At 36.2% G+C, this 144,179-nt stretch overlaps 3 protein-coding genes and 1 non-coding gene across 6 annotated transcripts; 2 read left to right on the top strand and 2 right to left on the bottom strand.

Moving 5' to 3' along the window:
- Positions 1-25,496: 25,496 nt before the first annotated feature.
- LOC138699844 (uncharacterized) lies at positions 25,497-40,842 on the bottom strand. 2 transcript variants are annotated; one of them, XM_069826033.1, is made up of 7 exons: positions 40,635-40,842; positions 39,482-39,610; positions 36,690-36,912; positions 31,761-31,950; positions 31,551-31,660; positions 28,166-28,479; positions 25,497-25,701 (listed from the first exon to the last, which is right to left on the bottom strand). In XM_069826033.1, exons 2-7 carry the CDS (start codon positions 39,515-39,517, stop codon positions 25,585-25,587), a joined length of 990 nt encoding a protein of 329 aa, XP_069682134.1. In that variant the 5' UTR covers positions 39,518-39,610; positions 40,635-40,842; the 3' UTR covers positions 25,497-25,584. The 2 variants fall into 2 exon arrangements, with proteins under 2 accessions (XP_069682134.1, XP_069682133.1); XM_069826032.1 differs by having other exon boundaries at positions 40,573-40,841.
- A 170-nt stretch (positions 40,843-41,012) lies between these two features.
- On the top strand, positions 41,013-58,707 carry uri (unconventional prefoldin RPB5 interactor). Its single transcript, XM_069826031.1, has 6 exons — positions 41,013-41,563; positions 41,920-42,169; positions 43,023-43,172; positions 48,088-48,235; positions 52,812-53,478; positions 58,453-58,707. Exons 1-6 carry the CDS (start codon positions 41,483-41,485, stop codon positions 58,561-58,563), a joined length of 1,407 nt encoding a protein of 468 aa, XP_069682132.1. The 5' UTR covers positions 41,013-41,482; the 3' UTR covers positions 58,564-58,707.
- On the top strand, positions 44,070-44,141 carry TRNAY-GUA (transfer RNA tyrosine (anticodon GUA)). The gene has a single exon. It is a non-coding gene; the product is annotated as a tRNA-Tyr (tRNA).
- A 7,982-nt stretch (positions 58,708-66,689) lies between the features above and the next one.
- On the bottom strand, positions 66,690-108,270 carry CycE (cyclin E). Of its 2 annotated transcripts, XM_069826029.1 has the most exons (11): positions 108,030-108,270; positions 92,678-92,757; positions 90,660-90,720; positions 89,525-89,584; positions 89,263-89,414; positions 88,745-88,952; positions 81,764-81,875; positions 78,523-78,653; positions 78,155-78,437; positions 70,179-70,396; positions 66,690-67,163 (listed from the first exon to the last, which is right to left on the bottom strand). In XM_069826029.1, exons 2-11 carry the CDS (start codon positions 92,689-92,691, stop codon positions 67,002-67,004), a joined length of 1,401 nt encoding a protein of 466 aa, XP_069682130.1. In that variant the 5' UTR covers positions 92,692-92,757; positions 108,030-108,270; the 3' UTR covers positions 66,690-67,001. The 2 variants fall into 2 exon arrangements, with proteins under 2 accessions (XP_069682130.1, XP_069682131.1); XM_069826030.1 differs by lacking the exons at positions 90,660-90,720; positions 108,030-108,270 and having other exon boundaries at positions 66,856-67,163.
- Between the last annotated feature and the right edge of the window lie 35,909 nt (positions 108,271-144,179).

The raw sequence follows: 144,179 nt of genomic DNA, 5'->3' as shown, positions 1-144,179 counted from the left end.
GTGTGTGAACGACTTTATAACTCCTGGCTATGTATATTAATCGATACACGAGTTTCAATTTTTACACAGGCAAGTCATATGCTCGCTCGAGGGCGAACTTAACACATGCATAGTCGTTACTTGTTACTATACGTCGAGCCTGTCAACATGGATTTAAAAGTATACCATGTACATATTAATTAAAACAAAAAAACAAATGCTTGTGCAGTTACTGAAAACTACAGAGTCAGAAGAACAGACAGTTCAAAAAAGATTACATATGTTTTTATTGCACAACTAAGTGCTACCAAGCTTCTGTGGTTTTAAGTCAATTCGTGATTGCAGTGAGTGACGACAAACTTATTTCAGAAAAAGTTAGAGTTGCAGTAAGAAGGAAAGCTGACAACGAACTACATGTTAGGCGTAATAAAGTGATTGTGCGAAGTGTGCAAGGATAAAGATCAAATATTACACATTCCGACCTTAAGCTTCTAATGAAGTCCATATTACACAGTTCGATGAAACCACTTCACAACCCTGCCTAAAAACTTAGCAGAAGCATGTAAACAACTACTCTATTAATAAGGAAGAATCGCTTTTCAAAATGAGAAATGTTGTTTTGGCAATTCAGAAACACAGATTGTTTTATTTACATATAAAGACAGCTGAAACATTTTGTACAAACAGACTATTGCATTTGACGGCAGATCGGTTTGTTATTTACCAAATGTCTTTGTCCAGTTAGGGCCTATACACAATTCACGTTTATGTAAACAACTTTTGTTATCAGTTGTCTACTTTTCTTTACTTTCGAAATCTTTTTTTCAATATTTTATATTTTATATGTAGGAAACGGATTCAAACAGTGCAGCAAAAAGCACCACGTAAACTGAAGTTGTCCGCAGTGTAGTTTTTTAGGAAACAAAAAAAAATTCATTAGCACGAATTGTAATTAAAAATTGCTATTTTGCGCAGTTAATTTGCATGCACTAATTAGTGAGTTACAGTACCATTATACTTCGTTAAAAATTCAGCACAGGCTCACTGTATATCCGACACCTTGAATTATGAAAACCACATTCAAGGTGTAACCGCTGGTGGTTATGTCCTGTACAACGAGTATTTGATATTACGTCATCATTTTTATAATGTCAATAGATATAGTAAAACGCTAAATTCTGGAATACAGGTAAGTAAATTGTTCCAGGATTAGTAACCGTGCCGTGTCGAGCCTCAAACCGAAGGAGAGGAGAAGCACGTGAAAATCAGTCAAGATGGCTATGCAATGTATTCCGAATAATATTATCCCTTGACCAAAGACTTTGGCTAGCTTAGTAGCCTATATGTTCTTGGGTAACATAAAGTTAAAATGAATAATGCATTTAATTAACGAATAAAGATGAGTAATTCCTCTGAACCGAAAAATTGTGTTTTCCTTGCACGAAAAAAATACTAGCGAATAAAAGAGAAGTATTTTTTCTGCAATGATTAATTTACAAACTTTTCTGTACAGTTGGCCTTGATTGCTTCAACATGGCGGCACTGTTTTTTGGCTACTTACCTCTATTCCAGAGTCGTTTCGAGATAATATCTACTTGAAGCTATTTAATTACCTATACTTTTCACTTATGGATAAACAATTCATCTACAATTGTATTTAAAAACTGTAATTTCAAAAGAGAAACAACTTTCATATCTATGCTCATATTTATTTTGTCATTTTACAAATTTATAATTTCTCCTTAAAATAATATTCGATTTCGATATATCAAGAAATTGAAAAATATATGTACAGATTATTTAAAAATCACTCTTGTTTTCACTGAATTTCATTTTATATAACCATGTCTTAGCATTTCTTACGTGTATGTTATCACATGATCAGTGAACTACGAAAAATGTCATTATATTAAAACATTTTCGATACATGCTCTTTGCCGTCTAAGATCTGTAACCGATTTCGGAAGTTCTCCAAAACTTTAATGAAGGGTTTCTCTTGAGATACGGATTAATATTGTCGAAACTACGATCCTAAATCCTTCAGTATTATGTGAACTAACTTTGAACAAGGCATCCTTCAGGAAACACAGTACGTAATCATAGAGATTGAGATTGGATGAGTATGGCTGTCAGGACCATCCAATAACCGAATCGTCCCGGAAAGCGATTAGGCACTCTGTCCTCAAAATGTTCACAGAGAATATACGGAATACATTTTCGGTATGGAATCAAGCCTCGTTCTGTTAAAACAAATCTCCAAAATTAACTCATATTCCTTGGAGAAAATGAAGAAAGTCTTGTCCAAGTAAACAGCTATAACGAAAGTTAATCACTTTACCGTCCAAAAATATTTGCCCAAAAATACCATATCAATGGCTAAGAAGTGCTATCTCGTTTCTGGAAATTTTCGGGTGAATAGAAGTGTTTTAAAAATTGATTTTTCTGAAAAAAAAAAAAAAAAAAAAAAAAAAAACTTTTTATTTATGGTCCTGCTTTGCAAGATCTTCTACTAGAGGACAAAATGTTAGTTAACTGTCCAATTTTGTGAATATAATAATAATGTAGTTAATTTAAATAATAATGTAGTTAAAATAAATTACCATTTCTGTAGATACGAGGTATCACTTCTTAGCCATCGATATGTTAATACAGCGCACAATATTATTCATTTTACGGAGTGTAATAACGTCTCCATTATGGATGAGAGTGTTCACTGTCCTAACACGCATATTCAGCTTTGTTGAAAATGAAAATTAGCCTCACCATTGGACCACATATTCTGCAACATCTCAGGATTAGTTCTCACAAAATATATCTTATGCCTACAGCAAAAATCAACTATTCTAGCTCAATCGGTTGCATGAAGGACTTGGTACTTTTTAATTTCGTGCGGAAAGAGTTCTATATCCCTTCGAATCATTCTATATGTTGTCGATTCTGACAAATTGAATTGCTGACCTACACATTTTATCAACATTCTGGTTCCCAGTGTCAAAACTTGAGAAACACGCTGAATGTTTTCCGGCGTTCTGACCTCTTCTTTCCGACGATACACTTCGTGTATTTCCGAACTTCTTCACTAATTTGTTTGTTGCAACCTGCTCAGTGATTCTCTACATTCCAATTTCGCTGTAAATTCAAGCTGCACCATGATAACACACTCTGTTTGATCAAAGCGTTCTAAAAATTATATGCACGCTTTTGTAATGTATACAGCATATTTATTTCTCACTGTTGCTTTTTTACATTGCTGCATCATGCTTACCACATTCCTAAGACAAAATATGTGTGATTTATTATGTGCTTTTAAATTAAACTAAACTAAAGCGTTTTTAAACCTATAAATTTATCATTTATTTGACAAAGGCTTTCTCATAAATTAAGTTCAAGAAAACATTTGTAGATACATTTCTATCTTTTTAGTACCGGTAATCAATTATAATCAAAATTCCATATTTCATTGCGACCACACTAGCTAGGAATTCCTTATTCTCTGTCAACGAATAAATCTTTGCTTTTCAGAACATCACTCTGTTTTACTGTGTATAAGTAATAAAATAACAACGAAATTAATTTGGCAGTGACAATCTCCATTAATTACATATTCATTAAACGCCAATGTGACATACAAAAGAAGCTCCTCAAGATGACAATCGTTGCTGGTATGGTTTTTCTGCAGACCATGACAAATGACTTCCAATTTAATTAAGACAAAGAAATTCGACAAAAAATTAGCGTAATTAGGGAACTCCTCGCAAAGGCTAATGAATAAAGATCGATACTATCCAATGAGTCACTTCAATACTTTAATGTCTGGCCAACGTCTGACGTTAATTTCAGCGACCAATACCAAAGACGTTCCAGAGATCGAATTTTTAAGTCACTTTGCTTAATGCTAGAGACCATTTTCCTACACGAGTTCCATAAACAGCAATAAATAAATGTATATATATAAATGTAATATATACTGGCATTTTTCAACAAGCCTTACAGTTTACTGTAATATACTAATGGGGTTAGTATGTCTAAATCTATACTAATAATAAATCTGTAGCCGAAATGTTTCTGGTAATTTTCGATTTTCCAAAAATAATTGGTGTTAACATGTATAATTATTCATCCTGAGACCGAAAATCGCTTTTTTGACATTTTTGTTTGTATGTCTGTCTGTCTGGATGTTTGTTACCTTTTCACGCGATAATGGCTGAGCGGATTTCGATGAAAATTGAAATATAAATTAAGTTCCTTGTAATTTAGATTTTAGGCTATATGGCAATCAAAATACTTCATTTAACGGGACCTGAATTAAATCGAAATATCTCGTTTATTATTGCTTTTTTGTGAAAAAATGTTACATAAAACAAAAGTTACTTTAAAAATGATTTCCGATAAGTTTTATTCTATGCAAAATTTGGTAGGTCTGATAGACTTTTAAAATAACAATACAATACGTTTTCACCGCCGCCTCAGATTGTAGCGTTGTTGTTCCTGCAGTAATTTCCATGTGCAAAATATAAAATTTTTGAGTAGGAAGAAAAAACACATTTATTCATTCCATGGCAATGGTACATAGGAGATCGTGAATTCTTACATTCTCGAAGGAAAGAAATATAATTACATATCACTGTTTATGCTGTAACACTATTTAAGTTATTTGAAGGTTTCAGAATCATAGTGGGCCAAGCGCCATTTACTGAAGACGTAGAAAACAAGAGTTAAAATTAAGTTATTACCATAATTCAATGGAACCATATAGCAAGTAATATGAAGTTCACACATTAGAACTAAATGATATGTCAATCTTCATTAAACTATTGCGTGTAATAACAAATATGAAACATGTTAAAGGAATTGCCATTGCACCAAATGAGTGCTCTCTGGACCAAAATGATCGCAATTTAATTATTTAAATACAATTTCAATTAAGTAACATATTAAACGATCTATCCTTCTAACAAACACGAATGTTCCCTGGATCAAACGTCCAATTTTAATTATGTAATTACTTTATATTTATTTCTAACAGGTGCAGCGGAGCGCACGGGTACGGCTAGTCATAAATATGACCCTATTGAAGGAACTTTTATTGTATTTACTTCACAAGTATGCCTGCAGTTCGGACGGACCTCACTCCTAAGGTATCAGTTCTCTCTTTTGTCGTAGGAAAGCACAAAACAAGGAGTCCACACCTGTGGAGTAACGGTTAGCGCGTCTGGCCGCGAAACGAGGTGGTCCGGGATCGATTCCCGATTGAGGAAAGTTACCTGGTTCGGGTTTTTCCGGGGTTTTCCCTCAACCCAAATATGAGCAAATGCTGGGTGACTTTAGATGCTGGACCCGGGACTTATTTCACCGGCATTATCACCTTCATCTCAGTCAGACGCTAAATAACCTCATGTTTATAAAGCGTCGTAAAATAACCTACTAAAATAAAAAATAAAAGCAAACCAAGGAGAATACGAGGAGAATAATGTAAAGAAAAGAAGAACAAGGGAAATACAAAGAGAACATAGGGAACAGGAGAATAAGGGGAATGAAAGGATAACAATTAGAAAAGGGGAATACAATGAAAACGAGGGCAATACAAGTATAACAAAGGGAATTCAAAGATAACAAGGAAGAGGTTGTTGCATTTTCTAACGAGGACTGTGTGGTTGTGGAAGTTCTTGTGCTGCAAGTACACAGGGTCGAAGGGGACCGATGAGCCAGAATTTAAGAGGTGATTCTAATGTTATATATTTATTTTTTTTTTGGGTTGTTTTACGACGCTGTATCAACATCTAGGTTATTTAGCGTCTGAATGAAATGAAGGTGATAATGCCGGTGAAATGAGTCCGGGGTCCAGCACGAAAGTTACCCAGCATTCAGCATTTGCTCGTATTGGGTTGAGGGAAACCTCCGGAGAAAACCTCAACCAGGTAACCTACCCCAACCGGGATTTGATCCCGGGCCACCTGGTTTCGCGGCCAGACGCGCTGTCCGTTACTCCACAGATGTGGACGATTCTAATGTTAAATATAACAAAACTTCTACATTTTTCTTTCGATAAAGCACAGTTATGCAGGAAAAAATAGTCTTTGTCCAATGTTTGCAGCGCTCTATTGCGGTATTGGCCTGGGAGAAATGGCTGATTGCTATACAAACACATAGGTAAAAAATAATCTGAATAGTTCATGTCTTTAATTTTTTTTTTTTTTTTGCAAATTAAACCGTTTAGCTATAAATTTAAATTGAATAATTTCGAAAATCGTTAAAATAAATCTTGCAACGTAGTGCACTGTCGCGCGTCACCGACTGAGTCCAACAGTGGGAGAGGGGAAGGTAAGAGATGGGTGGCCGCGCTTGCGATAGTTATTGCATTAGCCGTGCTGTTGTCAAATGCTTCGTAGAAACATAACGATTTCCTTTAAAACGGTGACTGTTAGAGAAAAAATTATTTAGATTTTTCAAATCTCTCCTCAAGATCTATTACCGGTTTCATTTTGGTGCATAGGTTAACATCCACTCTATTTATTTTGACACCAACGAAGACAAAGACAGGGACATTTAGGTCCTCCAACCTTCTCTCTCGGGTAGGCTATGTTTATAATGCAGAAGTTTTTAAAACTTTTTATCATCGAATCTCTTTCGCTCCATTAGTTTTTCATGTTGTCGCGCTTACAATATTGCATGTACTCGCGGCTATTGTATTCTAAGCAGTTGCGCCTATTTTATTCCATGTAGTTGCTCTTCTTGCATTTCATGTACTCCAGTCTATAGTAAAGTATATGCTGTGCAGCATCAGCATATGGTATTCTTTGGCAAATATTTTCGGCAGAAAGTCTACTATATCCTCCAGTCCTACAACCACAAGTTACGTTGTATACAGAATGATCCATAAGTTATATCATTAATTTCAGGGGGTTATTCTTCGAGATATTTCAAACAAAAAAGTTTAATACATTTTGCTAGTTTTTCCTTCATTTTCGAGATAAAAATTGTTTTATATGAAACATTTCAGAGCGTGTTTCGAGAAAGCCATTGATCTCATTTCCAACATGCTCAGTCAATTTAAGAGAGCGGATGTTGTGTGTGATGTTTATTGACATTACTGGCTTTGAGCCAGAGGCCGTTTTAGGGTCTTATACGCGCAGGATGCCCTCTCCAGCCATTGTACATAAATAACAATAAATATATATTTACATACTTATACACTATTTCTGGCATAAGTGCCAGTAGGTGTGTGAGTGCGGTGATTGGCTTTTTATTTATTTTATTTTTTACTTTATTTTTTTTTCGTTTTAATTATTTTGGTGTAGGCCTAATTTGTTAATTTGGGATGCTTAAGGAATGGTGAACGGGACAAGAGTTTGGGGTAAAAGATATCAGTTGATAGACAGCATTAAAGTATTATATGGGGAGATTAAAAGGAAAGCAAGAAAGGGAAATGCTGGGTTTGCAGTTAAAGACCTGCTCTTGGGCAGAACACTGTGCATACATACATACATACATTTTTTTTTTTAAGTTTCCCCTTCAGGTGGCAGAAGCGTCTGAATCGTTATGGAGACTTTCATGGTGTGGTGTTATTTTATTAATCTGCCTCTCTGTTGCTGTCGTGTGTCCTCTCAGACAGTATTCAAATTTCCAACAGTGATTGCGGTTTTGTTTGTGTGTTTTAGTTTGGTGGTGGGGGCTGGTGGTAGTTGTAGAGGAGTTTCTCCAGTGTTGTTCTGTTGTTTGTGTTCGGGGGATTTGCGAAGATGTGTTGTGTATATACGCGATTTACTGCCGAATGTGTGTATTTCCTGTTTATGTTGTTTAGGTGTGTGAAGAGTGGCTTTGTTTTTGTCGTAGTGTAAACTGTGTTATTTCTGGTGCGTCTGTGCAGGTGGAAGATTTGGCGGAGAATTCTTCTTTCGCGTGCTTCAAATTTCAATTGGGTCGTTGGAGGGGCTTGTGCGAGGAAAATGGAGGGATGTATGCATAGGGATCTAACCAATGCTTTGTATAGGTGGAGGAGTGTTTCGGTTATACAACCGGGTCGATTGATGCCACTTAGGTAGCTTATTGCTCTGGTGGCTGCGTTATATTTCCTCCAGGTTTCTTTAGCTACTTCGGTCCAGGAGAGTTTGGAGGTGGGGGGGTATTCCTAGATATGTGAGATTTCGCTGGAGTGGAAGTTGAGTGTTGGCTATTGTGATTGGGTTGTTCTGGAGGACCCGAGTCCGGAGTTTTGGGCGGAAGACGCATAACTGTGTTTTGTCTGTGTTGACTGTGTGTATTATGACAATAGATTATTGGAAGAATTTTACTTTTATCTTTCAAATGAGCAGGAATTTGATCCCAATAAATGCAACTTTTTGTTCTGAAATGGAAATGCACGAGAAGGAAAGTAAATGTGTGGAGTTTAAAATGCAATGTGCGTTGCAATTAAAAATCAAACGGATAAGAGTTACAGAACATCTCCATCTCTATGAAAAATCACAGCACTTGAAGTAAACATCTCAGTGTAGGAATATTATGGGTTCTTTCCAAAGATCTACGTGCAACGAGCCTCTCTTAACCCTTAAATTCGCAAAGTATCCTATAGGATACAACAGGTTAATAGACTATATGCTATAATTTTAATAGAACAAGACAAAAAAATTGGTAGGAAAATTAAAATTTCACAATACTATAATACTGTACAACATATAAAATATGGACATTGCGATAGTTCTTTTCTTTACAGTCCGACACGGTTTAATGAACTAGTGTGAGAAAGCTTTGCCAATTTAAGAGTTAAAGGAGTTTCTCAACCATTCATTCATTCATTCATTCATTCATTCATTCATTCATTCAAAAGGGCTCGAAGCTGTAAACTGAAACAAATGAAATAAAAAGATTACTTGTGTAACAACGTAATTAGTCCACCGCTGTGAAGTAATGGTCAGCACGTCTGGCTAGGAAACGAGAGGTCCCGGGTTCAAATCCTGGTTGGGACAAATTGCCTGGTTGGGGTTTTTCCGCGGTTTTCTCTGAACCAATTGAAGCAGTATTGCTGGGTGATTTTCGGCGTTGAATCTAGGACTCATTTCGCCATCATTAATTCACATATCCTCACCATCCATGCAATAGCCCGTGCTTTACTTGTACAAGAGCGCGGCCGTTCGGCTACCCAATTATTCACAGAATAGGAGTGGTAAGCACAATAAGCGTCAGGTTGCAGTGTAAGTCTTCGGGTCCCTCCTCCTCCGTACAAGAGAAAAAAACGCAACAACCTAATTATGGAGCTATTTTCTGACTCATTTTAAACATTTACAATAAAAATTTTAGTAATTTTATCAATACTGATATTTAACTTTACAGTTACAGAAAAATACCAACCGGAAGCAAAAGTGTCAACACCGGCATTCCTTTGAATGTAACGAATTATACAGTAATGCAAGATAAAAGGATTACACAGACCTAAACTGTACAAAAAATATTTCCAGAAAGTTGCTTAAATGTTTGCCATGACCCGTATGTGGCTTCGTTGGAGCCCGGATTATATAGAATTTAAGTGGCTGGTTAGGTACATGTATAAAAGATAATTCTAACGGAATCTCCTCCCTCTATGGTAATGTAGCCACGTTGACTCGTTTGAACGGATTAATTTTAGGAGTAGGGCGAATAACTAACAGTTTTCGTTTACACATACACTTTGTCCCACAACCTTTGGGACACTCCATTAACTAGCGTATTTTAGTGTATCTAAATATACTTATGTATTTATGTTGCAGGGTTGTCCAAAGTCTACCGTTTGGAGAAGGCAATTGTACAGTGTGTTACAGAAATTAGTAGTAGTAAGTAGTAACACGAAGATTAGTGAAGACTACCCAAATATCGACCAAATAGAAGAATAGAGTACAACAATAATATGAAATATTACAGGAACATCATTTCTACCTACTTCGCTGATATTTTCGAACACTTTGAACAAACGTGTCATGGAAGCATGCAAAACCGTTCGACACCGTGTGGTAGTATTTGAATGGGTGCGACAGTCCATGATCCGACGAGTGCATGTGTGTGTGGAAGGAAGAGGAGAACATTTTGAACATTTGTTATGTGTTTTTGAATTGAAGTTGCAACACTTGCTACCAACCTGACAATATCTAACAGGTGTTTCATTACGTTCTTTCATTAATAATTAAAAAAACTAAAGATTTTTGGACATATGTTTATATGAACTTTTTTTCTTGTTTTGTTGTGAGGAACATGACCCCAAGGTATGTCAAAGTATTTCTGAAACACCCTATATATAGACTACAGGATGTTTACGGGCTAGTGTTACAAACTTTCAGGGATGATGGGGAAGGGCACATGTATCAATTTGAGATAAGGAACCCTGGTCCGGAAAAGACCGAGTCGAAAGTTACAAGCAAAAATAGTTGTGTCGAAATGAAATAATTTTATTCCTCTGTACACCTTATTTATGTGTATTTATCTGTACATCTTACACATACTGTATTCATCTGACGTTGTTTACGTTGTCTACTTGCAGTATTCCATTCAGTGCGCTGTCTGAAGGATGGGAACAGGAAACTACACTAAAGCAATGCAGATGGCGTAATGTGTAACGGACATGGTCGGTCCTGATATGCACGTCTATAGACAGAAGTGTATGTGTACCAGTTGCAGTGTCCAGTTGATCAGTCCTAGTGAATTGGAGGAGTACACGAGAGTGGAATATGCAGACCTGATTTTCGAATACGGATGAGCCAATGGGAACAGTAGACAAGCTCACAAATTGTATCGGGGCAAGTACCCACGTAGGAGACATCCGGCCCATACCATCTTTCCACGACTGTTTCAAAGGTTAAGGGAAGGAGGGCACGTGGTGCGAAATCACAATTTTATTCCATTTGCACATAAATATTTTTGCTTATAACTTTCGACTCAGTCATTTCCAGACCATGGATCCTTATCTCAAATTGATACATGTGCCCTTCCCCATCATTCCTGAAAGTTTGTAACACCAGCCCATAAACACACCCTGTATATATACAGTGTGTTAATTAAATACAGAATATTGATAATAACCCATTATTTTATGAAAAAATACCAAAAACAGAAGTTGTTGGAGATATCTAACTAAAACTTATGGCTCTGGTCTAACAAAAGTATTGATTCATATACAGGGTGTGGCAAAAACATAACTTTTTTTTAAATGGTACCTTATATTAAATTCTACATATTAGAAATCTCCATTTAATTTTACATACAGATAGAAGTTTGACTCAATATAAATTATGAATACTCTCTTATAAATTTTGCGTTTCTTTCAAATGCTTTAATAATGTAACACAAAATAAATGTGTGCATTCATATGGAGTAGGCCACGAAACAAACAAAACAATAACATAACTGTTTCAGAGAGTGTTTAACATTATAACAAATGTTCAAAATGAGACCCATTCACGGCCAAACAATGCCCCAGTCTATCACGAAAGCAGTCCGTTGACTTTCTCACAGTTTCAATAGTGATCAGTTTCATCTCATTACTAATCCTTAATTTCAGATCTTCAATACTGTTCGGTCTATCACGATACACCCTGGACTTTAAGTAACCCCACAGGAAGAAATCCAATCGGTTGAGGTCAGGTGATCTAACTGTCCATTCATTGTGTCCTCTTCCAATCCATCTACCAGGGAACATTTGGTTGAGGAAATCCATTACTTTCTACAATAATGTGAAAGTGCACCATCTTGTTGAAACCAGATGTTCTCTTGACACACACCAGGAAACAACTTTCTGAAAGCTGAGATAACGTCATCATGCAGAAGCTGTTGATACTTATCAAAGTTCAAATTTCCGTCTATGAAAAGTGGACCAATTTAATTGAAATAAGTATTAAAACTGAGAAGTTTTGAAATGAAAGCCCTGTATGCAAATAATTATGTATTAATTTACACAAAACAGCTACACCTAGGCCTATATTATAACCATTTCTAATATTATTTGACTATTATTACGATAACCGATATTTAAAATTGATACTCGCCAACAATAACAACAATATGGTGCCAACAGACCATCCATTCTTTTATCTGCTCAGTAATATATTGGACTTTAAATATACAACAAAAATAGAAATAGATATATGTAAACATTATTTATCTCAGAAAACATTTCTCAGGATATACTTTAATTCGCCCGTCACAGTTGTCATTTTATTATACACGATAAAAAAATCACAAAGAAAATAAAGTTCTCATTTGAGTATTTTTGATTTCAAATAAAGGCCCATTAAAACTACGTTATTTCAAGTGCATCATTTTCGGGATAAATCGACTCACAGATAATGAATATGGACAACATCAGACTCACAAGGAAAGGGTCTCAAGTGTTATCGCTAGATTCCGATTTCTACATAGTGTGTTGGATAGACAGTATCAAAATATACATACTACAAGATTTATAGCTGCTATAGACAATAAGCAGAGGAGCTGTGACCTCAAGATATGGAAACGATGTATAATGACTAGAAAGTAATCTGCCTACATTTTGATGAGACCATTGATTTAATGATTTATAAAATACAGAAACGACTACAGTATAATGTTTACGAAATTAAAATATAGCACATATGTGGAAGTAGCGTACCATCTATTACTAGAATTGACATTATCATGTATGAAGGCGTTGTTGCTGCAAGAAGCATTTTAAATGTAGATATGGAGAAGAATGGAGCGTGTGAAACGGACAGACAGAATAAGAAATCAAGCTGTGTTGGAAAGAGTGGATGAAGAAAGAATGATGATGAAACTGATCAGAAAGAGGAAAAGAAATTGGCTGGGTCACTGGTTGAGAAGAAATTGACTACTAAAAGATGCACTGGAAGGAATTGTAAACGGAAGAAGAGTTCGATGCAGAAGAAGATATCAGAGATAGACGACATTAAGATATATGGATCATATGCTGAGACAAAGAGGAAGGCAGACAATAGGAAAGACTGGAGAATGTTGGGTTTTCAGTGAAAGACCTGCTCTTGGGCAGTAAACAATGAATGAATGAGAAAATAAAATAATACAATTAAGGTGCAAATGGAAGAGGAGGAAAAGGACACGGAAAATGAAACAGGAAAATATGTAAAAAGGAAGAAACGATAAAAAGAAAGAAACGTGAAAAAAGGAGAGCAGCAAGACAAGAAAAAAGGAATGGAAAAAATACTACGTACAGAAGACGAAGAAAACAAGAAAGAAAAATAATAATAAACGAGAAAGATTCAGAAATAGAAGGATGAAAATGGAGACTGAAAAGAAAAGGAAAATGGAAAAGTCAAAAGGAAATAAAGGCGAGAAGAATATGAATGCAAAGAGAAAACGAAAAGGAGGAAAGAGGGGTAAAAGGATGGGGAAAATGAGAAAGAAAATAGGAAACAAGAGGTAAAAAAGAAAAGGAGCAAATGGAAAAATTATGGGGAAAAGGATTACGAAGAAAAATATGAACTGAAAATAAAGAAAGGTTAAGTTAATGCAAAAGTGAAAGAAATTGAAGGGGGGAGAAAAAGAGAATGAGAAGGAAAACTAAGAACAAAATAATTTCGTGTATTTTCATAACGCTAAACATCGGTGCTAAATTGTTAAACTGAAACATTGCCATAGAAAATAAATAAACTCATTTAAATCTATAGTTAGGTAAAACCTCGCACATCCATAACAGCCTCGTGCGCAACTGACAGAGCAATTCTAAAACTAAGCGCTGCAGGAACGTCGGTAACACTGTTATCAGAGAAATTACAGAGAGATATCAACACATACGGGCAGGACGAGCAATTCCAGAGGAAGAGAAAATAGAATTACCAACGAAAATTAATTGCGCAAAACGTATGCAAAATGAGAAATCATCTCACCATGAGGCAAATTATATTTGCGAGGAACATATCGCAGCAGAACTGCAAACGTCATGGAAATGCGCGCTACGCAGAGAGAAAAATACTCATTTGCTTCATGCTAATGTTTCACTAAAAGGGAACAACGCTGCAGATTGTCCATATGGGAAAATGTTTCGTCACGAACTGCATATTAAAAGAAAGGTAAAGGCGATTCAGAATAAATTGTCATGGCATACTGGCGAGTTAACATTGAAGGTTTTTGTGGATAAAGATTATTTTTGGACAGATTTTCTCTATCTTAAAAATCATTATGTTTTGTTCCGATAAGTCAGTGTACAATATCAATATCCAATTTTGTTTTGTCCAATTTTGTTTTTAATATATATTAATGATTTATTGGCAATTAATTTAAAGAAATTCAATGCTGAGACATTTTCGTACGCGGATGACACGGTCGTTACTTTTTTGCAAGTAAAACTTGGGATGATACCTACTTTAATGCAAACAATGGCATTAAGTTCATTAAAAATTGGTTTGATTTCAACGCACTTGTCTTAAATCAATCTAAAACTGCGGTTATGCCATTTTCGTTAACATCTGTTGGTATGAAATCTCCTGATTCGCTCTTGTGTTTAAAAATTCATACATCCAATTGTCCTTCTAATACTCGTATTTATTTTTTGAGGATATACTGAGTCCGTAAGGAATACCCTTAATGGGGGGCAGTTTGTAATTAATTAATTATTTATTGTGTATGTAGAAATTTGGTTAATTCTGTTCTCATAATAATAATAATAATAATAATAATAATAATAATAATAACAGATAATAGATAATGATAGGGCACCGAAGAAGTCTGAATAACGGAGGATACTCTTGGTCCGAGATAGCACTCCGATGGACGTAGATCGGAATCCCGCTCTTGGCCTATTTATTACTTCACGATTTATTACTGTTTTTTCCTTCTAAGTTTTCGTTAAGTATCGAGCGAATATTAGGTCATCCTACTGCGAATCCCGAGATTTATTTCGCCAAATTCTGTTACCAACAATCCTACAGACGCTAGTAACCTTGAAACCATGTTCCATGCGTGCTGAATGTTGTATGCTTGGAGGGACACTGTTTCAAGTGTTTTTTTTTTTTTTTTTTTTTTTTTTTTTTTTTTTTTTTTTTTTTTTTTTTTTTTGCGAACCACTTCTACATTAATGTTTTGGACAATATGTTCCTTAAGTTTTGTAACAAGTTTCTGAAATAATTCCCTCTTGTTTAATTTTAATTTATATTATTATTGAAATATTTCTAGTGCCGTACATTCCACGGAAGTTCGTACATCTCATGCACTTCTAAAGGTGTTACAATGGGTCTAGTATATATTTTTATGACTTACGGGAAAGTACACAGGCTAGATTCCCATCAAAGCACCTTTTGCATATCTTATATATGAACAATTTAACTTATAATTTATTATTATCACATGAGCAGCAGTTATAAAATAGGTATATGCAACTCATTAGCAATAGAAATAAAAGAAATGAAAACATGAAAGATATAGTTTATGATTCAGTATCGACAAAAAATAAAAAATTTAATTAATCAATAATAAATTGCAGGGCCGTAACAAGGGAGAAGTTTTGAAAATTTTCTCAATCTGGAGATATTAAATACCAAATATCTTCTATATATTTTTGGAGGGATATAAAATGGGATTAGTTTGAATATTTCACGATAATCAGCATTATTTGTGTGCATAATTTTCTGAGCAATATCATTAAGTCATTCTTCTGTCATTGAGCGTATAAAAACTAAAAATTCATATCAATCATCTGGTTGGGAACGGGAATGGACAAGGTAGTTTGAATATCTTATAACAGCAGTTATCAGAACACTGCACTCTCGGACCAGCGTTTCTTACCCGCAGGTATCTTACAGCATCAGCGTGCATTCGTGGCTGCCAGCTATGCTTCCTCCTGCACGAGAGTGCAAGTCGCCATGCACTGCTTACCCGTAACCCATTTCAGCGAGTGCTGACGACCACCGAGTTATAATATAGGAACCTAAGGAATTTATCCTGTATCTACTGTATCAATTGAAGGAACGTTGTTTTTGCAGCTTAACCTAATAACTGGTGGTTGCTTGAATAATTTCGAATTACCAATCCAATGCACAACTTGACTGTCTCGACTATATCACACGAGGAAAGTCAACTTGGTTTAAACACTTGACTCACGTAAACTATCCCCGTGTGAATTGGCCTATAGGCTCTAAACTGATAATGCGCCATTGTTCCAGCTTCACCTCACTCTACTATGTGAAGGTGGTTATTTATCGTCAAATAACACATACATCCTCTATTTTAATAACCATCTGGTCACACAAATAATAGACCTATGTATCAATAGATATGAAATAAATATACAAATAGATGAGACTATATTCTGCATAATATGTATACAGTATATTAGGTTACTACATAGAATTATAGGTTAATCACGTCCCCCGACATTCAGTCACGACTTACCTTCTGCTGATTGATGTTTGAAGACGACAGCTACAATTCCATTTCTCTTCCGTCAGTTAAAGTCACAATACAACACAATAAGTAATATAGATTCACTGGGAAAGAAGTGAGAGATTTTTCCCAAGATTTATCAACACACTGCACATTAAACACTCCACTTTCCACAGATCATTACATACTCTTGTGCAGTGTGCACAGTCTAGTATATAGTCACGAAGCTCAATAAGTAGTGAATATGCATCCAATGATAGTTGCTAACCACTAGGATCGCTACTATCGCCTCATTACAGACAATGCAAAATGGTACCGGGACAATCTATTGTTCCTAGTACCCTCAACACTTCAAGCTTCATGACTGTATATACTGTGCTCTTATGTTCGAAAAATAAATTATAAAACAGTTGAAAATCGATAGTCTATCTTGCAAAAAAAAAAATGTATAACAGCACGATCTATCCATAAAAGGGCAAGTTACGTGAATAGAAAACTTACGCGATTACACACACATGATTAAATTAATTACATTCGGACAAAATAATGTACAGTATTAAAAAGTTTTTCCAAAAATGGTTACTCTTTATTTTCTTATTTCCAGTCTAACATCGGAGAACTGACCACCCTACCCCATTATCTCGCGGTCTAGTTGCCTCATAAGTGATGCCTTGTTGGTATCACTTGTGAGGTTTAGATCTGTCTTCAGACAGTTGTCTGAACAGCAAACAACATCGGAGAAATTAATGCTAAGAAGGAAGTGCCTACTGAAGAATACAAGGAAGAAATTGTGAATGGGGAAAAAGATACAGTAGAAAATATCAGACGAAAGTTAAAAAAGGTATGTTTTATTTAACGACGCTCGCAACTGCAGAGGTTATATCAGCGTCGCCGGATGTGCCGGAATTTTGTCCCGCAGGAGTTCTTTTACATGCCAGTAAATCTACTGACATGAGCCTGTCGCATTTAAGCACACTTAAATGCCATCGACCTGGCCCGGGATTGAACCCAAAACCTTGGGCATAGAAGGCCAGCACTATACCAACTCGCCAACCAGGTCGACACCTAATCTTTGGCAGAAAACTTAATGAAATAATTAATATTAAGTCTCAACTAATTTTATTGTTGTCATATACCGTACTTATCATTTCCATCATCCAGTGGCTTAAAGTTCCGGCTCTTGTGGGTGGGTGCATTTCTTCTGAGGGCTCAAGAAATGTTTGCTAAAATGATATCCAAGTTTCCGAGAAGGAATCCTGAGTTTGAATAATTCAAGCTATTGCGCTAGCAGGCATTTTGTTATGCGTTACGCCACTGCCAGATCATTACTACTACTAGGCCTACCACTACCATTACCACTACTACTATACTACCACCAGTCTACTGTTACTATATATATATATATATATATATATATATATATATATATTATATAGTATATCTTTCTTTTTACTATATATATATATATATATATATATATATATATATAGTAAAAAGAAAGATACATTAGTTGTATTCGTCGATTTGAGATCAGCATATGATAATGTGTGGAGATACAATCTGATTACAAAGCTCCAGAAATTAGGCATAAAATCCAATATGTTAAGATGGATATCTGAGTTCATCACCCAAAGATTTTGTTCTACAACTTATGGCTCAGCAAGTTCTAAATATAAACAAACTCACTTGGGCTTACCTCAAGGTGCAGTATTAAGCACAACACTATTCAACATATATATTAACGACCTACCACAAGAGCTGGAAAAACATGACACTAAAACAGCACTCTTTGCTGATGATTTGGGTATTTGGACGTCACATAAAACCAACGCAGTAGAGAAACTTCAAAATTCCATCCAGTCATCGTTAGTGGCACTTGAAATTTGGTGTTCAAATAATATGTCAGTGAACACAGAAAAAACAAACTTTCAACTCTTCTCATTAAGAAAGAAACCAGTGAAAATAAATCTAAACTATAGAGATGGTAAGTTATAAAGAACTGAAAATGCAAAATACCTGGGTATACATTTCGACAATAAGCTCACATGGAGAAATCACATTGAACAGATCAGCACAAAGGCAACAAATCGTTTACTAACAAGACTGGCAGGAACGAAATGGGGTAGCTCAAGGAGTACACTCAACACAACCTACAACACATACATAAAGCCTATCTTAACATACTGCGGTGAAGCACTAATAACCTCATCAACCACAAATAAACAGATATTAGAAAGCACTCAAAACCAAGCTTTACGTCTCATCACTGGTGCAATCAAAACTACTCCAATTGAAGCAATGCAAATAATCACATCTAATAAACCAGTTGTAACGGACCTTGAAACACAAGCCCTCTTGACCTATGAAAAATTAAGAAGGCTTCCAAATTGGGATAAATGGAGTAAATACAAAGATTCTAAATTTACATTGAGAACCCAAAATGGATACATACAAGAGGTAGAAAAGCTTAAGCAAATTCTAGAAATACCAAGTGAAAAGGAAAACTTGATGTCTTGATATAATCCACTTACTTACTTACTTACAAATGGCTTTTAAGGAACCCGAAGGTTCATTGCCGCCCTCACATAAGCCCGCCAGCGGTCCCTATCCTGTGCAAGATTAATCCAGTCTCTATCGTCATACCCCACCTCCCTCAAATCCATTTTAATATTATCCTCCCATCTACGTCTCGGCCTCCCTAAAGGTCTTTTTCCCTCCGGTCTCCCAACTAACACTCTATATGCATTTCTGGATTCGCCCATACGTGCTACATGCCCTGCCCATCTCAAACGTCTGGATTTAATGTTCCTAATTATGTCAGGTGAAGAATACAATGCGTGCAGTTCTGTGTTGTGTAACTTTCTCCATTCTCCTGTAACTTCATCCCGCTTAGCCCCAAATATTTTCCTTAGCACCTTATTCTCAAAAACCCTGAACCTATGTTCCTCTCTCAGAGTGAGAGTCCAAGTTTCACAACCATACAGAAGAACCGGTAATATAACTGTTTTATAAATTCTAACTTTCAGATTTTTGGACAGCAGACTGGATGATAAGAGCTTCTCAACCGAATAATAACACGCATTTCCCATATTTATTCTGCGTTTAATTTCCTCCCAAGTGTCATTTATATTTGTTACTGTTGCTCCAAGATATTTGAATTTTTCCACCTCTTCGAAGGATAAATCTCCAATTTTTATATTTCCATTTCGTACAATATTCTGGTCACGAGACATAATCATATACTTTGTCTTTTCGGGATTTACTTCCAAACCGATCGCTTTACTTGCTTCAAGTAAAATTTCCGTGTTTTCCCTAATCGTTTGTGTATTTTCTCCTAACATATTCACATCATCCGCATAGACAAGAAGCTGATGTAACCCGTTCAATTCCAAACCCTGCCTGTTATCCTGAACTTTCCTAATGGCATATTCTAGAGCGAAGTTAAAAAGTAAAGGTGATAGTGCATCTCCCTGCTTTAGCCCGCAGTGAATTGGAAAAGCATCAGATAGAAACTGACCTATACGGACTCTGCTGTATGTTTCACTGAGACACATTTTAATTAATCGAACTAGTTTCTTGGGAATACCAAATTCAATAAGAATATCATATAATACTTCCCTCTTAACCGAGTCATAAGCCTTTTTGAAATCTATGAATAACTGATGTACTTTACCCTTATACTCCCATTTTTTCTCCATTATCTGTCGAATACAAAAAATCTGATCAATAGTCGATATATTATGCCGAAAACCGCACTGATGATCCCCAATAATTTCATCTACGTACGGAGTTAATCTTCTCAAAAGAATATTGGACAAAATTTTGTACGACGTCAACAAAAGTGATATTCCTCGAAAGTTACCACAGTTCGTTTTGTCCCCCTTTTTAAAAATAGGTACAATTATGGACTCCTTCCATTGTTCTGGTACAATTTCCTTTTCCCAAATAGCAAGTACAAGTTTATAAATTTCGCTATATAATGCACTCCCACCCTCTTGTATTAATTCTGCTGGAATTTGATCGATACCTGGAGACTTGTACTTTTTCAGATTTTCTATCGCAATTTCGACTTCTGAAAGCGTGGGTTCGGGTATAAATGGCTCAGCAGTTTGTATTTCAATTTCGTCCCGATCATTTCTATTTGGCCTATGTACATTTAGTAGTTGCGCAAAATAGTTTTTCCATCTGTTTAGGATTGATGGAGAGTCTGCAAGCAAGTCACCATTCTCATCCTTGATCACGTTTACCCTTGGCTGATATCTGTTCTTAAATTCCTTTATACCCTTATATAAATCTCGAATGTTTTATTCTTATTATTTGTTTCTACCTCATTCAGTTTTTCCTTCAAGTAACCTCTCTTTTTATTCCTAAGTGTACGACTTGCTTCCCGTCTTTCATTGAAATAATTATCTCTCTTCTCCTCAACTGGACCCTGTAAGAATTTCAATTTTGCCTGTTTCCTTCTTTCTATTACCATGCAACAATCTTCATCAAACCACGGTTTCTTTTTCTTAGTTTCATAATAACCTATGCTCTGCTCAGCTGCAATTTTGATACTATCCCTGATATTTTCCCACACGCTATTAACATCTAATTCTTTCTTAACTTCGTCGGAACTTTCTAAAGTGGCAAACTTATTCGAAATTTCGACCTGATAATTTTGCTTAGCTTCCTCGTCCTTTAATTTCAAAATATTGAATTTAGTAATATTAACTTGTTGCTCTACTCGCTTGGCTACTGATAATCTTTCTCTTAATTCTCCAATCACCAAATAATGGTCAGAATTACAGTCTGCACCCCTGAAAGTTCGAATATCTACTATACTAGTATGTCTCCGTTTATCTATCAAGATGTGATCTATTTGGTTGTGTGTCAATCCATCTGGAGAAGTCCAAGTATATTTATGTATATCCTTATGGGGGAATGTTGTACTTTTGACAATTAAATTTTTCGATGTGGCAAAGTTGACTAATCTAACTCCATTGTCACTACTAATTGCGTGTAGGCTCTCTTTTCCAATAGTTGGTCTAAAAATATCCTCCCGTCCTACTTTAGCATTGAAATCCCCCAATAAAATTTTCATGTGATATCTAGGGAACTGATCAAAAGTATGTTCCAATTTCTCATAGAAGCTATTCTTTATATGGTCGTCTTTCTCTTCTGTAGGGGCGTGAGCATTTATAACTATGATGTCGCACCATCTACCCTTAAGTACTAAATATGATAACCTGTCACTGATAAATTCGACCTTTTTTACTGCTGATTTTATTCTTTTATGAACAAAGAATCCTGTTCCTAATTGGTGATTATTGTTTCCTTCCCCATAATACAACAAGTAATCTCCTATTTGTGATATGCCATTCCCATCTAACCTAACCTCTTGTACTCCTACGAAGTCTATTCTATATCTAGCTAGTTCTTTTGCTACTAATGTTACCCCTCCTGTTCTATAAAGACTAGTTACGTTCCAAGTGCCAAATCTCAAATCCTTATTCCTTTGCTGTGGTCGTGCCAGAGAATCAGTCCTATTCCGAGGCTTATTATAGGGATACGTAACAAGCTGTTTTTTACGGTGATGGGTTGTTAGCCCTTCGCCCAACCCCCAAGCTGGAGGACCACCCCTTATCGGCTGTCCACGACTGCTTATTCAATATATTCGCAGCTACCCTCCATATCTGGAGGCCGTCTCCTCTATCCGCAACCTGAGGACGCGCCATGCCGTGGTGATAGGGACCCACAATACATGGTTGATATAATCCACTTAATAACTTCAAAGTAGATTGCTGCCTTGATCTTGATGAAGTCTTCAACAAAAAAGATATAAATCCAGAAATAGCAAAAGCCATTGCCCTACAAACAATTAATAGAAAATATCCACAAAAGGACTTGTTGTACATTTACACTGACGGATCTCTCATGGATCAAAATGAAGGAGCTGGAGCAGGAGCTACTTGCCAGTACTTTTCTCTTTATAAAAATGTTGGCAAGTACACAACAAATTTTGATGGCGAAGTTGAAGCCATTTATACACCACTTCAAAATGTATTTGTTTGGCTAAACCAGTGCAAAAACATAGTCATCCTGTCTGACTCCAAAGCTGCAATCCAGTCCATCAGCTCAACTACATCCCCTAAAATGGAAAAAGTAAAAGAAATTCATTGCATGGTAAAACAAATTCAAATGCTAAATAAAAAAGTGGTCTTCCAATGGATCCCGGCCCACTGCGGACTGAACGGTAACGAAAAAGCAGATATGTTAGCAAAGAAAGGAACTTATATCAACTTAAAAACAAATTTCAAGTTCCCATATGAATCAATAAAGCGAGTCATAAAAAGAATAAGTTACAGTGAAAAGGCAAAACATCAAAATTCAAAATGGAAAGAATCATTCAAAGATCCAAAACTAATTCCTGATCTACCTCGAAAATCTGCCGAGGCCATGTTTAGATTGATTACTGTTCATGATTGCCTCAGTAAACACCTCCATCGTATTGGAGTACTGAATTCACCTAAATGCTTACTGTGCACCAGAGAAGACATGGAGATGGAGCACCTGGCTAACTGTGAAACTCTTAGGACATTTGTGGACCTTCCATCAAAATATTGGGAAGCAAGAAGGATGATGACTTCAAAGAAGGATGATCTCTCTCTCTCTCTCTCTCTCTCTCTCTCACGCACGCACGCACACAAAAAAAAAAAACCCGGTGATAGCAAAATGAATTATGACAGAGGATTCGCCATGGAATTACCTCATGTCTTACAATTTGGGAAAATGTAGGCGAAAGCCCATTCATGGATTCATTATGGGATCACCTGACATTTACCTTACAATTTGGAAAAACAAAGGGGAAAAAAAAAACCATTCAATTAATCAGCCCAAGCAGGATTCGAACCCACGTTTAAGGGCAACTCTGGAGTTTTCGTAGTTAAAATCACTACTGCTTGATTACTAACCTTTAATTAATATAAAACATAAGCAAATTTTCCAAGTTCTTACTAATAATTAGATTATAAATTTACGAATCTTATAAATTTGAGGAAATATTCTGAAGTAGTACTGGTGTATTATAGTTACTTACCATATCACAGAATTTTAAACGAAAAAGATCATCATTAACTCGGGTAATGAATCTAGAACCTGAAGCTTCCACAAGATCAACGTGGTTTCATAAAAAAAAAGGTGGAATGGAAAGCTTTTTTTAAATATGTATATGCAGTTCAAACACAAATAAGCAGCATAAAGAAGAGAGGAAGTAAACAAACATGTGCACAGAGTGTGATAAAGACTAGCAATATGAAAATGATCAGAGTATACATTTATAAAACAGAGAAATTGGAATAGAGATATAGGCCTATATTGTATACAGAGAGAGAGAGAGAGAGAGGGGGGGAATCAGTGTTAAAAACATATTTGCAAAAGTAGACAGAAGTAAATATCTATAATGGAAATGGTTAGTAAGAAAACAATCAATGAATTGATTATGTTTCCTACATATTAGTACTCGTATTTAATCGACTAAATTCTGCTTCATACAATTTGTGATCATATACTGTTCAAATGTTTCTAAAGAAGCGTATTCAGTAGAGAGCAGAGACAGCATATGCTCCCAACCAGAAGAATAATAAATTACCTATATATACTGACGTTTTAGTATCCATAGAAAAAGTACAGACAACTGGAACATTTTCTGAAATCATTAAGTAGAGTAGTGACAACCCAACAAGTCCACAGGGAAGCAGAAGGTTTGGGCTATCAACTTTCAGACAGTCGACATTAGTAACAGTTCTTTACATGTTTGCTGTTGAAAACTTCCCAGTACTCAATTCTACTGGACCCTAAGACGACGACAAAGATTTAGCCAATTGGAAAAAATACAATATTTCTATTTGGAATTGAACCCAAGATATCTAACTTCATAAGAGTGAGAGAATCCGGGAAGAGATAGCTGCCCTACAACAAGGAGTATCGTTTGGTTACAGCCACGTAATTAATTTCGTTGCATATATCGCACATCGGATACAAGACTGGCACAACTCAAACTTGAATAATTTGATACAACTTGAGTTTTGTCTGTTTTGTAGCTAATATAAATAATTTTTACTTTAGTGAAACACTGAATTTTGTCCCATCTGTCATGAAACAGTTCACTTAGAGATGTGTCAGTCTTATAGTTGGTAGAATATTGTTATAGCTATCCAGTTATGGTAGTAACTCATTTTTCAATTTTTTTGAGTTGTGCCAGTCTTGTATCTGATGTGCGATATATAATTTGTCTCAAAAGTATTTGCCCGGCCACTACTTGCAATGAAAAGGAAAGTGAATAGCATGAAAATTAATAGACAGTGTATATTTTGAAATAAAAATCTGCATTCATTACTATATTAAGACGTGATAGCATAATAAATATATTTTAAAACAGTGGCTTAGAAAAAACAAATGAAACAAATAGTATTTCTTTGGAAAAAGTATTGTCACAAAAGTAATTGTCCACTATAATAATAAAATAAATTCATCAGCTTTTAACTGCATATCAGTACTCTGTGGACTGTCCTTTGAAAGCAATGATTGCTTGAAGTCTTCTTGGTATGGATTGCACACGCTTTTGTGTCACTTTTGGCCTATTTTGTTCCATTCTTCAGCAAAGCATTGTCTCCAACTGTCTTTACTTGCAGTCTGCCTTTCTCTCGTTTTTGCCTTAAGTTCTTCCCATAAATGCTCTATCGGATTCTCATCCAGAGACTGGGGAGGTGTATGTAGTACATGTGGGGTACTGTATAGCAGCTATTCCTTAACCCCCAATCAGTGTGCTTCGGGTCATTATCTTACTGAAAGAAGAAATCACCATTGATCCCTAATTTTTGCACACTTGACGTCACATGCGGTTTTAAGATGTTCAAATAATCCAATGTCAAGAGGACACCAGCATTGTGTTCCTATGGCAACCAAAAGCTGATAATATCGAGCAGTTGGTTAGTTCCAGGAACACCCATAAGCATAGCTATATCAAATAAGTACTAGTGTTGAATAACTGTATACAACACTTTGAAATTAAAATGTTATATTGGTTTTGTATCAATACAGAATACCTACAATTATAAATAACAGAGTTTTCAACTGAAGGATATATGGACATGGACTGCATTAGTGTGGTAAAAATACAATTACACATGTGACGAACACATAAAGTATATTTGTATTTTAGAAGACTTAATAATTACAAAATCTCATTACATAATTACAAAATTAGTCTCGGTGACTTCAGAGAGGACTGATAGCATCATGCATCGCATATCGCCAAGTCCACGACCGAGCCACATCCTCAAATGCTGAGCGATCCTTCATGTATAGATTTCCAACTTCTGGTTCCATACATACCTATAATCATAAAGAAGTGGTTGTAACCGGAAATAGTGTCACTAACTTGGCACACATTGTATCATTACATGTCAATTTAGTTCTTTTATGATATATCAAATGATAGTACTATTAATAAATAACTTTCTTGAAATATTATTCAAAAGTGTGTCTTAAATGAGGGAGAAAGTAATAGTGAAGAATTGAAACTTAAGCTATGGTTTGTCTACAACGATCTTCACCGAACGATCAATGCTACGATTTAAATCACCAGTGTTCATCATCAGAGAGTGGTTTCTTTACCAGCGAACTTCATAGGTGAATAGTAAATTGTTTTATATAGTTGGCCATATCTGATCAGCTGATAAGTGGATGATAATATGATAACATTATAATATAAGCTTTGCCTTGAAAAACAAATATGGATCTTAAAAGCAGCTAATATCATGTTTAGAAATAGATATACAGAGGGCTCTTTTAATTCTTTGATATTAAGACATCTTGAAAATGATCCCACCAATTTTAAGGAATATTTCAGACTTTCTTCCGAACAATTTCATTTTGTTTTAAGTTCAATTGAAAATGATACTGTAAAATTGACCATAAAATTTATTCACAAACCAATAAGCCCAGCTGAAAGATAAGCAGTAACTTTAAGGTAAAAACCAATGATATAAACACTTTATTTTTACAATGTTATTTTTTTTTTCATTTAGAAGCATTTCTTTAGGAAATAATGTTACAAATAAAAAAATTAACGTGGGAAGCAGGTTGTTCACTTCTCTCCTTTGCTCGGCATTCCACTTCACTTAATATTTCACACTAAAACTATTGCTTCAGTAGCTAAATATGCCGCATCGTGTGTGTCCTTCAATTATGAATCATTTTACTCAATTGTATTAACAGTTCTGGTTGTTGAAAAATATAGATTTGTTGTTTGGCTCATGTCGAACAGCGATTTGTGTTTAGAGACATAATCAATTAATATCTCGTCTTCATTAGTGGAGAAATTGCAGAAAGATTTCTGTTTTACCACCATTATGGTACGTGTAATGTGTAAATCACATGTTATTAAATGATTTAGTTCATGATCTACTGTAATTTTACAATTGGTTTCTTGGCGATGATCGCCAGGTTTTTGCCTCGAAGGCAAACTCCGACAATATTCGTCAAGCCCAGCACTGTTCATTGACGTTCATCGCCGTAAAGAAACCATGCACATTCAAATCAAAGGGCCAGAATCCCAGCGAAGATTGCTAGCGATGATCGTCTGCAAAGATCGCAGTAGACAAACCATAGCTTAAGACTCCTTCCATTGCAAATGATGAATATAGGAATTCACAACTAGATGGAGGCTCTTCATCTTCATTTCAATGAAATGGAGTTGTGAAGAAGCAAGAAGGGTATCCTATTCATTGGGGAAGTTACGAATGGCTAAAAGCATAAGAAAAGAAGGCATATTGATAGTGATTTTTCTGTCGGATGGGGATGTTAAGCCTAACGGCCCCCTTGATGCTATTTGACAGGAGTAGACTACATGCCAGCACTGGGTTTCCCCTTCTCTCTTTCTCATCTTATGGAGTTAATGAAAGTGGCGCACAGAGGTTTACAGTTGTGAACTGCGCACTCACCCGAAGGGACTTACAAAATTTTAACTGCTCAAGAAGCCGGCCAGTTTCATTTTGACCAAGTGTACATGATGTGTATTTGTAGAGAGTTATGTCGTGTACTAGGATGAGTGTATGAGTAAGTGTTCATGTAAAGTGTAGTGTATAGAATGAGTGATGATGATGATGATTATGATGATGATGATGATGAAGGGAGAAGATGAAACCCGGTGCCGGCACATAGCCTACTCCTGTCGAATAGCACCAAAGGGGCCACCAGGCTTAACGTTCCTGTCTGACGGACGAATAACTATCAACAATGAGCTATGTCTTCTCTTCATATGCATTGCAAAGAGATTTGGGATTTAACCCAAGCATATTGGTGCACAATCTAGTGATTAGAAGTTGTGCACCGCCATCTCTCCTAGTCCCGAGGTAGAAATGTAACCAGGAATCGAATCTGGGCTGGCTGGTCTAAAGGCAGACATACTACCACAGAGCTAACTCAGTGGACGAAAAAAAAAAAACTCCATTTCTTTACCATTCAAAATCTGATATGATACTAGTAAATAAAGCTGGATTCATAGGCAGAGATATACTAAACAATAGCCTCCACCTACCTTTCTCTTATCAGACTTCGTTAGAAATTCTGGAAAATATGTAAGACAGGTTTTATTGTATCTGCGAGATAAACATACACATCAAAGGAGAGAAAGGAAAGAAAAATAATGGAAGAAACAAATGCAAAAATTTAAGGACATAACAGAATACATTAAACCTTGGTTGAAAAGTCAAGGATGTTAAAGGACACTCGTTATTTTCTAATTCCTCTAACAGAACCTGATATAATTCATAAAACAAACTTCCAAAAGACAAACCTGACAATATGGATCCGTCAACAAGCTCTGCACAGAAATCAGAACTTTGGAAATAGTGAGAGCCAAACTCCAGTTGTGCTGAATTGAATCAATTCCGACATCTCCATGCCGTGACACGTTTGGATGGAAGATGCGTGTGAGGAAACGTACTACTGGAGGGCACATAGGGTAGCTGTATGGTACTTGTAAGTACAGGTAAAACAAGCCTCCTTCGTAAGGACTTCCAACAGGACCTGTAATGGTTGCTTGCCAGTGACAACATTTCTGATCTAGTGGGGCTGCTTCTATTCCTTCAGGAGGATCAGTTCGTAAGCCTGCAACATAATCGTTGCCATCACTTCACTATATTCAGAATGTGTAACACGTTTATACAAGCACAAGGCATATTACATCTTCATGAAATTAGAATCTTGTAAAATGTTTTAAGACAGTCTTAAAACATTTTACAAGCTTAGTGTGAAGTATATTTTAAGCATTTATACTACTTCAGACGATATTAAGATATATAGATCATATGCGGAGACTAAGAGAAATGAAGAAAATAGGAAAGATTAGAGAATGCTGGGTTTGCAGTGAAAGACTTGCCCTTGGGCTGAACACTATCTATGTATGTATACTACTTTATCCAAGGAGTTCTTTCTATTATGGGATGTGATTTTTACTAAGTTTTTCAGAGCTGGAGAACAGTTCTTCTAAATACCAAATAATTTACGAGGCGCATCTAGAAAGTAAGTTTCCCTATTTTTTTTTTAAAAAAAGAACACACACACTTTCAGGAAAACATTTATTGGCAACAGGTACAGCAATATTTCAGCTATTTTTCAACACAGCCACCATCAGAATTGAGACACTTATCGTATCATGGGATCAACGTTTGTATCCCTCTGTCGTAGAACTCTGCCGCCTGTGAATGGAACCAGCATGTGACAGACGTCTTCAGCTCTTCGTCGTTGCCAAAACACTCACAGGAGGACAGGAATTTCTTGAGGTGCAAGAAAACGTGAAAATCGCTGGGAGCAAGATCAGGACTGTAGGGTGGGTGATCAAACAACTCCCAGCCAAATTCCGTCAAAACAGCTGATGTGCGCCGAGCCGTATGTGGACGAGCATTGTCATGGAGGAGCACAACACCTGCAGCAAGCATTCCACGCCTCTTGTTTTGAATGGCACGTCGCAATTTTCGCAGTGTTTCACAGTAATGGTCAGCGTTCACTGTTTCACCTCTTGGAAGGAAGTCAATGAGCAGAATGTCCTCCCTGTCCCAGAACACCGTGCACATCACTTTCTGTACCGACAGCGTGTTTGAATTTCGTCCTGACCGGAGATCCACTATGCCGCCAATGCATTGACTGCTGCGTGGTTTCAGGGGTGAAATGCGAAATCCAAGTCTCATCGCCCGTGACAATCCTGTCGAGGAACTCGTTGCCGTCATTGTGATACCATTGCAGAAATGTCAGTGCTGCTCCTAAACGTTGCATTTTGTGTTCGGGTGTCAGGTTTTTCGGCACCCACCTGGCACACACTTTTTTGAACAGCAGGTGCTTTATTGACAATCTCATGCAACAAGGATCGCGATATCTGCGGAAAATGGCTGCTCAGCTCCATAATCGTGAAGCGACGGTTCTCCATGATGCACTGCTACACCAGCTCAACACGATCATCATTGATGAGGGACGGTCGCCCAATGCGCTCTTCATCATGGACACTTTGACGACCTTCGGAAAACTGCCTACACCAGCGAGACACCATCTGCTTACTCATGATGTTTGGCCCATAGACCTGACAGAGCTGCCAATGAATTTCAATTGGCGCAATGCTTTGTGCATTAAAGAACTTTATCACCGACCGAACCTCGCAGGAGGCGGGACCTGTCCGGCTGGCATATGATTGATACGTCATAGATCTGTTACACATGCGCAATTGACATGGCTAATTACGTTTACTTTCAAAGGGAAAAAATCGGGAAACTTACTTTCTGGATGCGCCTCGTATATGCATTACAGTAGGTGAATCCACTACTTTATGCGGAGGGACAGTAATGATAACTGTGAAGATGATACCAATATGTCTTTGTGACAGTGTGATGGTGTGACTATATGTAGAATGTGTGACAGTGCTCGCAGTGGCAACGAAAGCAGTGGCAGTGGCAGTGGTGGAAGTGGGGTGAGGGTGGCAGTGGCAGTGGCAATGATGGTGGTGGTGACTTATTATTAATGGTGAAATTATAGCAGGGTGAATGAAAGTAGTAAGAAAACCTGTACCAACACTGTTGCTGTCCATCACTAATTTCACTTACACTCAACAAGATTTGAACCTGGTTCTAAATCATGGAAAGCTAACATCATAGCAGCTTGGCTAACAGTGCATCTTGTATCTTTAAGACAATAAAACACTGATTTTATATTGAATAATAATTTAAAATCTCATGGATTTTCAGACACTTGAAAAAACTTCATTTTTCTTTTTATTTTGGCAGTGTGTCAATTAAATGGACACTTAATGCTGCTGTGATCCAGTGACCAATCACGAACTCTCCATTTCCTTTGTCGTCCTATAAATCACACCTCCAGTAAAATACTGTCATATGTCGAAAATTACATATTACTTTTGTAAATTATTTCCAACGCTGTTTTGTTAGTTGGAGGTATGAAATTGTAATAATAAAATAGTAAATTATCAAAGTTTTGGTACCTATTTATTAAAATATTTTTAAAGCAGTAATTTAGTAGGAAATATAATATCTTTACAAATAACAATTTTCGAGTTACGACACTATTTTACTGGGAGTGCGAAATGTCCTTATTCTACCCATGATTTCTCACTGCAAGGAATGGCTATCCTGACTTCGGATTTTTTTTTGTTTCCCAAGTTTCTCTAGGCAAATTGTTGGATAGTATAAATTACAAAAGGATCACGACATGTGTCCTACCCAGCCTATAAACTTTGAATGCCACATTTCGAAATACCATCAGCTATCTTCTGCAATGGACTAGCTGCCTGTCCAGAAAAAAGTACAGTATACTATCGAGGTTGACAACACTGCCTTCTGTTGGAAGATAATGTGAAAAATATCCAGGGGAAAAAATATTTTAGTAAGTGCTTGTGCATAACTTTACATACATATTTTAATATTCTGTTTCTGCATATATATTCAGAATCCGGTAATGAATGTTCTATGAAAAGTTAATAATAATTAATGTTCTCCATTTTTAACATGATTTAGCTCACTTTCTGAGTAAGTCACCTACTTCGTTCATTAGTTCAGTACATTTCTCTCATTTATTGAGACTTCTTGTCAGTATCTCAATATCGAAGCTACAAATGCAGAATAATGACGAATGTAAAATAACCAAAGGTTAAATAATGAAGTATTTATCATACTCACTCTTAAGTTCATTCCTTAAACGATTCCTCCTCCAAGAATTCTCTTCACCAGGAGGCTGTGTCTGCAATGCCATTTGTTGTAAACAAGTCTTGCAGGGGCAGCTGTCAATCCTGTAAAAACCATAGGTGAAAATTACTTTTAAAGATACAAATCACTTCCCATATAATCGTTTATTACTATGCTTTCCAACTACATGGATACAAAACTCACAATGCTGTGTAAACTTTAAACCAATCTTGGACACCACAAAGAGGTTTAAAAAGTGGCCAGCGTCGCATTGTATACACACGCCACTGCTCTCCAGCCACGTGAGTACGAAGCAAATGTCGCCAACGTTTGCACACATTACCCACACACCACAGTGACATGTCGTCGAGATAAGAAAACACAGCAAGAAGCACTGCAACAAAACATATTCAATTATGCAGTAACAATTAACATTTTAAACAAACTTTAAAAACCAATTTTATAAAGTTAATTTTAATTTGCTCAACTCTTTTGGGAAGATTTTTTTCGAAACTTAGTACTCCAGACCTTTTACAGAAATAAAATCAATCAAAGTCTGGATGTACCTTAGTATGAAAAGTGCCATGAAAATAATAATAACTATGATTAAACAAAATAAACCACTAAATAACTACTAAACCTATGTATGTATATATGTCAGAGTCGTGCAAATTGATCCAAGTCCACGGGCTTGCCCACTGCTGACTGCAACGGGCTAAGCAGCGTCGCACGGAACTAGCCCGTGCTGTCACCCTGCACAACCGCACGGGTCGCGGTGGACTGCTTGTGGAGCAGTTTAGTGCAGTGAACTTGTTTGTATCAAAGCATGAGCCCAAGCTTCTGCTTCTATCAGTTACTTATGAATTGAGTTGGCGCAGGTTTGTGCTTGTATGTACAGTTTGATCAACGATCAGCTACTGTTTCAAACATTTGATTTCTGTTTTTCAAGATGAGTCCAAATAATGGTGCATCGCAAAGAAAATACAGTCTCTGTGAGGCTGCTATTACACTATCAAAGTTCTTTGACAAAGAATATTATGATAAAATATTACATCAAAGATCTTTGATAAAAGATAGGATTTGGGGTATATTACACTACATGAAATCTTTTCAGAAGATTTTATCAAACATGACCTAAAATTAGGAACAAATCTCTCCTACCACTTGTTCCACAACAATGAACACGCATTCCGTGGATTTGCTGATACTAATATTTACGTGTTAAGTTTACGATTTGTTTATACTGTTATTTACGAGTTAAGTTTATAACACCATGAATAAATATCTGGTAAGTGGTTAAACCATGGATTGAAAGACGTGATAAGAGAGGTATACATCTAAACTTATTGAAAGAGCTACAATGAGAGGACTTGAAAAGTTATACAAATTATTATAAAATATTATTTACTTACAAATAGCTTTTAACGAACCCGAAGGTTCATTGCCGCCCTACATAACCCCGCCATCGGTCCCTATCCTGTGCAAGATTAATCCAGTCTCTATCATCATATCCCATTTTCCTCAAATCCATTTTAATATTATCCTCCCATCTACATCTCGGCCTTCCCAAAGATCTTTTTCCCTCCGGCCTCCCAACTAACATTCTATATGCATTTCTGGATTTGCCCATATAATATTAATATTATATTATAAAAATTATTTATTTACATTTAATTTGCTTCATACTCTGATGTCAGAATTTTTGTGGCAGCAACAGTCCAGTTATATTTGCGTGCCGCCATATTTGTTTCACGGTATCTAAATATTTTATCAAAGATAACAAGCTGCACTCACATTTAATAAAAGATCTTTTATCAAAGGAACTTTTATAAAAGAAAACCCATTACACTGTCATATATTGTATAATATATATTTTATAAAAAGACCTTTGCCAAAAAATTTTGATAGTGTAATAGCAGCCCGGAAAAACTTTATCACAGACACCGGCCGTTAAAACATACATTCTAAAATACAATCTCTCTAGAGAAAAAGTAGTGAAGGAGAAAATCGTAGTAAGAAAGTTAAAAAATACAGAGTCAGATGAAAATTTTAAAAAGTACCATAGGAACAGTTTTTAAATCTGTGTTCGACAGCAGTGGAAAATATTTTAATTCTGTACTGTGTCCGTTGTGCTCATGCCACACATCAAGCGAAAGCACAACTAGCGTGCAAGCAGGAAAACAGTAGAATGCAATCAACTGGTGGGATGATGTCACTGCAGTGCTGAGACGAGTGCTGAGAAGTGCGGTGGGCTAAGCTGGGCTGCGGAGCCCACCGCAACGGGCTAGGAAGCGGCCGCGCCAAGCAGTGTTGGTCTTGGGTGGTCTGGGCTGCTTATGCATTAGGACTGACAGTGCTGCACTGAGGGCCAATCTGCACGACTCTGATGTATGTATGTATGTATGTATGTATGTATGTATGTATGTATGTATGTATGTATGTATGCATGTGTGTTTATATGTATGTATGTATGTATGTATTCAATGCCTACCCACTTCACTTTATATGATTCGGGTTTCGCATATAGCAGATAGATGGCAGAACTGTGAGCCATTTTCTAGTTGCACACCACTTGGGCGGGCCACACTGTACATATGTAGTATCTGTTGAGAGTTATGTCGTTTGCTAGGGTGAGTGTATGTGTAAGTGTTCGTGTATGTGTAAGTGTTCGTGTAAGTGTAGTGTATGGAATGAGAGATGATAGTGATGAGGAAGGGAGAAGGGGAAACCCAGTGCCGGGACATAGCCTACTCCTGTGGAATAGCACCAAGGGGACCCCTCTCAGAAGAAAAACATACGACACAAAATGTAATAATGACAACTATGGAAATAAACGTTGCTACAAAATATAATTTAAGCATAGGAACAATATGGAAAGCACAGAATTTTACTTGAGAACTGGCACTAATTTCAAATGTCACTTAACCTGTAATTAAATGTACTGCAGGCCTGTTATTACAGGTTTGACTCCAAAATGATTCATCGGAAGATTAATATCACTGATTTTATTAAGAATAAAAAAATTATACATTAATAGAATAGAAATACAGTAGAGTCCCGCTCAAGTGACCTTCCAACAGGACCTTCTAAAAAATTGGCTCAAACTGTCCCATACCATTCATATCTAGCCCAGATTGTACTCTAGCGGGCTAAACAACAACCGTCATCCTATGAGTCATGCGCAGTCAACAGAACTTTACTCCTGCAACCCAGTGGATGTGCCAGTGGAGTGTCTGACTGCGTACGCATAGTATCAGTGCCTTACACCATGCGTCTCTGCTTACTGTTGTGTAGCGCAGAAAACATGAACAATATGCTGCCTTTGCTGAAACAAATGCCTGGATATGTAGAGGCGACTGATGAAGACCTTAATGAGTGGCTTGCCCTTGGTGACCAGTATGAAGTGACTGAGGAAGACATTGTTGGCATTGTTAACAACAGGGAAAAAGAAAAAGAAACAGAAGAGGAAGAAAACGTAGCTAAAGATGGTGTCAAAATAACACACAATAAAGGATTCAAACCCCTTGAAAAAGCATTGAACTACATGGAGCAACAAGCAGTAACCTCTAGCATTGATGTGTTACTTTTACAGAGAATGCGAGACATAACAGTGAAAAAAAAGACTCTCAGCTGGCAAGCAAAGTCTATTACAAACTTTTTTAAACAAATTTAGTTTTGGAACTGTTATGAATCTGCATAAACCTGTTTTAGGCTCAATTTTTTAGTTGTATTGTAAACTGTATCAAGACACCTGTAAGTTTCAATGATATTTCCTTTCCCTTTCCCTATTAACTGACTTTCTCACTTATCTGACATCCCTCCAGCCTGTTTGCGTCAGATAAGCAGGACTCTACTGTATCATTATCTATACTAATAATAAATCTGTAGCTAAAATTTTTCTGGTAATTTTCGATTTTCCAAAAATAATTGATAATTGGTGTTAACATGTATAATTAACCATCCTGAAACCGAAAATCGCTTTTTTGAAATTTTTGTTTGTTTGTATGTCTGTCTGTCTGTCTGTCTGTCTGTCTGTCTGGATGTTTGTTACCTTTTCACGTGATAATGCCTCAACCGATTTATATGAAAATTGGAATATAAATTAAGTTCGTTATAACTTAGATTTTAGGCTATATGGCATTCAAAATATATTATTTAAAAGGGAGGTTATAAGGGGGCCTGAATTAAATAAATCGAAATATCTCCCTTATTATTAATTTTCATGAAGAATGTTATATAACAAAACTTTCTTTAAAAATAATTTCCGATAAGTTTTATTCTATACAAAATTTTGATAGGACTGATATTTAATGAGATAAATGAGTTTTAAAATTACAATAACATCGCCATCTAAGGCACTGTACTGAAATAAAAACAAATGATTTTGTCTATAAAGGGCCTTGGACAACAACAATCGAAAGCTATTAAACATAGCCTACAGAGAATGTTTCTGTGTTTTTATGAAGTAATATCGGAAGCTAATTAATTGTTTAATTATTATTTCCCATTGGAAATTGTAGTTTCTCTAGATGGACATAATTCTACAATGTTATTACAGTAACTTCTGAAACATATAGCAAGTAATATAAAACATACACATTAAAACTGAATGATATTATGTCAATCTTCATTAAAATATGGTTGCATGTAATAACAATTAAGAAACATGTTAAAGGAATTGTCATTGCACCAAATGATTGCTCTCTGGACCAAAATGATCGCATTTTAATTATTTAAATACAATTTAAATTAAGTAACATATTAAACGATTTATCCTTCTATCAAACACGAATGTTCCCTGGATCAAACGTCCTATTTTAATTATGTAATTACTTTATATGTATTTCTAACAGGTGCAGCGGAATGCACGGATACGGCTAGTTATACAATAAATCCAATTCAAAAATCATCAACAAAAATAGGTAAATATCTATATATCATGATATTAACGATATCTGACAAAAACTGTAATTCACACTTTTTAACAGCACCTGAGAGCTTTGGAACTTCAGACAAGCAAAAGTTTAGGATTTTTAAGAACTCATGAAAGCCTCATATCCAATGCTCCAATTGAGAAATGTAAATATACGAGACGTCCAAGAATACAGTCTACACATCTACCGTGTCACCAACCTTCAGGTGGCAAGCACTCCACAACACCTGGTGTAAGGTCATCTATCTCACGTGGATTGCTCAACATTTCTAGCCGTTCAGCCAGACCAGATGGTCGTGGAGGTTCCACAGGGCGCCGAGGGGGAGGGGGCTGTGGTGGTGGTTGTTGCTGTTGCTGACTTTGTCGTCGCTCATAAAATAAGTCAGTTGGTTCATCATTCCCTGAATCTCCATCATCTGTTTTCTATAAAAAAAAAACACGATTAATCAGTAACAAGACTGTATTTCAATTATCTTAAAGTAAGTTCTACCTCACAAATGACTTCTAAGGAACCTGGAGGTTCACTGCCACCCTCACATAAGCTCACCATCAATCTCTATTCTGAGCAAGATTAATCATGTCTCTATCATCATATCCCACCTCCCTCAAATCCACTTTCATATTACCCTCCCATCTACATCTCGGTCTCCCCAAAGATTTTTTCCCTCCGGCCTCCCAACTAACACTTTATATGCATTTCTGGATTCGCCTGTACGTGCTACATGCCCTGCCCATCTCAGACATCTGGATTTAATATTCTAATGTCAGGTGAAGAATACAATGAGTGCAATTCTGTGTTGTGTAACTTTCTCCATTCTCCTGTTACTTCATCCCTCTTGGCCCCAAATATTTTCCTAAGCACACAGATCTAAGATCTACCTACATACACAATATTTTGCTTTCTTATTCTATGAGCTATAGAGGGAAAGTATTGTCATGGTACAGAAAGTTAATTTCAAGATTTTTACAAACATACACGTTTGCAACATCCCCCATGCCAAAGATTTAGTTCTGGCATGCTGTATGTCTGTGTACATCGACTACTACCAAAATACTAGACATATTTTGTTCATATTCAGTGCATACAAGTTTCATGTCAAATTGACCAATTGCCTCAAAATGTGCTACATTCCATTTTCGGCACTAAATGAAATTAAAATACGAGTTTCTCTCAAAGAAGAGTGTCTTACTTCATCATTATTACTTTTTCGCAAAGGTAAATCAGAAACTTGAGGATTCCAAACCTCGTTACATGATTAATATTAATAGTTGCGAAGATGTGCAAGAATGATAAATTGTTTTGCTGGCTTTTTTACTGTTAAGCTCGAGAAGAACAGCTGGATCTTCGGTAGACTTTGATGATCTGAAGAACTTACTGAAGAGGTTGGCTAAACATGCTTCTTCTTAAGATCATTTGAGTTGCTACATTTCATTTAAAGAACTTTCGAAGCAGGCTTCCCATATTTCTAAATTATTAAATAGACACAATGAATTGTTCAGAATTAAACACAATAATGAAGTTAAAAATAATATGGAGATTATGAAAATGTTAACTGGAAAGGTAGGCTTTTAGTGTAAGCAGCTTACTTTCAGAGGTAACAACGAAAGTGAAGATTCATTAAATTTCAAGGTTATATTCAGACTTGTACTGTGGATTGTGGCATTGTATGGGGCAGAAACATGGACATCACGACAAAGTGAAGAGAAACAATTGGAAGCATTTGAAATGTGAACATGAAGAAGGATGTAGCATGTGAAATGGACAGACAGAATAAGAAATGAAGCTATGCTGGAAAGAGTGGGTGAAGAAAGAATGATGCTGAAAATGATCAGGAAGAGAAAAAGGAATTGACTGGGTTAATTGCCGAGAACAAACCGTCTACTGAAGGACGCACTGGAAGGAATGGCGAACAGGAGAAAAGTTTGTGGCAGAACAAGATGTCAGATGATACGTGACATTAAGGTACATAGGTACATAGATCATATGTGGAGACTAAGGAAGGCAGAATGTAGAAAAGATTGGAGGATGCTAACCCAAAAGTCATGTTCCGATTAAAGAAACGAGAAATGTTTTCGGTGAATGTAGAGTATCCAATGCCCACTGAACGAATATTTCACTTTTATCATTGCCAATGTTGCGCTATAATCGTATATGCAAGGTAGGCTATAACAAAAACTTAAACTAACCAAAGCTAACCTGTCAAAGAAGCAACAAGTTATATTAAATATGTGTAAAATTGGCCTATGTCTCTATAGTGGGCGGGACATAAGTAACATTGACCATGTTTTCTGATGCACTAAATTCAAAATAATATTAAAAGCGATTTCAAGTGAATTTCTACTAAATTAATTATGGTACATACATTCACTTAAATTGTAGAATTTATAAATTACTCAGATATTTTATTTTTATAAGCTATAGAGACTAGCCTATTTTTAAGGGCTATTTCTGTGAACAATGCAAAAAAAAATAGTAATTTGAGTGCAGAGTAAATTATTTGTTTTATGTATGAATTTCGCCTTCAAAGTCTGAAATAAATGACTTTTCACATTCACACCTTCAGAAAAGGCTACATGATATTTTCGGTAAAATTTGTTATATAATGTTACGCAAACAAAAGCTTCAATAAAAAGTACATGCAAAGCGAGTTTTCATAAGGTCTACAATCAGTGAAAGGTTAGGTTAGGTTTGCTTTGTTTAGGCTCTTATTAAACAATATCTTCAACAAACCAAACCTAACCTATCACTGATTCTAGACCTCACGAAAACTCGCTTTCTATCTACATTTTTTAAAACTAGTTTTTACTAGTTGAAATTGGTTTTGATGGTTCGGGTTTTAACGGTAACCTATACAATGTGCATTGTTTTCTGATGAATAATGCCTCGCAATAATGAATAAGAACAGTATTTGTCGAAGAACTCAGGAGTTTACACTGTACACTGAAAGACAGTGCAAATGAAAGTACACAGTCTTACAATAACACCTCTTACCTCACTGAATAACTGTATAGCTGCGGAGTGACTCATATCTTCAGGATATAGGAATGCATGGCATGTTGCACAAACAGGTTCCTCGAAACACGGGCCATAATATCCATTGCAGATGAAGCATGATGAATGCTAAAATATAATAATTTAACATATAGCTATTTTCTTGGCGTTAGTACAGTAATATGTTCTAATGTTTTAATCGGTTATTTAAGAACATGAATCAACTGCGCAATTATTATATAGGCCTAGCTAACCAGAATCGGTGGAATTTGTGACATCTGCTTATACAGTAATTTTGACGAGAAGAGTTCATCTAGGAATTACAAGACACTTGTCTGGCCGTTGTATAAAAAACACAAATAAATTAAAAACAACCATGTAATCAGCCTCAACAGGATCTCGAAGCATAAGTATATTTTCACATAACAACCTTACAATTAGGCCTAAATAAATCTATAAACTAATTTGTTAACATCCAACCTTATTATATCGACGCTAAATAACCTAGTAGTTGATATAGCGTCGTTAAATAATAATCCATGGCGCTACAGCCCATCAAGGGCCTAGATCGACCAGCCTGCCGCTGGATTCACGCCCACATGCCGAAGCAGAGGTGGACGATCATCCAACCAGAATGGAGGTATCGTGTGGTTAGCACGATGATCCTCCCAGCCGTTTTAGCTGGCTTTCGCAACCAGATTTCGCTACCTATCCTAGCTCCCCAAATGCATCACGATGCTGGGTGGGCACCGGTCCCATACACTGGCCGAAATTTCATGAGAAAATTTCTTCCCCCATGAGGACTCGAACCAACGCGCATTCCGTAACGCGAGTCCTAGGGAGGATGCCTTAGACCACCACGCCGTTAAATAACCAACTTAAAAAAAAATACGTAATAAAAAAAATCCAACCTTATTACAATGAACGAATAATGCATAGAGTGCGAATGACAATTCCTTTCATTCTACCCACACGCAGTTACGCTTGACCCCCGCATTGTGAACTAATGTGAACTTTGTTTGATACAATCTACGACTGGACTACATTTTAATGGAGACGTTAATTGATAATTTTTAAACAAGCACACTTACCGCATATTCAAAATCTTCACCAAACCCTTGTTCATTAGAAGTGTTGGTGTTTGAAATCTGACCTTTGGACTGTGAACGTTGCTCCGGTGGTACGCCCATTTCTAGTTGACAGTGTCGACTTGAACACGGAAAATTATTGTCCACTTTCGGCAAATTAAACGCCATTGTTGAACACCATTACAGACAACTTGATGTAGCCATAAAACACTAGTTGCCATCTAAATGCATAATATACATTGGAATGCTTATTTCAAACTATATTTCTTCCTAAGATTGTCTTAATTTTTTGTCGTTCACTTTACTTAACATAAGATATAAACATTTATATAAGTCATAAGAAAAATTATTCTCTCAAGAAAGTTAATAATAATGTTGGCAAACAGAGTTAATAATGTTGGCAACCGTTCTAGTCCAGAAAACAAGAGCGAGTTGTGATTGCGTTGCGGCAATATTTACAATACAATCATAATTTACGAAAATGAAAAGAATCCCTTGGATAATCACGTATAGAAGAAGTACGATTCTGTAACACTCTTCGTAAATATGTGAATCAAAATTTAACAAGAAGTAATCTGTAAAGACAATAGAAAGCGTACGATGTGCCTAAGTTTAGTCAGCTTATTGCTAGTGCCGAATTTTGTGGCTTCATAATATCGTAAAACAAAACTTAGTACATTATATGCATCAATATCAATTCCAATCAGGCTTAAAATTTATCATCACTTTCTTTCATTTATGTATATATTTTTAAGAGCATTCAAATGTATGTTGGGCAGCCTGTACGAAGGCTAAGGTTATAATGGCGCGTATCGCGAAGGCACATGGGGATTTAAAGAGTGATTGATTTCCCAGTTACATTTGGTATTTTCATTTGTATTACGAATTTCGAGTTATATTCACACATTTAAAAATGGCAACTAACGTAAAACTCAAAACCAAATTAGACGATCCTTCTGGTTTACAATTATTGCTGGATCAAACCCACAAAGACGTAAGTAAGCTACATAATTAATCTGTATTTGTCAATTGCATTAACATTAAAGCCTCATATAATGATGTTTATGAGAAACATAATCATTGATGTTTTGTTTGTTAAGAATTCACTGAATTGATTTATTAATATAGCATAGTCGCTTAAAGTATTAAATATTTATGTTTCATGAGTTTTACTGTGTTGTGATGATTGTATTGTGTGTGGAAAATTTACTCCCGTTGTGATTGATTCAACTAGAATTCCTTTTATAAAGTACCTTTTATTTGAAAGGAATTTCGACACTGCAAAAAATTTCCATCGTCCTGTGTAGGCCTATACGCTCCACAATAAACAGAATGACATTTACATTGCAGGCATTGCAAAGAAATGAATTTGCTACAAGACATTGGATGAAGATACGGGATGAACATATATCTCTTCATTCTCATCTCTCAGTACTTCCTGAAAAGCTGTCTCAGGATGTGATGGTCCCTATTGGATCAAGAGCTCTAATGAGAGGAAAAATGGTTCATACAAATGAAATATTAGTTTGTTTAGGTGATGGTTGGTTTGTTAAACGCAGTGCCAAAGAAGCAGCGGAAATATGTGATAGACGAATAAAATGTAAGTTTTTTTATCTAGGAAATATGAAACTTTTGTATAATAAAGTTTAAAATAAATATCAAGTTATTTATGTGAAACAACTTACAATATTTCGTAATATTTCTGTTGTCCCAATTCAATATTATGGAAATTAATGGAGAACGATTAGGTTAAGAATATTTTTTTTCAAAACTAAAACTAAATAATTACAAACATAGTTGTGTTATATATCATTTGAAAGGTTTTTTCATTAGCTTTTGATTGATACCTCTCTCAATGCAATAAACAAAAATGTTATGCTAATTACGGTAATTGAAAAGGATTTGTATGGAAAAAATTTTTTTTTTGATGCCCTGTATCTTTAAACCAGAGAGCTAAAATTTTATATAAACATGTGTTAGTGTTACTATGGTACATACATGTGTATTACATTTCATGGAAATCAAAGGGGTCAGGTTGAATATTGCACTTCTCTGTGTTGATTTGGCATGCATGGAATAACTCTATTCAATTCCTCTAAGATCAGTCAGAATCTGTATTCTGGTTCTGTATATTCGAGCATTGCCTTCAAATTTTGGGAAGAATCTCTAAAACGTAATCTTTTCAACGTTATATTTTCTTTCTTTCGTCATCAGACTAGTTGAGGGTCATTAGAGAACAAGTTATTGAAATTTTCCTTTCCAATACCACAGTCCGTTGGAGTTCATTTAAGTACCCGCTAATGAATATTTGATACTATAAAAGATTCTTTGACAATCGCCCATCAGTAGTTAGTAAAAGAGGTAATTGGAATGTGATTTTAACATTAATGAAAATTTAAGACTGAAGTTTTGAATGTTAATAATCATTGCAATCCCATTTTTCTGTTCTGTAGTGTGCGAAAATATGCTGAAAGACTTGGAGAGGGAGCAAAAGTTGCTTTCAAGCAGAAAGGAGCTTCCTCTTCAAGAAGATGCTTTCGGGAATGAGGGTAGGGAAGAAATTTTGGAACCATGTGATGAACAAAAAGAAGCTGAATGGAGAGGTAATAATATCGAAACTTTACAAAATATAATTGCATGGCTTAAGACTAATGATCTATAGCTATAAGATACTTTTGATTTATACATGTTGTTGTTGTTTTATAATGCCAGGCGTTTGACAATAAAGTCATTTGACCTCTTGCAATCCAATATTTTTCAAAGATATTATCATGACCAGCCAATGAAGCACAGATTTTGAGGTGTTCCAAATCCATTTCTTGGTTTGAGTTGCACAATGGGCAGTTAGGGGACTGATATATTCCAATTCTATGCAGGTGTTTAGCCAAACAATCATGTATTATTTCAATGTACCGAAGTACATATGATATTTCCATGCAGATATTCTGCGTCATCATGCGATGAAAGAGTAATGAAACTGAGAAAAATTCTCTCCGGCGCCGGGATTTGAACCCGGGTTTTCAGCTCTACGTGCTGATGCTTTATCCACTAAGCCACACCAGATACAACCCCGTCGTCGGACAGAATTGTCTCTGATTGAGTTCCAACTCTTGGGTTCCCTCTAGTGGCCGCCCTCTGCACTACGTCATAGATGTCTATGAACATAGGACCGAAGTCCACACATGTGCTGAGGTGCACTCATTATGAGTGACTAGTTGGCCGGGATCCGACGGAATAAGCGCCGTCTTAAATCACTTCGTGATTTACGCATATCATATATTATTTCAATGTACCGAAGTACATATGATATTTCCATGCACATATTCTGCGTCAACTAGTCCCGGCCAACTAGTCACTCATAACAAGTGCACTTCAGCACATGTGTGGACTTCGGTCCTATGTTCATAGACATCTATGACGAAGTGCAGAGGGCGGCCACTAGAGGGAACCCAAGAGTTGGAACTCAATCAGAGACAATTCTGTGCGACGTTGGGGTTGTATCCGGTGTGGCTTAGTGGATAAAGCATCAGCATGTAGAGCTGAAAACCCGGGTTCAAATCCCGGCGCCGGAGAGAATTTTTCTCCGTTCCATTACTCTTTCATCGCATGATGAAGCAGAATATCTGCATGGAAATATCATATGTACTTCGGTACATTGAAATAATATATGATATGCGTAAATCACGAAGTGATTTAAGACGGTGCTTATTCCGTCGGATCCCGGCCAACTAGTCACTCATAACGAGTGCACCTCAGCACATGTGTGGACTTCGGTCCTATGTTCATAGACATCTATGACGTAGTGCAGAGGGTGGCCACTAGAGGGAACCCAAGAGTTGGAACTCAATCAGAGACAATTCTGTCCGACGTCAGGGTTGTATCCGGTGTGGCTTAGTGGATAAAGCATCAGCACGTAGAGCTGAAAACCCGGGTTCAAATCCCGGCGCCGGAGAGAATTTTTCTCCGTTCCATTACTCTTTCATCGCAAACAATCATGGCCTGTTGCCAATCTAAATGCAGCTACAGACGATTTTCGTGGTAAATCGGGAATTAACTGTGGTTTTTGATGCAGAGAGTTCCATTTTTTCCCTTGGGATTGTGTTATCAAATTTTGTTTGTTGAAGTCTAAGTATGTAGATTTAATAAATATCTTCACAGAGTAATACGTATATTTAGTAACAAGTCTGTAAGTAGCAGTGCTGCCCTTCTTTGCTAAAGCATCCACATTCTCGTTTCCCAGGATTCCACAATGGGATGGTATCCATTGGAATACAATTCTTTTATTGAGTGCTATTAATTGAGAGAGCATTTTAGTTATTTCTGCTGTTTGAGATGAAGGTTTGTGTTTATAGACGATTGATAGAATAGCTGCTTTGGAATTAAATGGGAAGTTGTATCCGATTTAAGTGAACACCATATTTTAACGTTTTGTTGGCTACTTCATTCACACACAACCCCCAGAATGTCTGGAGGACCACACCTGCTGTTGGTCGACGGGTCCATTGGACCTAGCTGGGAGATCTTGTTGATCACCAGCTTTCCCTCCTTAAGCCACTGGAGGACGATTTTAGTGCCATAGCAGGTCAGTACTAGGAACAGAAAAGTAGAAAGAGGAGGAAGGAAAGGGAAATGAACCCCTAGGCCTCGAAAACATAGAAAACGGAATGAAGAAATTTCTAACTTCAACCCTACTTTAAGCAGACAATCATGGTTTATAAGAAACAGAAGCTAATTCTTCAGTTGATGTATTTCCCATCAAAAAATGTAAGAAGATCACATTCAAAGAACAAGGCCTACATAAGATATAGTGGCAAATTCCAACGAAGAGAGCAACCTTCACTTGGGAATTGCCAAAATAAAACACTTATTCAAGATTAACCCGTTGAAGTGTCAGATTTTAACTGCCTAGTTTATCCTTTTTTATTATCTGATAGACAAAATGTTTAATAAAATAAAATTACAAATTAAGTTCTGTCAAATAATGTCTTCTATCGCCACTTTGACAGATAAATCTTGGTTTTAAAAAAACAAACAGCATCTACATCGCCAGAAGTACAAATTTCATTACACTTGTAGATAACTGCAACAGGAAATAGGAACAAAATCAGATTTCAATTATAACTAGTGGCTTGTGCAGCAAATGCTGCTGCAAACTAAGTTCGTTAGACGTTCAAATAAAAATTTTTTAGATTTATTTTCAATGAAGAATACTTGTCTTTTTGATAGTTATTTGCTTCCATAATAATGAAACATACTCCCTCTGAATGGATTTTTTAGGCCAAATACTTTTTCTTGAACCTATCCAACTTCAGTTTTTGAGTTTCAACGCGAAAAAGCAAGTATCAATGTCAGGACGATAGCAGTAGTATTTCAGGTCATTGTGGATTGTAGGCAAAAGTTAAAAAAATGTCGGGTTTGCTAAGCTTTCGAACAATAGCATTTTCGTATAGCTGCTGCATGTAGAACTTGAAATGTAGAGCTTAAAATCATTTTATTCTACTAAGAGATCTTGCTGAAATGATCTGGAGACTACAAAATTTTCTAGGCCTCTTATTTTATCAGTAAGTAATACCTTTTTATCTTTCCTTAGGAACTGTAATTTTTGCACTCTCTCAAGCCAGTACTGAAGACAATGACACATATCAATATCTACACTACACCGCCATTAAGTATATGAAAAAGACCCAACCCCACTGGTTAATACAAGTATAAAAATATTTGATTTTTAATAACAATATTATTATCTTACTTAAGTTTTGTAGTTATATATAGCAGCCACTCAGTAAATTATAGAAATGAAGATTTAAATTAAGATATTCTCTACATTTACTTACATAACCTCAAAATGTTTCACTTTCATGTCATCAATATAGCATCAATATTATGTACAATTAATGAAAAATAGATCCATCATGATATTAACTATAATAATATTTAATTTGTAATGGTAATATTGTCATCAAACCACCTCAAGTTTCGTAGATTTGAATATCCAATACACAGCTGTACTTAGAAAATTATATACTGCAGAATCAGTTTTTAATAACAAATTGAATTGAGCTCTAAATATGTCGGTAATCCTGCAGGTCATGGCCTTCGTGTAATAGCCTATTGTTTATTGTAGTGTGTGTTTTGTTCTGAAATTCAATCAAGTCGGCCGTGATTCAGTAAAATTAGTTCTCAAAACTGACAACATATGGATTTTGGAAAATTGGAAAATTATGTTTAAAAATTGACATTTCACTGAAAACTACTACTTTTCCGAAAAACTTTGAGTTCCAAGCTTCAAATTGAGGGATCATTTATTGAAATCCGTCCAGCCGTTTTCCCGTAATTTCCATTACCAGTTCAAATTATATATATAGATATGGTAGGCAAGAAAAAACTAAGAATGGCTGGAAAACAAATGAAGATGTAGTAGGGTTTAGAGTCTATGCTACATATTATTATTATTATTATTATTATTATTATTATTATTATTATTATTATTATTATTATTGCTACTACTACTATTGTTGCTGTTGTTTACCGAAGAGATAAAGATTCTTTTGATGAAGTTAATTTGGCTTAGTGCACAATACTGGAGCAGGTGTATGGTAATTGCGTAAAGATGCCAGTTGTTCACATATGCCATTTTTGAACTTCTTACATCTCATAAACATTGTTAATCCTGATATTCGTACCTATGTTTTGCATTATGTTGGTTTAGGTATAATATAGAAGGGTTATGGCGAAGGTATATTGGTGGGTAAAGTCCCCAGCTGCAACTCCCAACTGTATTGTAAATGCACTGGATATACTTAGTCTTTGCAGGTAGAGGAAGCATTAACACACACCTAGATAATGTCATTTTACTACTTACCTTATTATCTAATTCGCTGTCTTCATTCGTACTATTGAATTGTCAATTTGATGTCTTGAACTAATGAAACACTAATAACCTAGGGCATATACGAATATCGTTCATAAAATTTAAATTTAAATTATTTCCGAATTACATGAATCGGTACATTTTTTTATTGACAGTTAAAATTGGAAGGTATGTCTTGTAAAGAATTTTATGATCGAATTTTTCAACGATCTTTTGGTCTAATGGTTACGATGAGAGACTACTAAGCAGATGGTTTCTGGATCGGTTCCCGGTGATTCCAATATGGTAAATATAATTTTTTGTGTGTGCGTGTGTTATATATAAGTGCAGTGAAGGTAGTAGAAAGTAGAAGAAAGTGACAAGAAATGGAAAAAGAATAGAAAAGAAAGGGGTAGGTTATATAGGAAAAAAGAAGAGTTTTTTTTTATTCTCCACCTCTTTACTTCCACAATCCTGTACGACATCGAGTTAATGCATAACTGGCATATGAGAAAATCTGACAGCTCCAGGTATTGTGTACTTGTTCTGTTAATTTAATTAATGATTCAATTTCAATTTTGCGCTTGACTTACGTCATTTTGTAACTTAACGATTTCTATGAGGATTAAGTACTGTGTTCGAAATTTTATCATGCATACTTTTTGCAGAACAACACCGTCATAGAGAAAAAGAATATCGACAGAAACTTGGTGAACTTCGTAAGAAAGAAAAAACAACAATTGAAGACGAAGAAAGTTTATGGCAAAGATTAGATGAATTGGAATTACAAGAGGAATTAGAAGAGGAACTTGATAGGTAAGACTCTGTTAGTACAATGATGAATTCAAAAGGTGTAATGGGGAGAAATTTCATACATTTGATATAGGAAAAAATATTACAGCAATCACTGTATCCTTCGTATCCCTAGTAAATTATTTCCAATATAATATTTAAATCCAACTATTTATAATAAGGTACAATTTGCTTGCATTTAGAACTGTTCCAAGTCACCATCTTCAATAGATAGGTCATCTCGAAAATACAACTTCTAATATAAATTATAAATAGTGTTATGTTCTGCACTCTTTATCTCAGCACTTCAATATTTCTGTAGTTTAATTTTTTTATTTATATCTTTGTTAATAAATTTACCACTTAAGCAATAATATTGGCTGAATTTGTATTCATTTCTTTGTTTGTTTATTTATTCAATATTTATGTTGGTTTACAGTGCCAAATACTTAAATCATTTGTTCTTTATCAACTGCCCTGTTCTATTGATACCACAATATTGAATATTAATCTAGATTTTAGAATAATTCACATAGAGTTATAGCACAGTCTAGTACTGTATATACAGTCACGAAGCTTGAGATGATGAGAGTACTAGGAACAATAGACTGTACGAGTCTATTTTGCATTGAGCGTATTCCGAACCTCACGGGTGAGCAATCCGATGGCATCACGGTGTTCCGAATTTCACTGATGACGTCATTGATGCTCCACCGGTGTCGCACCGGTGCCATCAACTTGCAGAGGTGGTGGCAGTCTCCATCAGCCGCCGTCAGTGAATCTGATTGATTCTTGTATAGGGCGGGAATTAGCAGACGAATAACATCGTGCACTGTTGTGTCATGGCGGTATATTCTGCTTTAGTTCTGCTGTATTGTTTGTAATGAGCACAACGTAAAAACAATATGTTAATGGCTTATGAGCGAACATGTCAACGGACCAGTTATTACTACTGGTTCAAGAAATAAATTGTTTATGCTATCTTTTCTTTGAACGAGATGGGAGTACGAAAATTTCGCAAAATTTTGCTAGCGTAGCACAGAAAACAACTTGTACAGTCGCCATGACAGCATCGATCCTTCCAGCAGTTTTGTTCCTTATTTCGCTGCAACGTGACGTCATTGATGCCACCAGACCGGTGAGATTCGGAATACGCTGATTGTCAATATCAATCGTTTATTAATGTCATGAGCAACAGTTTGTTGCAATAGACATAAAATATACCAAAATACAAGAGATATAAAATAATATTTGACATAAAATATAAAAACGAAATGAATAGAGGAGGAGGAGGGGGGAGGGGGAGGAGGAGGAGGAGGAGGAGGAGGAGGAGGAGGAGAAGGAGGAGGAGGTTAGCTTCCCTTATGAAAAGGTTGCCAGATTTGACAAAGCATATTACATATAATTTGGAAACAGACCTAAAAGGTAAAATGATATGCATTTGAAACGATGAGGGAATCGAATATATATAATGTCAGAAAAATTTACACCTAAGTAGCGTTTGTGCTCATTTACAGTTAAGAAAGCGGAAAAAAATATATCATCAGATAGGTTAGAATGATATGAATGCCATATACCGCGAGAAAAATAATAGTACGGATTTACATATTGGCATTGATATCTAAACCAATCAACAGCCATCGGTTAAGATAACTTGAAATTTCCATTATCACTCCCATACAAATGATTTCTCAATATCTGAACCGATCCTTTGAGGGCACTAATTGCTATTTCCTTCACAATGCTGTGTGTTAGCCCCAGGTTTTTACATTTGTTGGCAAAGAAGGAGGGTATGGTACCTTGTGCTCCCACCATCAGACCTATTACATCAATGTGGGACAGGCTATATTTATCTTTATAGAACGGGATTGTTGGTTCATAGATCCGTTTCTTTTCACTGTCCACCTCATGCGGTTGATCTGCATGTGTCTCAAATCTGATGGTGGGATCGAGAATGTATGCCGAATTGTTCTTAATGGCAATGATATCAATTCGCCGAACACTTATGTGGCTAGTCCCTGCACCTCTTGATGGACTGTAAACCCTACTTCCTTCAGTGCCTCGGCCAGCATAGAACGGACAGCATGGTGACGGATGTTACGAAGGGCCTCACTGTAGGGCAGAAGCCAAGGATATGGGGAAGAGTTTCAATCTCGCTGAGACAGCGCCTACAGCGGGTACCATCCTGACTTCTACCCGGTACAGCTCAGACCGGAGCAAATTAGCCTACCATTTTAAGGGCGTCTATCCATTCCGAGAGGGTTAGACCTTTGTGATTTCTTATCCAGCTGTTTGCTGGGGGGAACTCTTTGTTAAGAATCACTCCTTTACCCTTTTGTTGCAATGTACACCAATTTTCAAATTCTTTTTCTCTTAAAGCGTCTCTAACTTTTCGAGAGTCCACAAAATTTTCACGAATACTTAAAAAAGAATTAGCAGGAGCTAATTTAAGGGTATTTAAACATGCTTTACTCTCCTTAATAAGGTCCCTAGTGGAAGTAATGTAAGGATCATTAGTTTTGTGTAATACCCGTAAGCCGTTAATATGTTATAGCGTGGATTCCCAGTGTACCCTAAAAAGACCAAGACCTTTATATTTATGATGTGTATATACCATAGAATCAGGTGTGTCAGCTGGTAGGTGCAAAATTTCTTTAAGAGTGCTTTTAATAATTTTATCGGCGTTATCTAAAAAGGTATTGGGTATTGTTTTAAAGGGCATTGTCTGAAATGTGTAGATTAATGATGGACAAATTGAGGAATTTAATATACAAAACTTTTGATCAGGATGTAATAAAGGCGACGAAATGAGCAAATCTAATCTAGTTTTCAGGTCGTTTAAAACTGTTTGGGAATCGAATATACAGACATCAGAAAATGAAATAATATTACTTACTTACAAATGGCTTTTAAGAAACCCTGCAGGTTCCTTTGCTGTCCTCACATAAGCCCGCCATCGGTCCCTGTTCTGTGCAAGATTAATCCAGTCTCTATCATCATATCCCACCTCCCTCAAATCCATTTTAATATTATCCTCCCATCTATGTTTCGGCCTCCCCAAAAGTCTTTTTCCCTCCAGTCTCCCAACTAACACTCTATATGCATTTCTGGATTTGCCCATACGTACTTCATGTCCTGCCCATCTCAAACATCTCGATTTAATGTTCCTAATTATGTCAGGTGAAGAATACAATTTGTGCAGTTCTGTGTTGTGTAACTTTCTCCATTCTCCTGTAACTTCATCCCTCTTAGCTCCAAATATTTTCCTAAGCACCTTATTCTCAAACACTCTTAATCTCTATTCTTCTCTCAAAGTGAGAGTCCAAGTTTCACAACCATACAGAACAACTGCTAATATAACTGTTTTATAAATTCTAATTTTCAAATTTTTTGACAGCAGACTAGATGACAAAAGCTTCTCAACTGAATAATAACAGGCATTTCCCATATTTATTCTGCGTTTAATTTCCTCCCGTGTGACATTTATATTTGAATTTTTCCACCTCTTCAAAGGATAGATCTCCAATTTTTATGTTTCCATTTCGTACGATATTCTGGTCACGAGACATAATCATATATTTTGTCTTTCCGGGATTTACTTCCAAACCTATTGCTTTACTTGCTCCAAAGTAAGATTTCCGTGTTTTCCCTTATCGTGTGTGGATTTTCTCCTAACATATTCACGTCATCCACATAGACAAGAAGCTGATGTAACCCGTTCAATTCCAAACCCTGTCTGTTATCCTGAACTTTTCTAATGGCATATCCTAGAGCAAAGTTAAAAAGTAAAGGTGACAGTGCATCTTCTTGCTTTAGCCCGCAGTGAATTGGAAAAGCATCAGATAGAAACTGGCCTATACAGACTCTGCTGTAAGTTTCACTGAGACACATTTTAATTAATCCAACTAGTTTCTTGTGAATACCAAATTCAATAAGAATGTTAAATAAAACTTCTCTTTTAACCTAGTCATATGCCTTTTTGAAATCTATGAATAACTGATGTACTGTACCCTTATACTCACATTTTTTCTCCAATATCTGTCGAATTCAAAAAAATCTGATCAATAGTCGATCTATTACGCCTAAAACCACACTGATGATCGCCAATAATTTCATCTACGTATGGAGTTAATCTTCTCAAAAGAATATTGGATAAAATAATAATACTGGAATTAAATATAACAATGACCAATACTAATAATAATCGTAATATACAGAGCAATGCAGCTTATAAATTTGGAAAATATATACAGTGGAGTCAAGAAATTCACTAATACTATAGAATGGATGGTTGATTAACCAGTTATACAAAACAGATTTATATTGTTGTAGTGTTTTTTGTAACGTAGTTTTACTCCTGGTTGAGTGTTACAGAAAGCCGTATGGCTTTAACTCTGCCAGGTTAAATGAACCATTATTATTATTATTATTATTATTATTATTATTATTATTATTATTATTATTATTATTATTATCATTATTATTATATATAACTTGCATCATGTGCCTTTTGTGGTAACTTATTAAACATTGTTACAGCAATAGATTTGAACCATTTTTTGGACTTACTTAATCAAGTGCAAATATGAATATTTTGCAGGTTGAATGCTGAACGAGGTGGCACAGAATACAATGATGATGATGATGATGAGGAGGAGGAGGAAGAAGACGAGAGTAATGATGCTGAAGATCCTGCAAATGTCTCTGATGAAGAGACTGTAGCTATGGAAGCACAACTAATAGAGGATATATTTGCACAAGATCAAGTAGGTGGTGGTAATGGCATCATCAGAAGAGATGTTGTAGTGCGTGACACTGGGAGTAATTCAGAACAGCCAGTGCAGAATGCAAATACTGCAAATCAAAGATCTGGTAGACGAGTCTCATTTGCAGATGAGAGGACGCCGAATGTGAATCTAGACAGTGACAGTGATAGTGACTCAAGCACAGAATCCTTAAGGATCGAATTCCTTCACACACCTACAGACAACGAAGCACAGCAGAGTGTAAGATCAGACGGCCATCTGATTCAAACCCCAGCTGACATCTATAAACACATTAAAGAACAGATGTCCAAAGATGCAGGCCCGAAGTCAATCCTAAAAAACAAAATAACAGACATAGAAGGCAGTGGTGATACTGGATTCCAGCGAATGCAGTGGCTGAACCAACCAGACTCTGTACCAATCGTAACGCAGGAAATGGAAGAACCACTGTCAGACTTTGCTGCACGGTATATAGTGGATGAGTTGGAAGAACGACCTATGGTAACTATATCATACAAACTGATGTAAGGAGTAGGCTTAAAACTGCATGCAACTTTTAGTGGATTTCTGCCTAGATCTTGAATGTTTCTGGGTTGTGTTGTCTTAAGGTGCGTACACACTTAGCGAACGAACAACGAACGAACGACAAACGATTGCATTCGTTGATTGAAATCGGTACGTGTGTACGTCGCAGCAAAGGCAAACCGATCGTTTGGTTTGCCTTCGGAAGTGATCCGTCTCTTGTCAGTACATCAAAGGAAGTTGGTATTCGTTGTGGACGGGATTTGCCACTATCTTGTAGTTCGTAGCAGAATGCAGCGCTTAGTTCAATTTCACTAACAGGATATCGAAACTGGAGTGGACGGAAGACGCTGTTATAAATCTTATTAATGCATATAGGGAGCAGGAAACTTCATGGAATCCCAAGTATCCTACATACCACAATAAAATAAGAAAACATAATGTTTGGGAACCTATTGGAAAGATGTTTAGCTGCAAGATAGGCGAGTCAAACACGTGCAAAATTTGAAAATTATTTTTGTTTATTTATTTTCAGTGGATATATGTTTTTTGTTTATTGTAGGGAGCAGAAGTCAAAAAGAAAATTGAAAATTGAATCCCTACTGACATCATTCTGGAGTGAAAGACAGAATTCCATAAAAAGTTCTGGAATGGGGAGTGATGAAGTGTACGAGTCAACTTGGTTCGCGTATAAACATATATCGTTCTTTTGGACAAATTCACGCCCAGGAAAAACAAAGTTCCAACCTTGTGCACACAAAATAAATTATTGGCACTGAAAAGTGTCTTTTCATAAGCATGATGCGCATACGACAAACACAGACAAATCTCTCTTTTTAATATTTTAAGATAATTATTGTCAGTGAGGTATCCGTGTACTGAAACTTTCCCCTGGGGCCTATTTAATAAAAGTAATAATTTAATACCATTACTAAAAAGGTAATAACATTAAGTAATATTATTACTGTTCTGTTTCATAAAAGTAATATTTAATCATATTATTTATTACTGTAAACGCTCATATTATTACTAAAATAAATAATATTACTAAAGTGTTTCATAAAGCAGCAAAGATAATTAAATTTATTAATAATATTAACGTTAGTTCCATGACTGTATTTTAAGTAATAGTTTAATAATTTGTAAAAAGTAAATGCCAATGTAGGGTTAGATTTTGAAGATAAAACCATGAAACCATTTGAAATGGATAATTCTGACTCAAATAGTGATGAAGAGGGTGTGTTTGTCCGACGTCCAAGAAATTTTAGACAACGAATATCCTACAACCATATGCAAGAAAGTTACGAATATAATGAAATAGTTGACCTTTCAATTCGAGAACTTTTCGCAAAAAACTCTGTTTCTTCAAGTTATTTTCACGTCTTTTCCCCATTTTAAAAAGCATAAGAGACAAAATGAATGACTAACAAAGTCCCTCTCCATACTTACAAATACTTACAAACTTTCATAGGCGCCAATGTAGGTGGACCAGGCTGAAATTGAAAACTATCTTATCTAATTGTAAAAGAGGAACAATTGGAAAGGGCGAAACCTAAATTAAATTCAATTACAGTATAGAACTGTTAGGAAGTAATTACTGTATATTTTACGTTATTTTATGTTATTTGAATGATTGAACTTAACGTTTTCCCCTCCTTTCTCGTCATTTTTAAAATTATAATAATTGTTCAGAAATATATGCCTATGGGACATCTACATCACAAAATACAGTAATATTAATATTTTCTGTACCTATTGAAATGTTTTTTCAATGTATACTTGTGACGACCTGAATCTATATACTCTTCACTAATTAACATTGTGAAGATCTTGGTGAGCCAAAATCTTTTGCAGACATATATCAACAAGTAGATCTATTACAAAATATGTGGACTACTTTAAACCACCCCTATTGAGGGCATAAACTAAAATTAACTTACGAGATTTATAGGTACAGTATCCACAATCTCTAATTAGAACATATGTATTTGCATTTTGTATAGTCAGGTAACTTCTTGAAAATACTACTTACAACATAATCAGCAATAAAAACCCATTAAGACAATTTCAGTATTTTTATTAATTTCGTCATAACATTAATCTTCTACAACATCCACACCTTCAAACTCAAACACTATATTTTCTAGGAACGACTTCACCGCGTAAGTACTTATGTAGTTATTGCATTACTTATTTATTTTTGGTAAAAGAGTAATTTTATGTGTATTTATTTACGCTTGCACCAATAATTTTTAAGCCTTTTTATATAATTACTTGCGCAGTATTCCGAATTATAACGGAACTTGAAATATCTTACATAAGATGCTTTGCAGGGTCCACTAACCCTGTCGTTAACACTGTCCTTAAGGCTGCTACAATATTGTCATCAAAAGTTTTCACTGCTTAACATTTTCATATGGTACCTACTTCTTTAGATAACGAGGTCCAAGTTTTACACATGCGCGCGCGCGCACACACGCTTCTGTCACTGATACACTGTTTTTGGAATTGCTAACTTTACAACAGCAGAGACGTGAACAATTAGGAATGATAAAAATCTGTTCACAATATTTTAGATTTATCATATTGTTTCTTTTACTCGTAAATCAACTGAATCAAATAACAGAAACAATAACTTCGAGTTGCAGTGATTTACAATCTTATCTGAAATAAATTGTCTCCCAAACCTTCACACATATTACGATTTACTCTGTTGTTGCTATTAAAGATAGTACTTCAAAACTTATTTCATTCAACAACTGTTAACAGAGAGAATAATATAAATAGCTGTAGAGTGCAGACCAACTTGGTTATGTTTGTCAGCCTTAACCTCAAATCATCTGGCTACTGTACGTATTTTATGATTCGTGCAAAACGTTTATGAAACAGAATTTAGTCGGTTAATAAAATTGTTTTCATGACTGTAATACTATTACTTAATATTATTACTGTGTTTATGAAACAGGCCTGCACTTGCTATAATTATATTTTCGTCGGCCTTTATAGCGGATAATCAGCGAATGTGAATGTTTTCTGACAATTTGCTGATGATTTGTACGTCGCTTCAAACAGCGAACGAACAACGAAGTTTTGCTACATCATTCGTTCGTTGTTCGTTCGCTAAGTGTGTACGCACCTTTAGGTGACTTCTCTCTTATGAGAGTCATAACCTTTGCTTAATTATTTTATGAATTAAAATTCTTACAGGGGACAAAAACCAACAAACACTGACGAGAGTAAATGGTTGCTTATAAATGCTTTCTTGACTATTGTCAGCTTATTTGATACCCATTTTCAATTTGTGTTCCCTATACTATTACATGAATAAGCGTCATTGGATATGAAGACTAGACCAGTAAGGTTTCTAATTGACATATTCCCACTCATTTCCATCAGTAATCTTCAAAATTGTTGCTGCTGTTACATAATGTTATGAAGAGTTGAGAATAAAGTACCTGTAATGGCAGGTCTTTATATAAATACTTTTTTCAAACTTTATTCGTAAACAAATGGGTCCTTTAGATGCAGTAAATCTGCTACATATGGCCAAAAACTTGACTTTTTCATCCAAATGAAGCTGCATTTAAGACCTAACAAAATAAATCGCCCTTCACCAGAATTGAACTTTTGGTTAAGGCCAAGTATGCTAATAACTAGACCACCAAAGCAGACAAGGGATAGAAATCAATCAGTCTATAGCTAATTACAGTGTATGTAGTGGTTATGTATATATACTAGTTTCTATCTTACAAAACGACTAAACAGGAAGTGACATCATGTTGCTGTAAATAGAGGCTTGGTTGCCACATAGATCATTTCCTCAGTCTTATATTTTTCACTTAACCTGAATCACACAACTGAAGCGGGTAGGCATTAGATACACATATATTCTTCACTTGCTTTTCATGTTGAAGCACTCTGGAAACTCCATGCTTCTTTTAATTACAGTGTTAATAACACTTTAACACTTGCAATAACAGCAGCAATGATACAGCACATGAAGGAAACTACATATAACACCCATGGCCTGGCGCTATAAATTTGGCAACATTGTCTCAGCAAACAAGAGGATATTGCACTGCTCTGGGATGGCATCGTATTGCCAGTTTGTTCCTGGCAGACGAAATTTTCTATTGTCAATTCCAGTGAAAAGTTATGTTCTCACTTAATGTGACAACGCTGTACCAGCTACCTTTCTAGTCCACACTCACCCCTTGCCTATAAAACAACTTCCTGTTTCGTCACTTTAAAACATGGAAACTAGTATAATGACTTAGGAGGAATAATAAATATTTCAGGGGGACTACATTTAGCAACAAGTAAACTTTTCTTAACATAGATTATACCAGCACAGTGTTAATTTCAATTGCTCTTTTCCTGTGACTCTGTAAGACTTCATTCTCAGAAATTTTTTGGCTATTTTTGCAGAGGACTCTGAAATTCCAGTTTTCTATAGAACATGACGTCTTTTGATAACATACTTGTTAATCAAAGCATTCAATTGCTCACAATTCTTGATAATTTTGTATAATTAGTGCTACTTGAAACAGCCTGACCTACTAGGAAATTTTCGCCGAAGTTGTCTTTTTTTTTTCTGCTACACGATTTCATTTTTATGTAAGAGTCATACAAAAGAATTCGTTCAAGTAAAGAATATCTCACTCTCAGTATCACCAAATACAGAACACGACCTAAACAAGCAAAGCATAACACTGAACCGATCTCATATCACGCAGCATTTGAATGAAGACACGTTACTGTGGAATGACTCATTCACTTAATGTGCATGAGATGAAGAGGTTAGCAACATGGAACAAGACTCAACTTTCAAAAGCAGAAAACCAAGGGACTTGTAGACTAAGTGTACTAGCATTTTAGTCCCCTCAAAATTGATAACTTATAAACTAGGCATTGTAAATTTTATTTTACATACTGATGTAAATTACCTTACAGGTGTTTGGAGATGTGTTGGAGCATCCTTCAGGCTCAGCAGCACCCGCAGCTGAGCCACAGACTCGGCCTACAAGTCGCTTCAAAGCTGCCAGGCTAGCAGCAAAGAGGTGACAGGAATCTTCTCATACATAAGCATATCTGTGAACACTGAACTAAATGCTGAAAGCCTATGTACATTCGAAGAAACATATTGTCAATTACAGTGTAACTGTTATGTCATGTCACAATAATAATCAGTATTTCATTGTAACTCAATCTCTTAAGTTCGTAAAATTTAAAGACCTTTATCTTTTCATCACTTCGTCTATGAAGTACCTCCAGTGATTTTAAAATAATGCGAAACTTCTCATCCAGGTATACTTGTCCCCGTTCATTTTTGACCTTTTCCTTCTCCAAACTTAATAGAAGTGGATGTTAACATGCAGCTCTTCAAGGTCATTGTTTATTATTATCAGTTAATGTTTTATGATCTAACAAACTATCCATAATAAAATAAAAATTCGAACCATTAACAAATGGAATAGTCTCAACCAACATTAATCAAACAGTAAGATAAGAGTGAGCTCTTTCACGTACCTAAAAATTGGCTGATGACATTAAACAGTACTTTTGCTATTGACATTAATTTTACAACATTATTCTTTGTTGATGATCAGATCATAAGAAAATCTGAAGATGAGGTATTACTCATTACACGAATGATTGCCGATTTCGATAGAGGCACTGGTGCTGTGTTATGCGATACGATCTATCTCCTACACAGTGTGTATGCTTTAGTTCGCCTACTGGTCGCCAGCAGTCATTCTTGCAAGGAGTAATAGACAGCAGTGGATGAACTAAGCTAGGTTGCTACTGTGTATGGTTTAATAATTTCAACAAATAAAACAAAAGTAATGGCATTTCCAAGACTAGAACCCGTAAGGGCTACAATTATCATCATCATCATCATCATCATCATATCCTTCACGTATTAGACCCTACAGGATCTGTTACGGTCTCATGCCAGCGCTTGCGTGGTCTTCCCAATTTCCTCTTGGTACATAAGTAAGAATCTGTTTAGGCCATCGTGTGCGATGCATCCTTTCGACATGTTTTTTCCACTGAAGTCGATATTGTTGAACAAAATTAACTATAGGATCCATTTTTAGTTCCTGCAATATGTCCACATTTTTACGGTGTTCCAGCAAAGAGCATCCCGCTGTTTGTCACATGAACCTCATTTCAGCTGTCGTCAGCCTTTGCTCATCAGCTTTTCTGATTGTCCATGCCTCGCTACCGTAAGTGAGGACCGGTCGAGCTAGTGTTTTATAGGCCTATACCTTTAGCCTTGTATGTTTCTGAACATGGGATGATTTGAAGACTGTGTTAATTACGCCAGTGATTTTTATAAATTTAGATATTTTGTTTGACATATCTTCATCAGTGATGTAAGAGAGATTATAACCTAAATAGTTAAATGAATTAACACGTTCAATTAAAGTCTTATTTATCATGATTTCACTTGGAATTAGGTTCTCTCCCAAAAATGCCATGACTTTCATTTTCTCTTTTGAGATTTCCATATTGAAATCTGAGGCGATTATTTGCAAATTATAAATGGTTCTTTGTAAAGCTTCCCCTGTTTGAGCGATAATAACCTGATCGTCGGCAAACATTAGTTTATCGAGAACTGTGTTTCGATTAATTTGAATTCCAGCATGATGACTGTCTCCAAATGTATAAAATATGGTTCATATATATAATAAACAACAGAGGGGAAAGACCGCACCCTTGTCTAACACCTTGCTTGATGGAAGTCCAGCTAGTAGTTCCACGTTCAGTTCTTATGGCAATTTCATTTTGTTGATATAAATTATAAATGGAGAGAATGATTTGGTTTGGCACATTATCATAGTGTAAAATCTCTAAAAGTTTATTTCTATCAACTCTATCGAAAGCTTTTATGAAATCAATAAAAGCTAAGTGGGTTGGAATATTAAATTCTCTGTGCTTTTCAATTAAAATCTTCATGGTGAAATAGCTGTCACAACATGATCTTCCTTTTCGGAATCCATTCTGTTCAGTGATTTTGTCTTCGTAAAGATGTGATAGTTTATTCTTGATTATGGCTGTATAGATCTTATATCCAGAATTGAGAAGACTTATACCCCTGTAATTTTAACATAATTTTTTGTTGCCTTTCTTATAAATGGGTACTACAATGGCTTTTTGCCAACTTTCTGGGGGTTGTGATCCTGCCCATATATTGTTTAAGAACTATAAAAATCTATAGATAAATTCTTCTTCAGCGTATTTAAAAAGCTCGAAATTTAAATTATCTTCGTCTGGGGCTTTCCCATTTTTTAAACGTTTATATACTTCAATGAGTTCATCATAAGTAATAATATCTGTTGTGTTGTTGTTGGAAGTCTTTAAAGTAAGAGAGATGTTTTTGTGAAACCATATATTTTTAAAGTAATCAAGTAGAGATTCGTTAGGAATAGGGTTTAGAACAACATTTTCTTTTATCTCCGAATTTATTTTCTTTAAAATTTTGAAAGTTTTGGGTCTTGGTAATGTTAAATTTCTTTCTAATCTTGAGACGAAATCATTCCATTTCTCTCTGTGTCGCTTTCGTGTTTCCCGTTTTGCAATTGCTCTCTTTCTTTTATAATCAATTTCATCTTCAAGTTTTTGTGTTTGTAAAAATCGGAGATGGCATAGTAAATCTGACAAAAGTTGTTACCGTCAAAGCCTATAAGGCCGAGTAATCTGGGTATATATGATATAGGATGGAACTATTAAAGATTTGAAAGTATCCATAAGATTTATAAAAACTTGGAGTCTTCTAGAGACCTCTACAGTTACCTTCCATTTTTTACAACCATATGGAACTGCTTTCACATTACTCTGAAATATTCTGATTTTAGTTCGTAAGGAAGTATCGTGGGACTTCCGTATCGAGTATAGCTGTACAAACACTGAATTTGCTTTCTTAATACAGCTTCTAACTTCAGCATGGGCACCACCATCTGTTGTCACCAAACTACTCAAATATTGAAACTGAATAATTTCAAGGAAAAAATTGTTCTGGGGCCGGATATCGATCCCGGAACCTCTGGTTGAACGTACCAGCACTCTTACTGACTGAGCTACCCAGGAACTTCACCCAACATCGTCTCAATTTTTCCCCTTATATCCACACAACTCAAGTGGGCTGACGAGACGCCAGAGACCACATCAAGTGTACACAAACTCTGTGACTTGGAATTGTGGTTTTCTGTTAACGTACCTCTGGCAAGAACTGTTGCAAGAAAGCACGAGCAGCTTCCATGCGTTGTTCTTTATGAACATCAGTAAGGAGACGAGGCACCCATCTTGCACACATTTTTGACATCTGCAACTCATCGTGGATGAGTGTTGCGAGTGAACTGCGTTGGATTTCAATGTTGGGAGGAAGGGATTTCAAAATGTCGAGGGTCAAACAGCGGTCCGCCTCAACATCTCGAACAGCTACAACCACTTCTGCCGCACAAGAAGTTCATGGACACCCACCTCTCTCTCTCATTGTGCACGGTTTGTCCCCCTACAAGGAACCACTGATGCCAACGGTGTACCATTTGCACTGACATAACGTTGTTCCCATACACTCGGCAAAACTACCGATGAATACTGATGTCTGATTCATTCCATGCAGTCAAAAAGCAAACACTTCGCACTTCACAACTGGAGCGGGACAAGAGAGGGAGCTTCATGTTAACGACCTGAAAGCTAGCAAACAACTATAGTTTGAAAACTTCAAGTGAAACCCTGTAAAACACGCCAACTTCTGGAATCTCTTTCTTTCTTCTCTCTCACTCGCTCCTCGTCATTCAGTCACCAATCACCACGTAAATATCTGAGAGGGTGTGTGCAGGCATCGTGACCAATAGAAGAACCACTCCAGTATTACCACAATAACGGATTCTTCATTTTTGCCTAGACTGTTGGGTAGGAAGGTTCCATTATGCTAGCATTGCAGGCAACTACTCTTGGTTTCACAAGTAAAGAACCTTCGTTGCAGGGTTGGGTTCAGGAAGCCATAAATCTGACTGACACGCTCCCCCCAATTAGTGAAACTGCGGACAAAGATACTGCCAGAAGACCGCCGAGAATGCTGTGTTGTGAATTTTCCATTTTTGAAAAAATCCAACCAGTTGCAAAAGAAAATACATTTAAAGAGTCAAGCCAAGCGCAAACATGGCAACAGCTGAAAGTTTTAGCAAGTTTACCTCCCCTAACTGGCCTGTCAATCACTGTCATCTGTGTAGAAGTGGTGTGGGCCAGGGTTCTTTACTTGTGGAGCCGAGAGTAGTCATTCTTTTAATGCTTTTGTTAACAGGTTTGACAAACTGTGAGTGGACCTGCAAGTATAGTGCATAGTGCTCTCTCCCTTCCCCCCGTGCTTTCTCACTTGCTCCTCCCCAAGACAGCCAGCACTCAAGTAACTCGGTCAGGGTTTCAGTTCGATTTGTCAATCTATAATCAGCTGGCCTAGAGAAAAATTCAGGACAGCCACTACGTCTGTACGAAAGATCCCCTGCTGCAGACTTGCCGCTTGTCCCTAATCAGAGGGATAAAATAGGGAAACTTACTTTTCGGATGCCCCTCGTATTTTGTCAGTTGTTCTAATTGTTCTGCACACTTGCTCTACTTGTTCTTGTTTCCTTGATTTTGAACAGATCTAATATCGATTTAGACTGCAGAAGTCTCTGAAAATCAAAGCAGGTAACAGTAGAAGTGTGACAATAGGCTGCAACGTTAAAGGAACTCAAAAGGAGTTACGTTCATATGATCATTGATTTGTCAGCCACTATCACATTCAGGATATGATGGAAGGAAAATGCTTATGGTATTACACGAAGAAAAACACTGAAGTATTTTTTTTACTGATGTAATTCAGTCTTTGAATTAGCAGTAAAATTAATATTGTAACTAAACTTACACAAATATTTCAGATATTCCATAAACAAATCTAATTCCAAGCAAACCAATAATTTCAACACCAATTTCTCTGCATGAAGCATTCCATACTCTGGAACAAATGGAATGTGTACTTAACGTGCATGAACAATTTTACATACAAGAATTTCCAGTTCACTACAATTTAAACTATCACACTTCAAACTACATTATATTTACATAATGCAGCACTCTGTTTCAGAGTCAGTATAATAATTCAACTCAAATGCTGGTGCTATAATATTTACATCATGAAAAATATAAGTATATACTATACTAAATATTAGTAGATCAAAAATAATAACGAAATCTCAAGTGACACTTCAACCCTGTCTATTTTGTTTCTTTCCTTAAATGCAATGTTTTCGAAGAAATATGCACATACACTGTACACATAATTTTACCCTTTCTGTAACTGCATATGCTTCACAAACATCATTTAGCAAACAAGAACCTAAACACCAAATTAAAATAATGATCGCAATTTAAAAAAAATGCAAATAGACTGGATATTAAACTATTCAGAAGAATAATTTCACAATTCCTTCCCGAACAAAATTGTTGTAGTACATGACCATACTAAACAGAATTATCATGAAGAGTATTCAAGCTGTTTTCTATACATAATGACCGAAAAAACGCATTAAACCTAACTGCACTGACTTAACTCTCTTATGGGCTGCACATGTACAATAAGAAAAAAAAAAAAACAACAATTTATTGCCATGAAATTTTGCTTCATTTTTTTTATCGGAAGTTGGACTGAAGTACCGCCCATAAAATACAGCAATGTAAATTTTTTTACTATCCAGTATTTCTAAATCTCAATCACAAACATATTATATCTAGGCTTAGAACTGGAAGAAATCAATTCCAAAATCTGAACTCTGTCCAGTGTGTATGTCATGAATGTATGTTGCTGTTTTGGCATTCTAATGAACACCTGCCACATTGTAAACATATGTGTCGAACAGAGTAACAGTTGCGTCGAATTTCCTATTGCATTGCATTTTTATTGAGAATTATCTTCACCCTTCAAATGTGCTGCATATTGAATGTAACAATACAGAGCAACTTTCCTAGGAATCTTTTTGGTATAGTATGAATTTACAATAAAACTAATGGATATAAAATATACAATTAAATTTGCATATAAAATTGTAATAATGTATAACATTATTCAGAATACACCTTAAGTACCACTTGAAGTTCCATTATTATTGTTATTCCACGATAAAATCCACAAAATTGCATATTCCTGTTTTAAAAAAGAAATATAAAAACTATAAATATAACAGAAATGGCAGTGGTTACTGTCCACAAATGCAGATAAATACCTGATCTGTTTATGTAAAATTAACGCACTATGCAAACAAATGACAATGTACAGTAGTCATTTATAAATGCCGTGGCAATGAAATGTATTTAGAGTAAAATATTATCAATATCTTGCTACTAGTGACCTATCTCCCCTGGGACAAACTCAGAGATCATGATAATGCAGCACATATCCATGTTTCATTTCCTCAATAGAACAGCAAGTCTAAAAAAATTGAACATATTTATGAAGATAACAAGACAGAAGTTTAAAATTTGTACTTCAGAAAACAATTCTCGGAGCAGTTCCATACTTTGTATCTCCCAATTTGAAGACAATATACTGTTCATCACACCACCTTTCGGAACATCAAATATGATGTAGCTGGTTTACATTACCAGAACAGTCTGTAATAATATAATTATGCATACAAGGTAATATAAGACATGTTTTTGCTAAAGGAACAGAAATTCAACACGTAATTAACAATGAAATGTAATTTCATTCATCCAAATTAACGCTAATGAAAGTTATTAAAAGAACAAGTGTAGAAACTTCTAGAGTCAGTGAAAACAAGCAACAAGTGTAATTCTAAAGAGCAAAAGTTTGATCCGTTAACAGTCATCGAATAAACACTGTTACACTCCTTAGACTATATACAAGACAATGTCTTGATGCACTCTCCCTTGAGCATCAACACTTCTCCAAAATTTGTACTCTGTAATGAACCGGCCACCATGAAGTACAGACAACATACTTTACAGTGCAAAAATTAAAAAAATAAATTAACTGGGAATGAAAGACTTCTAACAAGTTGAGCATTAGCAAGTAACCAATTAACAATGAGGCTGTAAATTTTATCTTTAAGAAGTCCATAAAATAATTATGAATTCGAAGTATAAATGTTTAATTTTAAATATGACTGATATTTAACTTGCTGTTCAACATTTCCATGGATATGTACCTATACAGAATACAGGGTAATTCCTATTATTTTTTTTTAACATTAGAGTAAGGCATTAAGAATGACATACTTAAGAAAGGGATCACACAAATATTGCACAACTGTCCCAAGGGAGATCTTATACCCATCATTGTTTAAATTTTCTTTTAGTCCTTTTATTTTCTCCAAGTTATCAATTTCTCTGCAAGCCAATTAAAAAATTAAAACTCTAACAGATGGTTTTCAGTTGAGAACACATTCTGTCTGCGTCATTTCTTGTTAACAAAAAACCCCGGTCAAGTTTCATGAACATTAAAATGCGAACATATAATCACTGTACCAGATTAACAGAAAGGAAAACAATGAATTATATCAGTAGTAAATTAAAAGACTTTCATATGAAGCCAACAGGCATGGCTACTGACAGCACGAACGATATGAAATCTAATACATCTATGAGTCCTAAGAATTTTTTCAGTCTCGAGCTTTAATAAATTACTTCATCCCTTGAAATCTTATATAGTACTCTTCAGATTACAATGGTCGAGTTTCCTGGCTCTTGATTGTATGTTGTTTAATCATCATGGAAATGACATTTCTACGTCATGTAGTTTGGAAAGCCAGACAGCAGAGGCATCCTTGAGGAGAAATGACAGCCTGCTTCATCATCCATCATTCAATATGGTATAAAGACCTACCCACAAATGCCAGTTATTTCGTCCAAGCCAAAATAAAAAGGAAGAAATGTCTAATTCACTTCACCGAACTGTGCTACTATCTTCCCTGTTAATTTTAGCTTGTGAGAAGCAATATGCTTGTGGACAGGAGACTAGAATTGAAAAGCGTTTCTTGCCACAGTTACCCATATGTGTGTGGTGATTCACATTAAAGGCACTTTTATGTTAACGCAGTGCCAAACAACTACATGGCAATACAATATTCTTAAAATATAAAAAAACACACATACAAAATTTCTTTAAAAAATGAAATCTTCAGGACAACATAATGTAAACTTTTAAGATGAAAAAAAAATGGTATTTGGTTTGTAATATGTTTTTTTAATAAAAATAGATCTTTTTTGTATTATAAGTGACGTGTTACAATAATGGCACATGTATCTCAAACTATATTGTTTCTACCTCATATAATCTTTAATTCTTTTCAAAGAGTGATCACAATGCACACACACATTCACACAAACAACAAAACTAGCTATGATGTTAATAGCTACACTATGTTGTTAGATATAAGCAGATATGTTCTAGACCCAACACCTGGTGTCATTACATAGTGTACAGCCCATTTACTCTATGTCAGGCTTCCTGCCAGTGTCACCTTATGATCTGACATGTTCTTCCGACTTGATGGAGGTGGTGTGAGCAGACCTGGTGCTGCAGACGATGATGAAGGAGAAGCTATTAATGGATTCTCAAGAGATTCCAGCTCTGTCAGACGCATTTTCGCCTTGTCCTGAAACATGTTCAAATTCAATACTTCGGTTCATCTTTCTTATGATTCATACATATTTTAAACTGGCGCACCAGTCAAATGACTATAGTTTTATTCTTTGCCAGAAGTCCGAAGTACAAATCCTGAAAAATCCAAATAAGATTTGTGGTACAAGAAAGTGTTGAGACAAATTTTCGCAAGATTGTACAACTTTCACTTTCTTCATTCCATCATTTCTCCAGTTCTGAGCAATCATGTAAAATAAATCCACCTCCATATGATGCATTGCTCATATATAAGAAGACTGCAAAATAATCTACAGCTTCTAAAAGGAAACACTAGAATCCTATGTTAATCATATACTATTCACCATACAGAGTGAAAAGTTGCTGACCATGATAATATCTTTGAAAAATTTTGGAGTACAAGAGGTCAAATGACTTTACTGTCAAATGCCTTGCATTAGAAAACAACAATAGTTAAAAAAATAAGTTATGTCAAAATTTTGACTGCAGTTTCCATGAATTTTTTTTAATAGGCTGGTGTACAGTTAAGCTATTTATGTTCATATTTTTGTAGTAATTTAGTTATAAAAAATACAGGTTTAGATTAATTCCCTAAAAAGAAACAACAAATTTCACTCAACTGTAACAACATGGTTGTGAAAAGTCAGCAAATGCTGCAGCCAGGAAACCTTAAGGTACGGTCACACGTCGCTACTTTTGTACTGCAGCTGCAAAAGTTGCGTGTCATGTTCACACGTAAGCCAAAAGTAGCGCGCTGCACGCTACTTTTCATGCTGCGCAACCCAAGTGCAACAAAAGTTGCAACTGGAGGTTGCGAGTCTGTTCACACACAAGGCGCTACTTTTGCAGCCGCTGCAGTTTTCCATCTCCATGTTGACTTCTCAATATACATTTTGTGGTTATGTTCGCATTATTAAGAAATTCATGCTAAAGCTTACTTATCTATTATTTGCTTTTCTGTCCTAACTAGTATTCAGAAATTGGCATTATTTTTACTATTAACCTTTAAAACGCCTATATACTTAGTTTGAAACTACGCTACGGAAAATTAAAAAAATGAATTATATCGTCAGCAAATATGCTCAGACTGTGTTGTGCATTTAATAACTGTTACAAATAATTTATTTTCATCACATCTAACATTAAAATATATCCAAACAATAAAAGTATCATTGGCACATTTGGGTGGCAACACTGGTCGCAACCACAGCAAAAGTTACAACAAAACCAATATCAAAAACCCTAAGAACCCTGTTCACACGTCACTACTTTTAAGCTGCGCGCAGCATGGAAAAGTAGCGAGCAGCAGGTTCGGCAGCCGCTACTTTTTGGGTTGCACCATTGTTCACATGTTGCAGTACAAGAGTTGCACAGTTTTTTTTTTACTGCAGCACTGCAAAAGTAGCGATGTGTGACCGTACCTTTACTTAAAATACCAACGGCTTTTCAAGTCTACTAAAGTAAACGAATATGTATACCATTTATCCTCTGCAGCATTGCTACATGTTGCATTTAATTTTCTAGGAAAGAAAAAAAAACTCAGCATTCTCAATAGATTATTGATCGTATAAAAGATATTTGACAAAGTTGCTCATAATAACCTGTTCTAACTCATGTAAATTAATGTAATACACTTTCTTTCACTCCATATAAGAGCATTTCACAATCCGATTGACATGTGCTATGCAGCAACTAGTCATATCGAAGGATGCGTCTGCTTGCATCATATCATCAATCTATGTTCTTATGAGTAATGGCTTTTCACCTGACAAATGAATAGAATAATTTCATGTGCTGCTGCACATTAAATACTGATCTGTAAGAATAGAGTTTCATGGACAATTTTCACAAATCACGAGTTCCAATACAGGGTGGATGGTAACCCCTGCACCAAAATGAAACTGGTAATAGATCATGAGAAGAGATTTGAAAAATCTAAACAAGTTCTTTCTCTAACATTCACCGTTTTAGAAGAAATCATTAAGTTTCTATGAAGCATTTGGCAACAGCACAGCTACTCTAGCAAGCACGGCATGCTCTCCTTACCTCCCCCCCCTCTCACTGTACTCAGTCGGTGACGTGCAGCAGTGTCCTTCATTGCAATATCTATTTTAACGATTTTCGCAATTATTCAATTTAAATTCATGGCTAAACTGTTCAATTTGCAAAAGAAGATTGAAGACATTAACTATTGCGATTATTTTTACCTATCTGCTTGTACAGCAAACAGCCATTTCTCTCAGGCCATTATTGGACACTGGGCAAAGACTATTTTTTTTTTTCCTGCTTAATAGTGCTTCATTGAAAGAATAGTGTAATAAAAGTTTTGTTATACTCGTATTTAACATGTATAATCACCTCCTAAATGTTGGTGCATCAGTCTCCTTCCATCCTGTATACGTAGAAATTCAAAATCTTAACATCAGTGAACATAAAAGTCGAAAAAATCCAACAGGGTTACCAGGTAAAATGCTTCAGGACAATCACGAATATCTCAATCAATCTCCTAGGAATTCTTAACAATACTTGAACAGCAAACTGATGTTCAGAGCAATTATGAAACTAAAATTTAGGACTAACAAAGTAACAAGAGCAACATTCAAGTCCTAGCGATCCTACCACCAGAATCACTTATTGCAATTACTGCATTTTTTCAGTCAGTTAGTATTGTTTTCTAATGAGGCGTGGTTATATTTCCATAGACAAGTTAATTCATAGAACAATCAATGCTGGACACATGAAAACCAAGATTAATCCAAGAAATGCCACTTCAAAACTAAAAAATTGATGCACAGTAACTGCAACAGGAATATTATAGAACTGATTTATTTCAATACATAATCAATTCACGCGGAACTGGAGATTGAATCAAATTTGTAGGGAGGAAAGTCACTGTTGAAAATTGAAACCGCAAATCAAAATTAATCAATTAAAACTTAAAACAACAACTTACTGAAATATGTTACTAGTTAGCGATATATGCTGTGGAGGGGAGAAAAAAACAACTCACCAGCATCTGCAGATCTACGACGTGAGTCTGGATGTTGTGTGAGTCATCTACAACTATGTCAGGCACTGACTTCGTCAGTCCAGAACTAGATGTAGCATCACTGGTAGCAGTTCCCTGCCGAACAGCAGCTGTCACCAGAGTTTGGTCTTCTTCCCGGACAATGGATGCAAAAGCATCCATCCACTGGACACACTTCACTATGTCACACCATTGCAGACCTATAAGAGATAACCGAAATGGAGTCTTGTGTGGCCAACAGACTTTACAGAGTTGACACTTACAATGTTAAGAACACTTTACTGAAAGAACACAGGATTTAATTTAGCTACTTGCTTCAACGGATTTCAATCTTTTGTTACAACCGTGGCGAAAATGTGGCTCACGAGCACATTGTGACTCACAATGGGGCTATGCATTTCTCTTGCTTCCTAATTTAATACTAATTGTAATTTTATTTGTAATTGTAAATTTAATCTAATTGTAATTTTATTCTTCATATTATAGTTGGAATCTCCCGGTAGAGGGGCAGAGAAAGCCTGACGGCCTTATCTCTACCAGGTTAAATAAATAAATACTACTAAATATATCTCCCAACCCACACCCTCTCACTCACCAGGAATCGAACTCTGTTCCATTTGTATTTGTCTCTGACCTATTGCAAGTGGCATATCATCACAATGTCTCTCTCGAAATCATATACCTTTACAAAACGAAAGTTTCAAGTAGGATAGAAGGACGCATTTTTTTGCTGTCAATATGGTGAGAATATTAAATGTAAGATTTGTTCAAAAGTACTACGAGGAAAATGGTTGTATAACATAAAACAGCATTATGATACATTGAAAGGTAAGTATTATCGGAATAGTTAGCAGTCTTTATTTCTGGATGAATAGCCATACTTTTATTTTGTTAACAGGTCTAGATCGAACAGAAAGAAATGAACCCCAGACTACTAGTAAAACACAAAGCATGGCACAGAAAAGAAATCATGCTAGTTATCTGGTAGCTTTGGAAATTAAGAAGAGCAGTAAAGCATTTCAGAAGTACATATCAGCCAGAACCTCAATTAGAGGTAAACTAGATATATTAGTGCTAATTAATACATTACTGCTGTATATATTAATAGATTTTATTGGACAAAGATTCATTTTCTAGACTTTTTGTTTGAATGGTCTCAAGTTACAGTCATTCCACGTCAAATCACACACTGCCAAAACACTACCTTTTCGTAAGTCTTCCAATTTTTTGCAATGAATTCCAGACATCAAATAAAGGAACACTCTTTTTTTATTTTTACAATTATTCATTATTTGTGAAGTTTGATTATTTTAATTTACGCAAATTATGCACGTGCTGTTACACAAGATCATTTTGATACTCTGAGACTATAGGGACTTAGGGAACTTCCGGAAGGAAGAATCACAGCAGGTGACCAACTGACAGCAGTGACCAGAGACCTTTTGAACAAGACAAGGGATGCAGCACGACTGAAGAATTATAAATTTGTATGGACAAGAGACGGTAAGATATTTGCAAGAAAAGATGAAGCCAGCCCCGTGAGTAAAATCACTAATGTTGACGATGTAAATAATTTGTAAATACTATTGTGTCGGTAACCACGTTTAATTATACAATATAATTGACTTAAAAATGGCTAGTAATACTATATTAAATGAAATCCATCAGTGCAAATTTAATAACAATAATAACACAATGGTTTTTAACGATTTACTTCACTGCAATGAGTATATTACCAATATTCTATCAGATCTTAAAATATTTCACTTAAACATTCGTAGCATCAACAAAAATTTTTCCGAACTCTGTGTTTTACTTAATAATTTTTCCTTTTACTTTGATATTATAGTTCTAACTGAAACCTGGCTTGATCATGACTCTGGCTATGATATTAATGGTTATAAAAAATTTGTTAAAAGTAATAAGTATAATAAATGTGATGGTATAGTTGTATATTTTAAGGAAAACATCGTAGTGTCTTTAAGTGATATTGACATTTCCCATTGCAACGCTATACATTTTCAATTAACACTTATTAATGATACTCTTGTTAACCTAACTGCAATTTACAGATCTCCAAAACTATGCAAAAATGAATTTCTGAAAAATTTTGAAAGCTTCTTGTCAATATACAAAGATTTAAACAACCATGTTATTCTGGGTGACATAAACATTCAAATTTTAGAAAATAGATTAGATAATTTTGGCAACACGTATTTAAATATCATGCATGAATATGGATACGTGAAATACTTAAATTCCATTACTCGTCCATCATCCAATTCAGGTCTTGACCATATTTTCCTAAAAACGGGAAATAACTTAAATTTTATACCTGGAGTATATGCAAGCGCAATAACAGATCATTATATGACTTTTGCATTGTTGTCAATCAGTAATAAAAGTATTAGCAGAGAAGCCACTGAACCTTCGGACAATTATAAGCTAATTATAAACCATAAAGCCTAATATCAAATATTATAGTGGAACACAGACTTCTGAAGTGTTCAAGGTCGTACGTAGTTTCGGTCGCTTACCCACCCTCCTCTCGAACTTTTCCCTTTGCAAGTTACACTGCAAAAAATAATCTCGTCAGTCTCCTTGTGTTCATCTCGTCCATTCATTCTTGATCGTCTCAGTTCCTTTTAGGCCTATAGGTCGTTTATAATTTACTAGCGAGCGTCTCGTCAATTGTGAAAGAAGGCTTATGAAATACTGTTGTAGTAACACGAGATAATCAGGAGAAAGTAACTGATAAGACGCTCAGGAGTGATTAAATGATTTGGGGCGAAAGTGACAAGAGATGATAAAAAAAAAAGATTTAAGACAATGGGAAGGAAAATAAAATCCGGAACTATTAGGGTAGAACGACTGACGAGACGGCGTGAAATAACAGATAGCTGAGAACATTTTAATAGGGACATAGCTGAAAGGACAATCAGAACTGAATTAATTTGATCAGAAAAAAATTACTGAAGAAACAACTGTAAGTGAAATGAAGGGAAGAAAAAAAAAAGATTGACGAGATTAATAATAGGCCTAGTAAACTGGTTGAAGGGACGATCAAGAGGAAAATTAGATGATGGACGAGACTATGAAACGGAAAATGAATCATGAGATGGTTAGGAGAACGGAAAGGTGGGCGTGGATCATTTTGTAGGGACTCAATCGCATCACTACAAACATTTCTTAAAATGTTTAAACTAACACCAAAAGCTGTTGCCATAACTCTGAGTTTTATTGGAAGAAATAGCTGGTGACTCACTGCTAGAAAGATATTAAAAATATTTGTAAACATAAAAAATGATCTATTTAGTCTGGCTACGCATATTTAGACTGCGAAGCATACTCTAACAATAATAGTATTTATTAAACACAAGTTATACAACTTTCAGACTTCTTTTTATTTGTTCTGGACACCTGGCTTAGGATCTCGCAGAGTGACTGTGATTATGGAACATTGATGGAATGACAATGATGAGGGGAAATGGGAGAACTCCAATAAAAAAACCCTCGCGCCCACTTTGTTCACCATCCAGACGGGGATCGAACTCGGGTCGCCACGGTGCAAGGCAGAGAGACTAATCACTCGGCCACAAATTATTGAATGCTTGAAAAAGTGTCTACATATATAAAATAGAATAACACAGCTTAAGTTTAGACAACTCTCAGCTATACACATAACACAGAAGAGCACAGCACAGCTTAGACAGGATACTGAATTTCGGTTTTGTCTTTGCAGTGTAGGAAGTTCAGATTTTTACAGTAGAACCGGTCCCCAGCCCATTAGGGTGGCAGGAGGGTGAGTAAGTTTGCAGTAAGAAGAAGGGAAAGTGTGTGACCTTGGCAACCATAAATGCTTGTGGACGACTATAATAATATTAATTGGGAATCTATATTCTACAATGAAGACGCAGATACATGTTTCGATAATTTTTATAAAATACTCTGTAACCTAATTTGTAAATATTCTAATCATGTCCCTCTCAAATTCTCAAGTAAGTACAAAAAAATTAAACCTTGGATTACCACAGGTATTGTTAAATCAATACGATCTAGGGATAAGTTAGCTAAGCAAGTTAAACGAGACCCACAAAACAATGTTTTATTAAATTACTACAGAAAATATAGAAATATTCTCACTAATGTAATAAGAAATCAGAGAATCAAATATTATTCTGAAAAATTTAACAAAAATAAAAATAATCCAAAGCAATTTTGGAAGACCATAAACGAAGCTACTGACACCCAATGTAATAAAAATAGTATATTGAAGACAATTATAAGTCGAAATGGAATAACAATTGAAAATAGGGAAACTATCGCAAATGAATTTAACGATCATTTTACTAATGTAAGTCATGACATCGTATCTAATATAAAAAAGAAAGTATTTGGTACTCTTCACTATAAGCTTTATAATAAAAGTATATCATCTATGTTTATGTTTCCTGTAAACGAATGTGAAATCATTAATATTGTAAACAGTTTAAAAAATAATGTGGCTCCTGGTATTGATGGTATTACAACAAATACCCTGAAACTTATTATCGAAGCTATTTCTAAACCACTTGCCTTTATATTTAATTTGTGCATATCTCAAGGTGTATTTCCCTCAGCCCTAAAACATGCTGTGGTGATACCAATTCACAAGTCTGGTGACAAAAGTAATCTTAATAATTACAGACCCATTTCACTATTACCCAGTCTCTCCAAGGTATTTGAAAAATGTATAAAAACACGGTTAATAACATTTTTAGAAAAAAATAAACTACTAAATGATAATCAATTTGGTTTCAGAAAAAATTTGTGCACTGATGATGCTATTATGGCAGTTACCTCAAAAATAATTCAAGAATTAGATGTAGGAAATAAATGTCTAGGAATTTTTCTAGACTTACAAAAAGCTTTCGATACGGTCAATCACAGTATACTTTTGAATAAAATGGATAGATTAGGAATTAATGGAATTGCTTTAAAATTATTTAAATCTTACTTAAGTAACAGAACTCAAGCAACTAAAATAAATGATCACCTTAGTAAATCACGTAACATTGATATAGGTGTACCTCAGGGGACGATTTTAGGTCCTGTTTTGTTTTTAATATATATCAACGATTTACTTAAAATTAACATTGAGAAATACTCTGGTACTCTGTATTCTTATGCTGATGATACTGTGGTTATATTTAGCGGTTCGAGTTGGAATGAAACTTATCAAAATTCTAACAGTGGTATTAATATTATTAAAGAATGGCTGGATGCTCACTTACTTTCTTTGAACGTTTCTAAAACAAAATTAATACCATTTTCATTAACATCACATGGCCTTGAGCAACTAGAAATAAATAATAATATAAGTATAACTATACATGATTGTAACCTACCTACTTGCTCATGTAACGCTTTGAGTATATCCTCACAAGTTAAATATTTAGGCATTATTATTGACCAACATTTAAAATGGGACAAGCATATCTCCTTTCTGTGTAACAGATTGCGTAAAACAATCCACAAATTTTCCATTCTATGCTCTTATTTACCTGTTTATGTTCTGCGTACTGTGTACTTAGCTCTGTTTCAATCAATAATTCAGTATGGTATTTTAGGTTGGGGAGGAATGGCAAAATCGACTCTCCGTCCTTTAAATCTGCTCCAAAAAAGAATTATCAAAATTTGTCTATATAAACCTTTTGATTACCCAACAAAATTAATTTTTCAGGAATTTGGCGTATCAAATCTAAAACAAATTTATAAACAAAAATTGCTGATTTACTTCCATAAAAACCACAATAAATTTAAATATGATCCTCATGAATACCAGACGAGACATAACTACAGTTTCTTTCTAAATACTCCCAAATGCCACACAACTGCTGGATTAAAACACAGCAGAAATTTTGGACCCAAAATATATAATACATTAATTAGAGCTTACCCTGAGCTAAGTACACTTAACACACATAGATTTAAGAAACAAATCAGATTAATTATTTAATTGTTTAAGCTAATTGAGTTAAAATTGTTACTCTAATATTCATGTACTTCTGTATTTTCTATTTGTATATAGACCCTGTTATTACATGCTGTATGTATTTTACCATTTATTAATGTGATTGTGCTCAATGAACTCTCGTAATTTTGTGATATATTTTGTATAACTGATCTGAACTGCGCCCGAGCACGAGCTTCTGCTCTTTCGGGCTGCAATGCCTAATGTAGCTCAAGTGTATAGTATTAATAAATATTATTATTATTATTATTATTATTATTATTATTATTATTATTATATATAGTTGAGATTTGAGGTTTGATACATTTGAAATATTAAATATAATATATTTTAATATTCTAGGTCTATCATAAATAAATTTAAATCTGGCCCTACTTTTTAATTTTTTAAATGAAAATTACTACATTAAATAGCATAATTAAAAATCTGAGAAGAAATATAGGTTTGTTCCTTAATTTATAAGTAAATTACAGCATTAAAAAATGTGGGACCTGCATATGTTGGCAACAATTTTTCCAGAGGCAAGCATGCACTTGCAAGTCACAGCTGTATGTTTAAAGTTCAGAATTACAGTGTCATAGAAAAGATGGACCCTACAACTATTTTATATGATTCAGGCAGTATACCTCACTTGATATGTGTCAGAGGAAGAACAATTGTTTGTATACATCTAAAGTCTCATCAGTGTAATATGTAGCTAGTTGGTGATGTATGCAATGGAGGAGGAAAGGAACTGGCCACCCTACCCCATTATCTCCTGACCTAGTTGCCTCAAAAGTGGTACCTTGTTGGTATTATTTGTGAGGTTCAGACCTGTCTTCAGACAGCTGACTAAACAATAACAACATATCTAATTAATTAGAAGATCGTTATATATTGTACAATATTGTACTTATATTCGTAAAAATTTTGAAGTGAAAATTACATCTAAAGGTAGAATCCCAGTACTCATGTAGAAAAAAAAAACCTTAAAACTTTTACAATAGGCTACAACTTTGCTTTTCAAGTACCATCAGAAGAAAATCAGTTATCAATACTTCCAGGAAGGGCCACTTAGATTTTACTCAGTACTTCTAGTATGGTTATGTACAGTAGTGGCAAAAAAAAAAAAAAAAACCAGACCGACCCTTGTAGCTGATTTCAGAGCCTTGTTCACTCCACAGCATGATAGACTGGTAACAAAGACTTTCGTGGTTCGAATCCTGCCTGGGAAGGAAACTTTTTTTTTTGTTCCTTATTCAAATTTATTCCCAATACTTTTCGATTGCAGCGATATTTTACTACTTAATTAACTTATTCCCAGAACATGAATTTTACCAGCAATCGAAAAGTATTGGGAATAAATTTGAATAAGGAACAAAAAAAAAAGTTTCCTTCCCAAGCAGGATTCGAACCACGAAAGTCTTTGTTACCAGTCTATCATGCTCTGGAGTGAACAAGGCTCTAAAATCAGCTACAAGAGTTGGTCCTTTTTTTTTTTTTTTGCCACTACTGTACCCAGGTGAAAGGCATCTACACAACTGAATTCTTTAACCCTTGATGGCAAACAAAGTTTAATTCTAAGGTTAGCAATGACAGTACAGTAATTGTTTTCTAGAGCCCTGTCATTCATAAACAGTATTCTTGCACATACCATAGATTTAGGACAATGGACCAACTAGGTTTACATCTATTGTACAAGGGAGCCATATTGACGTTTTTACTGCCATTAATTATTCAGCATACTACACTGGTTTTAAACTGATGAACCACAAACTATTGGCCAGTATGATAACTGCTAGGCCAACATGTAAAAAGGTACTAGAAAAATTCAGTACAAATCACATTTATGTAGCTATCTTTCGAATATAAAAACTAACAGTTTGTAATTTCATCATGATCTGGTTGTCTGCTTCTTTTTTGGCATCACAACACTTCTACACTACATACATTGAAGGTAAATTACCTGACACAAAGAGTGCTAGTTCTCGGTTGCACACATAATACAAGGCTGTGGCAGCCAGAACACTGTAAGGGAACCTCAAACTTCCTTCATCAAGCATGCACAGATCTAGGAGCTGAGCTGTTTGAACAAATGCCATTCCAGAATACTGAGGAAACACGAAGTTTGGATCAGGAGTGCCAAGTCGTTCAGCTTGCCGTGCTCTCTTCCGACTGTCACAGCACAACTGCATGAACATGTTCAGCCATCCATTAACAGTTACAGGTGAAAGATTCCAATTTAGTGCCTGTAAAGAAAAATGTACAAGTTTTTGACAGAACAATTTTAAATTATATTAAGAACTTTTGAAATGTACCAAAATGCACACATACCTTTAATATGACTAGTTCCATGTCAAGAATTTCAGCTTCCGAGCATGCGCCATCTGTTACAAATGCAAATTCTGCTATTTTGGGAGGATATATTTCTTCTACTTTGGCAGCTATGAAGAGACATGTTATACCTGAAAAATTAATTTAATATCAATCAAAAGATACTGAAAAATAATTACTTAAAAATTTAAAATAAAGAGGGGGGGGGGGGGGAGAATTGAAAAATGGAGACAACAATTTAGAAGACCTACTACTAGTTAAACACCAAAATAAAAGGAAAAACACCAGGATGCATATTAGTAAACTTGGTGCTCACATTAGTTACAGCCAATCAGCTTCATTCAACAGATGCTACTGCTTGTATTATCGCCGCGCTCTTGTGGTTAACTTTCGGCAGATCTTTGAGCAGCCTCGTGCATAACATTTGGCAGATCTTTGAAATTTAATTGCATTATTGTTTTCAATTTCTTATGTCGCTACTCCAATCACTAGCCTCAATTTCAATATGACAACCAATAAGCTGCTTCCATTATTAAATGACACCTACTTGTCTAATCCACGTGGACTAAAACCGAGGTTGCAATGTCTTGTGCCGAGGACAATCATTAAGGTATATAATTAAAAATTACTATTAAAGAGTTATTATTAAGAGTTAAGAATGTCAACGTACTCGTATATGAAATAATAATAATAATAATAATAATAATAATAATAATAGCCATTTAACAATATAACAAACTAGTGCTTATTCTTATCAAGGAAGTAGACGTGACAACGTGATGCTTAGAGTGAAACCGACATAGCAACAATCTGTCGGCAAAATTATGTTTTAAAAGCACACCGCACGTTATTGTATGATGCTGACATGTTAACCATGAGAGCGCAGTGATAATATATAGATGGTTATCATTGTGTTTGTGATTTTGTCGAGTACTAGTGTTGTGCTCTCCAATTGTCCATTTTTTTATGAACGTAAGGAACATTTTGTACTTTATGACAAGTGAGAAAAATATCTTTCTGTCAAAAGTACAGATGCTCCTGTTGTTGTCTAATGCTTGGTCCTTAGCAGTGAAGCACTCTTGCTCTCTAGTATTTTTCTATTATGGATTCAACAGGTAAGGCATTATAAGGTTTGAAGATGGTCTTCAGTCATTTCTTCTTCTTAATCACATAGAGGATATTTGGGTTACTGTATATTCCTATTTTAACTAGTTTTAAGCATGGATGTAGTCGTTTTTTTAAGTGGGCACCATCGAAAGTACAGAATCACGAAATGAAAGATATACAGTATATCAGATGTCAGGCATTCCAAGTCAGACTCTGAACTGTACAGAGAATAAATGAAAAGGTCTTTATTGGATGAAGCCTACTGCCATTAGCCAGAGCTCAGGTGTGGTCAATGTCACAGCTGAGTTTTCTGCAACTGGTACTGATAACTAATTTGATTCTATGTAGTATTAAAGAATATGTTCCAGATCTTCATGATTATTACAACATACATAAATAAAACTATCAGAAAGGTGAAATCAGTGTAGACACAACAATATGTATGTACCAGTTCTTGTTAAAATGTATGGATAAGTCTTGACCAGTTTTTGTATATTTTCAGGTCATCTGATTCCTTATATATGCCCTGTAAAATGCTGCCTTTATCAGAAGAGAGCAATTTGTTGATTCATAGAGTTGCAAAATGAGAGTAGATTGAAGCAAAGGCACCAGATAAAGATATAATTTTCAAACATCTTGGTTGCAAATATATCGTCTATTTTCCCAGACACAAAACACATCATTTATGTGAAAAATTAACTCTCCATGTTTTGCAAATCATTTCGATATGCAGCAAAAAATCACAGTTATTAAGAATCTCACAAATGTTACTAGAGCCCGGATGTTTAGGCATTTATTATGGTTAAAATAGGAAGGCATATTAGGCACTAAAAATAGTAAAAATAGACTGTGAAAAAAACATTTATTATTCATGGAAACAGACAAAAAAAAAATAGACAAATACTTGATAAACTACCCCATACGGTACTCACTTTCCTTGGTTACATGTCACAACAAGATGCTTTTTTTTTTTAAGTTGTCAACTGTCAGAGAAAACGTTTTTCATGGTGGAAAAAGATCTTTCTACTTCTACTGAAGTGATTGGAGCAAACTTAAAACAACTTATTTCAGAAGGACTGTCTCTTTCTTTCAAAGATCGGGAAAAACCGACTATGTATTGTCTCAAAAAGAGGGGCATGAGTAGGGATTAGACTTCAAAGTATGCGTGACTTGGGCATGCAAGTGACAATAATAATGGAACCTGGAGACTTGCTTTTAATACTTCCCTCATCCCTTTCTTTCACTGGTAAACCCCGAAGTGACCTGAGCACTGAGGGTTATACTGTTCAAACATCTTTGTTAAGCGACATAAAAATGGAATCAGTAGGGGAGAAAAGTTTACGAGTTCTTGAAAACATATGTATTGCTGGAGAATAAGATTCTCAGCAAATAGCCTATTTGTGTGAGATGAATATATATTTTTAATTTGTATAACCGTTCTTTTTTGTTTTTTGATATAAATTATGTGCGGTTTATTTTAAATGCATTAAAAATATAGAAAATGTACGACGATGTAAAAAGGCTAAAAAAGGCATTTAACCTTAAAATAGGCAACAGGAGCTAAAACAGGCAAAATAAAAATTGGGCCTATCATCCCCAAATGTGTGGAAACGTGTTTATCTCTAATAGGTCTTTCATACATACACTCAGTTTAAAAAAAAAAGGCATTTTGCCTAACATCCAGGCTCTACTGATAACATATTGAAGTAATGAATGGATTTCAACAAGTTTTTTTTTATTCTAAAAAAATAAAGTAAAATAAAATTGTTAATGTAGACATAACAAGACAGCCTTTGTATAAGCCCCAATACTGCAAGTCTTCAGAATATTCACAATAATCTTAGCATCTGATTTTATTACTAGATTCCTGCAACTCAGGGGCTTGCAGTGTCACAGGATCTGCAAACATACTTCTTCACAACGTAGGAAAGTTGAACCAGAAAGTGACCACTAATTTCTTCTGGATATTCAGAGGAAAGATTTTTTTATGAGCTCTATTATCAACACAGGACCCTTGGTTTTATTCATCTTTAAGGAAACTCTTGAAAATCTATCATTTGCCAATCTTTGACCCAATGGCGGGCACAATACCCTTATAGGACAACTAGCGCCTTTAAATTATGATACAACATACCTATGAGTTGAAGTTGCTGCTTTGGAATATCTCTCTTGCGAGATAAATACCGGTCAATGAAGTCCATGGTCAGATGATATGTCTCTCTGTGCATCTTATAGACTTCACATACCTACACAAGAACGAAATGTTGCTCAGCAAATATATATACACACACCTACAATCGTATTAAAATTGCATTCTTATACAGACAGATGAATGATCGAACCTTCCTAGAAAGTGTTGTCACAATCATGACAACCATTTGTAACAGTTATGATAATTCAGCATCGACTGTTAGATTATACAGTATGTATTTTCTGTTTCACTCACAATATGTACCAAAGAGGTGCAACTCCCCTATTCTACATTATTCTGTATCATAAGGTTAAGTATTCTCAATTTCCACATGGCTACTATATTATATTAGGATTTATATGAATACATACTTCAAGACCATCTTCCAGATAGTAGCTCCTTATCTTTAACATTCATATTTTCAACAATGTTGTCATCATCAAAGAAAGTTTGTTATTCCAACACATGCGGTATCAATATATGTATCTTATAGCAGTCATAAAAACTTATTTGCTCAAAACTCATTTCTCTATTTGGTAGTGTCAGATGCATTCTTATTGTATTGAGTTTGTATCAAATTACAAGTTTATCAATAGGTTGCAATAATTTCCTAAACACGACAGTTGCATCCACAGGTTTTTACCTCAGTAGGGACAAAACACTTTGATACCCAGGGTGTTAATTTTTTAAGAATAGCTGATTATCTGTTCCCGAATATATCTGAACACAATGTTTAAAAAATAAACAAGTTTGACTTCCCAGTACAGGGGATTATCCCCTACTCCCCACTTCCACTTGTGGATGCCACTGATATGTAATATATTACACATTAGCTACCGGTATTTATTGTTCATATAGAAGCATGCAATAACATACTTGGTGGTTCCAATCCCAGTTAAGGAGGAAATTGAAATACGTGACTTGGGAAATGAAAATAAAAGAATAATACACGAAGTTTAATTCGAGGCAGAAGAAGATATCAGATGACAGACAACATTAAGATTACATGGATCATATGTAGAGACTAAAAGAAAGGCGCAAAAAAGGAAAGATTGGAGAATCTTGGGTTTGCAATGGAAGACTTGTCCTTGAGCAGAAAACTATGAAACAAAATGAATACTAAATTTATACAGTTTTTTTTAATACTGCTGAACATCATGAGGATATAAAAGATTAACTTTAAGAAAACCCATGGACTGATTACAGTAATACCATATTTACTCGCATAATTCACGTACCTGAATTTTTACCATAAAAATTTTTAAATCATACATTATATCCTCGAATATTTCACGCATTTGCCAGCAATATTTTGTAATTTTTTCAAAGAACGTTTCATACTGACAAGATTTTCATTTAACATCTTTTAACGGTTGATTTAGCACTGCTACTTGCTACAATGGAAGATACTCTAAGTTGAGGATCTTAAACCCAGTGTTCGTGTAACAGGTTCCTGTCCGACTTTTGTGCTACTTTATGGCCAATACTCTCACGAAAAAATCCATTTTGTTGCTAATAGCAACTGCACGACACAATACACGAGACCCTTGTACAACATTTTTGGAATTTTCTGTACCTGCAGATTATAGATGAACACTTTTGTTCGTGTTCAGTTGTAATGATATAGTGTGCTAGCAGTGAGATAAAAAATTAATATCGGTAAAAGTGTGTTATACAGTAATATCAGTTAAATAACTTGTGATAGAATCCTGTGTAAGATATTCTGGAACTTTTCTCGCATAAATTTATTAACGCACGCCCATTTTAGAACTCAAAAATATAATAAAAGAGTGCTTGAATTATGCGGGTAAATACGGTATATTGTCTACATGCTGCAACTTGAAGAAAATCTATGCAGGAGTTTTAGAAACACCTCGCATTAGACATACCTTCATCTCCCAAAGAAAGCATGCAAAAGAAACATCACATCATGGGTATTAATGATATCGACAAAGACTTTTTGTGCCATGCAATACATGAAATGAGTGAGGAGTGAATATATGCCAGTTACACAGAATTAAACATTGTGTTCTAACTACTTTCTGACAAAACAAAATTATAACCAATACAATATTAGTTTTTTCTCCCATATAGTACGTAATTAAAATGCAAGAACATTTTAAAAAGTACTTATACCAAGCACAAATCATTTTACAATCTGTGTACAATATATCCGTATTGTAAGTCGACACTGGTTTAGCCTTGAAGTATATATTTGTACGAATCTTACTGTACATTATTCGACAATGATATTAGCATCTCCATACACTTCCAAATTGTTTAATGACATGAAATTATCAACTCCATATTTTATAACAAAAATTTCACTGTGCCATATGTCAAAATGTCGTTGTCTTTGTAGTTATTAAAATTATTGGACCCCATATAAATATGCAAAAACATACACTGAAATACTAAAGTAAACATGCACATACACACAAAAAACTTAAGAAAACATGCATCATTATTATTATCATTAATATTATATTTATGTTGAAACTTACACCACCTCGTTCACAGGTAGCTACAAATATAAAACTGAGTTTGTTGGATATACAAGGTCGAAAAATAAAGTAATGAGACTGATCTTTTTCCCCACCTGATGAGGCAACTCTGCAGCCTCCTACAAGAGATATGTCTGATCTTGGTCCTCATTCCACCCAAATTTCAACTCGCAGGAATTGTGTATTTGCTCGTCAATGCAATGAAATCGCACTTGTGTGAAACTCTGTGAAAATGCCACGATAACCTTCAGCAGGCTTTTGGAAATGAAGTGACATCGAGAGCACAAGATTTCTGATGGCATAAAATGTTTGTTGAGGGCAGAAGCAACGTTGAAGATGAACAATAACTGCACGGACAGATAACACTGCCAGGATACATGAAGTTGTATGAACTGATAGATGACTAACAGTCAAAATGATAGCACAAGAATTGAACATGAACTGGGAAACTGTTTGCCTCATTTTAACTGAAGGCCTGGGCATGAGAAAAAATTTGTGCAAAAATCATTCCAAAAAATCTCACTGGGCAAGAATGTGATGAACAGAGAAACGATATTTCAACACTGCCACAGCTTCTATATTCACCCGACCTTGCTCCATGCAACTTCTTATTTCCAAAAGGGAAATCAGTTGTGAAAGGAGGCCATTTTTTAACAACAGAAGACCATTAAACAGTGTCTCAAAAGATGAGTTTCACAGCTGCTACCAGCAGTGTGGCAGCAACATTGGAATAAGTGTGTGCAGTCTCAAGGGAACTACTTTCAAGGTGATCACATTTTAGTTGGTTAAAAATGTAAGTAAAAGTGTTTTTTTTTAAATCAGTCTCATTACTTTATTGTCAGATCTCGTATTAAGATAAGATCTTTTGCACATTTTCTCAGAACATGTTCATTTCATTTTAGACCCATATATTACAGAAACAGAAAACTGCAGTGTTGCCAAATATACATAAAATCTAAAACAAATTACTAAAATCTCTTTTCAGTAGTTCCTTGCAATGAAGTCCATCTTTCATCCAAAATTATTCTTTCTGCTGCTATTAAGGTTTTCTACTTAAGACAATCCAGCCAGTCTTATTCTATGGTGCAGCAACACAGACTCTGACACACAAGACACACTCACAAATAGAAGTAAGGAATAAACTCGTAGTTTCCGAAAATAAGATATACCGAAAAATTGTTTGTCCGGTCAATGAAAATGGAATTTGATGAGTAAGGGAAAAATGGAGAAATTACTTCATTTTCAGAATCGGATATAAAAGCAAGTATCAAAGACAAATGATTAATTGGGTGGGACACATGTTGAAAAGAGAAGATGCCTCATTAAAAACTGCATGACAGAGAAACCCTACTGGGTGTAGACCATTAGCTAGAACCAAGATCAGACAGAGGAATCAAGTTAATCAGGACCTGGAACATGTAGGAGAAGACGAAGTACACAACAGAACAGAATGAAGCTTGTGAATGAATGAGGCCAAAAACTTTCTGAAGTTTGAGGTACCACGGAAGTAAGTCAGACATTACAATAAAATATCACCTTCATAAATATTAGCTTTAAAATTCATAGACTAAATTTAAGACAATATACGCAATTTCTTGTGTATGTAAATAGGAAAATATTCATGTAAAATGATTATCATGATATATCCGTATGTGCACAATTAGAAGAATTTAAATAGCTGATTGTGGAGGAGCCATAAAAGAATGTTCCTCTTTCGCAATTGTTCCAGAATGTTTGATCACTATATGCAACACTTAATTTACATATAAAACCAGTCTCTACTAATTAGACTCACAATGAAACATCACTCAATGTTAAGAAAACTTCCGAACAATTTATACACCATTTGAAAGAGCATCCTGAAATAAGGCAAAATCAATAATATTACATCCTGCAATACACATATGAACAAGTAAGAGAGGCGGGAATGGGGATATCCACCATCCAATAGGAAGTCTATTACATTTGACCTGGTTGAATACATATGTTGTGTTGACTGACAAAGCAGCATAGGGAGCGAGCCACATTTTCGTTTGTCTCATAGATATGGTTAGAAATTGGTAGATTTAATTAGCACGAACGAAACATTTGAAAACAGCACTAACCATTATACAATAGAACCTCTATTATCCGTGGTATTGAAGGCGGCAGGCTGAACGGTTAATCGAAAAAATCGGATAATCCATACCATGAAATATTTTCGTAAATTTAGTGAATAATATTTACAAGTTTGTAATTTTCCTCCATAGTCTTGCATTTAACATGCTTGGTAGTGGATCAGAAGTTGACTAATTTAAGACTGGTTGTCAACAACGCGTTTTTAAGGGCCAAGGAAACTCCTTGTAATGGCTGTTTGTGGAAATATATTTGTGGAGATCTCGAGTTACAGATTTTCTTACTTTATACACTCCAATCTCGTTTTCTGATACGAGATGAGCCACAGATTCTCTTTCCCCAAACCACTTAATTATTTACATTTTTTTTTTCGATACTTAGCACAAGATTTCTTTTGACACCCATAAGAAGACATTTTATGTAGAAGTTATACAGTACGACAATTCGAACAGTAGACCATACTGTGTAAGGAAAAAGTCTTGTAATAGCACACTCTAGAAAAAATAACGTGCTAATACAATGTACAGTAACATCATATATTTCTGCAGAAAAAAAAAAAAAAGAGAAAGATAGACGGATAATCCACCAATCGGTTAATAGAGTGACGGATAATCGGGTTTTACTGTATTAGAAGGGCAATTAGTATATGTGAATTTTATATGAAAAAGAAAGTGAGCATCATCAACTGTCTCTAGTAAAGAGTAATTTGTGCAAGAAACTTCTGTGTTTCGAACATTTGTTTGTTCAACTAACATTATCATTCACAGGAGAAAGAATTTGTTGAAGGGGAATAAACAGAAACCGTCACATTATTGGTGAGTATGTGTTTGATTTTATGTTTGTTTCGAAAATTTCATGCGCATTTATTATGTGTCTAAAATTCCAAGTTACTCACCCACACACTCACAATTGGGTAATAGCAGTAGGTTATGTAAAATTAGCAGTTTTAATATGTCCCAGAATTATATTTCCAAAAATGATCTATAAATTGTTTAGATCTCTGCTTAACAAAGAGTTGTTTTTTATTATTTATAATTTATGTAACTTCTCCTTGCTACATTTAGGAAGTGTACTGCTTGTCTTTGCCGCTCACTCCTTCTACTGCTTTGTCAGACAACACAACATATGTATTCAATCCTCGCGCACACCCCACAGATCAAATGTAATAGACTCCCATTGAATGGCAGAGACTCCCACCCCTACCTTTTTAATTCTCTCTAGCTTGTTCATATGTAATGTCGCAAGATGTAATGATATAGATTTCATCATGTTTCAGAATGTTCTTTCGAACAGTGTATAAATTGTTTGAAAGTTTTCTTAACATTGAGTGATGTACCCTTGTCAGTTCTAATAGACATATTTATTACATTATACAGCTACTGGAAGTGACACATGGACAGCAGAGAATAGTTCATTCTTTATGCCTACATGTCATCTGTCATTTCAATTGAAGATACTTCACTAATGACCACTTATTTTCCCCATTCTTTGTTATTCAAAATATTAGTCCACTGCTGTCGTGTAATAGCATGTCTATCATGAAAGAAGCAGGTTTGGGTTCAAATCCTGTTGGGACAAGTTAACTGGTCGAGGTTTTTTTCAGGGTTTTCTCCTCAACCCTTACTTCCTTACAAATGGCTTTTAAGGAGCCCACAGGTTTATTGCCGCCCTCACATAAGCCCGCCATCGGTCCCTATCCTATGCAAGATTAATCCAGTCCCTATCATCATATTCCACTTCCCTCAAATCCATTTTAATATTATACTCCCATCTACATCTCGATTACCCAAAGGTCTTTTTCCCTCCAGCCTTCCAACTAACACTCTATTTGCATATCTGGATTTGCCTATACGTGCTACATGCTCAATCTATTAAGAGCAAATACTGGGCAACTTTCGGCAATTGTTCCTGGAGTTATTTCGCTGACATTATCATCTTAATTTCATTCAGATGCTAGATAACCATCGCAGTTGATAAAGCGTCGTAAAATAATCCAATTAAAAACCAAAAATGTTATGGGTCAAACAAGCAGCAGTGTGTATGCAAAAAACTTTCCGACACAGAAGCGCAAATTGCAAATACCTACAGCATGACTCATGATCATTTCTCTAACAATACCATGTGGCACAGCAACCAGGGAAGTGAGGAGAGAGTTTTGATTTGATACACAACTGAAGAAGGAAGACGACAAACAGACAAAAAGTTACGAAGATACCTCTCAATTCATCTGTTACCTCTGGTTAGCCTATTATAATCACACGCCTTATATAGAATTATCTTTATACTAGTCACTAATTACACGCACTTCTATAAGCCAGTCAAGGAGAATAGCCCTCATACGTGGCTGTAGTCCAGGGTGTTTCATAAACATATCTTCATCCCGTTCTTGAGTGGAAATTTCATCTTTATGGCACATGAGTTCCCAGACTTGTTCAGGATTTGCCCAGTTCAACACAGGAAGTGGAGACAACCTGTCAGTGTGTGGTGTGAGCATACACGTCATTCCTCGAAATCTGAAACAGAAGAGACGCTTGTTGAATACCACACATTTCTTAGATGCATACCATAACTGGAAATTTCTGATACAAGCCTATATGCTCACAGCACAAGATAAAAATTATAAAGATGATGGTCATGGATGACTACGACTAAGAGATAGGGAGACAGAGATGGCATGGTGTGTGAAGAAAAACAAGACGCAAGGAGAAAGAGTAGAAAGGTGAGAAAACAGAATTTAAAAAATTCTAACAAGACAAAACCAATAAATGAAATGTTTTACGAAATTGTCTTTGTTATACAAACAAACAAAATTGCATTTCTTACTGGCTCCACGTTGGACATGTAGTTGAAGGAGTTCCGTGATCAACAACATCCAGTTCTGACCCAGTCTCACTGCATGGAATGTTGTCACTCAGTGGTCCACCATCCGACAAAACATCGACCTCTTGAGCTATTTCATTTGCCATAATCCAACTCTGAAACACAATGTTTTGCAAGTCACAACTTACAGACTTAACAACACTTGTTACTAGTATTTTTCATTAGGGGAAAATACTGAAAGAATATTTTTAAGACTGAAACTAACCTCATCCGAAAAAGAAGGCTGCACATACACATCCCGTGCTGGTGGATTGTTTTCTGTATCCTGTGGAGATCAATTTGATTAGAAAATTAATATCCATTTAATTTGTAACTTATATTTTATTCACAATATCATACGATAATTATCGTAAATAATTATATTCTTCTCAATAAAAAAAAATATATATATATATATATATATATATATATATATATATATATATATATATATTTTGAAATGGAAAATAAAGAGAAAAACAAAAAACAAAACTACTTGATAAATTCGAAGTTATTGCGTTTATAGACTGAGACCTATCAAAACAAAGAATCGTGAATAATAGGATGCTTATGAAGTGAACTTTTTATTGCCATTATTTAGAATTCATATGAGAAAATTATATTTATATCAATCAATCTTCTTAAAATATCCAGCTGTTTGCTGACAACATAAAGTCCAATATACTATATTCAGTATTTGTTTTTCATGAGAAATGAGGGTATTTTGATCAGTGTTCATTATAGATGTCTATTGCTAGTAGCCAGAGTTGGGGTGTAGTCAATATATACTGCAGAGCTGTGTCTTCTGCAACTGATACTGATGATTTTAATTTACTACTTTTATGGTTTATGGATGGACAGTATAGAAGAATGTGTTCCAAATCTTCATCATGATTATTACACAACAGACAAGTAGGATTATCAGAAAGGTGAAATCGGTGTAGGTACAATTGTGTGACAATGTGACCTGTTCTGGCTCTTGTTAAAAATGTTTGAACATGTCTGGGGAAGTTTTTGTACATTTCCAGGTCATCTGAGAAGTTGACTTCAACTGTCTGGTACTTATGCTTGATCTTCGATCCAACGTTTTAAACAGACTACAAGTCTGATATTCAACTCAGGAAAACAGAATCAAATCAACGTTCTGAACAGACTATAACAGTCTGATATTCAATTAAGGAAAACAGAATCAAATCCTAACACTATTGCAAAGCTACTGAAAGATTTCCACAAGATGCATTACCAGTACTAGTTTAATAGAGTTATTCCTGGGTGTCAAAAATCCACGTACATAGGGGCTTACATCTCACTTTAAAATACATACAAATGCAAATGGGTGTGGAGAAAATATAGTCATTTACCTCATCTTCTGATGAAGTCCTCTTCCTTTTCAGTAACGTTGGGCGGGTAGGCTGATGTCCACTGTAATAAAAAGAATTTTATGCAGACACTGTCAACAGAAGACTTCAAATGAATCATTTCCCATCTTCGACACTCCTCTTTATGACCAAGTGCTCTTACACTTAATTCTGCCATAGCTGGTCTCAAGTGCAGATGAGAAAAGAGGAGGAAAAGAGCATTATCTTGATAAGAAATTGTGGACTCAGTCAACCCAGCTGAAAGTACCCAGTAATGGTTTGAGTACAGGTGAAGACCACAGCAACAGCAAAGGCAGTTACATTCTTCCACATGACTTCAGGATGACAACCTCAACAACAGACTTGTCATTTATGTCCAGGACACAATCCAATTACAGAATTGCTACAGAAGAATAGCTGAACTGAAATACTGTTGACAACTAAGCAATGTGCTAGAGATAAATAATTAGATATAGTGAATAATTTCGAGGGAAAAATTGTTCCGGAGCCGGGTATCGAACCCGGGACCTTTGGTTTAACGTACCAACGCTCTACCACTGAGCTACTCGGGAACTCTAACCGACACCGATCCAATTTTTCCCTCTATATCCACAGACCTCAAAGTGGGCTGACAACCGTCAAGCAACTAACTTCGAGTGCACACTAACTCCGTGTGAGTCACAATTTAAGTCACACGGAGTTAGTGTGCACTCGAAGTTGGTTGCTTGACGGTTGTCAGCCCACTTTGAGGTCTGTGGATATAGAGGGAAAAATTGGATCGGTGTCGGTTAGAGTTCCCGAGTAGCTCAGTGGTAGAGCGTTGGTACGTTAAACCAAAGGTCCCGGGTTCAATACCCGGCTCCGGAACAATTTTTCCCTCGAAATTATTCAAATCAACTTTACAGGGAGTTGTACCTGAAATCTTGATTTGCAATTAGATATAGTGACAAGAATGAATTACCGATAGCCACATGGAACATTACAAATCTTACATATGTACAAAGAGATAGAATTAAAAAAGAACTGAAATAAGTATTGACGTGACTGTACTAACAGAAACTAAGAAAGAGCTGAAGGAAACTAACGACCTTCGCAAATATATTACAGTATGTTTTATTCAGAAGTTGAGTAACAACAATGTGCTTCATCTGGACTATCCATCACGATAAATAGAAGAGGGAGAAGCAAAATTCATAGTTATCATTTGATTAATGGTAGAATTATAAATCTAAGAATTAAAACTTCCCGAGGCTATATAACTATAATAAGAGTATACACACTGGAAGGTCACAATGATGAAAATGAATTTTATGAAAAGTTACAGACACACTTATAATAATAATAATAATAATAATAATAATAATAATAATAATAATAATAATAATAATAATAATATTACAGTACCGGTAACAGAAGAATTTAATGCCAATGTTGGTAATAATTGGCATTTATGTTGTTACTATTTGGAACGAAAATGTAAAGTTCTTAAGATATTTTGCGGCATGTTGAATTCATGATACTGCACTGCATACCACCAATAACAAGCTGTCTGAATAACCAGAGTCTGAGAGCAGCTCAGCCAAAAGCCAAGTTGCCACACTGCAGCTTCTCTATAATCTATTAACCCTATGCAGCACAAATGTAATTTTTTTTTTTTCATATCATGAATCATAACAAAGCTTCGATCAATTTTTTTTTTCTAAAATTTTAATTCTGCATACAATTTCAAAACACAGATGACCCCTCTACATATCCTCAAGACACCTACTTAAAAACCGACATCATTTGCTTTCCCTGTAAGAAATAAAATCAATATTTTCCCAGATGCTGTTTGTTAAAGTGGAATATTTTCCACATATTATTTAGGCCTATATAAGCAGTATTTTAATTAGGTACGTTGTAGTAGTTGCAATATTACGTTCATCACTATCTATTTTTACTAGACTCGTGATTCATCTAGCATTCTATCATGCAATTACAATATAGGTAAAGGCAATACAATCTGTAAATGGATACATTACCCTTTCCGGGACATGTTGGCAGTGTTCTGAAGCAGTGGTGCAGTATCCACCAGTGAACTCGATGGCACACCACGGGTCTTCTAAAAATAAAAAAAAACATTTCTTATTAGAACAGAATTGTTAATAAATAAATAAATATCTGTGCGTGCTATGCTAGCATGTGACATCTGTATGTTCACTAGATGAACATCTCTCATGTACAGCTAATTATGTCATTTATCTTCAGATTCATAGGTACATAAAAATAACAGTACAACCTTGCCCATCTGTTACACTTTTGGATAATAGTGAATGATTGAGAATTAGTAGTGTGATGGCAGAGAAATTACTTCTTAAAAAGAACTATCTAGATTTTTGTTCATCTCAAATTCTTCTTAAAGACTCGTAAGGCTTCGAATTAAAGACTCCAGAATTAAAAAGAAACACACTACTTATGTGGCTAACGGTACGAAAAGTAAAGACCTATTTTCATCATTACTTTCTTGGATAACTTAATTCATCAATAATTTAAATGAAGACTGCAAAATAATAAATGAAATGGATATGAACCCAAACTGAATTTGAGAAACTTTCAATGTATATAAATGACATTGTGAGGAGTGAGAAAGATTCTTCTCTATAGATAACGAACAATGCTATCCAGTAACTGTGAGGCTCCTTTAAAATAGAAATTGAAGTAGGAATCCTATTTCACATGTAAAAACAGTACATAAAGAATATTGTCTTTGAGATCGTATCTGGAACACTCACAGCTCAAAACAGCCAAATGAGAAAAATTTTAACTATAATTTTTTACCAGGTTGTATGTAATATTCCATAATTAAACTGACATTTGGGGAGCAAAAACTTTAGCATTAACAAAATTAAAACTGGGACACAAAAAATTAGAAGCAGTGCAAATTAGCTTTTTGAGAGTATTTGGAATCACAAGATTAGACAATCAGAGGAATGAAAACATTCGTGACAAATAATTATAAACTTGCAATATTGTAAATGAAATTCAGACTTAGAAAAACCAGGAACATCGTGTAATCAGAATATCACTTTAACAGAATTTCACGACAGGTACTGGAATACAGATCAACAGATGATTAATGAAGCTCACTCAATGTCAAATGTGTTGCTTCGGAGTAAAGGCTCTCATATGACCAGAGGTCAACGCTGTCATTCAATACTAATGTACAGTAACCAAATAAGTAAATAGAAAGTCCTCAGATAAAGTACTCTGCCATATGCCTCCATTTGTTTGCTCTAACACTTATTTACTGTAGGATTTTGCTCTTTTACTAGTTCTGTGAATAGCCACTACAAATTTCTCTCAATTGTTGTTAATTTCAGTTGGCTTGTAATTTGCCATATACGAGTATTTTGAACATTCATTTGTACTGTAGTTGTCAAATTTAGTTAGTCTATTTGTGGTTTATTTTACAAATTCACTTGTATTGTTAATTTTAGTTTGCTTGCAATTTGCTATTTATTTCACATATGTTGTGTACCGTTAATGTTAATTTTCCTTAGCCTATGATTTGCTATTTTAAACATATTTCAACATGAAGCACATAGACGAAAAACAAAACACCATGATTGGCGTTCACATATGCAAATAATATTCATTTACCAGAACTAAACTGAACTTCAGGAAGGACTAACACAATAACTCCCGTGTTAGGTAACATCATGCCAGCACCAGGTTTCTAATTTCTTTTAATTTCTGTCTTTACAGAGTTGTTTCCGGTCTCTGATAACGAATTTGAATGATGTCATGTGCGTCAGGAATCACACCGACAGCTGAATTGCGGCGAGAGGTTAAAGACCAGTAGTGAGTGATTTCATAATCAGAGTGAACGGTGTATCACAGTAGCAATGCCCAAGAAAATCGAGCCTTTTTGGGAGGGGTACATAAAAACCCTTTCCAATGTCAAGTATAGTTACACGAAAATCATAAGAGCCTGCAAAAAACGTGGTTTCGTTATTTCCAAGAAAGACATCTTGTGTGTACCTAATATGACCGGCAAAGCTCGGATGGGATTAATTCCAGAGTGCAAAAAGCAAGCAAATCCACCCCCCCTCACAAGTCGCTGAACCCCACAAGATGATACAAATTAATTTTATTCGAGCTTTACCAATCTTATTAAGTACACAGAACATGCCTTTCTTGGAAATAACGAAACCTCGTTTATTGCAGGCTTCTTTTATTTTCACTTAACTGTACTTGGCATCGGAAAGGGTCATAATGTACCGGTACCCCTCCCAAAAAAGCTCAATTTTCTTGGGATTGTCTGCTGTGAATCGCCGTGCACTCTGACTATGCGATCGCTCACTACTGGTCTGTCACCTCGCGACACAGTTCAGCTGTCGTGTGACTCCTGACACACATGATGTCATTCAAATTTGTTATCAGAGATTGGAAACAACCCTGTATACACCACGCATTTTAATTTAACAAAGTGGAGTTCTTAAAAACACAGAATTATTAATGTGAAAAAGTAACAAAAACAAAAAATACTGTACTGGACACTTTTCTTTCCTACCTAAATTGCAAATGCTATATAGCTATTAATTTCACTTAGCTTGCAATCTCCTATTTAAACATTCATTTGTACCTATTCTATTTTATTTGTAACTACAATTTATCAATTAGTATATTATATAATTTAATTATTGTATCTTATTTATATTCCATGTCCAAGCACTACATCTGTGTAATGGTAATTAAACTACTCTACAACTTAAGTACCGGTAAGGTCATGATGTGTACTCCTATTTAAAATACTGTGGTGTAATCTGTTTAAGCCAACAGTTTTCCCACTTTTCTATGTAAATTAGAATTATTACAACACTATAAGAATTCTTACTGATACAACTGTATAACATTTTCTCACTATAATATGAAGTAGTGGTTATTTCTTCACCGTTCACTGGGGAAACTGCTACTGGTATCTGCCTTATCACATGTACATACAGCAATGTTATTTTAGTTAGGTAAACTCTAACTAATAAATGTAACTGTCCATGATAAATATATTGCAATAATCATTTCACTCAAAATTATGAAGAAAGCAATGGTGGATTATACAGAAGAGGTGTACTTTCGACTTTCTCCATTGTTGGCGATGAAATGATTTAACAACATTTCAAAGGTTAGTTCCACCTTCGTCTTCAGGTAAACACAGAGGAAAGAAACGTACTTTTCTTTCTGGAGCCTTTACAAATAGCTAAGTGAACTTAAGACAGAATGACTACGAAGAGCAGGATACTCTTCTTTTTCCGTTCACGTGAACACAAAGGTAGAATCAATCTTCCAAATGTTGTCAAATCTTTCCGTCACTCCAAATAATGTTCATTCTATAAATAGTTAAATAAAAATCGCTCAGACTTCTCAAGTTTTAACTTACATTTCTTTTACAACACAAACAACTAAGAATCTTCGAAATTACACCCATCAAAACTACCTAATACACTAACAACTAACACAACAGCACTTCGTCACGTTCGTGAGTTCTCTAAGAAATGAACTGTTAAGGCCTTCCAACAGACCTGTATATATACTCAGGCTGAGTCACCCCCTGACCAAATGAACCTACAAACGATCCAAGTCAAAGTCCATGCTGAAGACAAACACTTGGCAAATTATAGCAACATTAACTTAGGTCCCAGAAAACGAAGCTGTGCATTACAACTGAATACGGTAAGTTACTGTTATATGGGAACAAGGTATTTAGTAATAATATTCACCATTCAGCAAGGCAATGTTTCTACAGAAATTGACCAGGAATACCGGGCATAGGGCAACATACATACTGTACGTATATAGAACTCTGAATAAATTAACTCGTAATAAAAAAGGATGTTAAAAAAATACATGCATATGACTTGGTATTGAAATGTACCAAAATGCGACCAACCCCAAATACTAACATTGACAATGAGTGTGGTGGTGGTAATCACCAGCATCACTGCTACCAATCATCAACACCACTACCACCACAGCCACCAGCATAGTTCAGGTTCATGTCTTAGGGTGTTGCTCATCCAAAACCGCACTCTGGTATTGATTCTATTCTTGGTCTGTCATCACTAACTTACATACAAATGGCTTTTAGAGAACCCAGAGGTTCATTCCACCCTCACATAAGTCCGCCATCTGTCCCCATCCTGAGCAACATTAATCCAGTCCCTACCATCATATCCCACCTTCCTTAAATCCATTTTAATATTATACTAAAGACTATGGTGGTCATGTGAGGAAGCCAAGACAATGGCAGTGGTGGTAGTAGTATACGAGGAAGTAAAGACTGGTGATGGTAGTATGTGAGAAAGTGAGGGCTATGGTGATGGTGGTGGTCGTGATAGGAAGTAAAGACTATGGTGGTGATGATGTGAGGAAGTAAAGACTATGGTGTGGTGATAGGAAGTAAAGACTATGGTGGTGGTGGTTATGATATAAAGAATAGACTATGGTGTTGGTGATATGAGAAAGTAAAGACTATGGTGGTTGTGGTGGAAAGAAATGACTATGGTGGTGGTGATATGAAGAAGTAAAAGCTATGGTGGTGATGTGAGAAATTAGAGACTATGGTGTTTGTGATGGTGGTGTAAAGAAATAAAGACTAAGGTGTGGTGGTGGTGTTGTTGTTGTGAAGTAAAACTATGGTGGAGATAATGTGAGGAAGTAAAGACTGATGGAGGTGATGTGAAGAAGTAAAGATTTTAGTGGAGGTGGTGTGAGGAAATAAAGGCCATGGCAGTGATGATTTGAGGAAGTAAAGACTATGCTGGAGATGGTGGTGTGAAGTAAAGAGTACTATGATTGTGGTAGTGTGAGAAAGTAAAGACTATGGTTGTGGCGGTAGTGTGATGAAGAGTTTGGTAGTATAAGGAAGTGGAGACTATATATATAGATATATGGTACTGTAGGAAGTGAAGACTGTGGTGGTGGTGGTGTGAGTAAGCTAAGACTATAGTGGTGGTGGTGTGAGTAAGCTAAGACTATTGTGGTGGTGGTGGTATGAGTAAGCTAAGACTATAGTGGTGGTGGTATGAGTAAGCTAAGACTATAGTGGTGGTGTTATGAGTAAGCTAAGACTATAGTGGTGGTGGTATGAGTAAGCTAAGACTATAGTGGTGGTGGTATGAGTAAGCTAAGACTATAGTGGTGGTGGTATGAGTAAGCTAAGACTATAGTGGTGGTGTTATGAGTAAGCTAAGACTATAGTGGTGGTGTTATGAGTAAGCTAAGACTATAGTGGTGGTGGTATGAGTAAGCTAAGACTATAGTGGTGGTGGTATGAGTAAGCTAAGACTATAGTGGTGGTGGTATGAGTAAGCTAAGACTATAGTGGTGGTGGTATGAGTAAGCTAAGACTATAGTGGTGGTGGTATGAGTAAGCTAAGACTATAGTGGTGGTGTTATGAGTAAGCTAAGACTATAGTGGTGGTGGTATGAGTAAGCTAAGACTATAGTGGTGGTGGTATGAGTAAGCTAAGACTATAGTGGTGGTGGTATGAGTAAGCTAAGACTATAGTGGTGGTGGTATGAGTAAGCTAAGACTATAGTGGTGGTGGTATGAGTAAGCTAAGACTATAGTGGTGGTGGTGGTATGAGTAAGCTAAGACTATAGTGGTGGTGGTGTGAGTAAGCTAAGACTATAGTGGTGGTGGTGGTGGTGGTATGAGTAAGCTAAGACTATAGTGGTGTGGTATGGGTAAGCTAAGACTATAGTGGTGGTGGTGGTGAGTAAGCTAAGACTATTGTGGTGGTGGTGTGAGTAAGCTAAGACTATAGTGGTGGTGGTGTGAATAAGCTAAGACTATTGTGGTGGTGTGAGTAAGCTAAGACTATAGTGGTGGTGGAGTAAGCTAAGACTATAGTGGTGGTGGTGGTGGTGGTGGTGGTGGTGGTGGTGGTGGTGGTGGTGGTGGTGTGAGTAAGCTAAGACTATAGTGGTGGTGGTGTGAGTAAGCTAAGACTATTGTGGTGGTGGTGTGAGTAAGCTAAGACTATTGTGGTGGTGGTGTGAGTAAGCTAAGACTATAGTGGTGGTGGTGTGAATAAGCTAAGACTATTGTGGTGGTGTGAGTAAGCTAAGACTATAGTGGTGGTGGAGTAAGCTAAGACTATAGTGGTGGTGGTGGTGGTGTGAGTAAGCTAAGACTATAGTGGTGTTGGCGTGAGTAAGCTAAGACTATAGTGGTGGCGGTGTGAGTAAGCTAAGACTATAGTGGTGGTGGTGGTGGTGTGAGTAAGCTAAGACTATAGTGGTGGTGGTGTGAATAAGCTAAGACTATAGTGGTGGTGGTGGTGTGAGTAAGCTAAGACTACAGTGGTGGTGGTGGTGTGAGTAAGCTAAGACTATAGTGGTGGTGGTGGTGTGAGTAAGCTAAGACTATAGTGGTGGTGGTGTGAGTAAGCTAAGACTATAGTGGTGGTGGTGTGAGTAAGCTAAGACTATAGTGGTGGTGGTGTGAGTAAGCTAAGACTATAGTGGTGGTGATGTGAGTAAGCTAAGACTATAGTGGTGGTGGTGTGAGTAAGCTAAGACTAGTGGTGGTGGTGTGAGTAAGCTAAGACTATAGTGGTGGTGGTGTGAGTAAGCTAAGACTATAGTGGTGGTGGTGGTGGTGGTGATGGTGTGAGGAAGGAAAGACTATAATGGTGGTGGTAGTGTGAGGAATTAAAGACTCTGGCTGTAGTGGTAGTGTGAGGAATTAAAGACTCTGGCTGTAGTGGTGGTGTCAGGTACTAAAGACTATTGTGTTAGTGGTTCAGGTGTGAGAAAAATACTATGGTGATGGTAGTGGTACCGATAGTGTGAGGAAATAAAGACTATTGTGGCAGTTGTGTGAGTAAATAAAGGCTACAGTGGTGGTGGTGGTGTGAGGAAGAAAAGATTATCTATGTTAGTGATTGTCGTGTGAGGAAGCAAAGTCTATGGTGATGGTGGTGGTGGTGAGGAAGTAAAGACTATGGTGGTTATGGTAGTGGTGGTGGTGGTGGTGGTGGGATGTCAGAAAGTAAAAACTTTCATGGCAATGGTGTGAGGAAGTAAAGGCTACGGTGCTAGTAGTATAAGTAAAGACTATGATGGCGAGGATGTGCGGAAGTAGTGACTATGAAGGTGGTGTGAAAAAGTAACGACTGTGGTGGTCGTGGAGAAAGTAGTGGCTGCAGTGGTCTTGGTGTTGGCTGCACTGGTTGTAAAAGCAATGGCTGTGCTGGTGGCGAAAGCAATGGCTGCGCTGGTGGCGAAAGCAATGACCGGTTGTGGTTGAGAAATGTGTTGCAACTGTGATGATGAAGAGTGTAATGGCTGCTTTGGAAGAAGTAATGACGGCATAGGAGGAAGTCGAGACTGAGTTGGAGACAATAATGGCTAAGGGGGTGGTATTGGTGATGAAGCAACTAATTGATGCGGAGGTGGTGGAGCAAGTGATGGCTGCTGAGGTGGTGGAGCAAGTGATGGCTGCTGAGGTGGTGGAGCAAGTGATGGCTGCTGAGGTGGTGGAGCAAGTGATGGCTGCTGAGGTGGTGGAGCAAGTGATGGCTGCTGAGGTGGTGGAGCAAGTGATGGCTGTTGGTGTGGCAGAGCAAGTGATGGCTGTTGGTGTGGCAGAGCAAGTGATGGCTGTTGGTGTGGCAGAGCAAGTGATGGCTGTTGGTGTGGCAGAGCAAGTGATGGCTGTTGGTGTGGCAGAGCAAGTGATGGCTGTTGGTGTGGCAGAGCAAGTGATGGCTGTTGGTGTGGCAGAGCAAGTGATGGCTGTTGGTGTGGCAGAGCAAGTGATGGCTGTTGGTGTGGCAGAGCAAGTGATGGCTGTTGGTGTGGCAGAGCAAGTGATGGCTGTTGGTGTGGCAGAGCAAGTGATGGCTGTTGGTGTGGCAGAGCAAGTGATGGCTGTTGGTGTGGCAGAGCAAGTGATGGCTGTTGGTGTGGCAGAGCAAGTGATGGCTGTTGGTGTGGCAGAGCAAGTGATGGCTGTTGGTGTGGCAGAGCAAGTGATGGCTGTTGGTGTGGCAGAGCAAGTGATGGCTGTTGGTGTGGCAGAGCAAGTGATGTCTGTTGGTTTGGCAGAGCAAGTGATGGCTGTGGCAGATGTAGAAGTAATGGCTGTGGTGGTGAGGGAGTAATGACTGCATTTGTGGTGCGAAGTAATGTCTGCTGTGGTGGTTGAATTAATAGCTGTGGTGGTAGTTGAAGTAACGACTGTGGTAGTAGTGCAGGAAGTAATGACAGTGGTGGTAGTGAAGGAAGTAACGACAGTGGTGGTAGTGAAGGAAGTAACGACAGTGGTGGTAGTGAAGTAACGACAGTGGTGCTAGTGCAAGAAAGTAATGACAATGGTGGTAGTGCAAGGAAGTAATGGGAGTGGCGGTAATGCAGGAAACAATGGTTGTGGTGTTAGTGCAGAAAGGAGTGGTTGTGGAGGAAGTAATGGATATGGGGTAGTTTAGGAAGTAACGGCTGTGGTGGTAGTTTAGGAAGTAATGACTGTGATGGTGGAACAAGTGAAGACTGGAAGACTGTGGTGTTGGAATAAGTAATGGCTGCAGTGGTGGAGGTGTAGTAAGTAATGACTGCAGTAGTGAAGCAAATAGTGGCAGCGGTGGTGAAGCAAGTAATGGCTGCAGTGATGAACCAATTAATGGCTGCGGTGGTGAAGCAAGTAATGGCTGCGGTGGTGAAGCAAGTAATGCCTGCGGTGGTGAAGCAAGTAATGGCTGCGGTGGTGAAACAAGTAATGGCTGCGGTGGTGAAGCAAGTAATGGCTGCATTGGTGAAGCAAGTAATGGCTGGGGTGGTGAAGCAAGTAATGGCTGCGGTGGTGAAGCAAATAGTGGCAGCGGTGGTGAAGCTAGTAGTGGTTATGGTGGTGAAGCAAGTAATGGCTGCAGTGATGAACCAATTAATGGCTGCGGTGGTGAAGCAAGTAATGGCTGCGGTGGTGAAGCAAGTAATGGCTGGGGTGGTGAAGCAAGTAATGGCTGGGGTGGTGAAATGGCAGCGACAAAAGAAGAGTTATTGAGTTATCTTACGACGCTGTATCAACATCTAGGTTATTTAGCGCCTGAATAATATGAAGGTGATAATGCCGGTGAAATGAGTCCGGGGTCCAGCACCGAAAGTTACCCACCATTTGCTTGTATTGGGTTGAGGGAAAACCCCGGAAAAAACCTCAACCAGGTAACTTGCCCCGACCAGGATTCGAACCCGGGCCACCTGGTTTCGCGGCCAGACGTGCTGACAGTTACTCCACAGGTGTGGACACAAAAGAAGTAATGGTTGATGGTGAAGTAATGTCTGTGGTGGTAGTGAAATAAGTAATGGCTGTAGTGGTAGTGAAATATATATAATGGCTGTGGTGGTAGTGAAATACGTAATTGCTGTAGTGGTGAAGTTATGGCTTTGGTGTTGGTGGAGGAAGTCATAGCTGTGGTCTTGGTGGAAGTCATGGCTGTGGTAGTAAGGTAGTAATGGTTGTAGTGGTGGTGGTAAAGTAAAGGCTGTGATGAAGTAATGACTGTGATAGTGGAGGAAGTAATGGCTGCAGTGGTGGTGGAAGTAATGGCTGCAGTAGTGGAGGAAGTAACAACTGCAATGGTGGTGGAAGTAATGGCTGCAGTAATGGAGGAAGTAACAACTGCAATGGTGGTGGAAGTAATGGCTGCAGTAGTGGAGGAAGTAACAGCTGCAGTGGTAGTGGAAAAAGTAATAGCTGATGGTAGTGGACGAAGTAATGGCTAATAGTAATGGAGGGAATAATGGTTGATGGTAGTGGAAGTAATGGCTGATGGTAGTGAAGGGAATAATGGCTGTTGGTAGTGGAAGAAGTAATGGCTGATGGTAGTGGAGGGAATAAGAAATGGCTTATGGTAGTGAAGGAAGTAATGGCTTATGGTAGTGAAGAAAGTAATGGCTTATGGTAGTGAAGAAAGTAATGGCTTATGGTAGTGAAGGAAGTAATGGCTTATGGTAGTGGAGAAAGTAATGGCTTATGGTAATGGAGAAAGTAATGGCTGATGGTAGTGGAGAAAGTAAAAGCTTATGGTAGTGGAGGAAGTAATGGCTGATGATAGTGGAGGAATAATGGTTGATGATATTGGAGAAAGTAATGGCTGATGATAGTGGAGGAAGTAATGGCTGATGATAGATGATAGTGGAGGAAGTAATAATTGATAGTGAAAGTAATGACTGTGGTAGTAGAGGAAGTAATGGCTGTGGTAGTAGAGGAAGTAATGGCTGTGATAGTAGGGAAAGTAATGGCTGTGGTATTAGAGGAAGTAATGGCAGTGGTGAAAGAAGAATTTAGTGGTGGTGGAAGTAATGACACTGGTGATGGTTGCGATGGATGTGGTGGTGGTTGTGAGAGGTGTGTTCATAGTTGTGGATGTGACAGTGATGGTGGTTGTGACGGGTGTGGCAGTGTTGATGTCCATGGCAGTTGTGTTAATGAAGGCTATGGCTTGGTGATAATGTCTGTGGCGTGATAGTAATGGCGGCTGTGAAGATTGTAATAATTACAGCTGTGACAGTGGAAGGAAACTAATTTTATTTAATTTAAGATTGATTGAATAACTGGCACTTTTTAATGCAACCCAAATGTTATGCTGAACTAATATTTTATTATGCTGATAATGATGGCTAATTGTGGTTTTATGTGATTGTAACAATGGTAACCATGGATGATGGTTTCGTCTAAGTCCAAACCTCGAAGACATTGATACAGCACTGCATACTTCAAGAAATTAAACCAAACTGAACATGGATTGCACCCTTTCCCTCTTACTTCAAAATTCCAACCTTGTGCACACAAAATAAATTATTGGCACTGAAAAGTGCCTTTTCGTAAATATAATGTTGCGCATTCGACAAACGCAGACAAATCTGCTCCTTTTAGTATTTTAAGACATAATTTGGTAGGTGCAATCCGTGTTCTAAAATTTTCCCTAGCGATAATATTAAACTGTTATAAATTTCTGATCATGATGTAGTATAGTTCTCAGTATTTGTGCTCTGAAACCTCCGAGGTTTAAACTATTATTCTGCCATGTTTAGCAACGATACCAATAGAGTAATACAACTTCCAGGTGTTTTTATTATTTTTAAGTCATATTTTCTTCTATCACAATTCACATGTTACCTGCAATCACACATTTAATTTGCAATTACATCTCCAATCACAGTGGTATCTACATCTACATGGGATCCTATCCACAACTGCATTTGATATGTTGAAAGTTATTATGGGATAAGGATATTGTCTTCAATAAATACATATACCGGTAACCTATTATTAACGAGAATTCTCTCTTATTTATCCTTTGATTGAGGTTCTGGCTAATATGTACAGTAGTGGCAAAAAAAAACCAGACCGATCCTTGTAGCTGATTTCAGAGTCTTCTTCACTCCAGAGCACGATAGACTGGTAACTAAGACTTTCGTGGTTCGAATCCTGCCTGGGAAGGAAACTTTTTTTTTTGTCCCTTATTCAAATTTATTCCCAATACTTTTCGATTGCAGCGATATTTTACTACTTAATTAACTTATTACTACCAGAACATGAACTTTACCAGCAATCGAAAAGTATTGGGAATAAATCTGAATAAGGGACAAAAAAAAAAAAGTTTCCTTCCCAGGCAGGATTCGAACCACGAAAGTCTTAGTTATCAGTCTATCGTGCTCTGGAGTGAACAAGGCTCTGAAATCAGCTACAAGGGTCAGTCCGGTTTTTTTGCCACTACTGTACATCTCTATTATCAGGCAGTACATCTCATTTGACGATGTGTCAGAGGAAGAACAATTGTTTGTATGCATCTGAAGTCTGATTAGTGTAATATGTAACTAATCGGCGATGTATACAATGGAGGGGGAAAGGAACTGGCCACCCTACCCCACTATCTCCTGGCCTAGTTGCCGCATAAGTGGTCCTCCCTGGTATCACTTATGAGGTTCAGACCTATCTTTAGACAGTTGACCAAACAACAATCTCTTACTTCAATTAAGAAGATATTACAAAATAATAACATGACAGTCATATGAATAATCAATTTTATTAACTTTCGTTTGTTCCGAGGATATGTGAAGAAGTTGCCATCCAACTTCTTGTTGAGGATTTCACTGTATTTCAATTTCCTGGCTCCATAGGAAACAGAATCAATGATCTTCTGGTTTGCAGAGCAACATCTTATTCGTGATGTTATCAAGTGCAGCTTCCACAAGGGCAATCAATTTGTAGTTCTAGTTAAAAATAATTTCTCAACAAAAACAGCCAATAAAATTGCCTGAAAAATATAAGAAATTGCTACTTGTCTACTTTTGGACAAATGGGCGGCCGCATATAGGATTCAGGGGAGGTCTCTTGACCTTCCCAGTGACCTTCTCTGCTCTTTTTCGCAAAGATTACATTCTTTCACTACCTTAAGAACAGTAAAGATTTGGTTGTGATCTACCAAAGAGCAGCTAGATGCTCGTAGCATGCTGAGTGGACACAGAAACCCCACCAACAATACAAAAGCTTGTCATGAATTCTGTCAAAAAATTGTAGATAAATTTGGATTTAAGAAGAGACTGCTGCAGTTTATTTCCTAATGGATAAGGTAGTTGAGTGCAAAATATTGAATAATTATTTCATATTAAGGTTACAGAGGTTTCAAGATCTAGATTTCGTCAATCAATGACAAACGGTTTAAATATAAAAGAGGACGCCATTTTGTAAACAAAGTGAATTTATTTTAATCACCTATATAATAATAAATTTACTGAAAATGTGAGAATTTACTCTTCCTTGGAGAAAATCTTGCAAGCCTCCATGCTGATATAATCCATTCCTTGCATTATAATACCTGTATTTAATGTACCATGGAGATATATTCCAACTCTTATCTCTATCATTTACTGAAGGTCTAGAACCCAGTGTTCAACAAAGTTTTGAGATTAAAATGATTATTCGTAAAGAGGGTTTTGGGGTATGGTCATATTGGTATGCTAGAAAGCAAAATTTCACAATTTAGTTCTAATAGGGTACCATTGTAAAACAAACAATATGATATTGTTAATTATTCTGCATAAAAACTGTATCTAAAACACTATAGAAATCTGTTTGATATCTTTCATAAGGTTGGGTCATGTCAAGGGCCCTGCATGACCCTGGGATTTGCAAGAAATGTACCGCCTCCCAGGTGGATACTTGTTAAGTCAAAAAAGAAGGTAACTCTCTTCACGGAATCTTAATGCCGCAATAACATCAACTTGGATGGATGAATGAAGTGAACCTCCGAAACTCCCCTGCAGCCAAATAAAAGTTGTTTCCCGCCATAAACATACAGAATGTAGCCCAAATATTGTCTCCTTCGAAATCAATTTTTTTTCTGAATGGGGGCAAAACATGCCCAGAAAGGGAAATTAAATAGTTCGCCTTTGAGCTAGGATGTAAGTTTACATCAAAAGCAACTCAAGTAAAGTTCTTTTTTCTATCAAGAACTCCAGCAGTTTTTATCAAAACAACAATAACAGCGCTACTATATATGCAGATGGTAACACAGCGGACTGAAAAGGCAAAGAAGAGTGGAGTTAAAAACCAATTTCCAAAATATGTGAACATAAAACATAGTTAATTTAACATACTAGTTTCGTTGATACAAAAAAGGCTAGAATATGTGATACTAATTACCAGGTTCGTATACGAGATGTAAGTATATAGCCTAAATATAGCTTCACCAACAGTGCTTATCGAAAATGGTATTTATTCAACGAGTGCAGTTCAGTAATTTAGGTGTAGTTTAATACAAGCAGAGTTAAGCTCCTTATATGAAGTTAATTACATAGTTTTCAAGTCAGTGTTGTTGTGGACTTGGTACTGAACGAAAACAAAAGTTTTACGTAGGCTACACAAAACAATAAAAAAATTATGGGCATTCAGCTCTTAATAACCATTACAACAGGACAACAGTAGCAAGTTCTATAATAGAAAGTGCTTCATTCCGACTGGAGCATTGGCACCTGTTGAAGTCTATTGGAAAAAATTCCATAACAAAATGAAACTGCAAAAATGTTGCCCTAATAAAACACACCTACTTCTAATAAAAAAAGTGTCCAGACAAACACAAATCCATTGATCAAATAATAATTTGCAAGGAAGCGAACTTAATAAATAACAAAAGCATGTTCTTCACCTTGCACTTCGAATCATCATAATGTTTATAACAAAATGCAATTTTCATTTTGCTTCTGAATATGAGTCAGACATCTCTCAAGTAAGCTGTCCATACTAATATAGCTTGTGAATACAGGAACCTACGTACGAAAATAACGCAGTTTATCTGTAACAGTTAATAAGACTATACTTAAAATTACAACTTTTCCAGAGTTGTAATAGATTTTATGAGTTTCTTGTATTACTATATTCCAAAATTACTTAACGGAATGCTGAGATATACAGTAAATACATAAGTAGATAGGCCTATACATCACCTAAAAAGTCCTCAATTTTTTGTTAAAATACAAATAATACCCTATTTTTAATTAAACTGAAAACTTTTTTGACTTCCCCCTTTCTGTAAGTCAAGTATACTGATGCACAGAATCACAACACTACTAAAAAAAATGTAATTCATTATGAAATTTGACCTCTGGCATACCATTCATGCACGAAATGCAATTTTCGATTACCGGTAAATATATATCTTTTACAGCGGAAAATTAAGACCCGATTTCATACACGATGATCGGTAAATAAAATTGAAATAATAATAAATCCATTTACAATCACTTACATCACCATCAATGACCATCAAGTTATCAATTAACCGCCACATACACCAACTTCCATCCCGCCCGAATGCCTGAACAATGGTTAATGGCTTCTATTACCAAGTGAAATTTATCAAATAAAATAAATAAGTACTGTCTTTTTAAGTTCATAGAGAGGTAATTTAAGACTTCAAGCATGTAATACAACAGAGAAACAAAATAAATTAGGCATATTTTAACCTTAAAATGCAATACCAAATAGTTCCCTCCATGTGAGGATCGCGCGCGAAAATGAAGCATCGTAGACCCTCAGGCCCTGTCTACGTATTTCATCTGAATTTTTCATTGTCTCTATTTACACACCTTTATCAATCACTTTTTTACGGCACTTATTCATTAAATGCAGTCTAATCAAGAACCGAACGCCAAAACCTTACACTTTCACACTTAGTGAATGGAAGTTACACAAAACTAGAATTTACTTAAAATATGTACAATTACTCCGTTTAATCTGTATTTTCCTAACACATGAACATCAGATAGCACTTATGCGTGCACACGTTAATTTGTTATACAATAAAATCACAAATTATCAATCTACTTACAGGCTCCGGTTGTCGTTGGGCCCAAACACATCACAATACTTTCACTACTTAAAACTATATTATTTCATAGCCCTAGTTTGTAGCATTTTTCTTAGGTATGTAGAAAAAGTTTATTCACAACGCTATATTCAATAAACTTTCAATTAACCTTCCCAATAAGATAATTAACATTGGCAAAACACAAGCTAGAAAACCTCTCCTTGCTGTCTTAAGGCGACGGAGCTGTCTTTGAAACTTTTGCCAACCTTCAGATGGAAACAGAGAAAGAGTAGGGGAAAGTTATGGCAGAGAGGGGAGAGCGGGGTATTTTGAACGCTACTCGTTCTGATTGGCTGAGCAGCCACACTCCAAAGTAGACTGAAATACCAACAGCTGGCGCTCAGCTGATCGCCAGCAGTTACGTTCAAGCGCACGCGGGAAGACGTACCACTGGCCGCCAGTGGAGCGGGACTCTTGAAGCGTGGGGTTGAATTGGGGAACGTTAAGGATGCTAAAGTTGGAGGGAAAGAATAATAAACGCCCCCTCAACGCTACAAAAAGAGAAGTGATATATGACACTCTCTACTACATACATTGGCAAAATAAACTTTCTACTACGTCTACATTTATGCAATCTGAACATCATGAAATTTATGGAAAATGCTATTCTCAACAAGTACAATCGGATATTTCGAGGGTTATTGTCTATAAGCCCATTCTCTTTTATTACAAAACCTGACACAGATTTCATTCATTGTCGTAGACAAGCCTCGAAATTTTAATAGATTTAACTTCTGGATTGATTTTTAACGAGAAGTGATACCAAGGAAGAGGCAAACGATGGCTTTTATTGACTAACATGAAGACTAGGCTAGGTTACTGTACTTTAAGGGTTGATTCGCTTCAATGCGGTCTCCTGTTCGTTAGTTAAAATGTAAAGGGGGAGTCTTTTGGCGGCCGCGGGAAAACCTGCTGGATAGAGAAGAACCATAAAGAGAAAGATAGGAATATGGGAGAGGCGTCATGCGCATGGTGGGGTGAACCATCTCAGCGGAATTCCGCTGCTTGTGGGGCACGAGACGGAGAGGAGAAGCGAATATAGCCTTGAATTTACGCAATTGGGTCGTTTAACTCGTATTCCTCAATTTTCATTTTAGCCATGGAGGTGCCAGTTGGAGTCAGGGTTTCGGTTATAAGATTTATATCCAATTTCAACCTACACGTGTATATAAGATTTTCGTCTCCATTCAATGCACTCATTGACCCCACGTAGGAAGGCAGAAGTGGAAGGGGGGAGTTGTTTGCCTTCTCTCCGCCTTCACAAATTCCACAGAACAAAAAATTTGCTCTCCGGTACTATATACAGTAAGAATTTTTAAACATGCCAGAGACCCGGGTTCATAACGAAGGTGTAGTTTTTACCACTATTTACACTCATTCGCTTTAGTAAATCTAAAGGAATTTATAAAGTAATTACGCTCATTTGTTTACAAAAATAAAAATTCAACTGCTTTACTCTAACCCAAACGTTCACACTCCACCACTACAACAATGATTATAAGCACCAAGTTTTATTAATATACATGCTGTATATGTACAGCATAGCAAGCTAGATATCGCCAATCGAGCGACGGAAGATATAAAAACAAATTACAATCAAATGCAATTTAATTTTATATGAAATTCTGCCTATTTTAAAAATAATTTTAATATTCATTCTTTAAGCTGTGTTTAAAAGATTTAATAGTAGTGATGACTGATGATGGTTAATGTTGAGGTTCAATAAATTTAAAACAAAAATGCATTTCCTCCTATAGATAATTCCTGCGTTAAAATCCATTTAAAGAAAGGGACATTTATACAGCTCCGTAATTTCGGGTGAAATTTCTCCAATTTATTATAGTCCTAGTATTCGTCTTACAATAATCTTCTTCAATTAGCACTTAAACCAGTCATAAATATAGCCGAACCATTAAAATAAGTGAAACTAAATATTCAGCCACACACAATCTCAAAACTTAATATTTAAGTTCAAAATCAAAACTCCGAAAAATGTAAATAATAATAATAATAATAATAATTATTATTATTATTATTATTATTATTATTATTATTATTATTATTATTATTATTATTATTCCGTAAATAATAAAACAATTATTAAATAAAATAATCAACTAATCCTTTTCTAGAACAGAAATTAACAAATAAAAGTGACAGAAAATAAAGTTCCTGTTGTTGTGTTTAGTCAACTGCCCGAAGACAGATCTGAACCTCTCAAGTGATACCAATAAGGCACCACTTACGAGGCAACTAGGCCAGCATATAAAGAGGTAGGGTACCGGTAATCAGTTCCTTTCCCTTTCCATTGCATACATCGCAGATTAACTACATATTACACTAACCAGACTTCAGACGCATACAAAGAATATTGTTCTTTCTCTGACACATATCGTCAAGTGAGATGTATATTATAGGCCTATTGCCTGATAATATACTGTATGTACATATCAGCCAGAACCTCAATCAAAGGCAAGGTCCTCTTTCTAAAATTAAAATATAACAAAATATCAACAATTTATACCTACAGTGAGACAGCTTATGAAGCGCCAAGGCCGACCTGACTATACCGTCTTTACGTCCACATGCCTCAGCAGAGGTGAACGATCATCCTATCATGCTGAAATTTCATGGGAAAATTTCTCCTCCATGAGGACTCGACCAACACTCATTCCGTACCGTTAGTCTAAGGCATGACGCCTTAGACAATGCAGTTAGGGCTCGGGGCAGATCGACAATAATCCAAAAATGATTAATGTTAATATGGTCAAGAACTACCGGTTTAGCTCAGTCGGCTAAGGCGCTTGCCTCTTATCCGGAGTTGCGCTCGGGAGCGGGTTCGATTCCCGCTTGAGCTGATTACCTGGTTGAGGTTTATCCGAGATTTTCCCCAACCGTAAGGAAAATGTCAGGCAATCTATGGCGAATCTTCGGTCTCATCTCGCCAAATACCATCTCGCTATGACTAATCCCGTCGACGCTAAATAACTTCGTAGTTGATACAACACCGTTAAATAACCAAATTATATAAGCTTTACACTATCGGTATCCTACAAGCAAAACTCAGCTCGAACTCCTCGCTGCGCGCATGCTATACCCCTTTTACCCTTCTGCAGTAGGCTTGAGAGCATGCTGGAAACGAGAGCATACATCATCTGCGCGAGACAGTCACGCCCGCTGGTTTCTGCGCACTGAGTTTTCCTTGTTGGATGTCTATATTATTCGTGATCCATCGAACAGAGAAAGCTTCCTGCTATAATTAAGAACGGTACCGGTCTTATTTTTTTTATTTTAGTTGGTTATTTAACGACGCTGTATCAACTACTAGGTTATTTAGCGTCGATGAGATTGGTGATAGCGAGATGATATTTGGCGAGATGAGGCCGAAAATTCGCCATAGATTACCTTGGATTCACATTACGGTTGGGGAAAACCTCGGAAAAAACCCAACCAGGTAATCAGCCCAAGCGGGGACCGAACCCGCGCCCGAAGCAACTTCAGACCGGCAGGCAAGCGCCTTAACCGACTGAGCCACGCCGGTGGCATTCGGTCTTAGAAGAAATTTTTCAGATTTCGTTGGTTAGTTATTGAAGTCATAAGCAATCTTGCTTTACTGCATTTTGAAATAATTTTATCCACTTTTAACTCCATCCATGAGACTTCGATGTTGTAGGTACACTATAGAGATTGGTGAATAGATTACGCATCGCCTATTCCAGACCTGGGCGCTAATAACTCAATCGAGTCACTGAAGACTACCCCTTAACTCCCCTCTTCATCTTCCCTGCACACTGTCATATGTGTAAGCTTATACATAGTTTTTAATTTGATTTAACTCAAGCGATTGGTCAGTTGTGAAGCCGCTGGTTTGTGTAGGATAATGTTCACTGCTTTCCGATATGGTCTGGCATGTTTTCATGGTGCAGTAAAATGAAGTGTTGAAATGGTGGCAGGAAAAGAATTTTATTTTATTTTATTTTATTTTAGTAGGTTATTTTACGACGCTTTATCAACAGCTTAGGTTATTTAGCGTCTGAATGAGATGAAGGTGATAATGCTGGTGAAATGAGTCCAGGGTCCGGTACCGAAAGTTACCCAGCCAGGAAAAGAATGGTGCTTATTGGACTACAATAAAATTGCCAGTATTCGGGAAAATCTCTCTTGATATTAGGGAATATTGCACTAATACTGCAATGAGAGTCACGTGACACTTCCGTCGCTGAGTTGTTGCGAGGAAGTATGAGGCATACTGAATTCCTCACTGAGTACACACAATCTAATTTCAGTTTCATCTATTGTTAAATACTTCTTTCCGCCTTTCTTTGTCTTATTTACCTCCTCTTGTGCCAACTTGCATGCCAATACGATTTGGGGAGAACATATCTTTAGGATAACAGTAGATACACATTCCGGGCTCCCTGACCGTGTGTCAACACGATGCAGTCACCGCGGAGACGTCAGAGGACATGCATAATATATGAGACAAACATCTAATCCCGTAGAATTAATATAAATATTCGTCCACATAGGGAATGGAATTACGGATCTCTTGGTTAGAAAGCACATGTGCTATCCACAAATCCATAAAGACGGCAACATTAAATACAATGGACATAAATATGGTGACAGTTATACTGACAAGTCACTGTCGCTTCAAAAGATATAAGCTATGACGACACGGACATCGACGACATCGTAAGATAGACGATGAGGAAAGAAAGCAGAAGCTTGTTCCTATATCCTGCTTCAGTGTTCTGAATTGTATGAATTCAGACTCAAGTGCCTAGGAACTGTTTTTTGCTTCCTGATAATTTGAAGGAATTTAAACCACTATAAGATATACTGGTGATGGTTTAATTTCTGCAGAGAACCATGTAATGACCTAAACATATACGCTGCCTGGAAACCCTGTCATTCAAGAATAAAGATTTCTCACATGTTATAAATCTATGAGATGGACCTCCCAGTTATGTCCATCGTCTTCAACAAGGTTAGAAGCTGTGACATGAGATTTCATGGTAAGCATGATGGTTTGATTAGCCACGACGACAGCTTACAAAATGAGATTGTTAATTATTAGTAACTATTAAAAGAATTACTACATATGCTTTTATATTTACATCCGGGCATTTTACTATCTTTTCTATGTACTAGTACTTTTATTGAAAAAACACATACACACAAGGACACTAAGGAAAAGAAATGGTTGCCGCACGTGGTGTTCATTGTAAACGTCATGGGTTTACTGGTTCACATCCTGTGAGAAAAGCAACCAACGGAAATTCATGTAATTTGGTGTCGGTGCAGGAAATGTCACGCAAGGCAATTGAAGAAAGAAGACAATGACTCCAAAGACCTTATGGTAAGCAAACGTACATGCCATTGCCTGCTCTCATGTAAGCTTATACCCTACGAGGACTAGCTCATTGAGGAAGATCCTCTGACGTGACATTATTCCATCTACAACCTGAGACCCTCGATTTTACATTCCTTACGAATTAAACCAGACTAAATATTTTATTGCTGTCGGTAGTTCTTAACCCGTGAAGCCCGAATTCAATGGCAATTTTGTAACAGTTGTAACCTCGCTGCTGCCAATAATAATAATAATAATAATAATAATAATAATAATAATAATAATAATAATAATAATAATAATTAACGCAGCTCAAGAACTTGTCCCAACCAATGTTGAACCCGGACCCGTTTGTTTTCACGGTCAGGCATGCTAACTGTTACTCCACAGAGATAGACTGTTTCTTTTTAACAAAGCCTAGGCCTATTGTAATCATATTATTTAATGGCCAATAAATATTATTTATTTATTTATTTATTTATTTATTTATTTATTTATTTATTTATTTTTCTATTACATTTACTTGAAGGAAAACTGAATGAGGTAGAAACAAATAGTAAGAATAAACACATTACAGATGTACCTAAGGGCATAAAGAAATTTAAGAAAGGATATCAGGCAAGAGTAAACGTGATCCAGGATGAGAATGGTGACTTGCTTGTGGACACTCAATCCAACCTGAACAGATGGAAAAACTGTTTTGGGCAACTACTAATTATACAATGATCGGGACGAAATTCAAATACGAACTGTTGAGCCATTTATACCCGAAATCACACTTTCTGAAGTCGAAATTGCGATACAAAAGCTGAAAAAGTACAAATCTCCAGATATAAATCAAATTTCAGCAGAATTAATACAAGAGGATGGAAACGCTTTATCTAGTGAAATTTATACGCTTGTAAGCTTTCTTGCTATTTGGGAAAAGGAAATTGTTCCAGAACAATGGAAGGAGTCCATAATTGTACCTATCTTTAAGAAGGGGGAGAAGACTAACTGCAGTAACTCTCGAGGAATATCACTTTTATTGATGTCGTACAAAATGTTGTCCAATATTCTCTTGAGAAGATTAACTCTTTATGTAGATTAAATTATTGGCGATCAGCAATGTGGTTTTAGGCGTAACAAATCGATTATTGATCAAAATTTTGTATTCTACAGATATTGGAGAAAAATTGTAGTATAAGGGAACGGTACATCAATTAATCATACACATATTTAAAAAATACATATGGCTCGGTTAAGAGAGAAATTTTGTATAGTATTCTTACTGAATTTGGTATTCCCAAGAAACTAGTTCGATTAATTAAAATGTGTCTCAGTGAGTTCGTATAGGCCAATCTGTCTGACGCTTTTCCAATTCACTGCGGGCTGAAGCAAGGAGACGCACAATCACCTCTACTTTTTAACTTTGCCCTAGAATATGCCATTAGGGAAGTCCAGGAAAATAGGGAGGGTTTGAAATTGAATGGGTTACATCAGCTGCTTGTTTATGCGAATGACGTGAATATATTAGGAGAAAATCCAAAACTATTAGGCGAAACACGGGAATTTTACTTGAAACAAGTAATGAGATAGGTTTGGAAGTAAATCCCGAAAAGACAAAGTATAGACTATGATTATGTCTCGTGACCAGAACATAGTACGAAATGGAAATATAAAAATTGGAAATTTACCCTCTTAAAAGGTGGAAAAATTAAAGTACCTTGTAGTAAGAGTAAAACATATAAATGACACTCAAGAGAAAATCACACGCAGAATAAATATAGGAAATGCCTGCTATTATTCGGGTAAGAAGTTTTTTTGTCATCCAGTCTACTCTCAAAAAAGCTGAAAGTTAAAATGTATAAAACAATTATGTTATCGGTTGTTCTGTACGACTGTGAAACTTGAACTCTCACTTTGAGAGAGGAACAGAGGTTAAGGGTGTTCGAGCATAATGTGCTTAGGAAAATATTTGGGGCTAAGAGGGATGAAGTTACAGGAGAATGGAGAAAGTTACACAACACAGAACTGCACGCATTGTATTATTCACCCAATGTAATTAGTAGGACTAGGATTTTGATGACCTATAAATAATGAAAAAATGTCCTAAAAACAATGCATTTATGACCTAAAAATCTTTAAAAAAATACCCTTAAAAATGTCCTAAAATTGATCTTACGTAATTGGCTTAGTAGGAATATTAATATTTAGACTAGTAATAAAATTAAATTATAGTACCAATATGCAAGTTTATTTAATTTTACATAATTTTTCTAAATAGTACATTTTAATTACTTTATTTGATGTAGTTCCATGTAGTCCACCACAAGGCCACTCTTATCCGGAACTTGCAGGTATAGAGGAGTCTATATTGAAGGGGTAGTTGGGCTGATCCATTTCATGGGGAGTACTACGTTAAAATGACAATATTTGTGTAGAAAAACGATGAAAATAATATGCATAATAATGGGTACTAATGGACAAAATATGTAGAGAAAATATCAAAGGAAATAAATAATATTTGATATTAGTAATGGGGATTTATGGCCAAAATTAAATGAAGATGTCCCAAAAAGACCGAATAAAACAAAAAAATGCTCTTATGAGTTGTAATAGGTAAAAAATGCCCTAACAAATATGTTTTAAAACACTCAGTTTATCACATAACATATAAATACTAAAGCAGCTATGTTTCTGGCTTACTAGAAAAAATATGCAATTTCATCAAAATCCTAGCCCTAATAATTAGGAACATTAAATTCAGACGTTGGAGATGGGCAGGGCATATAGCACGTAGACTATGGGTGAATCCAGAAATGTATATAGTGTATTGAATGGAAAACCTGAGGGAAAAAGACCTTTTGGCGAGTTCGAGACATAGATGGAAGATAATACAAAATGGATTTTAGGGAAGTGGAATATGATGTTAGGGATTGGATTAATCTTGCTCAGGATAGGGGGCGATTGCGGCAATGAACCTCCGAGTTCCTTAAAAGACATTTGTAAGTAAAGTATCATACTTATATTTTTAATTTCATACATTGCTTTTCATATATGCCAATTCCAATTTTGAACTCATGAACTTCGTATTTAATTCCAATTTTCTAACCACTCGTCTACAGACGATGAGAATGGCACCAAGAATACTCAGAAACAATAGACCACTTAAACTAAAGTCTTACAACCATGACGTAAAAAACAAGCAGCTGTGTAGCACAGAGAGAGACGTAAGAACGTCGCCAAGAATATTCGTAAAGAACTTATCAACCTGTACGCAGTGACAGATAAAGGAACAATACTGTACAGTCCTCGACAATAATACAGTATAGGAGGAAGAGATATACAAAATACTGTATAGCATAGTCGCGGACTTCAGGTAGGGCAAGGCACTTCCTGCACCATCAACTTATAGAGTCAGAGGCATCGTTCCTCAATAAAATTAATAGGGTTGTCTCGCTCCTCCAAAAACTTGGAAGAGAGATTCCTGACGTTAAAAAAATAATTTATTTGTTTGAAAAATGAAATAGGATATAAGCCAAAAAATGGAAAATTCATAGGGAGGGCCAGCTGCCGCAACTCACAATCCCCCCTCCCTTTCTTTTCTCCTGCATTTGAGATAGATGAAATAGGCTACATGATGCAACGGTGACTCCACTTCTTTGACTATGGTACACATTTTTTTCAGTTCAGTTCAAATTTTCGAACTACTTCGATCGAACAGTAACTGTCATAAATATTATAAAACGGAAATAATAACACGGAATTAATAGTTCAATTAACAGTGTATTCGATTGTATTTTTGTCTAATATCAGTTAACAAATTATTATTAGTATTCAACATTCTTTCATAAACAATTAAATTTGTTACGAAATTTAACAGTAACCGCTATCAACATTCAGTTTTTGTGATCATTTTTCGTAAAGATCGTCGTCGCGGGTGTGTATAGTCTACTTGTCAGTGACCTATGATTGTGATGTAATTACATCATAATGGATAAATTCTTAAGGGGAGAATGTAGGTATGTTTGCTGAAAAATCTCAATATTTCTAACATTATGATCTGAAAAATCCAAGGATGATTAAAAACATTCTTGTCTACTAGTATGCAAAATTGCATGATTCTATCTTAAATACATTCAGAGAAAAATGTACATAAAGTGCACCAATTTAACATGGCGGAGATAGGGACCTACCGATATCTACATTATTCCCTTAATAAAGAAAGCTGCCCAAAATAAAACTGCAATGAACAGACGCAGAATGATAAATATAAATTATGGTTTATTTAACGACGCTCGCAACTGCCGAGGTTATATCAGCGTCACCGGTGTGCCGGAATTTTGTCCCGCAGGAGTTCTTTTACATACCGGTAAATCTACTGACATGAGCATGTCGCATTTAAGCACACTTAAATGCCATCGACCTGGGCCGGGATCGAACCCGCAACCTCGAGCACAGAAAGCCAGCGCTATACCGACTACGCTACCCAGGCCGACTTCATTGATTTTCAGATGAAATAATAACAAATTGGGTTGTTGTAGTAGTGGCAATGAAAGTAACAGCTCCAGTTCATCATCGCTGCAATAATCAACGAAGAGTGAGCAAAGTAGTGAAAAGAAAATTGTAGTGCATAAGGACCGTAGTTTACAAGCATCTTAAGTTAAGCCATTTCTATAAAATCAGACGACATTTCCCTGTGGTATCCCAACAAATTTCCATCATCATCTCATCTAACCGTTGGTGTAGCGTAGATCGGTCTCTTATGGTGTCAAACCACACCAGCAGACTACACTAAGTTTCGCTGCGTACCCAGGTTTCGAGCAGGCAAACCCACTCATCCCTAGGCCTGCCCCCTCTGTGTGTCGCCAGCCGGCGTTCGGGGGAATACTATAGAATAATGGCGGAATGGAGAGATGGAATAATGTAGGACCTATGTCTAATATAGGGAAACGGGAGAATTCCGAGAAAAACCCCGACCGCGACCTTGTTCATCACAAGTGCCACTATGAATTTTTCATGAAAAGTTCCAGGCGTGACCGAGACTCTAACCCGGACCGCCTGCGTAACAGGCTGAAGACCTGACCACTGAGCCACCGCAGGGAAGACAAAAGGAAGATAGGAGTGTCCTCCCCGTGGGTAACAAAATCTGTGGCGCGAGGTTTACGCAGAAAACTATCATTTTCATTTAGTAAAATAGGCACAAACCTTACACATTCTGAGACACAACTAATGATTTACGTATACTCACTGTCATTTTTAACTTTTAAGTCATAAAAATCCGAGCTCTAAAATAATAATAATAATAATAATAATAATAATAATAATAATAATAATAATAATAATAATAGAGCCACCGGCGTAGCTCAGTCGGCTGAGGCTCTGATCCGGAGTTGCGCTCGGGCGTGAGTTCGATTCCCGCTTGGGTTGATTACCTGGTTTGGTTTTTTCCAAGGTTTTCCCGAACCGTAGGCAAATGTCAGGTAAGTTAATCTATGGCGAATCCTCGGCCTCATCTCAGCTAATACCATCTCCATATCACCAGTCCCATCGACGCTAAATAACCTAGTAGTTGATACAGCGTCGTTAAATAATCAAGTATAATAATAATAATAATAATAATAATAATAATAATAATAATAATAATAAAGATATACCCCACTGTACTAATATTTTTTTACCAAAAACCCGTATTTAAAAGTCTACAGCCACCAGCATGGCTCAGTCGGTTAAGGCGCTTGCCTGCCGGTCTGAAGTTGCGCTCGGGAGCGGGTTCGAGCCCCGCTTGGGCTGATTACCTGGTTAGATTTTTCTAAGGTTTTCCCCAACCGTAAGGTGAATGCCAGGTAATCTATGGCGAATCCTTGGCCTCATCTCGCCAACTACAATCTCGCTATCACCAATCTCATCGACGCTAAATAACCTAGTAGTTGATACAGCGTTGTTAAATAACCAACTTTAAAAATTTTTAAAGTCTACAAACATATAAAAAATTACTCTAATAGTTATTAGAAAAAAAAACTTATACAATAATAAATTAAGATGCTTATCTTGTCGATAGTTACACACCTGTCCGAAGATATTTAACTAGCATAAGCCACGTTACAGAGTTACAGTCAGCAAGCAGGCATTTGTAATACAGATTCAACTGCAAAGCGGAACTGAAAATCTGGTTTCATAAAAATCAGAGGAAAAAATAGTATTAACTTTAAAATTCCAATCAATGTGGTCTATGCGAGAAACTAGCATTTACGTCACTCGAGCAGCTGCGTCGCTGAACCCTGAGAAACGATTCTGTCTTTATTTTCGACAATGAAGAGAAACATGAAAGCAAATACATAGCAGGAACACGCTATGTAATCAAGGTGGATGGAGATTCAGGTGCAGTACCTTTAAAAGGACTCTGCAGCAAGTATATGTAACGCCCAGTAGAGAGACTGAAAAAGGAAATTGGAGAGGGGGGGACAGATGAGACAAAATGCCTCCAAAAGTTCTCGCGGTGCAAGCTGCGAGATTTCCAACCACGCGACCAACGTCTTGATATAAGAGAGGGGAGGGGGTTACAGACTGTTCGTCAATCTCTGCGCTCTTGCCTCTTGCCAGACGTCGTATTTTTTGTCTTCGTCCTTTTTTTTGTGCCGTGCGTTTGAAATCACAGGGCTCGTCTGCTAAAAATTCTCATTAGTCTACATATATCCGTTATTATTATTATTATTATTATTATTATTATTATTATTATTCGTCTCCTTCTAATTCCATCATAACTACTGCCATCAACATAACCATCATTCTCTGTAATTCATGTAACATCGTTTCTGACTTCAAGTCCAACAGCGGTCTCTGGTTGGATTCCCAGAAGGGGAATCATTATGTCACTTTCGCAGGAACTGTATGTGCCCGCTGTTTTTGTCCTGCGTAATCTTAGCGGTGCCCATTCACCATGCTAGCCGTAGAACTAGGAATCTCGCTATCCGTGATTAATTAATGTTGCGATGAAAGAGTAATGGAGTATGATGACGCAGAATATCTGCATGGAAATATGATATGTACTTCGGTACATTAAAATAATATATATAATTAATGTTGGTTAAAAATCCTCGTGAATAAAACGCTCAATGCAGAAGATGCATTATTATTATTATTATTATTATTATTATTATCATCCCGAGTTCAAATCCTGGTTGAGACACTTTACCTCGTTGAGATATTTCCGGAGTTTTCCCTTAACCCATTAAGAGCAAATGCTGAGTAACTTTCAGCGCTGGACCCTGGATTCATTTCGCTGGCTTAATTTCACTCAGATGCGAGATAACCTTCGCAGTTGATAAAGCATCGTAAAATAAATCCATAAATTATTATTATTATTATTATTATTATCATCAACTTATACAATAGTTACGTCTGTGGCTCAAGTGCTAAAGCGCTGGCTTTCCATCCAGGTGTTCCAGGTTCGATCCTCGGCCAGGTCGTGATGCAATCTGTGGACGTTACAGAGATTTTGTCGGGGTACTCCCATCTCTATCATTTCACCAAGATTATCCGCCTTTCCCTCTTATTTTTCATCTACAATAATTAAAAATAGGGGAGGTGAAGTCTGGAGATACGAGTTTTCGAGACATCTAGAAAGGGATTCGCACTCCGGACTGTGGGTATTGTGAAGTACTCGTCTAAGGATGGGACCTGGTTCCGGCTGGGCTGAAGCAGGATGGCCAAGCTGTCAGCATCGGATTCGACAATGCCAATTAGGCTTCTTGTCGAACTTCAACAATCACTGCATAAATAGGACGCACACTAGGCCAATATAAGCCTAAGTGCAAGGATTCGTTCTTGGTCCGGCCCTCGAAAAGCCAAGACAACCCAAAAACTAAGAGTGTGAAAAAGTAAAATAGCAAAGTGTCGAATGGTTTCTCAGTTACTAATGGTTTATGATAAAGTCGCTGTTTATCGTCAAGTTTCTTCAAGATGTACATGGATGTAACTTTAACATTTATTGTTAGAAGAAACAATGCTCAGGAATGAGATGAGGTTTACCTACAACAAAAGATATCGTCATTTCCCCATAACTATGGTCCTAGAACACAACTATGGTCCACGATACAGCCATTCAAAGAACATTGTAGATGTATCATAGACCGTTCGTAGATAGCTGCAGTGACTTGACTTCAAACTACAATACAGTAAAAATATAGATCAGGTATGCTCAAAATTGTAAAAGCTCCGATTACACGGATGATGCTGCACTGCATAACACACACAGTGTACGGACTGGGCTCCGCAACTACATTGCAGCACCGCCTGTGGCATCGCTCTCATACTCTTACAAATACTGATAATAAACTGAATTTGAAAAAGGAACGAATATACATTGTAATATTCTGTTATTACATTATTTATTATATTTAATATAGTTATGATATTATTATATCACAGATAATTTTATTTTCATATCGCACCATACATTGCGATCTATTCAACATGTAGATTCTTTTCTGCAAGTAATCGGAAATCTATATCCAATGAATTTACTCAATGCGCAACTGGCTCGAAAAATGCTCATCTGTTAATCGGGATCTATATTTGGATTTAGCAACCTTCATTCTCTAAAATAATTCTTCGCACACGTATGTCGCGGCAAAGGTAGCTAACATAGCGGCAGAGAATAAGCTCACCTTGGGATATTTCGTTTTGTTAATTTTTTTAATACTTCTATGCTTGTCAAGTCATATTCTCTGAATTTAGTTCTGAATTCTAGGTTACTTTGTAAATCAATTAACTCATCCTGGAACTGCACTCTCACGGATTGTACTAAATTTACTATGAAAGGATTAACAAAATGATTAATATCACTTTCCATACGTCTAAAAATCACTAAATCTATGTTCTGTGAATTCAAATCTGAGTTATTCCAGTACAGAGATGTAATTAACTATATTTTGTTCAGGCACCATACATCCCTTTACATCCCGTGAAGGGTTTTAGCGCCTTAGCTAATTCCCAACATACTACAGAACTTGCTCCTAAACATAGACTCTGGATTGTTCGACTCTCTTCAATGTTTGACCTTTCATAAAGTGCTTTCAATTCTTGACAGTGTAGTGCCTCTGAAAAATTATTTTATCATAACATGTATTTCTGTTGGAATAAAATCACCACAATAATAATAATAATAATAATAATAATAATAATAATAATAATAATAATAATAATAATAATAATAATAATAATGTTGGTATATGAATACTTATTACAGAAAACAGCTTCCCTGTTACTTTGGCATGTTCTGGATGGCAGAGTGTATGTCATTTTATGTTGCTCAGTAGTATTCCTGACAGTACCTTACAACGTAAACACTTTGCCAAACGCAAAACAATTAATAATCTTTCTCCCACACTGTACGGAATGGTGGTTTGCTTACAGAAGGTTTTCGAAGGTTTTGATTCTGTCATTGTCCCGCACTGTTCGTACGTTACTAAGTACTTGAATTGCCTTCCGCTGTCATCCGTCGAGCTTCGAACGAGGAATAGCACGCTCTACATTCGAAGGTTGTGATTACAGAACGTAATCGGGAGTCAGAGAATGAACATACCTGATATAGATAAACGAGGAACTACGTTATGGAGTACAAAATTTGAATGGTTGTATATCGTGGACCATAGTTGTGTTCCAGGACCATAGTTATGGGAAATGAAGGTACTATTATCTATATATATAATTTGAACTGGTAATGGAAATTACGGGAAAACGGCTGAACGGATTTTAATAAATGGCCCCTCATTTTTAAGCTTGGAACCTAAAGTTTTTCGGAAAAGTAGTAGTTTTCAGTGAAATGTCAATTTTCCTACATAATTTTCCTATTTTCTAAAATCCATCTGTTGTCAATTTTGAGAACTAAGTTTATTCAATCACGGCCGACTTGATTGAATTTCAGAACAAAACACACACTACAATAAACAATAGGCTATTACACGAAGGCCATGACTTGCAGATTGCCGACATATTTAGAGCTCAATTCAATTTGTTACTAAAAACTGATTCTGCAGTGTATAATTTTCTGAGTACAGCTGTGTATTGGATATTCAAATCTACGAAACTTGAGGTGGTTTGATGACATTATTACCATTAGAAATTAAATATTATTATAGTTAATATCATGATGCATCTATTTTTTCATTAATTGTACATAATATTGATGCTATATTGATGACATGAAAGTGAAACGTTTTGTGTTTATGTAAGTAAATGTAGAGAATATCTTAATTAAGATCTTCATTTCTATAATTTACTGAGTGGCGGCTATATGTAACTACAAAACTTAAGATAATAATATTGTTATTAAAAATCAAATATTTTTATACTTATTAACCCAGTGGGGTTGGGTCTTTTTCATATACTTAATGGCTGTGTAATGTAGATATTGATATGTGTCACTGTCTTCAGTATTGGCTCGAGAGAGCGCAAAAATTACAGTTCCTAAGGAAAGATCAAAAGGTATTACTTACTGATAAAATAAGAGGCCTAGAAAATTTTGTAGTCTCCAGATCATTTCAGCAAGATCTCTTAGTAGGATAAAATGATTTTACGCTCTACATTTCAAGTTCTACATGCAGCAGCTATACGAAAATGCTATTGTTCGAAAGCTTAGCAAACCTGACATTTTTTTAACTTTTGCCTACAATCCACAATGACCTGAAATAGCTACTGCTATCGTCCTGACATTGATACTTGCGTTTTCGCGTTGAAACTAAAAAACTGAAGTTGGATAGTTCAAGAAAAAGTACTTGGCCTAAAAAAATCCATTCAGAGGGAGTATGTTTCATTATTATGGAAGCAAATAACTATCAAAAAGACAAGTATTCTTCATTGAAAATAAATCTGAAAAATTTTTATTTGAGCGTCTAACGAACTTAGTTTGCAGCAGTATTTTCTGCACAAGCCCCTAGTTTACAGTATATTCCTCACTTCGCAGATGATCAGATAGTATTGTCCCAAGAAAATGAAGGTCTGGAGTACGCAACTAGGAACTAAGCATATAAAATAGGTTTAACGTTAAATTCATACAAAACGAAGCATTCATTAACTGGTACGTACTCTTAAGCAAGACTTGATCCTGGAAGATGGGCTAGTTATAAAACAATCTGTGAAAAGGAAACCAAGGAAATTAATTTACAAACAGAAACAGAAAGAAAGGGATCATGTTATTCCTGTATATTACATGATCCCTGAGCAAGGGTTCATCTTCTATGTCAGGGCCTCTCTGATTTCTTAGCTCGTGCAGCAGCCTTGCTACGTCGACATCTTCAGGTGTCTCTCAAAGATATGGCAATATTATGGTCACAATGATAGTGAGGGCTTTCTGTACAATGCATCGTAAACCAATTGAGAATACAGGAAAACGTCTTTTCCAGACTCCGTACTGTCTCTCAACTGCATTCCTGGTGTGAATACAGTATGTGACATATTATAAGCTTGTTCTTCACGGGTTTTCGGGTTGAGCAGAGGAGTGAGCACGTAAGGCTGGCATGGATAACCTGAGTCCCCTAATAGGTACCCATCAACTATTTCTCTATTGCGTAATTTAGCTCTTATTGTAGAGTTCCTGAAAATTGTGCTGTCATGCACTGAACCAGGTCATCGGGCCACAATATCACGAATCAGCAAATTGTGGTCACTAATTGTCTGGCAATTGATGGAAAAGTATCCCTTTCTATTTCTGAAAGTTTCTGCAAAATTTCCACCAGGAGACTTGATCCTTACATGTGTGCACCTAATACACCTGGGAATCGATGTAATCGGTAAAAGCCATCCATCACGGCCCTTTGCTGACCATGTGTAGCAGGAAATCTTATGTATCGATGACTCATAGAAGCTATTGCAGCAGACACTTGATGCATTATTCTTAGCACTGTTGTCTTGTGCATGCATGAAGAATCACCAATTAATATATTAAATGTGCCTGTAGCATAAAACCTTAATGATGTTAAGACGCGATTCATTGCAGATACGGGAAAATTTCTGTCTGTGGGAAATTCTAACCTTTCATTTCGCTCTTCTACAATGTGCAGCACTGAGTTTTTGCTAAGTCAGAATCTTTCTTGAAACTTCATTTCACTTAGAGAATGGAATGGATCACCTCTGTCCATAAAATTCCTCCGTAGAAGACGTTCTATCTGATCTAGATACTCCAAATAGAGCAATTCATCTTCAAAATAGTCTTGCCAGGCCGCCATTTTATTTGTAGAATTTACGACCGTTAACTATTTAATGAGTCAATAGTGAGCTGTTAAAGTTTACGGCTGTTAAGCCTATTTTAATGTTCGTTAACTGTTGGTGCAGCGCAAAACGCACTTAACAGGCATTAAGTCAAAAGTTAACTTCCTAATCGAAGTTGATGTACCTGGCCCTAAGAATGTTATTGCTCCTAAAAATTCATCGATCTAGCTCAGGCTTGAACCCATGAACCTCGAATTCAATGGCAAGTGTGGTAAATCTAGAACATCGAGGATGACTGTATAATAGAAAACTTTAGGTGAAATTTTAATTTACGTATGTGAAGTATGTCGAAGAAGGTAACAAATAGCTAGGTATATTGTGTCACATTCAGCAGAGACCGAATCATTTTATTATATTTGGAAAAAAAGTAACATTATGTACGTTTCTGTGTGTGAGAGAGAGAGATAAAGAAACTAAGCGCGTGTTTTCACAAAAGAGAAGAGGGAGAGATAGTGTATGTAAAACTAGAGACAGAGGATGTACGTATATAACGGAGAGAGAGAGAGAGAGAGAGAGAGAGAGAGAGAGAGAGAGAGAGAGAGAGAGAAGAGTTTGAGAGAAAGAAAAAAGAGAGAGAAGAGAGTCTTTATGCGAGAGGGGAGATAGGTAAGAGCGAGAGAGATTGTGTGTATGCGAAAAGTCGGCAAAATTATAATAAACTAATAAGTAAGATGGTAAAGACACGGTTTCCTCAAAGTACTCTGCTTCCCAGTCTTATTTTAATTACATCATTGTTTTATTATCGTCGTATCTTACCCGACTCAAAATAGTGTTTCCATTATAAAAGAATTATTAAGTAAAATACAACGGCCATTCAATGTTCCCCTTCTACATTACTGGTTCTCCGTGTGAATGCCAAAGGTTGATGCTTCGCATGGCTGATTCTGGTGATAGATGCGTCTCCTAAAGATCGGACAGACGATTCCTGATGAGAATCACAATGAATAAAGAGCCAGGGACTTTCGGATGAAAATCTGACTTATGAAAATGAAAAGAAAAGACCAAGACTGAAAATATTACTCCTATATTCATTCGTTCATAGTTTTCTGCCCAAAGGCAGGTCTTTCACTGCAAACTCAGCATTCTCCAATCTTCCATATTTTCCGCCTTTCCCTTAAGGCTGATTCACAATAAACCGGGAACGGAAATGACGAGAACGAGAACGGAAATAATGTTAAAATATGTATATTTAAATGTGAGTATTCACAATTAACTATTGTGAATGCTCACATTTAAATACATTTATTTTAACATTATTTCCGTTCTCGTTCTCGTTGTCGTTTCCGTTCCCGGTTTATTGTGAACCAGCTTTTAGTCTCCATATTCGATTCATATATCCTGATATCTTCGTCTGCCCTGAACTTTTCTCCCGTTCACCATTCTTTCAGCAAGCAGTTTCTTCTAAGCCAGTGACCCAGCCAATTCCTTGTCACATCTCGGTATATGCATTTCTGAATTCGCCCATACGTGCTACAAGCCCTGTCCATCTCAAACGTCTGGAGTTAATGTTCCTAATTATGTTAGGTGAACAATGTCTGCAGTTCTGCGTTTTGTAACTTTCTTCATTCTCCTATAACTTTATCCCTCTTAGCCCCAAATATTTTCCTAAGCACCTTATTCTCGAATGACCTTAACCTCTGTTCCTCTCAAAGTGAGAGCCCAAGTTTCACAGCCATACAGAACAACCGATAATATAACCGTTTCATAAGTTCTAACTTTCAGCTTTTTTGAGAGCAGATTGAATGACAAAAGCTTCTCAACTAAATAATAGCAGGCATTTCTCTCAAGTGTAATTTATATTTGTTACTGTTATTGTACTTGAATTTTTCCATCTTTTCAAAGGATAAATTTCCAATTTTTATATTTCCATTTCGTACTATGTTCTGGTCACGAGACATAATCATATCGCCTACAGTACTTTATTTTTGTCGGGATGTACTTCCTACTTTGTTTTTTTCGGGATTTACTTCCAAACCTATCTCCTTGCTTGCTTCAAGTAAAATTCTCGTGTTTTTCCTAATCGTTTGTGGATTTTCTCCTAACATATTCACGTCATCCGCATAAACAAGCAGCTCATGTAACCCATTCAATTGCAAACTCTCTCTGTTTTCCTGAACTTTCCTCACGGTAAATTCTAGAGCAGTGGTATTCAATCTATGGTACGCATACCCCCAGGGTTACGCGGTGCTGTCTCAAGGGGTACGCCTCCCACTAACTAGGTATGAAAAATGGTAACATATTTATTTTGTTATATTTGTTAAGAATTATTACTGCAGATTACATTTTTCTTTACAGTATCAACTCTTGTTGTTCCTGGCTTCAATAACATCATTTTACATAATTCATTACTATTAATATTATAGCATCAATACTGTTGTATTTATAATAATAATAATAATAATAATAATAATAATAATAATAATAATAATAATAATAATAATAATAATAATAATAATAATAATTTCTATTTCTTACATAATTTCAATGCAGTTTGGGGGTACAAAGGTAAAAAGAATGTATTTCGGGGGATGCGAAAGCAAAAAAAAATTGAATACCACTTTCTAAAGTAAAGTTGGAAGTAAAGGTGATGGTGCATCTCATTGCTTAGTCCGCAATGAACTGGAAAAGCGTCAGACAGAAATTGGCCTATATGGACTCTGCTGTATGTTTCACTGAGACACAACATAAGCCTCGGAATGGGACTGTTTCCTTGGCGGGACTACAGCTAATTCACTATCAACACAAAACAAGGCAAGATCAAAGCTGGTGGCAAAGACCAATTTCAATTTTCTGCAGGATAACAAAACGAACCTGTGACTGATGCATTTTTAGCTGGAAACATAGGGGAGAACTGGAAGCAGGTGATGATTATCAATTTTCCGAAACCCAAACGCTTCTGAATTCTATAGCACGTGTGCGAGGAAGCCTTACTAACGTAGGTACCTACCTACCCGACTACAAGCACGCATGTAAGGTAAAGCTTCTCATAATACAATTTTCGCATCACTCTTTCCCCTTCATTTCTTTCAGAGACTGATATAACTCTTCCTTTCCTTCAATCCTTTGCCCTCTCTTATTCATTCTTCCCATTCAAAATTATTACTCTTCCCACTCGTCTCCCAGGCAACGCTCGACTGGTCTGTCTTCTTTTCGGTTACCACAAGAAGTTTTGGTTCGACCTAGGTTTCCCATCTGACAAGGATAACAAACGTAACAACACGTAGAAGAAACGCAACACGAGATATCCGTTGAAAATTAAGCTATAATAATAATAATAATAATAATAATAATAATAATAATAATAATAATAATAATAATAATAATAATAATAATAATAAATATTTTTCAATAATATTATGAAACTAGCCGTACGCGTGCGCTCCGCTGCACCCGTTAGAAATAAATATGAAGTAATTGCATAATTAAAATAGGACATTTGATCCAGGGAACATTCGTGTTTGATAGAAGGATAAATCGTTTATTATGTTACTTAATTTAAATTGTATTAAAAAATTAAAATGCGATCATTTTGATCCAGAGACCACTCATTTGGTCATAAAAATTATTTTAGGAAATACAGGAAACGAATGTATAGAATAGCCTATCAAGTTTTCTGTGCATAAGAAGCTATTTTAATCATACCTGTCCTCGATTCACTCAGAAGTTACTGTAATAACATTATAGCATTATGTCCATCTAGAGAAACTACACTTTCCAATGGTGAAATAATAATTAATTATACAAATCGGTTAATTTAGCTTCCGATATTACTTCATACAAACACAGAAACATTGTCTGTAGGCTATGTTTAATAGCTTTCGATTGTTGTTGTCCAAGGCCCCTTATAGACGAAGTCATTTGTTTTTTATTTCATTACACCGCCTTAGATGACGTTGTTATTGTAATTTTGAAACTCATTTATCTCATTAAATATCAGTCCTATCAAAATTTTGCATTCAATAAAACTTATCGGAAATTATGTTTAAAGACACTTTTGTTATGTAATATTGTTAGTGAAAATTAATAATAAGGGAAATATTTCGATTTATTTAATTCAAGCCCCCTTATGCCCCCCCCCTTTTAAATAAAATATTTTGAATGCCATATAGCCTAAATTCTAAGTTACAACGAACTTAATTTATATTCCAATTTTTATATAAATCGGTTCAGCCATTATCGCGTGAAAAGGTAACAAACATCCAGACAGACAGACAAACAAACAAAAAAAAAAAAAAAGCGATTTTCGGTTTCAGGGCGGTTAATTATATTTGTTAGGACCAATTATTTTTGGAAAATCGAAAATTACCAGAAAATTTTCAGCTACAGATTTATTATTAGTATAGATATATAAGTTTTCATATACTGTACATGGTTTCAGAATAGAGTACTTATACTGTATGTACAGTAGCGGCAAAAAGAACCGGACCGACCCTTGTAGCTGATTTCAGAGCCTTGTTCACTCCAGAGCACGATAGACTGGTAACTAAGACTTTCGTGGTTCGAATCCTGCCTGGGAAGGAAACTTTTTTTTGTTCCTTATTCAAATTTATTCCCAATACTTTTCGATTGCAGCGATATTTTGCTACTTAATTAACTTATTATTCCCAGAACATTAATTTTACCAGCAATCGAAAAGTATTGGGAATAAATTTGAATAAGGAACAAAAAAAAAGTTTCCTTCCCAGGCAGAATTCGAATCACGAAAGTCTTAGTTACCAGTCTATCCTGCTTTGGATTGAACAAGGCCCTGAAATCAGCTAAAAGGGTCGGTCTGGTTTTTTTGCCACTACTGTACATGGTTTCAGAATAGGGTACTTATATATATTTTGTACGAGCTCTGACAATGCTGGATGAAGACGACCAGCCAGCCCAACTGTTTTTTTTTTACAACCTGGCATTGGTGCCAGACGGAGACGCTGAGTGGGCGATACCTGCTTACATCGGAGAGTGTCTCCGGTGCTAGATTGTGGACGCCTTGCGGCGAGTTCCGCCTTCGTCCGGGATATGCTCATAGTGCCAAATCAGAGTCCGAACTATGTGGCGTCACCTTGGCATTCAGGATAGTCTCTGATATCTTGGAGAACTGCCTGAATTATCTAAGCGATATCTCTGAGACTGAAAAGCACAAGCACTCGTAGGTTTCCCACTCATCTCACCCCTATCTCTTGGATTGTACGCATGAATAATAATTCGTGGCGCGACAGCTCATGAAGGGCCAAGGTCGAACAGCCGGCTGCTGGCCTCACGTCCACATGGTTCAACAGGATAAATTTCAGAACACTGATTCCTTCCTTTCCCTCTTACTTCAAAACTCCAACCTTGTGCACACAAAATAAATTCGACAAACGCAGACAAATCTGCTACTTTTAGTATTTTAAGATAATTGTCAGTGAGGAATCCGTATACTGAAATTTTCCCCTTCAACAAAGGTGAACGATCATCTAACCAGTGTGGCTAGCACGATGATTCTCCCAGTTTTTATAGCTGGTTTTCGTAACCGGGTTTTGTTACCTATCGTAGCTCCCCAAATTCATCATGATGCTGGGTTGGCACCGATTCTATACACTGGCCGAATTTCGTGAGAAAATTGCCATGAGCACTCAAAGCAGCACGCATTCCGTAACGCGATTCCTAGGCATGATGCCTTAAAGTACTTAAACCACGACGCTACGGCGCGGGTCTGTACACACGAAGGCTTATGTGAATAATCTGCGTACAGAACTTTCGTCTAATGTCTTCCGTATAATACACACGCAACCTAAATAATTGAAGAAGCTAACTTCGCATTTAGAGTACTTTTGTAACAATCGACTTAAAATAGCGGGTAAGTGTTTCCAAGAAGTTCATAATCTTGTACCAGTTCCATATACAATCATTGCCCTTAGTCGCCTTTAGTGAACTTATATCTCAGTAACGCATTAACCATCGCCTTTAATTTACAAAAGGACTATCGTGTTCTAAACATGCATAATAAATCATTAGACAAAAGTTCACCCAGAGCCAAAAAGCAAAAGTAGTCTTCAAGAGAAAGTAGAAGTGTTTCCATACAATGTATGAAGATATATTGTAACCAAGATTCAGAGGTAGAGATCTGAACCTTAATCTCCTCGTCACTGAATGAAGAAAATACCATCATGCTCCGTCCGCTTTACCCTCAAGGACACTCTTTACGCTAGACTGAGCTTCAGGGTCGCTGCTCTAGCGGAAAACGAGACTTCTTGCTCCGTAAGGGATTGAATTCCCATTTTGTCCGTACGCTCCTTTCTTCACCAAGGATGAGACATGTATTTTATAAATCATTCAAATTTATTATAATTATCTTCATGAAGCGAAATCCAGAAGTGAAATGCAAATAAAATTGGCTGTGGCGGTACGAAATGGAATGACTGTACAATGAAAGTTAAATTTGATTTTAAAGTGAAAAGACGAAAACAAATTAATGTCAGCTGAAATGGCAACCTTACAGTTGCCAGCATGATTATTCATTTTATTATATTTTCTATGACGTTATCTCTGTACTAATATTGTTATTAATCTACTGCTATATCAATAATATTTTGTAAAACGTTTCTACATTGTCGCAGTATATAGGCGGATCACTATGTATGGACCTATCATATTATATATGTGGTAAATCGAATATTGAATAATTATTAATTAGCAATAATAACTGTATATCGAAGTTTTTCATACTATTTTATTTATAACTTCATGTTACTGTTTTGGTACGTTCCATTAGACTGTTCCATTAAATGCTTGTCATAAACACAGAAAATAAAGCCTTATTTTTACCGTGTGAGCAAAACATACGTGTATCTTATCTGTCGCCTTCCATACAAGATAAGACATGTCGGTGAGATGACCTTGTACTGTGCTTCTATTTATTACGAGCGTACCACGACCGATCGTATCTCACTCGAGGGTGCGACACTCGACCGAGTTCAAGCGAGCGATTTAACTCCAATGCAGCACTCTAGATGTGATTATACATCCACGTAACTGGCTATTGTATGAAAACTGCATCATTGTGCTGATACCAAAATGTACTTTCTTATTTCGTGGTACCGACTTCGGTGCAGTTTCTTGTATACCACATTGGCCACCAGTTCTTGAAAATCCCAAATGTCCTCGGTTTGGACTTTACATACCTCAAATGTCGCAGATGCGCTGTTTTGCATGATCAGTTCGGTTATTTCATGCCCAGAGTATAGTCGATCTTATCTTCTAAGGGGGAGTTTGGTTGTAGCAAAATCTCTGTCGCAGAACAGAAAAGAATTATCTCTGTCAGGAAATATTTGGTCGATTCTTTTAAATCGACCGGTATCTGTTAAAAATATGACCAATCCTGCTAAGGTATGGTTCTTATTCTGCCCTGCACAGTTGTCAGAAAACAATTGTAGCTCTGTAATTTCAGAAGGAATATCTTGCAGGTAATTATACAGGAAATAACACACCTCATTATATGTTTTCTTGGCAATACCCTCATAATAAATAAATATTATAGCTTTATTTTTCCTAATGTCATGAATGCAAAATATGTTAACAGTCAGCTGCCGCAAGTAAAATGTTTCGTGGACAGGGATAATCGGTAAATAAATATTTTGCATAAAATCTATTGCAAGAGATGATACATAGGATTAATTTTTCATAAGAGTTTCCTCTTCCCAAGTGCAGGTCTTTCACTGCAAACCCAGCTTTCTCCAGTCTTTCTTATTTTCTGCCTTCCTCTTTGTTTCCTCATATGATCCATATATCTTAATGTCGTCTATCATCTGACATCTTCTTCTACCCGAACTCTTCTCCCGTTCACCATTCCTTCCAATGCATCCTTCAGTAGGCAGTTTCCTCTCAGCCAGTGACTCAACCAATTCCTTTTCCTCTTCCTGATCAGATTCAGCATCATTCTTTCTTCACCCACTCTTTCCAACACGACTTCATTTATTATTATTATTATTATTATTATTATTATTATTATTATTATTATTATTATTATTATTATGAAACAACGAGTGAAAGTCAGGATAGGAGAATAAATGTTAGAAGAAAGTGAAATTGGGAGAGAAGTACGTCAAGGATGTCCTTTATCACCTACCCTGTTCAACATCTACTTGGAGGATTTGGTGAAGAACTGTTTTCAGAACATGAGAGGAGTGATAGTAGGAGGAAGAAGAATAAAGTGCATAAGATTTGATGATATGGTCTTGTTAGCAGAAGAGGAAATGATACTAAAGGACGGATGAGGTGGGATGAAATGAAATGTGAAGGGATACGTGGAAGCATGAATGATGGATAAATAATGGAAGGAGTGGATGAAAGTACAGTATATGCGTATAGATTGATAGGTGAACAGACGGAAGGATTAACGAGCGGATGAAAGAAACGAAGGAATTAATACTGTCTAATATGAGAGTAATTAGGGTAACACCGCGAAGAAAAACATTTCGATCCTCTGCCAGGAATAAAATTTGTCTATTTTTGTCCGTTAACAAGTTACTCTTATCAATTACTCACCAACTCAACTAATAAGGCATCTTAACATTTCGAAACTGCCGTTAAAGAACTCAGGACTTTTACCTGACAAATCTCCGGTTTCATTCTTCACTATAACAATACTGTTGACGGCGAGAGAATTGCAGAAAATGTATAACGGAAGGTTTTTATAAACATTGAAGGAATTTTTCCTTCCAGGTGAACGATCTTTAGACTTCTGAATGGAAACTAATTACCAAGTATTCTGCAGGTAGGTTCAGGCCCAAACATAGTTACCGATTCCAAGAAAAGAGGAAGGACCTGTTTGTCACTTAGCAACAGGAAGAGTTCAACAATTCGGCTGGAGGTCTACTGTGGAGACAAGGGCAGTTCAGATCTGAAAAACAAGCTTGCATCTAAACCGCCTCCGCCGTTGCTGCCATCACTGCAAGCATTTGGCCCTCTGATCGGATTTTCTGGTCATACGACCAGCATAATGAGAAATAAAAAGGCTCATAAATAATAGCAAATACAGATTCTATTGATAATACGTAAGTAGCAATGAACTAGGCCAACAAAGAAGTGTCATACTCATAAGTAGGGCTAGGATTTTTATGTGTCAAAAACACTGAAAATCCGAAAATATATACTAAAAACTAGGATATGTGTGCTAAAAACATTAATAATTGTGAGAAAAAAATTCAATGTCATTTTCCATTTAATGTTATCTTTATGTCCGGGCGTTGCAGACCATTCTCAAATTTTCGGAAATGTGTGATTGACGATTCTCACGAAATAAAGCCTTATAGCATGAAAATGCTCGTTCCACAAGTTTTAAGTTCAGCGTACTTGAATGAAGCCAATTACTTCGCAATCAGGTTTTCAGGAAGTAACGCACAGTATGTTGTTTATCGGAAGAGCCCATTAGACGAGAGTAAAGTAGGAATAAAAAAATATGTAATTTTTGCACATTTTTCTTTTGAAATGAGATGTAAATACATTTTCATTTAAGAATGCAATTTAAACACAAAGAAACCTCGAAATATTTTCATTTTATGCATTTTCGTCAAAATACAGTAGTCTATATGGTTTTGTATTACAACGCCCCAAATATGCGTTTTTATGTGAAATAAAACTTTCTAATTACGTTCATAAAAATGTGATAAATTTGTTATACGAAGTTTCAACGATGTCCAATACAGCAAAAATAAATAAATAAATAAATAAATAAATAAATAAATAAATAAATAAAAATCCGGGCTCTATTCATAAGACATGGAGCTTTGACGTTTCATTAAATCCACATGTTCGTTAGTTCGAATCCCGTCTAGGGCATGGATTTTGCCCGTTAGCAATATGATGCCCTGCGTTTTAAGGGGATGCCCGGCGATCCATTAAGCTCACATCACGAAATTTCCGTTCCTTGCGTTCACGGGTTTCTTTATTTTTACTTAATAATAATAATAATAATAATAATAATAATAATAATAATAAGCCCCAATTCAAGGATGGGTTTTCTACTGAACTGTAATTTTACTGTTATATTCTTTCACGTTTACTATTTTGCATCTTTTCAATGCATATTTTTGAATTCGTGGACCTACTATATAATAGCATGAGAGGGCGCGCGGTAGCGTCGCGGTTAAGACACTGTGTTGCAAGTAGGAAGGACGCTGGTTCGATCCTGAAGGGGTCATGGATTTTCTCCATTGATCTAATTTTTCGGCCTCACTATAGTCTCGGATTCCACTCAGCCTCTTAACACAAATTAGTATCAAGTGTATTTCCTTGAGAGTTGAGAGTAAAGGAAGCAATCACGTTGGACTGACACCTGTTAATAATTCCAATTATTGTCTACAGAAATGGGAGCCTTCGTCTCTCATTACCCTGAGGGCCTCCATGGTCTGTAATGATGTTGGTTTTACTTTATGAAAGTATGAACTTTTCTGTTTTTATATGTTACTCAGAGTTAAAAGTATAGGAGAAAAATAAATAATAAATTACCGAGCATTCCTTCATGCTATTACAGACTAACGAATTAAAAAAAATCATTAGAAAGACGCACAAACAAATGTGAGAAACACAATTACAATTCAATTCGTGTTGTTAATTTAATGTATCTTAATTAATTGTTTATATTAATTTAATCTATTAACTTGCTTTAATTAAATTAAATTAATGTCAAACAATGATTACGAGGACCGTATGTTTGTCCACTCATCCTTTAATTCAAAATTGCCGGAATACACAGCATTCATAACTCTCGCGTACTGTCTGCTTGACGTTGACAGCAGCACAGCTCTCAGCTGTTCCCGCCAACCGCCAGCACTGCGAGGCTATGACGTATGAATCACAGAGCTCTAATGCTTTGTTTATCTGTGTGTGTGCGGCTCCAGACATCTATTTGTTTACAATAACTGTGAGCCTTTGAGGTTGCTCAGCATCGATAAGATAATAACTATGTAATTGCATATAATTACTTATTATACAGTTTACTTCAACTATGATACAATTATTAATATTAAGGTAAATTGCTTACGTTGAGACTGTGTAGCACTTGGAAAGTAATGAAAGTTTCTATTTTAAGAGTAGAAATCAGTTAATTTGACCATAGTAGAGTTGCAAATCCTCCCGTATTTCCCTGGATTTCCCGTATTTATTTTTTCATAGTCCTAATTTTTAACAGTCTCGCGACTCCCGTATTTTTCATCCCCTTGAGCATTTTTCTCCCTTATTTTTGCATAATGTAAAAATCTATTTGGAACATGTAATTTTTCCATTATTAAAGGTAACTTATACGATGGATTCTGTTGTTCCAGGGATGTGCAATCTCTGTAGAAGGTAATACCCTAGATCATAATATATATATATATATATATATATATATATATATATATATATATATATATATATATATATATATATATATATCGATCAGAGCTACAAATTAAAAAAAAAAAAAAAGCTGGCGAGTTGTGCTGTAAGCATACCAGGCAGCAAAGCTCTTGCAGAGAATGTTTTCCCATATGAACAAGTGAACAGATGTCGAAAAAGGAGCACGACACATCTAATAAAATCAGAACTGCAAATCACAGTAAACTTTAACTACTCATGTAGGAAATTTTTACAATTCGTTTGAAACTATTAAGCGAAGCAAAATGTCTCAAAATATTCTTAATTTAAGCCTAAACACCCAAGTGTAAAATATAGTAACTGAAATGAATAACTTGTCAATTTTCTGTGTGAAATGTTGTAGATCTCTAAGTCTCCCGTATTTTCTTCAAATACAGTTGGCAACCCTAGACCAGGGACGCCTGTTAGTTCCGTTTTGTTGAAAAAAAAAATGAAGTAATTTACTAGTGCAAAATCAAAGTCACTAAAGGAGGAAAACGTCCGAGATGGGTAGAAATGCTCCAGCATTTCTCCTTTCAACAAATGTCAGTAAAAAATATAACTAAAATTGTAAAATTGTACATTTTCGTTTATCCCTACCTGGAACCAACACTCCTATAGAAGGAGTTTTTGCCACTATGAACATCGGAGAAAACACAATTGAAGATTGATATACTGAAGGCATTGTTAATTGCCAAAGTTAATTTCAAATAATGTCTCCTTGTTTTCTTCTAGTTATTGAAGGAGAATATGAATATGCGCATAATAAATAAAATATAAATACAGATCTTTTCGACATACAATTAAAATAAACTTCAAGCACCATTTAATTCCATGAACAGTATCTTATCTACTCTTCTTTATTTTAATAAAGAACTAAGTTCACCCAACTTGAACTAAGACAAATCACCCGTTAGACTTGATCTCAAATTCAAGACGAAATGATTTTGGATTGGTGTTTGTACAACCAAAAATCAAAGTTCAGCTTAACTGAAGGTCATTTTCGTTGCCTAACCTCATATTATTTATACAATTATCAGGGCGCCGAAAAATTCTCCATTAGTAAGTCCCATTCACGTCTGCACAGAGGAAACTATAATTTCGGGGAATAAATTTACCAAAAATGAAAGACGCAACAACCCACACATAAATAACCAAAATAGTAGTGATATACTACACATTTCGCAATAAATATTGTCACCAGATTTAAATAATTGAAAATAAATATCGTAACGTCAAACTCCATTCTTTTGTTACCGAAATTGGATTTAATTTTCATGTAAACCTTATTTCCAGGGCAAAGTCATAGGACAGCTGTTTCTGTACATGTTTCTTGTGTGTTTTATAGCAGAGTATTAATAACTTTAACACAATACAACATTGCATATTGTATAATAAAGTTTTCTTTAATGAGAGAAGAAATGTAAAGCTTATTTATGTCTTGGCGATTTCAAAAGTGCCCTATTTTAATTAAATAACCTTATACTTGGTAAAAATAGGGCTGTATGCAAGAAACTGAGTGGGTTCCACTATGTAACAGGAAGCAGGAACTGTGAGGTCAGTATTAAAGCATCGTCCGGCGAGGCGGATTTTGGGCGGGTGTACCCCAAGTGTCTCCGTTCAGGTCAGTCACCCTCTGAGGGCGGGCAAGTGGGTCGCCTGCCCTTGTCCTACTCCTACATCATGAGAGTCCATAATAATTTTCAGATCTGTCTCGCACCCAAGGCCTCCTATGTTATGGACTGCCTTCTTGATTCCGACGTCATCGCTTTGGTTTTGCCAGCATGCTTAACTGCTCTTTGTTCAACTGAATACTAATGACGAAGCCGAAATGGGAAAAAAATAACATTAGGAAAAGAAATTGCATAAATTCCTGTAACGTTCGAGTGTGCATTTATGCTATGTACACAATTAGGTCCGAGGTTCGTGGGTTACCATCCGGACGTGAGCGATGAAATTTTACGGACGACAAAAATTATTTTAATTACTTCTTCGACTTATCATTTAATCTCTTCCTTTATACAGACTTACAATCGCATGAGGTTCAGAGGATGATATCTGTGGACCAATACTAGACTCTCTGATCAGTATAAAGATAAATTTCTGCTCAAGCCGGGAATCGAACCCTGGTCCAACTTCGTTTGGAATTAAAACTAATGATAATGTCGCATATTTACAAAAAAAAAAAAAATGAAAGAAACCTGTCACTGAAGGAAAGGGCTTACAGTAAAATTAATTTAAGTAGACCTATATTTCATCTATAGGGGTCTACCAAATTATATTGTCGTGCTATTAGCAACATAAATCAATGTCGTTTTATAGGTGCTACTTCCTGAAACAGAAATTTTTACACTGTCTAGGATAGCCATATTTATAAAAAAAAATCAGGACAATTTGAATTTTTTAAAATTCCTTTTGCATATGCACATTGAAATAAATAAACAATACTACATGCAACAGTTATTCCAAAAACTAATCGTAGTTTACCTTAAAATATAAATTACAAGTATCTCTTTCCTTAATTAGGGTTCTCTGAATATTTGTTTTTCCTTAATAGTTCTTTGTTTCGAAGAATGTGCTTGTAAAATTCCTTGCAGTTAGACTAGACGGCATTTCGGAAGGCGGTCAGCTGCTATATGCGCTGTAGCATTTCTGGTATGTGACGTCACAAGCTTGTACAGTAGCACCAATCAGAATCAGTCTGTAACAAGTACTTCCCGAGTTCGTTTGTTCACGTGTGTGTGTTTCAATACATTGAATAAGTAAAACTAACATTTACTGTGCGTGTGTAAGATAAATAAATGGAAGAAGAGACTGTAAAAAGACAAGTATTGCACAGACAGAAGCGGAAAATAGTGTTTAAGGCGTATAATTATTTTAAAAACGTTGACGAGCAGAACGCTGCCGGCCATCTTGATGCTGGCTGCAACGTTGCCAACGTGCAAGAAACGACTGCAGAAGCATGTGGTGTGGGATTGAGAACAGTGCAAAGAATATTGTTAATGAAGGAAAGAAGGTTTGTTTGGTATCATGTTTACAATAGCCTAATCAGCGGCTAAGGTCATTATTGTCTTTTGATAATTTAAATTCTCTCCTGCCCTATTTGTATTGCACGTGCGCGTGAAGTAGGATGTGGCAATGTTGTACGCTGCCTTGCTCTCTCTATCTGTCTCTCTCGACGCAAACGCTAGCAGACTACCGCCTTCCGAATTGTCGTCGACTCTAGTAGTCTAGCTTTAATTTACATACAGAGTGATTCACGAGGATTTACCGTGCTTTACGGAGCTTATTTCCGAAGACATTCTGAGCAAAAAATGTAACATAAACTTGGGTCCTATTCTCAATAATTACAGATACACGTTTCGTTATTGGAACGCATTGCTGTGAACACGTGATCTTGGTCAGCGTGCAGTCAGCAGCCAGCGCGAGCGATACGGAAATCAAAGATAGCCGTATGCACTTACGTAGAGCGGCGAGTGCCGTTCACAAGCGTGCGGCCAAGTGTACTCAAGCTGACGGCGAAATTTTTTAAAATACATTGTAGACTCTCCAAGACTGTAAATTAGGACGCAAAATTGAACTGCAACTAATTAAGTCGGTGGAATGGTGTGATTTGTAATAAATATTGTGATAAGTGCGTAAGAATAATGTAATTTTCTAGTTAAAAATAGAAAAAGATGTCGTCATTCATTGGCACAGCGTAAAGTAACGCACCCGAGTGACCCACACGAAAAAGTCAAGCCAGGTGAGGTCTGGTGATTTCGACGGCCAAACAACAGCTAGCTACTAATCTACCTGTGTGAAAAGATGTTCTGTAGAAACTCACGAATGAGGCGCGAGAAATGTGCTGAGCAACCATCATATTGAAACCACTTGCGCTGTCTCATTTAGAGCCCGGAAGTTTAGGTGCTAAAAGTTAAGAATGACACTGAGTGTAGATGAATGAATGAGGTGCCCGTGAGGAGGGTTTAAAGCCTAGTTCACAGGAGTCCGATATGTAATAATAGACAATAGAGTCGCAAGAACTGGGTAATGAATCTTGTAAATCGTGCACTAATTTGTAAGAGGTAGTTAAGATGATTAGAGACCTTTAATGGCACCAAAAGGAAAATATTGAGTGACAATAATGACATGTCGAAGAAGTGGGAGCATGGCTTCTATTTTATGAACTACACCGAGGAACAATATTAACTTTTAGCACCTAAAATTCCGGGCTCTACTCATTGCCAACGAAACCTATTCCAGGTGCAGCGGCGACGCGACGCAGACCCCGTGTTGTGTGAAAAAAAATATTCGTTATGGCCTCCCTGTGCCACCTTATAAAAATTTTAGACGGTCTTTTAAATCATCCGATATACAATATAAATATATTAAATTGTGAAACATGGCTAATGAATCTCACAATGTAAGCTGGGCATGGAATTTCACTTTAAATGCTCTATGTGACAGACCAACCAAATAGCTACACGCATTACTGTAGACTTGTTATTTGACATTCTTAACTATGTGTGGCGACAAATTCAAAGTATGAAGTCTATCTATCATTATTTGCTACTCAAATTACCTTATCTAAAATATCTTTAACCCCAAAGTCCAGCCGTTACTTATTCAACAAATCGAATTGTTATCACAGGGCGTATTAGACCCAAAGAAGAACAGGTTTTCCATGAATACTTCGGTTTCCCTTCTTTATTATTGCTCGATCGTCGCCATGTTATCCTGATCTCGATAGTATGTAGCTGGGATGAATATGAAGATGGAATAGTACTCGTACTGATGTGTAATAGTTCTACTATTCACCTTCTTCACGCACCTGGTTTTTCATTTAGCGACAGTCTTTATCGCATCGTTGGGTAGCAATGTTTGTAGGCTTACTGCGATGATCTTAATTTAAGTCTTGCGTCCTTTCTATTTCTGTCTGTTGGTTTATTAAGTTTAAAGACAAGACATGTATTCTAACGCTGTAAATATCAATTTAGATATTTTTACAAAAATATGCGTTAGCAGGATTTATCTGATACCTATAGGTAAGTGATGTTTGGAACGTCGTTCGTCTGTTTACAATTTTATTGAATAATTATTGGATGGAGTTTATTTATATTAAATATTTTAGAGTTGGTTCAACAAAGAATGATGCACTTTTATTGTAAAGTTAATTTGTACTCATTTTACAAAATGAATATGAAATGGCAATTTACTCGTAATCATGTATGTACCCTATGTATGTATGTTTTTTTAGTAGATTATTTTACGACGCTTTATCAACATCTTAGGTTATTTGGCGTCTGAATGAGATGAAAGTAATGTCAGTGAAATGAGTCCGGGGTCCAGCACCGAAAGTTACCCAGCATTTGCTCATATTGGGTTCAGGGAAAACCCCGGAAAAAACCTCAACCAGGTAAATTTCCCCGACCGGGAATCGAACCCGGACCACCTCGCTGACCTTGACTCCACAAGTATGGGCTCTGCACAATTTGTGTCCAAACCTATTTGAGTTGAAAAAATTGATAATTACTTATTGATTAGGAATTCAAATGAAAACTACTACAAGCAAAATTTAGGGAATAAAAATGGTACATCTTCATATACATACTTCTATACACAACTCTATTTGTAAAACCCTGCGCTCGGATGTGAGTTCGATTCGCCCTTGATGACGAAACCTCGGTCTCATCTTGTCATATACTAACTCGCTATTCGGCGTTAAATAACCTACAAGTTGATACAGCGTTTTTAAATAATCGACTATAAATATTAAAATATACAGATAACTGCAATATTAATTATAACTGAAGTCAAATATCTTGTCTGTTGGATTTACAGAATAATATCTTTTAAGTGTAGGTATTGCAGAAAATTAAAACTTTATTTTCTTATTCAGATGCATAATAAATTATTTATTTCAGTATGTCTTGTACGTGATTGTTCAAAAAAAGCGAATTCGAAGCAGAAAGATCGTTGGTAATATGATAAAGAAATGAATTGTTGCTAAATGCGAGAATTACGTGAAATTTTCATGACTTTAATTTTTTTTTAATTATTCGGCTCACTGAATGGAATTTCTTTCCTTAAGCCTGAAAGCATAATTTATGTAAGTGAAATTTCATAGAGCCCATACTTGTGTAGTATTTTGTTTACCTCCGTAACTTCTTGTCAAGTATTTCTTAATTCTTCAAACGCAAACAGTGGCCGTAACAGTACCCTTTTGTTATCTCATAAAGCATTCATTCTGGAAGCGAACAGTTAATTTTGTAACCTTCGTATTTGTACCTGTTATACGGTGTGCTAATTGCCAGCTGTTTGAGAGAAGGGTACGAGCAGATCTCTTTAGAAGGATGGTGCACGTTAAAATCAATTATGACGAAGCACCATTCCTTTCACTTAAGAGCCAGGTACTTTGGCCAGAATTGTGACTACTGAGGCGTAAACAGTAATTCTCAGTTTTGACGTTGTGTGGAAAACACGGCAGTGGTTCGAATCTAGACTAGGATATGGTTGTTTATTAATTATTATTACTATTAATGTGGTATTATGTATTGTTTTTAATAGGGCGAAATACACCGAATAAGTATGAAAATGATAAATTTCAAAATTCTTTGAGTGATTTTGCACAGTGCAGAGCTCGTGTCATTTTTATATTATAAATAATCGCTTAAGTGATGTCTTACTGGTGTCACTTATGAGGTTCAAAGCTATCTTTGGACAGGACTAAAGAACACCAGATAATTGCTGCCCATGCTTACAGTTCACTTTATTTGTACACAGGCGAGTCAGTAAGTTACTTACAACTTGAAGTAGAAACCCACATTTTGTACTGAGGTGCACGAAGCTATCAAAGTTAGAGGGCCAGCATTATCCAAGTATCAACTGATCGGTGTGAACACAAGCGAAACAAATAAGTGGCAGTTGCAAGATGGCGGCGCCACCTTTGCATAGTCATTGTTGAGCAGTGCTCCGTAATGCGAATATTTCTGGAGAAAAGGTGTGACAGCAAAGGTTATTCATAAAGAAATGCTGTCACGTCAAGCAGAAGTTTTCTGAAGAAGTTTTGCAGAATGTCCTCTAATGGAGAATTACACAGATTTAAACGTTAAAACACAAAAACAACGCCCTGTCCTCACAAAACAGCCAGGTACCATGAG

This window comes from Periplaneta americana, chromosome 5 (genome assembly GCF_040183065.1).
Source record: "Periplaneta americana isolate PAMFEO1 chromosome 5, P.americana_PAMFEO1_priV1, whole genome shotgun sequence".
In the NCBI taxonomy this organism is placed as follows: domain Eukaryota; kingdom Metazoa; phylum Arthropoda; class Insecta; order Blattodea; family Blattidae; genus Periplaneta; species Periplaneta americana.
This window is presented reverse-complemented; position numbering and strand designations above follow the sequence as displayed.

Coding starts and splice junctions, on each gene's coding strand:
- uri (XM_069826031.1), top strand. CDS start 41,483: ATGGCAACTAACGTAAAACTCAAAACCAAATTAGACGATCCTTCTGGT. Junction 42,170..43,022: donor ATGTGATAGACGAATAAAAT/GTAAGTTTTTTT, acceptor TCTGTTCTGTAG/TGTGCGAAAATATGCTGAAA. Junction 53,479..58,452: donor AGTTGGAAGAACGACCTATG/GTAACTATATCA, acceptor ATTACCTTACAG/GTGTTTGGAGATGTGTTGGA.
- CycE (XM_069826029.1), bottom strand. Junction 78,438..78,522: donor TGGAACTAGTCATATTAAAG/GTATGTGTGCAT, acceptor TTTTCTTTACAG/GCACTAAATTGGAATCTTTC. Junction 70,397..78,154: donor ACTAGCACTCTTTGTGTCAG/GTAATTTACCTT, acceptor TATCTCTTATAG/GTCTGCAATGGTGTGACATA.
- LOC138699844 (XM_069826032.1), bottom strand. CDS start 40,737: ATGGCGTTTAATTTGCCGAAAGTGGACAATAATTTTCCGTGTTCAAGT. Junction 31,951..36,689: donor GGAGTGCTTGCCACCTGAAG/GTTGGTGACACG, acceptor GTTTTGTTGCAG/TGCTTCTTGCTGTGTTTTCT. Junction 31,661..31,760: donor TTTAAAGTTTACACAGCATT/GTGAGTTTTGTA, acceptor TGGTTTTTACAG/GATTGACAGCTGCCCCTGCA.